Raw genomic sequence first — 142,912 nt, 5'->3', positions numbered from 1 at the left:
TTACTTAGTTATTTCCTTAAATAAATCAATTTTAATTTAGTTTCTATTTTCTAGGTACATCTGAGAAAATGACAAGGAAATGAGCTTAAAGACACATGAGAAGGATGTGAAACGTTGGAGATGACAAAGGCAAGGCACAAGGATGTAGAAATGAGCTGAAATGAAGAAATGAAGTTTTCCTGGTCCAACTAGTAATCCCAGTTGAACTAGGAAAGCAAAAGAAGATTCTGGAAGGTTCAAGAGCATTTCATATGAAGAGTCCTTGTTTGACTAGGAGTCCTGATGGGGCTAGGAAACCTCAGAGCAATAGGAGACCATGTGGCTTCACTTCAAGATAGCTAAAGAAACCTCAAGAATGTTCTAGAAAACTTGGGATATTACGGCAAATAAAGAGACCTAAGTATACTAGGGTTTCTTGGATGCAAAAGGAAGGAATTCTAAGTGAAATAAGTGTTTTTTCCGTGAGATATTCAAGGGATTCTGGAAAGTGACGTTTTTGAAGTTATCATGGAGAGTTTTAAGGGATTTACAATATTCAGGAAGGTTGAAAACATGTCCAGATACATTCCTTGAGCTCTACACTCCATCCTTTTCCAAATTGAGGAGATAAATCAGAAAATAATCAAGTAATTAATGCAAAAATAATCTCCCTAGAATCCAGGTGCTAATTTGAAGGCTTCTTATTGGTTGGATGACACTGGAAGGATGATGTGGAATTATCTGATTGGCTAATGTTGTGTGGATTAATCAGATAAATCCTAGAAAATAAAAAAGAAGAATTTTGAAGGCTTGGAGACCAAGTTGCCATCCTCCTATAAATAGGAGCATCATTGTGACGTTTCATACACCACTTCACACACCAATTCTTCCATTCTTTTCACACACCAAAATCTCCATTCTCTAGTCTTCAGAAGCTCTGCGTCTCAACCAAAGAGGAGAAGAAGTCATGCAATACATCAAGATCCTAGCCGCCATCCACCCTTGTGTCGTCCCTAGAAGATTGCTTGCTTTCAAGGACCTTCAAGCTCTTTGTCTCAAAGCTTTGTCATCCATCTTTCAGGGTGTATTTCATACTTCTTTTGTTTTCATTTATTTGATTCGTAGAGTTATGAGTTCTAGTTAACATGACGTTAAGGGTAAAGTTTAAAGCCCATTTATATATTTTGAAATAAAGTTGCGAATTCTATATGTTGATTTCTATGTTGCTTATGTGAGATTACTTGGTTGATTTTAGATTATAGAAAACTTTTATATGTATGTGTTCTTTGGTGGCCAACTTAGGATATATGCATGTAATTGAAGCTAGATTTAGGTTAACAATTCACCTAATATTTTTGTGAACCTAAATCATAAGTAGTAAAGGCTTTGGACAAAAGTCGAAATCAATTAAGGAGGATTGCAAATAGATGAGCGTTCTCATACTAGGTTGTGCACTTTGGTTGACATCCTTTCTTTGTTCTTCATGCGTTGAATGTGTTCTTGATTAGCTAGCTTTCTAGACTATGATTGCATGTTCAATAGGATTGATTTAGGTGCTTTCACTTATATTTTAAAATAAAGTTGCGAATTCTATATGTTGATTTCTATGTTGCTTATTTGTATTGTATAGTTAAATTGCGCGCTTGTTTTTAGCGTACCAACCTCTCAGTCTCTCACCTCTCCGACTCAGTCCGTCGAACAGTCGAACGAAACACCCCAGTCTTCCGACCACTAGTCTCTATTTGCATGCTTGCAGCCTTGCTGCTAGTGCAGATTGCAAAATGGTTTATAGCCTTGCTGCTAGTGCAGATTGCAGAATGGTTTATACTATTATTTGCAGCTTTGCAGGTTTAATTGTGTTCTGAAAATGAACATATGTAGGCCAAATTGCGTAAACAGAAGCAGCCAAGCAACTTTTGGTGTCAAAATGCAACAGTGCTGCAAAGATTGTCAGGAATTGAAAGCTCGGATAAACAGGCCCTTTTTATGTCGGTCTGGGTTTAGGCCGGTCCCTGTTCTCTGCATCTGCAAGCCCGGCCAGAAGTAGCTTTGCTGGTCCGAGTCGCGGTCCTTGTAAAAGCAGTGCCGGTCTGGGACCGTGCCCAGCCTTAGTTGGAGCTGCCAACACCAAATTTCTCAACTCTTTTTTGATTTACACCCTTTTACCCTATGGTTTAAAGCTCTAATTTTTTTTTTTTTTTGCTGAAGATTAAAGCTTTACAGTTATTTATGTATTATCATTTGAATAAAAAGTTAACCCCTTTTCCTTGGTTTTAGGAAGTCACTTTCACACTTCACATGATTTCATACTGTACACGTGATGATCTGAATTAATGTTATTAGTTTATATAACATATACTTTTGTTGACCCCTGTAATAGTCCCCGCTAAATTCGAATTATATTATTAACCGACCATCACATGACAATACCATATGATAATCCACAATCATAGAATAATCACTCACACACTTCACTCTCTCCCATCACTCCATGCCAAAGGAAGAGAGCTCCATTTTTCTTTCTTTCACACTTTATTCATCTTTATATATATATATATATATATATATATATATATATATTTTATTAGATGGAGAATTTTTATGAAATAAAACATATAAATTTTTATACTTATAAGTTCGAAATGTAAATTAATATCCATAGCCAAATCTAGGAGACATAATAAATACATATGAACTTGGGGTCCGTAATTAAATGAAATTCATGATATTGTATTAATCTCATGTTATTAATCAAAATTTCATTTTCTTTCAACCACTTCGATTATTTGAAGTTTGTTAAAGCATGCGTGTGAGGTTGACATGGCGCGTGTGGGAGTGGTGTTAAAGCCCTCTCCTAGTTTTTAGGCTTTAAACTGTCCTCTTACTCTTAAGCGCGCTATGTTCTATGTTTACAAATCAGACCACCAATTCTCGCTGACTCTTCACTCTTCACCCCAACAACACCACCACACACGACTGACGTTAGTCATTTTCTCTCTCTATCTACACCACGCCTGAGAAAGAGAGAAAGAGATTGTGTGTGTGTGTTTGAGATATTCTCTCTCTGAATTTCGTTGCTTTCCTCATTTCATGTTTTGCCTTAGGGACCGATTCACTCTGTGTAGATTTAGAAAAACACGATAGAAGAACGCTTATGTGCCGATTATGAAATAAATAATCCCTTCCCTGAGGGGGAATGTTTGAGTCAGCATGAAAGGGCAAAGCCTACAAGGATGAGTTCGGTTTTGGATTCTATTATGAAATTTGTAATTTGAGGACCACTTTAGCCTGGAAGAGATGCTCACATAACTCATTTACAAGGACAAGGAAAGCTGTTATATGGCCACTTGACGCAAGCTTATTATCGTTGGTCCTAAAGGGAGAACCTTACTGCTTACTTGCTATATCCTCGTGTCCTTGCACGGCTCGGCTCGTTTTCTCTTTCCAACACTGATTCTCTCTGTGCCAGAAAATCGTTTATAGTGCTGAACAAGTACATTGATATTGATTAGAATGGTTCTCTCTACATTTCCAGCTTCGGCAGGTAAATTTTCTTTCAATAGCTTCGCCATTATATATCAGTTTTCTGTAATTCCTCTCTCTCTTCGTGTTTGTTGTTGATTGGGCACCTTAGGGTTTCGTTTGTGTTTGGCTTGACCAAGGAGGCTACAAAACAGTTTCTTTTGCTAGTGCACAGTGTGCCAACACCATGGGGTGTGAATTGTCTGGGTTGTCCCAGACCTGACTTCTTGCTCAAGCTAGAGTGCACCAACCTCATCACAAGGTTCTTTTTTTACCTTAACAAAATAAGGACTTTGGTGTGATCTCTAGCGTCACAGAATCTGTATCAACGTTGTAGGTTGAGCAAAGCAATTACTGAGAAGATGGGGAAAGCACAAAGGTTTCTAAGGCGGTCCTTAGCTTCTCATCGTCAAGGTGATCCTTGACTATCTTTGGGTTCAGCGAAAGTTAAGGTTTCACTCCGAGGGAGATTATCTGTATGGATGTAGTTGTCTCCTTTTTTCCCTAGAACCCTTCTATTTATACCTATGGGCTCGGCAATTCCTTGCAACAGAATGATCGATTCCTAATTGATCTTGCCTACTTGAGTTGCATAAGGGCTCGTTTTTCTAATCAACCTTGGGTTGGGCGAAGCTATAACCCAATACCAATAGTAGGTATATTTTGGGCCGCAGGTATCGGCTCAGTGAACTGAACACTCTTAAGTCTCCAGCCAAAATACTATAGAAGGAGATTATGAGATGAGAAACCAAATGCAATGTTGAAGGAGAAGTGTAGCCAAGATGAGTCTGTACTGGAAGCATAGGAAATAGAAAGTAAAAATAAGGGACTGGCATTTACATTGTTGAAAGACAAATATGATTGTATTTCAAAGATGCAAAAAGCATGATAAGCTTTCAGAACAGTAAACCGACCCATTTGCCCCAACTCATGTTACTTCTTAATGGCCAACCCATCCATGATACCATGACGTAAAAAGGAAAATGGGTTGGTTCCAAATGAGATGGAAAATTGAAAGGGTAAATTTCTTCTACGATACTTGAGGTATGGTCAATTGGGTTATGTTGAAGATGAAATAATGCTTTATGGTAATGGATTAGTGCTTTTGCGTTATGTTGAAGATGAAATAACTGAATATTATGTGTAAGAAATATAGTCGTCATGATTTACACCCACTAGAATACTCCACCAAGCTATGTCTAATCCATCAAAAGTAGTCTCGTGGTTCGGAAGAGATAGAGTTGGACGCCTATATATAGTAGAAGGAGATTGGAGGTCAAGTCCAGGCAACATAAGCAACTAAGCGAGTAAGAGGAACCACAGTGTGAAGCTTCCATTGATAGAGGCCTCCATCCGTCAAGCCCACCAGCATAAAGGTCAAAAACGAAGCCTAAATTTAGGTATCAGATTGTCCTCTTTTAAAAATTAGAGAAAATTTTACAAACGATACCTCAAATAAAGTCCATTCATCATTTTAGTACATCACATCTAAAAACTATCACATTAATCCTAACATTAAAAGTCTAACCACTTTTGGTAACTGCCGTTTATAACAGCGTCAAACCTCTACTGTTTAAGGGATATTTTCATCTCTCTCATTTTAAATCATTTTTTTTTCTTTCACCCAACAACTATTATCTTCTACGGTGGAGGCCATTTTGCTCCCCACTCTCTTTTGACATTCAGAAGTTCCGAATCTTTAGGCAGTCACTCTCTGTTCCAGTGAACCCAATGCACCATTTAGATAATCAGATTATTAATCAATTGTCAAGTTAATTATTGCTCAACAAGTCAAACCAGCCCAAGTGCTTGTTGAAGCAATCGAAAGGGTGAAGATGATCAATTTTGAAGGGCGTCTGCAGAATTGGGTAAGGGAGGAGATATGACTCTTTCTTGTATTTAATCAGTCAATCACCATATGTGTGTAAAGAAGAAATTAGGATATGCAAAGTATGGACCTTCTTGGTCTACCTTGCTCAAATTTTTTTTTTTTTTTGGGTATCTATTTTGTATAATGGAAGTTCTCAGCAAGGTTCTGGTTGTTGCTTGTGATCTTGTGTTTCAACATTTCATGATAAATGCCACCCTCAAATTCGGTATCCTAAGGCCTCGAATTGCAATCGCCAATCAAATATATTTCTGAGGGAGGCTCCTGAAATCGTTGGAGACCTGGAGGGATTGGATTGCATCTCCTTGACCTCTTGTAGAATTTGCTTCAGCCGATCCAATCTGATTCAAAACCACCTCTTTTTGGTTGAAGAAAACTTATAGATATTCAAATAATCAAATATATGGAGGTGAGAAATGCTTTTTGGGTTCGGCATGGATGGAGAGAGAGAGAGAGAGAGAGAGAGGGAGAGAGAGAGAGAGAGAGAGAGAGAGTTTCTGATTAGGAAGGAAAGAGGGGGAAAAAAACTAAGAAAATGAAAAGACAAAATTGTCTATGACATAGTTTACGGGGCAATGGAATTGACGCCGTTATAGACGGATGGTATGAAGATCAATGATTTAAAACGTGCGCGTCAGGCGCGCCTTAATGCATAGAAAGCGTGAAGCGGTAATCAAAATGCCTCTGTTTTGAAGATGAAGCGCAGAGGAGCTGAAGGAGGAGAAAGTGCGTGTCAAGGCGTTCTGGCGCACGCCTAATTTTTTTTTTTTACACACCAAAAGGATGTTGTTTTGGTGTTTTGTGTGTTCAAATTCATTTAGGTCGCATTTTGAACACCAGCCAAGCCCCAAATCACTCTCAGCAGCCTCCTCCCCGACTCTTCACTCTCAAGAGCAACCGATCCCAATCCCTTACTCAAAAAATTGATAAAATCATGAACAGCCCCTAAGATATGATCATTCTAACATCAACTTTCCTTGTTTTCTGTATATTGTAACCGTAAAACCACTCCTCTACCACTAGCTCTCAGTTTTTGAGCACGGGGAAATAGCCTACCCAAAAGGTAATCAAATTCTTGTTCTTCATGTGCTCGGTGTTCTCTTATCACAACTCGTTTTGATGATTGATTGGTTTGGAAGAGTTTGTAAGCAATATTATGGAACTGATTGTAATGTGTGTGTATATATATATATATGTATATATATAATTGCTTAGAAAGACTCGACTCAGGACTGGAGTGCTAATGTTTATGTTTCTGGTTGTTTTGTTCAATGACTAAAATATCAAATATCGAGGATATATTGATAGTCCCAAAAACGGAAATTTCGGTCGAAATTTCGATATCGATAAGGGGAAATGATCATTTACCCAATTTCAGCTTGAAAATTGCCCACTTGCTCCACTAACAGTTTTTTAACCCCATTTACCCAAAACACTCTAAGGGATTATTTCCCTAATACCCAATTAATTCTTTTTTTATTATTTTTATTTATTTTTGGGACTTTTTTGCCCTCTCCTTCTTTCTCACTTAGAGAGAGAAGTCATCATCCACCTTACTATGCTCCGGTGACCAGTGGCCGGCCGCTGTCTCCGGCGACCGGTGACGGGACTCTGGCGACCGATGATCGGATTTCCGAATCCGGTGACCGGCGTCTGATTTTATTACCCCCCAATAATACCCAGTCATCATATTATTGCCCCCCAATAACAATTTTATTAGGGAGCAATGATTTGTGAAAAACGAAGATGTTTTGAATTTTGAAAGCTTTCGGAGGTTTATCCAAATAAATATATTATTAAAGCCCGGTGATCATATTATTACTCCCCAATAAATATATTATTTCCCCTTAATAACAAGTCTATTAGGGATCATTAATTAATGAAAAATGAAGATGTTTATAATTTTGAAAGTTTTAGTAGGGTTATCCAAATAAATAATCTCATTATTACCCCCCAATAATCTTATTATTGCCCCAATAAACATTTCATTGCCCCCAATAATCTTTTTACTTCCCCCCAATAATCTTATTATTATCTTCCAATAATCGTTTTATTGCCCACTAATGATCTTATTATTGCCCAACCAAATCATAATAAACAAAACAATCACTACTAGCAACATCCCATATTGAAATCGACCAATTTTTTGGAGAAACAAACCACCGCAACAACCATAGGAGGCCTCCTACGCATTTTACCATAAAGAGGGGCAAAAAAAAAAAACAAGAAGAAGAAGAAGAAGAGAAGTCTGAATGACGGCGTCAGAGCCACGACCAGGAGCAAAGCCCGGACCCGAACTCCGGCTACTGAGTGGAGCTTCGGAGGTCTGATGACGACCCTGGCGTGGCGGCGGAGCATCGGAGGTTTCTTCTCCTGGCAGTAGTGCTCGCAATCGGAGATGCAATCGAGGTCAAGCATTTCACCGCGGAGCTTGTTGGGTATGGCGATGACAAGGACAAGCTTCGGAGGTCCTGGGTTAGAATGGGCTGGGTGATGGCCAGGCCGACGTTGCCGGCGCCGATGACGGAGATCTTGGTCTGGCTGTTGGAGGAGGAGAGAGGGCAGCGTCGTGGATGTGCTTGAAGAAGGCCTGGGTTAGGTCGATGATGAAGGCGGTCTGTCAAAACCGGCTGGGCGATGTAGTCGCCGGAGGTGGAGAGAGAGAGAGAGAGAGAGAGAGAGAGAGAGAGAGAGAGAGAGAGAGAGAGAGAGAGAGAGAGAGAGAGAGAGAGAAACTGGAGGTGGAGATCGGGGGGAGAGAGACAGAGAGTCTGAGAGGAGAGGGATGAGTTTCAATTTAATTAATAGGGGTTAAAATGTCAATAGATATTAGATTGGGTAAAGGGGGTTAAAAAACTGTTAGTGGAGCAAGTGGGCAATGTTGATGCTTAAATTGAGTAAGTGGTCACGGCCCCTATCGATAAATATTCGAGAAAAATGATGGAAATTTAGATAAAAACCCGGAAATTTTAAATAAGACTTTTGAAAATGTTATTTAATCAACTATCTACTATATTTCAAAAGAAAATGTTGAATAAACATTGTAATATATTGACTTATAGTAATTTAACATAAATTAGCATATGCTGAATCGTCTGACATTTCATAAAATTTAACTCAATATTCTCAGTATTTTTTTATACTAGATGGAAAAGTAGATATGATTAATTCAAATCAACAAAATAGAGTATAGAAACCAAATACTTTGTAGAGACTCATGATAGTATTTCAGGATGTTCTCTAGTTGCATATTGTAATAAGGGGTTTTGGTTCATTGCCCCCCCCCCCCCCCCCCTTGTATTCGACAGTTTCATTAATGAAGGCTTGAGGGCAGCCGCACCACCCTTTATTCAAAAAAAAAAAAAACCAAATACTTAGTAATATTAAATAATAGTATACCTAATTTTCAAATTTTGTATTACTGAAATAAGAGTATAAGAAATATATATATATATATATATATTTTTTTTTTTTTAATAGGAATTGATTTCATTAGTAATCAAGCCCATGAAAACAGGCCAGAGTCTAACTGCACTTACATAAGAACTCCGAAAAGATCCAGATACCTATTTAAGCCAACCTAAACTCATTAAAGTCTAAAGGGACGCTCGTTGGAAAGCAAGCCTAAGCAAGCAAGAACAACCTCGCTATTCTAAGGAAAAATCATTCATCTAGTCTAATATGCCAGCACTCAATTGTGGTACAAATAGCAACTAGAAACATCTTAGAAAAAGCTCATTGAGATTAATCCAACTTTATAAGACTTGTAACCAGATGTCTAAGAGCAGAGCGACCTAGAAAAATGATAGCTCCTTCCCCGTAAGGTTGGAGCTAGCACCCTCCTCGGCCTCTTCGGGAGCCAACAACCTCGGCAACAGGTTGGTCTTGCTCTTCCTGTCGAAATCCACTGCAACAGACTCAAACAGTCCAAACGTGAGCTTGAGCTCAGGCCTAAGAGCCCAAGCCCAAACCTGAGCAGATGGATACAAGCCCATCAGCCCAAGTCGGAGCCGAGGCCCAAGATGCCCAACCCAAACCCGTGCAACAACAACCGCAACTCTAATCTCCATTGGCCAATGTTCCTCAGCCGCCATCCGTCCCTCCGGCGGCCGTCCGTACCACCAAAGCATCAGCCAGGCAGAAAGATCGACGCGCGAAGAGAAACTACCGAACCCGGAGCCTTAATCGACCACCCTCACCGCCACAGTCTTTAGCTGCCGCGATCAGAGCCCGTCAACACCCTCGAAATGCCTCAGCCAAAAGCCGCTACGAATCGGAGCTGTATCGCCTCAAAAAGCCTTCAAACAAAGCTCCAGAACCCGACGGGGCTGCACAAGAAACTGCCGCTCATTCTTCTTGCAGTCGCCCTGGTCTGAACACCGCACAGTCGCCGCCACCACACGAAAACCCTAGTTTTCACCTTCTCGAGGTCACTCCGGAAAGAACGGAGGCCCTGCTTTTGTGAAAGTTGTTTAAGATTTTGCTACTATTGTTTCATGGATAAGAAATATATCTATTGTGAAGCATGAAGCTACAAAAAATGAATTGTGTGATGAAAATATTCTTGTTTTTAAAGTAATAAAGTTTATTTCATATTGAGAATTGTTGGTAAAAACATTTTTTTTATTGTAAATTGCCTATTAACTAAATATTTCTCTTAATTTCCGGATTTAGAAGTGAAAAATATTTATATATTGGCAAATGGCTTTGGGTTTGATTCAAAACAACAAATATGTATATATATTAGTTTAGGTATCTCGTGTGTGTGTCTATATATATGTATAGAATGCCCTAAATAACCAAATGGCATTTCAGCGGCAATGGTTGAGTTGCTTTGATTTCTTCTATGTATAAGACTAGTTCTATACATAAATACAGGGTTATACAACTAATTTATACGTAAGACTTACGCCTTATGCCTCAAGGCAAGCGCCTTGCTAATTAAAGCTCTCCCGGCTACGCCTCAGCCTTTTAAAACATTGATGAAAATTATGTCAGGTTTAAATGTTGGGGTACTAATGTGATAATTTTTAAATGTAATGCACCAAAGTGATGAATGGACTTTATATTAAGTACCATTTATAAAATTTTCTCTAAAAACTAGATATCAAATTATCCAATTGACCATGCCTCAACTATCATAAAAAGAATTTATCCAAATTGAAAATTGTCAAAAAGATATAGACAAGTTGAAAGTACAATGTTGCGTGGAAATAAAGCATAGACTCAGAGTAGCATTGACTAGAAACAGAGTATTTCCGTCGATAACACGCGGCTATGCGACTCTGATTCTAAAATTCCGACTAGGAGATCGATGGCGTCAACCTCTTCTCGTCGTCAGTGGAAATACGATGTCTTTCTAAGTTTCAGGGGGGAAGATACGCGCTGGTCCTTTACCGAGTATCTGTATATTGTACTAAATCAGAGAGGAATTCTCACCTTTCGGGATGACCGAGAGCTTGAGAAAGGAAAATCCATTAGGCCCGAACTTTTAGGTGCAATTAAGGAGTCTAGATCTGCGATTGTCATTCTCTCACCCAAATATGGTCGTTCGTCATGGTGCTTGGATGAACTCGTCAAGATTATTCAATGCATGAAAGACATGGGCCAACAAGTCTTCCCCATCTTCTACGGCGTGAATCCTTCTGATGTGCGGCACCAAACGGGATGTTTTGAGCTCAAATGGATATCCCAAGTAGATGTGCAAGTAAGGGCACATGAAGAAGTTTATGGGAAGTATGATGAGGACAGAATGAATGCCTGGAGAGCTGCTTTGGCTGAGGTCGCCAATCTTTCTGGCTGGGAATTCAACTATTATGGGTAAGTCTCCTTCCTCCATACTACTCATACCTATATATGTTTTCTTGCTAAAGTAGATATAGATATTCAATCCCATCCTTTTGAGAGCAGGATAATCTCTTCTTTTTAAAATCAACTATCCTTTATGATTTAAATTGGGATACGAATGGAGAGTAATGAACATCCAGTAAATTTGAGAGACTCAGTGGATTAGAATTTTGCATTTACTTAATCTTGCCAAATGCTATTATTGTTTTTGCCGCTTACGTTACATTGCTAAGTTTCTAACTCACAATTTTATCAAAATTTTCTCAGAAGTGTAACAAAACTAATTGAGGAAATTGCTAATCATATGCTAAAGATGCCCGTGCAGACACCGTCAAGTGTTGACAAGGGCTTCATAGGAATGGGTTCCCGCATTGATGATTTATTAAGCAATTACATATATCCGCAGCTTGATGCGGTGCGTTTTATAGGGATCCATGGCATGCGGGGCATAGGTAAGACAACACTTGCTCGAGCTATCCATGATGAAATTTGTCAGGATTTTGACCGAGCCTACTTTCTTTCCAATGTTAGAGAAAGGTCTAAAAACAATGGCCTAGTTTCTCTTCAAGAAAAACTTCTTTCTGAAATCCTAATGGCAAAAATTAAAAATATAGCGGATGAATACACAGGAGCTGCTATGATAAAAAGGCGGTTGTGTAGAATAAAGGTGCTTGTTGTTATTGATGATGTGGATCACTTGACACAATTAGAGAAATTGGCTGGAAGTCGCAACTGGTTTGGTTCTGGGAGTAGAATTGTCATAACCACCACAGATGTTCAGTTGTTAAAGGCACATGATGTTGATGCTACATACAAGGCTAACGGGTTAAACTGTGATGAAGCACTTCAACTTTTGAGTTTGAAGGCTTTTAAGAAATATCCCCCACCAGTAGATTATTTGCATCTGTGCTACGATATTATAGGGTATGCTCAGGGGCTTCCTTTGGCTCTCGTGGTTTTAGGTTCTTTTCTATTTGGTAGAAGAACTGATGAATGGGCAAGTGCGATAGATAGGCTAAAGAACACACCAGATAAACGCATTATTGATGTGCTTCGGATTAGTTTTGATGGACTGGATGAAAAAGACAAAGAAATATTCCTACATATTGCTTGCTTTTACAAGGGGAAGGATAAGGATCGTGTGACACAAATACTAGACTATTGCCAGCTAAACCCTGTCATTGGTTTAAGTGTTCTTGCTGATAGATCTCTCATAACTCTGTCCAACAACGAACTGTGGATGCATGATTTGCTGCAAGAATTGGGCTGGGAAATTGTTCGTGAACAGTTTCCCAAAGAGCCAGGCAAACGTAGTAGATTATGGTCTCATGACGACATCAACAATGTGCTGAAGAAAAATAAGGTAAGTGTTTGATAATGAAAAAAAGAAGCCAAGCATATTATTATTTGTGTTCGGCACTTCAATTATTTTGTGAAAAAAGAAATAAGGCAGATTACTTGTAATCTGCTTAGGCCTTGGTATTCTTTGTGTTCTACACTTGAGTTTTAATTCTTCGTTTTTCATTATCAGGGAACGGATTCAATCCAAGGCATGGTAATGGAGTTGACTGAATTACAAGTGGCTCATTGGAATCCAGAAGCCTTTTCAAATTTGTCTCAACTTGGTCTTCTCCATATTCGTAATGTGGACCTTCCCAAAGGCCTCAATTGTCTTTCTAATTCCTTGAGACTCCTCGAATGGACTGGGTATCCCTTAAGATCTCTCCCAAAATTTTTTGAAGGAGATGAACTTATTGAACTTAACTTGTGCCACAGCAACATTAAACAGCTTTGGAAGGGAACAAAGGTATGGCTATTAGTTAATAGACTACTTGTTTATCTCTATGAAGCAAATTGTCTGTTCTGTGTGGTGGCTCACTGTTTCGATTTTATGAGCAGAATTTTGACAAGTTGAAGTTCATCAAACTCTGCCATTCTCAAAGCATTGTGGAGACCCCAGACCTCGCAGGCGTTCAGAATCTTGAGAGTTTAGATCTTGAAGGGTGTGAGAATTTGGTAAGAATCCATCAATCCCTTGGATTTCTCAAAAAGCTTATTGTCCTGAATCTTAAAGACTGCAAAAGTCTCGAGAGTCTGCCAAGTAGAATTGAAATGGAATCTCTTGAAACATTAATTCTTTCTAACTGCTCAAAAGTTAAGAAGATTCCCGAGTTTGTTGGAAATATGGAACGTTTGTCGGTGCTTTATCTTGATGAGACTGCCATTGAGGAACTGCCAGTATCAATTGAACGGCTGACTGGCCTTGTGACATTGAATCTAAGCAACTGCAGAAATCTTGTCTGTCTTCCTAGCACCGTCGATATATTGAAGTCTGTTGAAAATCTTAATCTTTCTGGATGCTTGAAACTCGGCAAAAATCAGGTAAACGTGGGGGTGATGGACTGTTTTGAGGAAACTGATGTGAATAGTGGGTCCGCAATAGAAATGTCTCCTACCCATGATCGCAGAAAATATGTGAGAGGTTCAATCTTTCATGGATGCAAAGTAGTTTGGCGATCTTTAAAAAAGGTCTTGCCTTCTGGATTGGTGCAAAAAGTGAATACAGAGCCAAAGAGTTTCCACTTGCCTATATCACAAAAAGTGAATACAGAGCCAATGAGTTTCCGCTTGCCTATATCTGGTCTGTGTAATTTAACATATCTGAACCTGAGTAATTGCAATCTTGGTGAAGGAGCATTTGCCAACGAATTTGGTTACTTTCCCACTTTGGTGACCTTGAATCTAAGTGGGAACAATTTTGTTCGTCTTCCTTCAGGCATTGGATTGCTTTCTAGGCTTGAGAACTTTAACTTGGAGAATTGCAAGAGACTTCAAGAGTTGTCAGACCTTCCATCAAATAGTATACTAGATTTAAGGGCAGATGGTTGTACTTCACTGAAATACTTGTTTGATGCATCAAATTTGGACAGATTAACCAAATCATATTTCAATTTCATCAATTGCTTCAATCTAAATGGCAATCAAGGATGCAATAACATAGCATTTGAAATGCTGAAGACATTAATGTATCAGGTACTCCCTAAGTGTGTGTGTGTGTGCGCGTGCGCGCGCGTTTCTGCTCATATACTTATAGACATTAATCAACTAACAACCTATCTTTTCTTGCACAGGGAATCTCTAATGACAGGGAAACTTTTCAAATTGTAATTCCTGGAAGTAATATTCCTGAGTGGTTCAGCCATCAGAGTGTTGGGTGTTCTGTAAGTGTATCTCTGCCTGCACATTGGAATAACAGTCGGGTTTTGGGATTTGCTCTGTGCGCTGTTTTTGTACTCCATGAGCACCATCGGGTGAATGAGCTTTATATAGATGAATTCAAGACTTTTAATGCAACACATCATCTTGTATGTTGCCTGAAGCTCGATGGAAGAGAATTGGAAGTATATGGCAGACAGCCTGCATTTCGCTTTAGTGAAGAATTTTGCAAGGTGAAGTCAGATCACCTGTGGCTATTCTATGTATCTCATGATAAATACTTTGGTACAGAGCGGTGGCATAACAGTTGCAGTCAGTTTGAGTTCTTATTTGAAACCAGAGGGCCAGGTCTGAAGGTGAAGGAGTGTGGAGTCCGTCTGATATATGAGCAAGATGTGCAAGAGTTGAACCGAACAACCACTTCATCAAGCAGTGGGATGTCTCCTTATGGGGATATATTGATTGGTTTTGACATTCCAGTTGCAGGGGAAACCAGTGGCAGTGGTAGCAGAACTTGCACGCTTGAAGAATTATAGGACTGGCAGAAATATAGGGGATCCACCACTGGCACTCTGAAAGACCATAATTAAGGACTTTCTGATCCAATGGTTGGAAATGAGTTGCAGATATTGAATGGCCAATGCCTCCTCTTCTCTCGTTTGAATTTCTACAGTAATTACTCTCTGGAGCTCTCTTGCCTTCGTCTTTTACAGTTAGGTGAGTCTTGCTCACTCTAGTTTTGATATTTTGCGTAGTTATCAGTGGACTCCCCAAGTTATTTCCAAATGACACTATAATCTTGCTTGCATAACCGATATTATTGAAGTAGTTTTAAAATAAACTGAATTGCCTCTCTGTAGTTAGTTTGATAGGAAAGCATATAAAGCTTCTCATATTGATTATAGTCTATAATCTATCAGTACACTTGTAGGCTTGCACCATTAGTATTATACTTTATACCGTGTACTCATGTAGAATGGTGTGCTGTTGCAGAGACTTTTAAGTAACCCTGCATTGCTTCTCCATTATATATAACTTGTATGTAATTGCTTTCTGTTCGTGTTCGTGTTTGCTTTAACTGTTTACGGCACATTAGGGTTTCGTTTGGTACTGATTCCAAGTTTTTCTAATGTAATACACTCTGTCTTGTAATAAGGTGAGACCACTGTTTTTTTTATTTTTTATATTATTATTATTTTTTTTTACTCTGACATGGGAGAGAATGAGGCTAAAGGGGGAATTGAAATCCAAAAATTTTGATAATTTATGGTTAAAGAGTATGATATGAATAAGTTTTCTGAAGGATTTTTATGCAACAGAAATGTCTGCTTTTTCAATTTCTGGCTTTACGTATGCCCTGTCCTGTTTCGGATTCTTGAGTTTGTTTTCAACAGACGGCTCCCCTTCCTAACAGGGTGGCTATTTGCTCATTTCTGGCTGCTGTTGTGTCATCTCATAATCGAGTCGAGTACTCGTATAATAGTCCTATAATACTGCTTGGATTTCATACATTATCATATTATAGTCACTTTATTTGTATCATTCTGTTCAAGGTATACATTATCATGTTTCACAATTGGGTTATTTGTGATTTTAATCCAACTTGTTTACTGTTTTGGGTACAAGGTAAAGTCATTTATGGGTGCATTTCAAGTACTGATGAATCCAACTGCACTAACTTCGTGTTGTGTTCCAGTCATGGAGTTCATAACTTAACATATACCAAAATATAAAGGAAATTTTGCAATCTGCCAGACCTTGTCTGCTGGAAGCAATTTGGCATATTACTGTTTCCCTTTACCGTACACAGTATTGGGACATAGTTGATAAACTTCATGGATTGTTCATGCATATAATTGTCTACTGTTTGTAAAAGTAAACTCCCTTAAGCATGGTAGCTTCCAGATAATTTCAGCGTTTATACTCTTGCAAGATACAATGATCATGGTGATAGTGAATTCAGATGCTCACAATTTCAGTTATAACTTTTCTAAACAAAATGTTGCATCTATTTTAGAGTGATTCAAGATACAATAAGAATAGAAATTTATATTTAAATAATCTTACTTGTTTAAATCGGACTCCTTGTCCGTCTCCCTATAACTCGATTTTGCTTTTTCAATAAAAAGCTGTTTCTTCTTCAAAAAAAAAAATTAAATAATCTTACTAGCGGACTCCTTGTCTGTCTCCCTGTAACTCGATTTTGCTTTTTCAATAAAAGCTGTTTCTTCTCAAAAAAAAAAAAAAAAAAAATTCAAATAATCTTACTTGTTTGCTATAAACCATAGACACCAAGTATGTTTTCCTGTGACGGTATCTCTCCAAACGATGAACTGATTCATTATGAATTTTATGCTACTCTGTCTGTACTCTCTAGTACAGCTTTCTAATTGAGGAATTGTAATGTTATATGAACTCGTACGTGTAATGTAATGTGTTTATAATTATTTATCATTCCTTTATTAACACTATGATAATTATTGAAAAATCTCTGCAGCGACACTGTTAGCTAGGGATAGATCTGTAGCTGGGTTGATATTCATTCTGGCATCAGATAAATCTTGCAAGCACGTAAGTTTGCATCATCAATCTCCATATGATAAACTCTGTATGCCATAGCCAAAATAGCATAGTTAGTCATTTTTCCATGGCTCAACAACTTTTACTAGACCTTAAATCTTCAAGCATAGTTTGGCCCTTTTTAATAAGTATCTCTATTCTCCACGCCACATGATATTACATTGTTTTGCAATACTGATGGAATTTCCTCATCATTCTATTGGCTAGTCCATCAATTTACATGGGATTATTGGTCCATGGCAATGCCATTTCACTTGCATGTTACATATGTGGACTTCACAGAAACATTAATCAACTATTTTTGCAGGTAACCATCGATCCTACATCTGAGGCGGAGACAAAACTTATGTCCCTGGTTAAAATGGGGTACAGTGAATTGGAGGTTTCAATGGCAATAGAAAGATGCAGTATAACTTTTTATATTTATATATATATATATATTTTTTTTTTTTTTAAAATTTGAGAATTCTCATGTGCTGATTTATCTGTATGCTTTAATTCTTTTTGATGATTGTGTTGATATTCTGTAAACTGCTATTTACTTGCTCTAGGTATACATATCTTTAGCTCCAAACCAATGCCAGAAGTATAACCAGAACAAATTTCATTTAGGGTCTAACACTCATATTTCATCTTCAATGCATCCAAAATATATATTGCTTTCTTTCTGGGTAGTCAGGAATCAGGATCAAAATCATGTAACTGGAACTGTATAGCAGGAGAATCTCGTCGAACTAGGCTGCAATGTTTTTCATAGCATAAAAAAGGCCAGTGATTTTGGGGCCACAAAACTCCTTCCTAATATTATCTGTTGTTTAGTAAGAAATCCAACCAGGTTTACTAGTTTCTTTGACTTGGACAATAAACCACTTTCTGCTAGTTCAGTCAGTTGGTGATGCCATCCATCCTCAGTCTCTTTTTCAATTCTATATATGTTGTTACCTGTCTCTTTTTACTTACTCCAGTTTGTTTTTTCTCATTCAAACATTGCAGGTATTGCCTCATCAATTGTTGATTTGACTGATTTCATATCAGCTGCTCAAATTTCAAAGGCAGAAGATGGCCATCTTCCCCTTGAAGAGATGGTATTGTTTTTCCTTCTTGCTGATATTCAATGTTAATTTCTGGACTAAGAATCAGTTTATCTACACATTCCATGTCTGGTAGATTTTGACTGCTGGTACAACTTTTACAGCGTACACGTGTGGAGTGAGTATCCTGAGAAGAGTAAGAGGAAACTTTGTGAATCTTCATTGCTGAAAAGAAAAAGGATTATGGGACATGGAAACCAGATCATAGGGGAAGATGCTGATGCAATTCATCTCCCAAATCCAATGATTGGGTTTGGGACTCCAGCTGATCTCTGTCAAATCTACCAAAATCTTCCAAAGGCAGCCGCAGGACCTCCTTATTTTTACTATGAGAATGTGGCATTGACACGTAAAGGAGTTTGGAGCACAATATCCCGCTTTTTGTATGACATGAAGCCTGAGTTTGTTGATTCGAAGTATTTTTGTGCTGCTGCAAGAAAAAGGGGCTATGTTTACAATCTTCCAATCAAAAACAGATTCTGTCTCGTTCCCCTTCCACCACAAACTATATTTGATGCATTTCCCATGACAAGGAGGTGGTGGCGGCCTACTTGGGATGATCGGACACAGCTAAATTGCTTACAGACTTGCCTTGTTAGTGCAACAATTACTGAGAGGATCATGAAGGCTCTTAAAGACTGATGAAGATGAAATCCCACCTGAAAGTGTCCGTCGCTGTGTTATTTATGAATGCTGCAAGTGGAATCTGTTTGGGTAGGAAAGAAAAAGGTGGCCCCACTTGAGCCTGATGAAGTAGAAATGCTTTTGGGGTTCCCGTGGGACCACACAAGGGGAATAAGCAGGACAGGTGGATACAAGTCACTGGGAAATTCACTCCTGGTAAAGTTCTTTCTATTTGCATTTGCATTGAACATTTCTTTCTTCCTTATTGTTCAGTTCATGTAATGAATGATACTGAATATTTCAGACAGCTCATTTGCTTTGTTTTTTTGTTCTGTTCACAAGCATGATCTGTATATCAACTTCTCAATAATTGAACTGTATTTTTCAACCTTTCTATCAGTTGTCCAAGTATTTTGAAATCACCTTTACTAATGGTTTATTGGGATTATCAACAAAAAAAGAGACTCAAGTAGAATTTTTTAACCTAGCGCTTTGCTAGGGTTATTGTTGGCCTCCTCCATTGACAAAATTCTCAAACCTTCCAGACCTCTTTGATCATGGCCATTGCTAGCCTTGTGGCTAACTTTCTATTTCTTCTTGCTATTTTCGATCTGGCACTAGGTGTTCCGTCTTGGATGGGGATGTCTAGGGGTGCTGGTTGGGCCATGGCTGATCTGAAGCCGAGCTCCAAGGGAGTGGAGCTATATTGGTTTAAGGCGGATCGGCGAGTCTGGATCTTGAATCGCGGTCAACCGGTTGGCATCGGTCTGGATCTTGGATTGCGGCCGCCTTGAAGTGGGTTCCCTGGGGTTGCTGTTTGGGATGGTCGGTTAGATGTTTAGGTGGCTGATCTGAGGCCGAGCTCTAATGGCGTGGTTCTGGTAGGGTCTGCATTGGATCGGCATGACTGGGTTGTGGATCGAGGTCGTCAGACTTCCGACGGTGGTAGGGAGCCTGGAGTGCTGGGTTGGAGGTAGCAGTCGCAGCACTGGTGTCCTCTTCTTGTTACTGTGTTGGGCGACAACGAAGTTGGCTGCACTGGTGGCTATGCTATTCAGGTTTCCTGATCTGAGTGGTGGCGTCGTGATAACGATGGGGGCATGGAGGCAAGGCCAGTGATGGTTTGTGGCGGACTGGGGGTGCGGCTCAGGATGTCGGCGTTGCTATAGGGAGTGCGTGCCTTGGTTTGGATTCGACGTCTGGTGGTGATGATTAGGGCGAGGTGGCTAATGATGACGGAGTCGGAAATGGCAGCATGGACGGGCGAGATGGATGTGGAGGTGGTGGTTGGTGCGGCGGCAACGCCGTTGTCTCCATTGTTCCACTCAAACTGTGGATGGACTGGGCCACTTGGGCCTTGGATTGCTTTGTGGGCTTTTTTCTTGGGCTCATTAGATTAGGGAGTGTGAATCCACCTTTGTTGTGAGTTAGCATGGAATGGGTCTTTATGACCCACAATATTGTTTAATTTTGTTTGGGTCGCAAAAACCAGAGCCTTAGTTGAAACCATTTTATGTCTGCTTGGAGGTTTCTTGGTTTTTGTTAGAATAATGGTGTCTGGACTTCCTAAAAGGTGGGTGTACTGGGGACATTTTGGGATTTTTATTCTTCTAGAATAGGGATTTTGGAAGGTTCTGAGGAACGATTCTTTCTGTCGACTCCATATGGGTGTTTCGTTTTTGTACTGCTTGCTGAACTTAATGAAAGGGCTGACCTATTTTGATAAAAAAAAAATGGTTCATTGGGATTTAGATATTCTCTCTATTAAATTCGCTCATAGGTTCGTTTGCATTTATATTTCCTACAGTTTCACTTTACCACAGAGTTATATTTGCTTCGGTTTTCACTACTTGTCTGCTGAAGCATGACAGTTTTTTAGTAGACTTGTATATTTCGCTGTTTCTATCTAATGAACTTTATATTTGAACAATTTCTATTATAGTAGATTCACTTCCATCGCATGCTCTGCTATTACATTTTACATTTGGGTTCCACTTCTTCACATTGATACAGTGGCTTATCACCCGTCAGTTTTGAAAGATCAATTTCCCAATGGGATCAATGTCCTCTCTCTTTTCTCTGGGATTGCTGGTGCAGAGATAGCTCTTCACCGTCTTGGTATCCTGATGAAGATGTTGGAAAATATGGACTTCACATTATCTCATAGCATTAAGTAAATGAGAACTGATTTAGTTTAAGATAAATAACAGGAAATATAATGCTTTAACTCTATCTAGTTACCTATTGAGAATGTATATCTCTTAATAGGAGTTAGAAGTTCAAGTTAACGTTACCTAGTTAACATCAAGTCAATGTGATAAACTTAAGTCTCCTAATCGATAAGCTTTAGGCAGATAACCTGGACTCTTTTATGGAGAGAGGACTCTTTGGATTAATGCCTATATATTAGCAGGAGAAGTCCCTGCCTCTACTACGAGTAACAAACAGTTCATTTTCCATAGAGTGAGGTTAAACAGTAGTAGAAGGTAGAAGACTCTTCTTTGGTAAGGTTGCTGTGATAATCATCTGCAGAAATGGATGTCAACATGGTTTCCCTTGGTCAGACTATCTTGGATGGAATCAAAAGTGTGGATGCAGGTGGGCGTCCAAATAAAATTAGGAATTCTCTTCTACTGATCTCTTGTTCATATGTTTATGCTTTTGGTATGTGTTTGTGTAATTGTGAATTGATCTTTATGTTGTGATGATTAAGTTGCTGCATCATGGTTTTTACAAATGGTATCAGAGCTTAGGATTTTCACAAATACATGAATCATACCCCATTTGTTTTATTGCAGAAAATACAAAAAAAAAAAAAAAGGTTAGAAAAATAAAATGTTTTCTACGGGGCTTTAATACCTTAGCCTATTTAAATAACCTTTGCCCATTTATTTACACCAGTCCAAATCTGTTTTTTAGAATAAAATCCCAAACTTAAGAATACAACAACGGATATTTTAGCATCTGGGATTGATTTGGGGATTTGGGGGCTGAGAGAGCGCGATGAGATTAAAGATCTCAGAAGGGATTCAAGACCCATTCAGGCGCTCAATTCATATAGGGTTAGTTTTTTGCTTTAACTTTGCTTCCGCTGAGTTTTCTGTTGCTGTGCTGTAGCAGAGGCCAAGGTAGGATTACTGGAAATCTCAAAACTTGCTTTTCAATTCTGCATATGGAAAGGGTTGTCATATGGATTACTGTTTAGCATATGGAAAGGGTTGTCATAATCATATTAAGCCTGTTTGATCATACTCGTTGATGGAATATCTGCATATATGTTGAATGTTCTGTGGATGTATGAAATTGAAATGTGAGATTGGAATTCCATGATTATAAAGTCCTTACTGATTCAACTATTGATCTTGTGATTAAATATTACTGGATGCAGTTGCTGTGTTTTTTGACAATGGGTAAATGTATTAATATCTCCCGAATATGAAATATGCAGAATTTTAGTTATTATCATTGTCTTCACAGCTAACATGTAAAACTAATAGGTTCTTAAGTTAATCAGAACATATAGCTATTAGTTTTTGGTTTTGTAATTTTCTGGAAAATTGTATTGATCATGTTGCACAAAGCAAACCTTCACTATTGTTTTTCGGAAAAATTTTTGAGGTTTAACAAAACTGAAACTTGTGTTACTGCCTTTAAATGTATACTTATATTTTGTCTTCCAAAGAAGTGTTTACTATGTATATTTAGATGCAGAACAACATTACATGTAAACTCTAGATTCCTATTTCGATGCATTGAAACTTTTCTCTATCCAAAGATGTTGATTGTTTCCTTGAATAACTGGAATCTACTGAATATAGTGTAATGATTTAGAACTTAAGCATGTTATGTCTTCTGCCACAAAGGTGCTGCTTAACATTGATTTCAGTTATGGGAATTTTGTTTTATGTTATGACTGCGTTTTGTGATTGCAGCTGTTTTGTATGTTTTGTTTTTCCTAAAACAGTACATGGTTACATAAAACTTTAAGTAACTTTAAAACACACAAACAAGGAACTTACACAAAATTATTTTCTTTTTGTTTAGGACTCTCTGTGGTGACCTTAGGTCAGATCCAATTGCTTAATGGGTGGAATTATAAGACCTAGAGAAATCAAGTAGAGTTTTACCTTTCCATGCACCAAAATATGGACCTCTGTCTGATTGAAGAACAGCCACTTGAGCTGGACACAGACAGCACTGAAGAGGATAGGAAGTACTACAAGGAGTGGTACCAATGCAACAGGAAGGCCAAGAATGTAATTAGGAGCACGATGTCCAACACTGTTAGAGGGTCAATAGTAGAACCAGACCTAGCTATGGACTTTTTGGAAGCTATTGCTGACAAATACAGGGAAAGTCATAAGGCTGAAGAGCTAGGCTCTCTAAGAGGTTCAATGAGCTGAAATTTTCTGGCAGTGGGAGTGTGAGAGAACATATTATGGAGCTGATAGAGATCAATGCTAGGTTGAGGGACATGGGGATGGGAGTTAATGATGAACAGGTTGTTCATGTAGCACTGTTTTCCTTGCCAAGTGACTATAGTAACCTCAGAACCTCCTATAATGCAACTGAGTCTAAATGGGACCTCAACAAACTTATTTCAATTTGTGTGGATGAAGAGGATAGAGTTAAGAAGGAGAAAGAACCCACTAAAGCAGTGAACTTGGTTGAAAAACCCAAGTGGAAGAAACATAACAAGCTTAAGTTGAAGAAGACAACCAATACTAAAGTTTCTGGGAAACCTGCAGACTCAAAGGCTGCAAAGCCATTCAAGTTTAAGTGTTACTTCTGCAAGAAGGTTGGACACATGAAGAAAGAGTGCAGCGGGTTCAAAGCTTGGATGATTAAGAAGGGTAAGTTAGTTCAAAATTCAGTTTTCTCCTTAGAAGTTAATTTTATAAATGTAGAACCACATTCTTATTGGATAGACTTAGGCTCACCTATACACATTACAAATTCCTTGCAGGGTTTAACAAACAGGAGGGTGCCAAGGAGTGATGAGGTCCATGTCTGTGTAGGCAATGGGATGAGGGTAGCTGTGAAAGCAATTGGAACCTTGAAGCTAGATGATTAGGAAAATTTTTGATTCTAGATAGTGTTTATTATATTCCTTCTATGAAAAGGAATTTCCTTTCTGTTTCTCTTTTGGTTAAGGTTTCTGGATGTAGACTTTTTATTGATTATGATGGAATAAAGATTTATCAAGGTTCTTCATATCTTGGTTCAGGTGTTATTATGAACATTATTTGCAATTAAATTGTTCTGTTCCTAAACAGGATATTATGTTGATTGAAAATAATCAAAACACATTAAGAAATAACACTGTTGCAGGTGTTAAGAGATCTTTATTCAATGAAAAATCTGCATATTTATGGCACAGAAGATTAGGTCATATATCAAAAGAGAGACTTAAAGTACTTGAGGAAAACAAAATATTGCCAGAATTAAACTTTTCTGATCTTGAAGAATGTATTGAGTGCTATAAAGGAAAATCGACAAATTTCAGAAAACTTAAAGCAACAAGAAGTCAAAACCTTTTCGAACTCATACACACTGATGTTTGTGGTCCTTTCAAGCATAAGACTATTTGTGGTAATGTGTATTTCATTACATTTATAGATGATTATTCTAGGTATTGCCATGTTCGGTTACTATCAGAAAAAGCACATTCACTTCAAGCTTTTAAAATTTTTAAAACTGAAGTAGAACTATAGTTAGAAAGAAAAATTAAAGTTGTAAGGTCTGATAGAGGAGGAGAGTTCTATGGTAAGTATACTAAGGCAGGTCAACAAAAGGGACCATTTGCTTTGTTCTTGCAAGAACAAGGCATTAAGGCCCAGTATACAACTCCGTACAGTCCCCAACAGAATGGGGTTGCAGAAAGGAAAAATAGAACCCTTCTTAACATGGTGAGGAGCATGATGTGCACCTCAGGATTGCCTAAATTTCTTTGGGGAGAAGCCTTAAGAACAGCAAATTACATTTGCAATAGGGCCCCAAGTAAATCTGTAGATAAAACACCTTTTGAATTATGGTGTGGTAGGCAGCCAAGCTTGCATCACTGCCATGTGTGGGGGTGCAAAGCTGAGGCAAAAATTCCAAATGCACAAGTGCAGAAACTAGAATAAAAAACAGTGAGTTGTAATTTTGTTGGTTATTGTGAGAAATCAAAAGGCTATAAATTTTATGCATCACACCATTCACCTAGAATTTTTGAAACAAATCAAGCAAAATTTCTAGATGAAAATTTCTGTAACACAAATTTTGAAGATCTTTCTTCGGACTTTGAGGAATTACAGAAAATGTGAATTTAAGTATGATACTGCCTTTGATACAAGATCATGACTTAACTGCAATTGCCACAGAAAATATAGTTTCGAACCAAAACGTCATAAGTTCAGTAGCTTCACCACACCATTTAGCTGAACCAGCCAACCAAGAACCTCAAATTCAACTTGCAGTGCAAAATAATGTTGAAAATGCAGAAATTCCTCCACCTAGAAGATCCCAAAGAGCTAGGAAACCTACCTTTGGAGGGCAAGATAGTGAGTATATTGTGTACCTGCAAGAACTTGATGAAAATCTTGCAGAAGACAATGATCTGTTAAGTTTTAAACAAGCTATTGAAAGCAGTGAGTTTAAGGAATGGAAAAAGGCCATGGAAGCTGTATTAGAATCCATGAGTCAAAACGCAGTTTGGGAACTTGTCAAACTTGATCCAAACCACAAACCTATAGGGTGTAAATGGGTGTTTAAGACCAAAAGGGATGCAAAGGGTAATATAGAAAGACATAAAGCCAGGTTAGTAGCTAAGGGTTTTACAAAAAAAGAGGGTATTGACTATACAGAAACTTTTTCCCCAGTTTCCACTAAAGACTCATTTAGGATTATAATGGCTCTTGTAGCACATTATAACATGGAACTACATCAGATGGATGTGAAAACAGCATTTCTGAATGGGGAAATAGATGAAGTCATCTACATGAAACAACCTGAAGGTTTTGAAAAATCTGGAAAAGAAAATCTAGTGTGCAAACTCAAGAAATCGATTTACGGACTTAAACAAGCTTCTAGGCAATGGTATAAGAAGTTTGATTCAGTAATCTCTAAATTTGGTTTCACAGAAAATATTGTAGATGAGTGTGTATACATTAAGACAGTGGGAAATAATTTTATTTTCCTCATACTGTATGTAGATGACATTTTATTGGCTTGCACTAACATGAAGTTACTCAAAGACACAAAAGTCTTCTTATCAAATAATTTTGATATGAAAGACTTGGGTGAAGCATCCTATGTCTTAGGAATTGAGATTCAAAGGGACAGAACACAAGGTGTGCTAGGCTTGTCTCAACACAATTACATTTCCAAAGTGTTGAAAAGATTTGGAATGGAAACTTGTGCTTCTGGTGAAGTTCCCATGTCCAAAGGAGATAAACTTACCAAAGGTTCCAAAATAGGGGGGAAGAGTGATTCTGAAATGGAGAGCAAGCCTTATGCTAGGCTAGTAGGCAGTCTCATGTATGCACAAGTCTGTACTAGACCTAATTTATCATTTGCAGTAGGTATTTTATCCAGCTTTCAGTCTAATCCTAGCCATGAACACTGGATTGCTGGTAAGAAAGTACTTAGATATCTTCAAAGAACTAAAAATCACATGTTGGTCTACAGAAAAGTAAAACATTTAGAGTTAACTGGTTTTACAGATTCAGACTTTGCAGGTAATTATCCTGACACAAAGAAATCAACTAGTGGTTATGTGTTTATGCTTGCTGGTGGGGCTGTGGCATGGAAAACCATGAAACAGTCATTGATATCCACTTCCACTATGCAGGCAGAATTTATAGCAATTTATGAAGGTGTTTGTGAAGGTATCTGGAGTAAAAATTTTATGTTGCATACCAAAGTCTTGAGCTTCATTGTTTCAGATGCACTTAAAATTTTTTGTGATAATGAGGCTGCAGTTTTCTTTAGCAAGAATAGTAAAAGGTCAAACAATTCCAAACATATTGATCTTAAGTACTATAGTGTGAGAGAGAGAGTGAAGCACGGAGAAGTGAGCATTTTGAACATTGACACAGACTCTCAGCTTGCCGACCCATTTACAAAAGCATTGTCAGTTGCAGCATTCCAGAAACATGCAGCAAACATGGGAATTTTATCTGAATTGAGAGCTTGAGCTCAGTGGGAGTCAATTTTTATTTGAATTTATATTTTGTGTAATCAGTTCCTCGATTCAGCTAGTCTTCAAATTTTAGTTCACTTGTAATCTTTATCTTACAAGTCGTTAATAAAATGAGGTATTCCAGTTATGAATTTCTTTTGTTGGTACCATTTCAGTTTCTGGAATAATCTGTTGGATTTTAAATTGAGTGTTTTGTCAAGTGGACTATTCTGCTATGCATGTTTTACAGATTAAGTCTCAGACTATCAAGTCCACTAGTGTGTAGAAATAGTTGGTGTGATTTTGAAGATTACAAAATCAATGCAGTAGGACAGTGAGCAAGTAATTTTACAGGTAGATATACAATTTTAAATTGCTCCTTATTATCATGTTTTGAGCTCATGTGATTTGTAGCAGCTGATGTTAAGTGGTCATCAACTAGTGTAGTTATGTTAAATCATTTCTGGTTTTTGGTTCTTGGATTAGTTTCTGCTATTTGACCGAGCTGAATGGACCTTGAGTATGCTTATGTTTCAGTGCACACTTTAGTTGTTATTTGTTTTGAACTATGGTTCAGTTATCAAGCTTTTAGACAATGTGAGTCCAAGTGGGAGAATGTTGGAAAATATGGACTTCACATTATCTCATAGCATTAAGTAAATGAGAACTGATTTAGTTTAAGATAAATAACAGGAAATATAATGCTTTAACTCTATCTAGTTACCTATTGAGAATGTATATCTCTTAATAGGAGTTAGAAGTTCAAGTTAACTTTACCTAGTTAACATCAAGTCAATGTGATAAACTTAAGTCTCCTAATCGATAAGCTTTAGGCAGATAACCTGGACTCTTTTATGGAGAGAGGACTCTTTGGATTAATGCCTATATATTAGCAGGAGAAGTCCCTGCCTCTACTACGAGTAACAAACAGTTCATTTTCCATAGAGTGAGGTTAAACAGTAGTAGAAGGTAGAAGACTCTTCTTTGGTAAGGTTGCTGTGATAATCATTTGCAGAAATGGATGTCAACATGGTTTCCCTTGGTCAGACTATCTTGGATGGAATCAAAAGTGTGGATGCAGGTGGGTGTCCAAATAAAATTAGGAATTCTCTTCTACTGATCTCTTGTTCATATGTTTATGCTTTTGGTATGTGTTTGTGTAATTGTGAATTGATCTTTATGTTGTGATGATTAAGTTGCTGCATCATGGTTTTTACAGAAGAATGTTATGTCGGTGGAGATATCAGAGGTTAGCAGAAATGTTGTAAGGTGTTGGTGGGAGCAGACAAACCAGAGAGGGTAGCTGATGTGCAAGAGTTGAATGCTGACCCCTTAGAGCATTATATCGGTTCCTTTGGTGGGTTTGATCTAGTGATTGGTGGCAGTCCATGTTAGAATTTTATGGTATTTCAAAATACTTGCTGTTAGTATTCCATTCCAATTGAATTCATCCGTTTCTTTCATGCCGGAATTCAAAGAATTCAAATGATTATTGATTGCCATAGATTTTCAGTTACATGAGTTAATGGCAATAGTGGTATGTATGTTACATGATCATTTGAATTCAATCATACGTTTATGTTCAATTGGACCGTTCGAGTAGAATTAAAATCCATGTTCAAAACTCAACTGGTCTATTATTCTTAATTGCATGACTTGATCCTATATTGTGTCTGCATGCGTTGGGGTGTTTGAATAGTGTCAGTTACAAGGCTTAATTACTTCATGATTAATTTCATATGAAACACTACTATATATACCCTCCTTGACGAGATCTTCTATACGTGCAAAAACCTAACATAGCTATCTCTATATCATGTCTCTGTGAGTCTCTTTTCTCTGTTCCACCAAAAGGAAAGTCTCAAAGTTGTTCTACCAATCCAAGTATTGTGAGTGTACACATACGAGGATCAAGGTTGTTGTATCCTGGAGGGTAGGGCACCTTAACCTGATACACCAAGACTTAGTCTTCGAGGGGCGGATCTACTCTTAAGGGCAGTGACTACACGCCTCAACCTAACAAGTTCTCATTCACCCGAAGCATCATCCATCTCCATTTTCCAACAATCTTAAGAGTATAACACCATGGATGCTGCTTTGACCAACACCAAGATTCCTGATGTGTCCAAGATTGATGTGTTCAAGGGTTCCTTCTTCAAAAGGTGGCAAGAAAGGGTTTTCTCCATCCTCGATGTCATGAATTTGGCTGATTACCTCACGAAGGCCAAGCCCAAGGAAGGTAGCGAGAATTATAACAAAGAGTTGGCTGAATGGGAGAAAGGTAACAAAATATGTAGGCACACTATTTTGAGCACACTTTCAAATGAGCTTTTTGATATATACTGTGCCTACAAGACTGCTGCTGAAATTTGGGAGATTCTCACCAAAAAGTACGTAACTGAAGATGCTAGAACCCAAAAATATGCAATTGGGAATTTCCTTAAATATCAAATGGTGGAGGACAAGGACATTTCACTTCAAATTCATGAGTTTCACAAGGTCATCAATGATTTGAAGACTGAAGGCATTGAATTACTTGAAGCATTTCTGTCTGGAAGTCTCATTGAAAAGCTGCCTGAATCATGGAAGGACTACAAAAACAACATGAAGCACAAAAAGAAACATATGAGTCTTGAAGATGTGGTTGTGCATATCCGAATTGAAGAAACAAACCGTCTTCAAGACAAAGCCGACCAAGAGAAAGAGATGATATCTAAAGCCAACATTGTTGAAGGTATGCCCTCCAAGCCAACTGGTAAGCGTAAAAATTTTATTGTCAAGCATGATAACAAATCTCAACACAAGCATGACAATAAGCCTTTCCCTAAGACTGAAAATAAGCTTAAGACTTTCAACCCCAATATCAAATGGAAAGGAAGTTGTTATGTTTGTGGAAAACCTGAGCACCATGCTTTCCAATGTCAAGATAGGAAACGCCAGAATCATGCACGTGCTAATCTGGTTGTTGAAGATGACATTATTGCAGCGGTTGTCTCTGAAGTCAATGTGGTGACTAATGCAAAAGACTGGGTCGTGGACTCTGGTGCTACTAGGCACATTTGTGGAAACCGATCTGCTTTCACCTCTTTCACTCCAATACCTGAAGGAGAAGAGCATGTGTTCATGGGTGACTCTAGCCCCTGACCAATTATTGGAAAAGGAAAGGTTCTTCTCAAACTCACCTCTGGCAAGACTCTCACTTAATGATGTGCTCTATGTGCCTGAGATCAGGCATAATCTAGTGTCTGTAGCCTTACTAGGAAATGTGGGGGTGAAAGTTGTTTTTGAATCTAATAATGAATTGTTAGGTTTAAGCACTTAAACACTAATGGAATTTGTTAGGTTTGAGTGCTCAAACACTAATGGAATTTGTTAGGTTTGAGTCACTTTCTGCTCCTTTATTCCTTCAGTTATATCTCCACCAAGAAATCAGAATGGGTCTTCGACTTCTTCATATCAAATGATCCATAATGAGTGTAGATCATTGTGGTGAAATTTCAGAGCTTAATTACATGTGGTTGGGCTGGAAACGCTGCTGGACTCCTTACAGGTCCAGTTTTCCAGTTTTGCTTATGCAGAAAATTGGACTGATTTTTTGAAGGCTTTCTACTCAAAACTAGCTCTTGTACTCTTCATAAGAAATGATCCTTGGGATGTCTAGAATTAATCTGGAGAGTTTTAGTTCATTTGGATTTTGTGCAAGTAGTACCTAAACATTTGGATTTCATCCTAAATATTGACAATGACAAACCTCCATCTATTTGCCCATTTTGTAGCCAAAAGTTGGGATAATCTATTTCTCTAAGGTCATTTTGACAAATTATCAGTAAAAAATTTTGGGTACTATTTTAGACCTATTTTTAAAACACATACATATAGGGCATGTTTGTTTCACAAGACTCTTAAGCCCCACCTGAATTTCTATAACAGTCTAGAACTCCTCTAACCTGGCTTATGTTATACTAGTACCTGACTAGATCATGTTTGGTACTGTGTAGGACTAAAGAGTAGAACAATCACAATAGTGATATCCCATGTTTGATGATTTACTGGACTAAATTATGCAATGCAAGTCTGAGATTTGCTTAGAAAAAGAAGTAATTTTTTTTTTTTTAAATAAGCCTTCCTTACGATCGGAAAGACCCCTAAGGAGGGTATCCCAAAGGCTTCCTAGGCCCAAGGCCTAATCCCCCTCGACGCCTGTGAAAGGCTCCAACCATGCATTGCAGCATGGTGCCTGGCCACGTTTGATAATCCAACAATTACAAAGTGTTGCCCCCAGCGTTCGAACCTAGGACTTGGGGGTTCCATATCCTGAGTTACCCGTGGTGGGACCCATTGCATCCACTGAACCACTTGCCGTGGTCAGAAAAAGAAGTAATAATAGCTCTGTAAGGCAAAGAAGCAATAATATTTGATAAGTTCATCATCTTATAAAACCAAACGAGCACAAGAAGACCCGTCCAGCGACGACTTCGTGGGGACATGCCGTCGGACGGAGCAGAAGATGAAGATGACGGTTGTACCCTAAAGAGAAAACCTAGAGAGCAACATCTTATTTTCGTATTGTTTGGTATAAATCATTTGCTTCTTCATTACTCACAATTGTTAACCTACTAATCTTTTGACGTAGACTGAAATAGACGACTACTGAAATTGAAAGAGAAAATAACTAAATGAAATTGAAAGAGAAAATAACTAAATGAGAGATTCCGTCCAAAAAAAAAAAAAAACAATCTTTTGACATGGATTTTGTTAGGAAACTTAAATATATTTTAATCGTTTTATTGGTATAAATCTAAATGAGAGATTTCGGTAGTTGGATATGTCATAAAAGAATATTTCCAAAAATAGAAATGAGTTAAATAAGTAAATTTAATATTTAAATTTAAATGTATGGTGTAATGAGCAGGTATGATAAACAAAGAAAATAATAAAATAAAAATTGCGGCACCTTCCAGATTTGGAATCTCATAATTTTTGTTTTTTCTAAATTAAATTATAACTTTTCGAAATTGAGGGGTTTGCATCGGTAAATTCTGCAAAATTGTCACTGTTGCTGTTTGTTGCATTTCATGTTGCCTTTGTTCAAACTTGTTTAAGTCGACCACAGACTGAACATATACATTCTCAACTTTGTTTAGGCCGTGGCTCTCTTCTCAACTTCGCTTCATCAAATTCAAAACAAAAACCCTTCGCAAAGGTCAGTTCTTCACTATCTTTTACAGTTAGTCATTTTTGTTTTTCACTATTTGTTTGCTGTGAAAAGTGAAAAGTCATCTTCTTTCCCTTCAATTTCTCCTCGATGGTTAAATATTAATAATTCTTTGCATTTTCTCTCTTCTGGGTTCTCTCAGTTCTCTGGGTTTCCATTTCTGAATGTTTATCTGAATCAACTGAGAAAATTCAATTGCTTTGAGATTTGTTCTTCACGTCTGGACTAATCTCGGCTCTTAAAAGCGGTGAAAGTCTGAATCTTTCAGCTTAGAAAGAGGTAGAGTTTTCTATTTAATGAAAATTTAGGTGGCAAGCTTCAGAAACTATGATCTAGTATGTACGTGCTTGATTGAAAAACTATGATCTAATCTGATTACATAACATGTGAAGCTTAAAATGGCGTACGCTCCAATGCTATTGTAGATACCATATCCAGTTGGTTTATGGCTTGGAAATCATACTCTATTAGTCAATAGAAAGCTTAAGATGACCTTAAGTTACCAATATAGTTGAGTAGGCAAAAAGTAAGAAATCATAGTACATTATAATTATGAGGCGAATGTTTTTAATGCTTATGGATTGTTATTTGAATTTGAATCTGTGCATAGGCTTTTCGTCTACTATCAATACCAAAGATTAGGGAGAAGAAAATTGATTTAGGGATATTGTTTTTTCCTCTTAACGACAATTGAATATGTTTGTTGCTCATTGTGTATCAGGGAGTAGTTCCTTTTTCCAGATTGAAGTGGGATGTCATGGATATAAACAGAGAAACCAAGGAGCTTGCTTTATCAGACTCCCTTTTACAATGGGGACAATGGCAACTGCTTGATTCTATCATCCCAACCGGTGGTTTTGCTCATTCCATTGGTCTTGAGGCTGCAATCCAAGCTCAGATGGTCTTGGGTCCTGAAGATCTCCAATCTTTCGTAATTCATCTGTTAGAGAATACTGCAAGCTTACTCCTTCCTTTTTGTGTATTCTACAACAATATCACCTGATTTGGAGACCTTGTGGAAACACGACAAGATGTTGGACGCAATGCTAACTAATAAAGTGGGTAGAAAGGCATCAATTGCACAAGGGTCTGCAGTCATGAGAGTGGCTGCAGCAGTGTATTCAGAAATATCGTCTCTTGAATCTATGAGGGAAACTTCTTTATGTAATGGAGTTGTTTCTTTTCACCGTGCTCCTATGTATGGGCTTATATGTGGATTGCTTGAGTTGTTCCTTCTTACGGGGCTTCCTTCTGTTTATGGCTGAGCAACTTAACTCTGACCTTTGTCTTTGTTTTTGGAAATGCACATATAATCTTTTGGTTATTTTGAGTGGAATTTCTGGTATTATAGTGTATCTAGTGGTTTGTGGCACTTGATAGTGAGGATAATATATTAAGTAGAGGACAATTTGGAGTTGTTTATAAAGGTGAATTGCATGATGGGACCAAAATCGCTGTTAAAAGGATGGAATCTGTGGCTGTAGGTAGTAAGGGGTTGGATGAGTTTCAAGCAGAAATTGCAGTCCTCACTAAGGTCAGGCATAGGCATTTGGTTGCTCTGGAAGGATATTGCATTAATGGTAATGAGAGTATCTGAAATATCATTTGAATGCAATTATGTGCAGTATATAGTTTGACCAGCTAATTGTATATATTATGTCCGAAATCAGTGGTTTTTGGCTTTTCTATGTGTTTGGCAGCCATACCTTCACACACCCAGAAACTAGAAAGAAACCTTTTATTTTCGTTATTTGATATTTTTCTTTTTGAGTTACGAGCTCTTATGTATATTGTTTATCAATTTTCTTTTGCTATCGATTTTCGCTATATGGTAAATGTATGATAATGGTTAGATTAGCCACTGCAAAGTTGGAACCTGTTTCGCATTTAGATTGAGGCTAATCTGTAATCTTTATTTGTAGAAATTTCTTTTGGTATGAGGTGGTCTTATGTATTTGATGTGTGCTACATATATGCATTTTTTTTGTTTCATGAAAAGCTATGTCTGGAGATTAGATACTTGGTAGGATTTAGAGGCTTGGTAATCTATTGATAAAAGTTTTATATTATGCAATTGGGTGCTTAAGTTGATTTTGATTAAATTTTAACCTGTGTAAACGGATTTCAGAAATAGGTGTTGTACGGTACGGGAATACATAACTGTGTCATTAATTTCAGGATTTCGTTGTTGTTTTCTGTGGACTTCACAGATTTTATGCAAAAAAGTGTTGGCTTCATTATCTTGCTGCTGTTCCTCTGTTTGTTGCTTTGTGATGTCTCAGTTTCTTATACTTATTCAGGTATGTGCTCTTTATTATCCTAGAAGTTGAGGCATTCTTTCAACTATACCTTTTTTGCGGAATGTGGATATGTATTGAACTGATACACATATCCACTTTTTTTATGGAATGTGGATATGTGCTATGTTCTGTTTTTTACGAAATGTGGATATGTGAATTACTCTGTGGTTTATGCATCAGTTGTGTTCATTGATTGGTGTCTGTATAAGAATTGAAGGAATTGGTATGTGTAAATAATACACTTAATAACTGTAACTTTGTAGTCTCAATCATTTGCCAATTAAACTTTAATAAATAACTAGCTGTGTTTATAGAAATAATCAGATATGCTGGCCAGAACAGAAATTACTTTTCCAGAATTGTATCCATGTATATCCTCAGTGCCTTGTGCTCTCTTTCCAAAATCTTCCATGCAGTTTTGGCAGTGTCAATATCAGTTATCAGTAACAATATCAGTTATCAGTGAAAACGCAATTTTTTCTGAACACTTCTTTTTCGTTCTGCAGATTTGAGGAACTGTGTGCTGTCAGATTCTCTGACTATTTCAGATTCAGGTATGTATCTTCAATTAATGTGGATTAGTTACCTTTGGTTGTTGAATTTAATAACGATATTATATCTTTAATCTTCTAAATGAAGGAGCTTTTTTGGTGTTTGAGAGAATTAGGATTTGGGTGAGTTGCTTAACAAGCTGCTCAGATGTTTTTGTCAGGCAGTTCAGCACAAGGTAATGTATCAATAGCACTCTACTTCATTACAACAGAGTTTCTTTCTTTCTATCACCCTCTCCTCCATGAAATCTGTACTAACTACACACATCTATACTGGTACAGGAAACTACAGTTTTTTGTAGAGCTGAAATTACCAAGTTTATCACCCGAAATGGATGGTACTATGAAGCCTGCCCCATGTGCTACAAACAACTGAAGCAAACACCAAACAGCAACTTGCTCATCTGTTCAAAGCACGGCATCCAGACTGGACAGCCAACGTAAGCACATATAACAAACTTTAACTCCTCTATTATTATATTATACACTCTCATTTAGCTATACCAATTTATGTGAATCAAAATTGAAGAGGGTTAATCTAAATTGAAAATGATACTTTATGCATGGAAAAATTCATAAAACTAAAAATTCACAATTATTTGGCAAAAGATACAAAATAGTTTTGAAGATTTTCAATGTTTCTAATTCCAGGTCAGTAATAGAAACTTCAGTGTCTGTTTTTGCGATTTTATTGTTTCAATTCTACACCTGTGCCTGTTGCATATGATTGTAACTAAAATAACAAAGCTCCATTTTAGAAAAAACCAAGTTCTGTACAAAACCAATCCTCTATGGTTTGATGAGAAATATTATATCCCTCCCCATTTTTTTTTTTTTTATCTCCAGTGCCTATATGTTTACTCTTATAACAATTTAGATCAGAAACTAGTATTGTAACAAGTGTTGTTTCTTTAGAGAACAGATTTTTAACTGCGTTTTCTGATTCCCCATTGAATTTGAACTTCAACCATTAATTTGAAATCAAATTTTCTGATTTTGTACTATAAACATACAATGTGCCCAATATAATACACGATCTGAATTTATAGTACCCATGATCTCTAAAATTATTGATACACTAACTTAGGTACTATAAAATTATTGGAGTTATGCTTCAAGGTCCATTGCTCAGGGTTTGATCTGATCTTAAGTTCCAGGTCTTAAACCATTCATTGATATTTCTGATTGTGTGCACTGAGGTGCTAAAGAAGCACATAATTGATATTCAAACTAACATTCCATTTTATCAATACCACAGCTTCAGAATGGAGGTGCATCTCGAGGATAAAAGTGATTCAACATCAGCCATATTTATAGGAAAACCAACAGATGTTCTCTTTGGAGTCACTTGCCAAAAGTTAGTGATCGAAAAAGGTCACACAGAGCAAGACAGCCCTCCAGAACAATTCTTCAAGAGCATTGGCCGATTCAAAATCTGGGAAATCACATTAAACGATCGAGATGACCTGAAAATCAAGGCTGTCTATCCAGACATCCAACCGTCACCAAAAATATGCTTACAATCGTGACACCAGAACATCAGCCACCTTCAAAAAGAGCTTTGCAACCACCTGAAGACTCAACTCAGAAAGAGCTCTTCAAATTAGAGTCCAACAAAAAACAAAAAAGGTAAGAGCTAGCAGAACCTCCTTTTTTTAAAAATGTTTATATTTAAACATGCAACCTCCCATACTAACCAACATGCCATCCACTTTAAATACAAGTACACAAGAAGAAGGCAAGAGCACACATGCCAAGCAAGATTAGAAACTGCAACTCCTTTTTTTGAAGATTGCCAACAGAAGATCAGTGAAGCCAGTCATCTACTTTCCGCTGACTACATGGCATTCTTTGAACTGCAATGACATAAACCATTTTTTGAAAAGCTATTGGTTTTTACACTTTTAAGCAATGTCAATTAGCAGCACATCAAGCCATGAACATCTTTTTTGCTCCCCTTCATGGCATTATTTTGTAACAAAATCAGACTAACTATTTTTTTGTTTGTACATATGATGCATACAAAATGCATCTCCTAGATATAAGGCGAAACAACATCTTCTATCATTGAATGAACGCGCTTTTTATATAAATTTTGTTTGAATTTACATTGATGTCTGCTGATTGATAGCAGGAGAACCCCTACTTTCTTAATCTTAACGTAACAACTCCAGCGTGGCATCGCGCGGGTAAACTTCCTAGTAGAAAGTATAAGTAAGGGACCTGCATTAATATTGTTGAAAGACATGATTGTATTACAAAGATACAAAAACCATGACAAGCATTCAGAACAGTAAACCCAATCATGTTACTGCTTAATGGCCGACCCATCCATGACGTAAAAAGGCAAGTGGTTTGGGTACAAATGAGATGGATAATTTCTTCTTTGAAGATTGTCAAAAAGATAGACTAAAGTGGAATATTATATGGAGTTTCTAGAGGTTTTTCACTTTTTCTTGTGCCTTGTAAGTATTTTTCCTCATAAAAAAAAAAGGGTTAATTACATATAACTGATATAAGTGCATATTTCAATGTTTTTTTTGCCATAAGGCCACCAACTGTTTTTTTTCCCTCATAAGGCCACTAGATTAAAAAATGTGTTAAATTTTGGATATAAAAAACCAACATATTTACATAATTGCCACTGAAGTAAAAAGTCAACAATCATCCTCTCTCTCTTCTCCGGCGAGGTCTCCAGCCAACTCCGGCGACTACAAAAGCTACTGTCGCTGACAACAAAAGCTACTGTAGTGAGATTTCCGGCAACCTCCGGTGAGGTAGCAAAAGCTACTGTCATCATCAAAAAAAGCTACTGGCAACTTTCGGCGAGGTAATAAAAACTACTATTATCAGCAACCAAAGCTACTGTGACAAAAAAAGCTAATGTTACCAAAAAAAACTTTTCTCCCCAAAACCATAATCTACTATCCCTACCAACAAAAGCTACTTTTACCAACATCAAAAGCTACTCTAACCAACAACAAATGCTACTCTCACAAATACCAGAAAACTACTCTTACCAGCACCAAAAGATACTCTTACAAACACTAAAAGTTACTGTCACCAACAACAAAAACTACTATCACCAATACCAGCGAGCTACTCTTATACTAAAGAGCTACTCCAGTAACATAAGCTACTTTGACCATCAACAAAAGCTACTATCACCAACACAAAAAGCTACTATCACCAGTAAGAAAAACTACTATCTCTAATACTAAAAGCTATCTCAAAGACTTGCAATGCTCAAACAAAAGCTACGGTTAATGTGTTAAAAAAAAACTACTCCATTATAACAAAAACTACTATTGATGTGTTAAAAAACTACTCCACTATAACATAAGCTACTGTTAATCTAGCAATTCCACACAACAGAATCAAAAGAAATCAAAACAATACAAACTAACAAAACCATCCCCCATCATACAAGAGCACAACTCTTTTTCTCTCCCTGCAAAATTCCACAACAGATTAATTCAAACAAATCCAAACCCATTCATTCCAATAAATCACAATCAAATCAAACCAAACTAAACACCGTCTAATTTTTTTCCGATAACAAAAATCAAGCTAGAATCCAGAAATACAAAATGAATGGAATTCAAAGGCTTATCACCTTTCTTGGCAGTGGTGTCCCAAATCTGGGCCTTGACGATCTTATCATCGACATGGATGCTCCGAGTGGCGAACTCGACGCCGATGGTGGACATAGACTCGAGGTTGAACTCGTTGCGAAATGAACCTGGACAAGAGGTTGGATTTGCCGTCGCCGGAATCACCGTGGAAGACGAACTTGAAGAGTTAGTCGTAGTTGCCGTCTGACCTATATGCCATCTCGAAGAGCTGGAGAGACTTTCCGGTTGGGATTTTCGATTGGGGATGAAGAAGCTGAGGGCCTTGTCGTTGTCACCGGATGCAGGTGAGGCCGAGGAAGAGGCGATATTGGTGGTGGAGGGCCTCGTCGAAGAGTCGGAGTCGTGTAGATCGCGTCATGCGTTCAAGTCGTCACCGGCGATTGTAAGGTATGCAACGGCATCATTTCGGTTGCGCCTTGCTAAACGATTTTGAATCATCGGAAACAAAGCTCTGATCTCTGAAATTATTACTATCACTCATTCCTAGATCTGATCTCCCACCGTCATAGTCGTCGAGCACAGTACAGAACCTCTGTATCCATCAATCAAACCGATCAAGCTCTTCGTCGTTGTCATCTTCAGAAACCCTAGCTTTTCACAACACAGAAGAAAAGAAGAGGAGAGGACTGGAGATCCAGTTCCAGTCGGCGTCGTGCGGCGGAGATCTTGCTCGTGCGTCGGAGATTCAATTCCAGTTCCATTCGCCGACGTGATGGTGGAAAGAGGGAGTATTCGCCGGAGAGAGAGAGAGAGAGAGAGAGAGAGAGAGAGAAATTAATCTCAGAGGATTTCGTCGGTGAGAAAGAGGATAGAGAATGATTAATCTCAAGCAGTTGGTTCTGAAGGGCAAAATCGTCAAGAATGGGCAAAATCGTCAGGAATGGAAAATTTTCAGGAAGCAAGTGGCCTTAAGAAGACAAAAATATAAGGTGGCCTTATAACTAATTAAAGTTTCAAAAGATCACTTGTGTGTAATTTTCTAAAAAAAAAAAAAAAAAGGTTTATGACCCGTAGCCCAATTTTGACCTAAAACACTCTCACTCTCTCCACCAATAGATTAAAATTTCCGCTCACCCAATTCAAAGATAAAATATCACTTTTAGGCTCAGATAAATTATAAATTACACATTGCCACTCCCACACACACTATCTCTCTCTCAGAGTTCACTCACAGATCTCTCTAAGCAACGGCGAAGAAACTCTAACGTCGACGACCTTGACCTCTGCGTCCTCATTCTCCGATCTCCGTCCCACATTCGACGTCCGCCACGCCGACCTCTGCTCCTTCTACACCGAACTCTCCAGCTCCGGTGCCTATCGGCCTCTGATTCCCTATTCTGATTCTCCGCGCGCCCACCACCAACTCAACCGGGTTTGGAGTCGGATCCTCCCCTATGGGGTTGTGATCTATCTTCATATTTAGAGGCTTTTGACAGTGAATTGAAGGCTACCTTTTTTCCGGTTCGCCAAACCTGCTTTATATATACCAAATTGTGTGAAGAACAATGTCTCATATCACCGTGGTTCTCATTCTGATAATCTTCTGTTTTGAATTGTTTGATTTTTGAAAATTGGCTTGGTTGTTGTGTTTAGAGTGGATTTGGAGGATCTTAGCGTAATGGGTTTTGTTCCAATTGATGATGATTCGTGATCTACTTAATTCCAATTGTTCATGCTTGGCCTGTGATTTTATAGCTGATATTTTGGTTTGTTGTTGTATGATCAGAAATCGGAGGTTAGCTTCTTTTTTTGTGTCTGTGGAGGTTAGCTTGATATGCATGAAGCATGCCGTTCTGTAAATTTCAAGGTCAATAATGATGAGATTAATTTATATTATGTCCATGCCACTTTAATGCATGTCAGCAACGATACTAGTTTACCTCCACCTGGATTGTGATGCTTTGATTCTTTCATGTTGGTTATCTGTTTATTGCTTGTGTTTTGAGACTTTGATTATGGTCCATTTTGTTATGTGTAAATCAATGAATTGCAGTTTGCTGACAGCAATGACTAAAATATTGAGGATCGAGGAAATATCAATGGTCTCGAAAATGGAAATTTCGACAGAAATATCGAGGATATATCGATTTCGATAAAAAATAAAGAAAAATGATGAAAATTTGAAGAAAAATATGGAAATTTTAAGTGAAACTTTTGGATATGTTTGTTTTATCAGTTGTCTGCTATATATGAAAAAGAAAACCTTGAATAAACATTGTTATATAGTAATCTATAATAATTTAAGATGAAACGGTAAATGCTGAATAAACAATAAGAACTAAATGGTTAATAATATTAACTTATTACTTACCATAATTATAGAGTGAAGAAGTAGTAAAAGAAAGAAGAAAGAAACTTTGTTCTTTCGGTGCAAGGAATGAGTGGAACCCTAAACCCTATTTATAGAAGTTCAAAATTGAAATGTTGTTATAAATTTTTTGAAAATTTGGTAAATAAAATTCAAAATGTAATAGATTGTTCTATGTTAGTTATTGATTGGACATGTACCGAAGTTATCAGATTCGTAGACTAAATGAATATATATTAGAATGGTGCAAAGATAACATGAGTGTATGTGCAGCAGAGTTGGCCAAGGCTCTCAAAGGGCAATGGAGTGACCACGGTTCAAGCCTTGGTGTCCTTGTTGATTTTTTGATTTGAAGTTTAGGCTAACTATGTAGGTTTCAAAAAAAATAACCAAAATTTCACAAAATATCGGGAATATCGGAAAATTTCCAAAATATCAGTCGAAGGTTCCAAAAAAAATACCCAAAATTTCGCAAAATATCGCCAAAATTGCGATATTTCCAGAAATTTCGGGAAATTTCCAAAATATCGGTCGAAATCTACACGGAAGGTTACGAAAATTTCGACAAGTGAAAAAAACGAAAATTTTGGCGAAATATCGCCGAAAATTTTGATTTTTTAGTCCTTGGCTGAGAGTAATAAGTTGATTATATGCAGATAGTTGACCGTCTGGTGTGTATCTAATGATCAAATCAGATTGATATAGAAATTGACTTTAGATTCAACTTCTGTTCTCTGTTTCTTGATTTTTGTTCTGTCAAAGTGATTTAGGGTTGTTGACACCCAAATTTCCAGCTAACAAGCCCAATTAATGCTTTAAGCCCAATTCATATTTCGAGGCAAATTACACCCGCAAACATCACACCATGCACGTGGACCCAAGCCACATTCACACATTTGAGGCTTACAAGAATAGGTGTGGTATGGAAGGTAACGGAATTGCATGAGGCCTGTTATTAGTTTTAGGCTCGTTGATAATTTTGAACTTGGGACCAAAATTCATGCCTAACGGCCTAACTCTTAATACGGGTAAGTGAAGAAGAGAGAGAGCCCAAAAACCCAAGCCCAAATCCTTTAGGACCAAACAAAACATTAAATGCTAAACATAGGATTCTTGTTCCTAGCTGCATAACATAACCCATAATCCCAGCAGCACATAATCCCAGCAATCTTGGGATTGTAATCCCAACAGCAGATTTCACGGACAAAGGGGACAAGATTTTAGGTTCGGCCATAGTGATTTCACTGCCGTACAGCCTTGATAAAAAATGCCCCTACATTTTTGGCGACTCCACTGGGGACTAGGCTATGTTTCCACCTCAGCTTCCTTAACAGCAGCATTTTACTCCATAAATTTTCCATGCTCGCTTCAAACCACTCATGCTTTACCATTGACAATATCTATCAGATGCATTCAAAGGGAGCTCTCTTGATGAACATGCCAATACTCATAGCAAGACAAGCTTGTTGCTTATTGTATTGACTATGAGACTTCAATCCATGAGTTTCTGTAACAGGAATCATGAAAGCTGTCAAAATCAAATTTATTCACTCATTATTCAAGCTTCAATATTGAGTGAACAAATTAAGAGTCCTATTTCTCAAAAAGCTATCTCACCTTGAGGCTTCAACAAAACCAACACAAACAACCTCATCACTAGTTGATGCATTTCTTCCAGATTTGATAAGGTTTGAACCTTTTGCCTGTGAATTAGGCCATGATCCCAGCGGCTAGCTTCTTCCTTACTGAACATATGTCACGCTAATCTTGACTACCATTGCTGGGAGCAACATATAAACACCCTGCAAGTATCACAACCAATAGCACCACAGAACTATCCTACCTTTGTTTAGCCACTTTTCAAGCATTTTGGACCTATTTACCAGATTTTTCATAAAACTTACCGATAGCATTAAAGACAAAATATCAGTCTTTATTTGTGCTAATACAGGGCCTAAATCAAGCTCAGTATACTAAATTTCAAAGCTATCCTTTTTTGCAAAAGAAATTTCAAGCTTCATGCAAGAATACTTGGGGGCTTTGCTTAATGAATTTCAAAAACATGCTATGATTTAACCACGACTCCCTCCATTTCATAGCAGTGCTCTATGCTTAAAAAAAAAAAAAAAAATCATGCTCTTATTCCATGGCAGGATGACAATTTTCTTCAAACTATCTATGTTTTTGCTGTCACAACACCACCAGATATAGTCAAGCAACAACCTTCAAAGTGATGCAAACAAGCTTATGGCTGTAAGCACAAGCCCTTCACACTTCTCAATTGATATTCATTGCCGGAAAACATGCAGAGCAAAGTCAAATCTTGTTCTTCTAATCAAGCTACTGCACTTGGAGGCTGATGAGTTAGTTTATGTTAATTACCTTTAACAGCAGCTCATCCTTCCTAAACTTTTGAGCCTCATATTCATGCATCAAGCTGATCCCATCTGAAAGCAAAAAAATATTTAAATCAGGCAAAATCATTCCCTTTTTAAACCAGCTCTAAATTATATCGATGAAAATCAACATCTAAATCCCGACAACACCTTAAGCATATCCGTTCTCAACAATCATACCATTTCAATCTATTGCATCATTCAAGAGCACCCTTCTAGATCTATATACCAAAGCCAACCAGCAACAAGCAATTTTGAAGAAAAGAACTATTAGATTACTGACGGATCTCAAGCATATTCATATCAGGCACACACATGCAAAATTTACAATCTTAATTTGAAAATAAGTCTCTCAAGCGTACAGAAGAATCAAGCTCAACATTCACTTTGTTGAAGAAAAAAAAATGGAAGATCATAAGTCTGTTTCCTCGCATCAGTAAAGCAAAATGGACTGAGCATCACGCAACTCAAGCAACGTCCCAAGCAATTTAAGCATTTCAAGCTGCTTAGATGCGTAGACAATTTAAAACGAAAAGAAAAGTTCACTGCTGAAACAAAGCCAAGACTATAACATTCCCCATTCATGATCCAGTCCCTAGTAAATCATGCAAGTCACAATGCACCACCATGCTAAAAGGAGCTCAAAAATAAAAACAAGCCATTATGTAACTCAAATATTCTAAGCTGTATATCATGGTATTCACTTCCTTGCAAGCCTGAAGATCTGAGATCAACAGCTGGACCCATTTTACTACTGGGAATAAAGATGACGTTCAAATACATCTACGAAGAAACTGAACTTTTAGCATGCTAATCATATCTGACCATAGAAGAAAAACAATTCAATTCGAAGAATTTGAGCAAGCAAAGTATTATTTAAACTCAAAGATCAACAAGCACTTATTCAAGATTCAAGCTTCCATGCACTACTGATTTCAGACGATCAAGCATACATGCATATTCTCAAAACCAAACTTTGCACCATAATACTTTCAATATCTGAGTCTATCCCCCCTTTACTAAAAATGCCATCCATTCTTATAATCGGACATCTAATGTCATTCCCCTTCATTTTTGTTAGATGAAGAAAATAAACACTTCTAACCAGTTTTCATTACCCGTTGTCTTTATTCCTTCTAGCCAAAATAGCTCATCATTGTAATCAATCGAGCACACATACATTCATTAAAACTTGTACTAAAGCAATTCCAGCAGAAGTTCATGCAACAACTGCAATTCCTACTAAATCCTAATTCAACAATTTCAATCCATGCCAAGCCAGTGATTAGTCAACAAGTAATCAATCGACATGAGAGTATAGTCGGAACATGCTAGCTATATCAAATTAGACCCGAGCTTAAATCTCTACTATGTAACTCAAGCATGAATCAAGACCTGCGAGCAAACATGATAGCCTTTACGCATGCATATCTGTGGTATTGTGTCACTGCCGTGTTACATGCAAAAGATTGGTTTTGCTTGAAGTAAGGTATACTTGGGGGGCTTGGTGAAAAATGATTCATGATGAAAAGCACAAGCCTATAATCTATTGATTCATTGGAAAATACAAACTAGAATTTAAGGCTTCCAAACACGCTACTGCTGGATCAGTTCTAATCACATTCTGCCCATTCAAGGCATCATGACTTTGAAAATCCAAAAAAAAAAAAAAAAGTCAAAGTTCTTATGATGTTCGAATAATCAAAAATCCATCTACACAATACCAAGTTCATGCTCATACCATTCATACATCATGCCAAGCACATGCTCATGCCAAGCTCATGCTCAAGCCAAGCGGATCCATGGCCAAGAGTAACAAGCCATACCTAAAGAAACTTACGCCAAGCAAAAAATATTCTTAAGTATATAATCATACAAACACCAATCATGCCAAGCTTCTCTCTAAGGTCGTGCATCCATTAAAGAACTAACAAGAAGCATAAAAATGCAAGTCACTCCAAGCTCTTATCTTGCAAGATCGTATATGCATCGAAAACCAAATGAGAGTCACACCAAGCCAATACATCCAAGCTCATGCTTGCTAAAGCTAATGCACTCTCATTCGACCATTGAAGAAACTTGAGGAAGTCACAAGCTCATACCACCAAAGCACATGCCTAAGACATGCCCAAGCGTAACGGTCACTAATTGAATCAATTCAAACAAAAACAAGCAAGTAGACATCACACGAACGCATTCCCTTACCAAGCCAAATTCCTTACAGATCAACAAATTAATCAAGACATATATGCCTGGAGAGTCAAGCAAGACAATACGAAAACCTAAATTGCCAAACGCCGCTGTAAAAGCAACACCTGCCTCTGCCATGTCATATAATCAATAGTCTTTTTCAAACCATTTTGTGATAATCTTACTTCGTCAAACCAACATTCTAACCTATTTTTAACCTTATTCAAACCAAATTTTTTCTAAACAATCTCTTGCTGTTGTGACAACCTCTTATCATGCTAGGACCAAATCTCGATTCTTCTTAAAATGACCAGACCAAATTTCAATAACCAAAAGCACCTTCCTATCAAGCAACAAATACTTCTAACCCTTTAAACAAACATCATGCCAAGCTAGTACCCAGAACACCACATATGCCAATCGGATCACAACCAAGACAACCATGCCGAGCATACAAACTACTCTCTCTCAAACTAGTGCTTCCACTAAGTAACCATGAGAGAACCATGCAAAACAATTGAACTCATTCTTTTCAATGCCAACGTGCCAGCTCAAGCCATCAAAATCTCATGCCTAGAATATGCCCAAGCATGACTCACAAGTTCAATTGAAACATAAACAAAGCTAAAGCAAAGATATTTTTTGTTTTCAATATCAAAGCTAATCAAGCAAGACCAAGCCATGCAAACCAAAGGAAATCCAAGCCAAGCAAATTACTGATATAAGTATCAGTAACATGTTCAGGCCAAGCTAAGAAACTAAAATTTACATATACCAAGCCAAGCAATGCCATGTTATATCATTCATTTTCACAATTATAGCAGTAAAATAGAAAAGGCTCACAAATGGATAGCAAAAAAAAGGGCTCACAAAGGCAGGTTACATCACAATCCTAGCAACAAAACAAAGTATGTTATGTAATAACTGCAACAATTAAAACAAGCCACAGAAAAACATGCCATGCATATTCATGCTATATCACTGTTAACTTCAATTCTTGACAAGCAATATCCATATTCATATACTATCAATCAATCGTTGTGATTATTGAGCAAATTCAAATCCCAGCAGCAAGCATAAAGAGTTCACAGATCGACTGATGTTTCAATTGCATTCAAGAATACAACTTTGAATAATCAAATGCAAGCATATTTCACAAGAAGATTCTTGTATTGATGCTCACCTGGATATCGTGACGACCACAATGCAATGATTTAGCCCTGTAAGCTAATTCCTAGCAGCCAATCAAAGCAATGACAAAGCTAGCACCATTGCAATAAAGTCAGGGTTGTGTGTGGTTAATGTGTTATCACAGCTACCATAAGTCATACAAATCCACAGAGAGCATGCTAAAATAAGTAAGCAAGCCAAAGCCAAGCCACAAAGAAATCCTATACAAATGAAAATCCTACATCAAAGCATTTATTGATCTAGAAGATAACACCAAGCAAGATATAGCAAAAAGAATGTATATGACTCAGATATGCTAGTCAGGCACATGATCATGCAAATCTGTGACAATGAAGGAAAAGCAAGCTAAGCAATTCAAGCAAAAAAAAAAAGGAATTCAGTTACCTTGATCAAGCTAAAGCTCACTTCATTACTGTGTTCAAAGCTTCCACCGTTTACTGACATCTAGTTTATCATCGGAATTGATACTCTCATATCCTGTGTCATTGGCCTCTACTACTCTACTGCTGAAACAAAAGCTGCCGTAATCAATTTTGTGAAATCAGAGTTCATGCACAAGGTATCTCATCTAAAGCAAAAAATGTGGAGAACTCATAAGCGCAAGCATTTACGGTCCAGCAAGCATTATACAAACTTTCACAAGCAATGATTTCAACATCAGATCCAAATATTGCTACTCATACAAAATTCAGCAACCATAGCCATACTTTAAGCCTTTATTACTCTACACAAGCATTTACATATCTGGTCTATCACCAAATTTAGTGCCCATGCTTCACATCAAATATTACCATTTAAATGTCCCGTACATGTTTTGATTAAAGGCCGAAAATCTTGAATCCAAGCTGTTAATTTCTCCCTCAAAGCATCACGGAGAAAACCTGATTTTCTAGAAGAAAAATCATTGTTGAGATGGATCTATAAGGTGTAGAGGCAAACAAGAAATCAATGAAATCTGAGCCCAAATATGTTTAAACCCTATATAAGGTGGCAATCACAAGAAATTTCATGCTTAATACATGGCATATTAACCTAGCTCTATGAACAAATATATCATGCCAAGTCCATGCTAATGCCAAGCTTGTGCTCACGCCACTCAAACATCATGCCAAGCACTTGCTCATGCTCAAGCCAAGCAGATACACGACCAAGAGAAACACGCCAATACTTAAACAAGCTTATGCTAAGTAAAAGTAATTGTAAGCATACAAACATTAGAGATACATACACAAGCCATGCCACGCTCCTCTCTTAAGGTCGTGCATCTACCATGGAACATATGAGGGCCATGCCAAGCAATCAAGCTCATTCTTTTTTAATAGTGATTCCCTCTCAAAATGCTTAAGATGGCCACAAGCTCAAGCTACCAAAGCACACACCCCAAGCAAAGCTACTACACGCCAAGCTACATGTCGTTCACACTCTAAGCAAGGAACCAAGCAAAACTAAAACCAACATGGTCAATCAAAGCTAACAGGCGCAATTTACATGATGAACTAAACTATATGATACCAAGCTACATCATGTTCCATTGCAATCACAACAGTAAAAACTCCACGCATAATGCCAAAAGAAAAGAATCCAAGCTACTCCACCCTCAACCAATCCATAATCACACGCCGAGCAAGGGACTAAGCTAAAATTGAAACTATTGAATCCACATAGCCCAGGCAAGCTAATAGAAGCAATTTACATGATGAACCAAATAGACTAACAGCAAGCTCCATCATGTTTAATTGCAATTACAGCAATAAAAAGAAAACTCCATGCATAATACAGAGAAGAAATAGTCCAAGCCACTCATGCCAAATCAATCTATTATCACGCATCAAGCAAAGAACGAAGCAAAAAAATTAAGGCCATTGAGCCCAAGCTGAGAAGACATAGCCAATAATACCCTGTTGTATCAATCCTGTCGCTGTCATGGCAGTAAAAGAAAAAATCAGGACGTGTTATGAATGGGAGGAAATTCTTACAGGTTGGGTACCTTCCAAAACACGTGGTAGCAAATCAATGCTGATAGCAAAATTGATCATAGCAGTAGCAGGTCAGTCACAGCAACGAACCAGTATAGCTAAGGTGACAAGCAATTACAGCAGCAGAATTGATAATGCCAGAACAAAGCACACGACATGCAACAGATTAATCACGGCAGCAAATCGGCAATATCATTGAGCAACAAGCAATCGCGTTGGCAAGTTGATATTGCGTGAACCAATATAAGGCTACAATAACAGCAGATACCGAATCAAGAAAAAGGAAGGAGAAGAGAAAGAGAGAAGAAAAAGGACACAGACAATAGAGGATGGAGATTATTGCACCGAGCAAAAGAGGATGCAGTCGACCAAGCTTACCAAGCACAAAAGGAATCGCAAATTGGCTCTATCAATGGGCCCGACACACTCGATTTTTTCTGTAAAAGAGTAAGGGAGTGGAGATGGAGTCTCTCAAGCCAAAGAAATTTGAAAGGAGAATAGCCTTCTTTCATTAGGTCGAGGGTCTGACTCTTGAGAAGAAAGACGTCTTGTGGAACCAAAAGATGAGAAAAGCATAATCAGTTTCACGGGCCAAGACCACGTTCCTAAAAGAAAGGTGAATGGAGGCTGGACTCTTTCCTTTTGGGAGTCCGATGATGAGAAGCATTTATTTTTAAGTCGTAGCTCGTATCCGGAGGATTTGCAACCCAACATATCTTTCAAGCTAATATATCATGCAATGAGTCTTCGGATTTGATTATGTAGCCCGTAACATGCTTGCACGACCTACATAATCAAGGGGGCTACTGTTGACACCCAAATTTCCAGCTAACAAGCCCAATTAATGCTTTAAGCCCAATTCATATTTCGAGGCAAATTACACCCGCAAACATCACGCCACGCACGTGGACCCAAGCCACATTCACACATTTGGGGCTTACAAGAATGGGTGCGGTATGGAAGGTAACGGAATTGCATGAGACCCGTTATTAGTTTTAGGCTCGTTGATAATTGTGAACTTGGGACCAAAATTCATGCCTAACGGCCTAACTCTTAATACGGGTAAGTGAAGAAGAGAGAGAGCCCAAAAACCTAAGCCCAAATCCTTTAGAACCAAACAAAACAGTAAATGCTAAACATAGGATTCTTGTTCCTAGCTGCATAACATAACCCGTAATCCCAGCAATCTTGGGATTGTAATCCCAACAGCATATTTCACGGCAGAAAATCTGCCAAGCCTATTCCATACTCTTTTTTAGACAAGACCTGATAGACCAAGAAGCATTACAAAATCCAATACATGCATTTAACCCAAGCCTTCTCTTTACCCAGCAGTAGAGACCTTCCACCAAAATCCTTTAGCTGTTGGAACTGCATATAAATAGCTACTGCTATTAACCAAAGTGAGGAGAACGGAGTGGGCTAGCAAGCTCTCTAGCACTCTTCTTCTCCCAAGCTTCCTCTCTCCCACTAGAAGGACAGAAGCCACAACAACCCAGAAACATCAAGCAAGAGATCAAGCCCTATCTCTGAATCCCTAGCCATAAATTCCCCCCAATCAACCTTAAACCAAAACCCAGAAATCAGATCGTTGCTGAAATCTCTTCTTCTCAAACTCATGTTTTTCTAGCTCCCACGCCACATGCATCTTGCCAAGCCTTTCTTGGAATGTTCAATTCACTGTCTGCATATACAAGGAGCTGCCGGGAAGAACACAACAGCAAGCTTCCTAGGATTTTTAACCCTTCGAAGTTTGCTGGGTCTAGTCTTCGCTAACTCAGACAAAGGGGACAAGATTTTAGGTTCGGCCATACTGATTTCACTGCCGTACAGCCTTGATAAAAAATGCCCCTACAAGGGGAATTGCTAATGCCACAGTGTTCGTATTGTTAGTTATTTCTGAGAACATTTATATTTTTCAATGATTATTTACCCTCAATAGAAAATTTATTGGGAGGCAATAATATTATTACTGGGGGGCAATAATATGTTTACTGGGGGGCAATAATATGATTATTGAGGGATAATAATATATTTATTGGGGGCCAATAATATGATTATTGGGGGGCAATAATATGATTACTGGGTATTATTGGGGGCAATAAATTCGGACGCCGGAATCCAGAGTCCCTTCACCGGTCGCCGGAGTCCGGTGACTTCTCTCTCTAGGTGATAAAGAAGGAGAGGGCAAAAATGTCCCAAAAATAAATAAAAAGAAATTAAAAAATAATTAATTGTTGTAAATATTATTATCTATATGGCTGTCCACGTAAATACTCATTAGTTGTGTACTTTGATGTAAACCCTACCTCTATATAAAGGAGGTTAATGAGACTGAATGATATACTTCTACTTCCTCCCTACTATTCTCTCTCTATCTTCTCCCTACTTCCTCATTAGTAGTCTCGTCATATGTACTCATTTCGTTCTAGTCAACGAGATCTAAATTGCCTTAATGAGTACTATGACGAGACTACTATTGAATTCGAATTGTGATTATAATGTTGCAACTAGGCCTGTAAATGGACCGGGTTCGGATCGGATCAACCTAAATCCAAATCCGTTTACTAAAAAAAAAATTTGATCCAAACCCGCTCCGTTAACCCGGCGGATCATTGATACCTCGATCCAAATCCGTATCCGTCGGATTAACGGATACCCGATCCGCTAATCCGATCCGTTTATAATTTCAAATATTTTTAAATTTTAAATAGTAATATTAAATTTATATCATAATATCTCATAAGATATTAATAAAATATTAAAATAACATGATCTACATGAAGAGTATTACCAAAAATAAAATTACGAAGACTGCCTCTTAGATTTATGCAAAAAAGTAATATTAGAAATCTTTAATATTTTATATTTTATATTTTAAAAAAATAATAATATATTAATAAAAATAATATTTTTTTATTACTAAAACGGGTCGGATCATTAACGGATCGGATCGACCTAAATCTAAATCCGATCCATTTATTAAACGGGTTAACGGATTCGGATCATTAATGGATCAACGGATCAAAATGTTTGATCCAAACCCGTTTAATAGCTATGGATCTGGAGCGGGTCCGGATCAAAATCCGGTCCATTTACAGGTCTAGTTGCAACATATTCTAACTTTCACAAAGTTATGAATGACTTAGAGCTCTTGAAGAGCTTATATGAGACATGTCAATACGCAAAGATATTGATATGTATGGCTAGGTATACCATGATGATTTTTCAATGTTTTAAACTATACAAAGTTAAATGTGTCAATTTCTTTATATTGTTTAGCTATTACTTTGTGTATGATTTTAAGCATATGAGATTGTTTTCTAACCTTATCATATGAGGTAAGGCTTATTGAAAATCGTCTCGTTTTGTTGGTATTGCTTAAACTTTGCAGCTATGAAAATTTGTGATGAGCCCCCATATGCAAAGCACACATGGTCTCACTTTAGTGATAGACACATCAAACCACTATACATGGTACATGTAGCTTATTGCATACATAAATAAGGCTTGCAACAATCAGGGGGAGATTCTCATCAGGGGGAGCATCCAGAAGCATGCTACCTAGGACATATGCGCGTTGTGCTCTTTTTGTCCTTCGACCAGGGTTATTTTTGTCCCACTGGGTTTTTGTTACCTGGCAAGGTTTTTAACGAGGCAACAATAAGCGCGTCCAATATCACCATTCATTGGTGGACATCCAAGGGGAGTGTTGTAAATATTATTATCTATATGGCTATCCACGTAAATACTCATTAGTTGTGTATTTTGATATAAACCCTACCTCTATATATAGGAGGCTAATGAGACTGAATGATATACTTCTACTTTCTCCCTACTATTCTCTCTCTATCTTCTCCCTACTTTATAACATTAATTGGGTATTAGGGAAATGATCTCTTCTTAGAGTGTTTGGGTAAATGGGCAATTTCTTAAAGTGTTTATGTAAGTGGGCAATTTTTATACTAAAATTGTGTAAATAGTCATTATCCCCAAAAAAAAAAAAAATTTGAATATTATATTCAAAATAGAATGTGAGGCCTTTTTAGCTGGAAAGTGGAATCAAGTCCGGGAATTGACTAGAAAGAGAGTATTTCCGTGAACAACACAACAGGCGACTCTGATTCAATTCCGATTAGGAGATCGATGGCGTCAGCCTCTTCTCGTCGTCAATGGAAATACGATGTCTTTCTCAATTTCAGGGGGGAATGACGCGGGCGGAAGTAACGGGGTTTACAAGCGATAAACCCTAAAAGACATAATTCTGGAATCCACCAGAGAAAGAGAGAAAAATCTCAATTTTGATTGATAATATGATAAAAGATAGTTCTGCAGCCGTTTAAGGTTGCTTATATATGGGAAAAGAAACCCTAGGGCGACTAACAATGAAACCCTAAAGCCCATGGATTAAAACAAAACAAATCCAAAATAAACTAGAAAACCTAAAATAAAAAGAATGTAAAACTAACCTAAAAATATTAAATCACGAATCGGATAATTAAGACGATACATTTTGGCCTAAATCTGATAGGGCTCACTAAAGTGAGTCTTGAAGATCTCGTCGTTCCCATTCTGGAAAGGTATCATGCGTTTCAAACGGACATTCTGGCCAAAAGTTAGTCAAATCTGATTCAAAATCAAAACCTGACTTTTCGCACGAGAAACCCGAAAAGTCCAAAACCAAATCTTCTTGAATATTCCAGCGGCTAGTAACCTGATTACACGTGAGTTACCTATTTTCCAATCACTCTTCTTGATTCTACACCGCTTCTTTACTTTTATGGTTTTTCGGCTAAACTGAGTCCATTCTCGTCCTACATCAGGGAAGATACCCGCTATGGTATTACCGATCATCTGTATACTGCACTAGCTCAGAGAGGAATTATCACCTTTCGGGATGACCCATATCTTGATAGAGGAAAATCCATTAGGCCTGCACTTTTAGCTGCAATTGAGGAGTCTAGATGTGCGATTGTCATTCTCTCACGGAACTATGCTTCTTCGTCATGGTGCTTGGATGAACTCGTCAAGATTATTCAATGCATGAAAGACATGGGCCAACAAGTCCTCCCCGTCTTCTTCTGGGTGGATCCATCTGATGTGAGGCACCAAACGGGAAGTTTTGAGCTCAAAAGGAAAACCCAAGTAGAAGTAACGGAACATGAAGAAGTTCATGGGAAGAATGAGAACAGACTAAATGCCTGGAGAGCTGCTTTGACTGAGGTAGCCAATCTTTCTGGCTGGGATTTTACGGGTGGGTAAGTCTCCTTCCTCCATACTACTCATACCTTTATATGTTTCCTTGCTAAAGTAGATACAGATATTCAATCCCATCCTTTTGAGAGCACGATAATCTCTTCTTTTTAAAATGAACTATTCTTTTATGATTTAAATTGGTTTTGCATTTACTTAATGTTGCCAAATGCTTATATTGTTTTTGCTGCTTCTGTTACATTACTAAGTTTTTAACTCACAATTAATTTTATCTAAATTTTCTCAGATATCCAACAAACCTAATTGACGAAATTGTTAATCACATACTAAAGAAGTCCGTGTATACATCTTCAAGTGTTGACAAGGGCTTCATAGGAATGAATTCCCGCATTGATGATTTATTCAGCAATTACATATGTCCGCGGCTTGGTGGGGTGCGTTTTATAGGGATCCATGGCATGCGGGGCATAGGTAAGACAACACTTGCTCGAGCTATCCATGATGAAATTTGCCAGGATTTTGACCGAACCTGCTTTCTTTCCAATGTTAGAGAAATGTCTAAAAAGAATGGCCTAGTTTCTCTACAAGAAAAACTTCTTTCCAGAATCCTGGTGGCTAAAATTGAAAATATAGACGATGAATACACAGGAGCTGCTATGATAGAAAGGCAGTTGTGTAGAATAAAGGTGCTTGTTGTTATTGATGATGTGGATCAGTTGACACAATTAGAGAAATTGGCTGGAAGTCGCAACTGGTTTGGTCCAGGGACTAGAATTATCATAACCACCACAGATTTTCAGTTGTTAAAGGCACATGATGTTGATGCTACGTACAAGGCTAACGGCTTAAACTGTGATGAAGCACTTCAACTTTTGAGTTTGAAGGCTTTTAAGAAATGTCCCCCACCAGAAGATTATTTGCATCTGTGCTATGATATTATAGGGTATGCTCAGGGGCTTCCATTGGCTCTCGTGGTTTTAGGTTCTTTTCTATTTGGTAGAAGCGCTGATAAATGGGCAAGTGCAATAGATAGGCTAAAGAACACACCAGACAAACGCATTATTGAGGTGCTTCGGATTAGTTTTGATGGACTGGATGAAAAAGACCAAGAAATATTCCTACATATTGCTTGCTTTTACAAGGGGAAGGATAAGGATCGTGTGACACAAATACTAGACTATTGCCAGCTAGACCCTGTCATTGGTTCAGATGTACTTGCTGATAGATCTCTCATAAGTATCTCCAACAACGAACTGTCGATGCATGATTTGCTACAAGAATTGGGCTGGGAAATTGTTCGTGAACAGTCTCCCAAAGAGCCAGGCAAACGTAGTAGATTATGGTCTCATGAAGACATCAACAATGTGCTGAAGAAAAATAAGGTAAGAGTTTGATAATGAAAAAAAAGAAGCTAAGTGTTGAAGGAATATCGATTTAGTGTGCCTTATCAAACTAGGAGTAGCAATAGGAGAGAAGGTTCTAGATTTCCCAATCCTACACGGATTGGTATTCCTTGTAACATTAGAACTAGCACTTTGTAATCCCTATATATAGGGCTCCTATTCTCAATAATAAGAACACATCTCTCTCATCAATCTCTCTCAAATACATTATACTTAAACACGTTATCAGCACGACTCTAACCACAAAACAGAAAACCAAAACTCATTCACAAATCAGCCCCTAGCTCGAGCTAGCCGAGCCTTCGCTGCAGCCCGAGCGCCCGTGCGCTTGCAACCTTGCACAGCAGCCCCTGCTGCCCCCTCCCTGCAGCCCTGCGTTCCAGCCTGCTGCCACCGAAGCATCCCTGCTGCGTAAACAAGCCAACGCACACCCACTGCATCTTTTTCCCGTTCCTGTGCACATCCGTCTTCTTGCAAGCCTCGAAACGTCTAGTTCGGAAGCTCAGATCGAAAAACTTTCTTCATCAAAGTTGTTCGTCTCTGTCTCCTCCATCTAACCTCCGAATTTCAGCCTTATCGGAGTCATATTGAGATCTGTACACCAATCGAGGTACAAGCTGTTCAGAACAGAATCTACTCGGATTGCTTCGCTCCATCACGCCTGCATCGACACGCGCGTGATCCAAATACAAGTAAGTATTCAAAAGAGTAAGTTTTGAAGTTCCTATAATTTCAGAATTTATATTTCTTCTTCTTTTCTCGGGGACTTGAAAACCTCCCTTCTTCTACATCCCACCTTTCTTATAACGTGGGTTCGATTTTTGAGAAAAGCGGAATCGTGGGGATTCACGCAATTAACGAACTAAGAGCGTTCGTAAGACTTGGGACTAAGAGCGTCCGTAAGCATCGATTTAACGAACTAAGAGCGTTCGTAAGCTACGGACTAAGAGCGTTCGTGAGCATAGATTTTGACCATTTAAACATCATTGTTTCGGTCTAATCCAATTATTCTTGGAAATCGATTTCTTGGTAGCATAGCTCGGAAATCTTATTTAGTTTTCGTGGAAGCATTGACTCCGAAACTAACTTGTTTTTTTCATCTTTCAGGATGTCAAACACAAACAAACTCGATTTTGTTCCATTGGATTATGCAGGCAAAAGGTACTTAATTTGGGTCACTGATGTCGAGATCCACCTCATTGCCCGTGATTTATTGCATACAATCCAAGAGCTTTGTCTTATAGAAACAGCTCCAGACCCTCAAACTGAGAAAGATAATTCCAAGGCACTTGCCTTTATGAAACGTCACATGGATAGTGACCTCCAGTTTGAGTTCATAAATGAGGATAGCGCCATAAAGCTTTGGCATGCGCTTCGCGAACGATATGGCAATGTTCGTGACTCCATCCTTCCGAATACAGAAGCAGAATGGAACGATCTTCGCTTCTCTGAATTTGACACTGTCATGCAATTTTATTCGGAAGCTCTCAGCATCAAAGCAATGATGCGTCTCTGTGGAAAAACAATCACAGAAGACCAATTGATTGAGAAAACCCTCAATACCTTCCCCGTCTATGCTATGAGGTCCTCTGACTTATTCCGGACTCATGTAAATGCAAGGCGAATCACAAGTTTTCAACAGCTTATTGAAGCTATGGTCACTACTGAAAGACATGGCAATGAACTTGTGAAAAGAAGATTTGATAGGCTTCAAGATAGCTATCACGAGCATCGTCCTATGGCTAGAGAAAGTCGCCATCGACGTCATGATCCATACGATCGAAATGCTCAAGAAGGTAATCGCTCAAGGCGACAATCCCACGACCGTAGGAGGCGTGATTTTGAGGGAAATAGGGTTGGAAACCATGGAGCCAACGTTGGCCATGGGCACCACTTTCCAACGCCACCAGTCCTAGGGACTATGCATATTGCGCCAATGCGCCTCAATCAAGGGAGAATCCTCTTTATGGTGTCTATTTCTGATATGGAACGTCTGATCAATGGACCTGAATTTGCAATGTACCTACGAAGGTAGTCGCATCATGGTGATCAAGACTTCGAGTTCACAGAGACTTTAAATCTGGCGATGAAGACAAAATACCGCAGATTTTTATTTATAGTCTTTTATTTTTCCAAGAATTATGTCATGGAAATTATGCCTTATATCAAGATTATGCCTTATGGATGTGGTTACAGCATATCTCTATGGGGATCTAGATTCAGAGATATATATGAAGGTTCCAGATGGACTTCAATTACCCAAATCAAGTGGCTCTAAACCACGGAGCGCGTTTTCAATAAGATTAAAACGCTCACTATATGGATTAAAACAATCCGGACGGATGTGGTATAACCGTCTAAGTGACTACTTGATTGGGAAGGGATATATTAACAATGAAATATGCCCATGCGTGTTCATTAAAAGAACAAGTTCCGGATTTGCAATCGTAGCAGTTTATGTAGATGACATGAACCTAATTGGAACTCTAGATGAGTTGAAGGTAACTGCTAAATACTTGAAATCCGAATTTGAGATGAAAGATCTTGGGAAAACACGGTTTTGTCTCGGTTTAGAACTCGAGCACCGTAGTGATGGAATCTTGATCCATCAGTCTGCATATACTCAGAAAATCCTAAGGCGCTTTAATGAAGATAAAGCAAAGCCTACGAGTACTCCCATGATCGGCCGTAGTCTTGAGCCCGGAAAAGATCCGTTTCGTCCAAGGGATGAGGACGAAGAACCATTAGAGGCCGAGGTGCCCTATTTGAGTGCAATAGGCGCATTATTGTACTTAGCTCAATGCACAAGACCGGATATCTCATTCGCAGTGAACTTGTTAGCTCGACATAGCTCTGCGCCAACACGCCGCCATTGGATTGGTATAAAGACAATCTTTCGATACCTAAGAGGTACGATTGATATGGGCTTATTCTATCCCTACAGAGAGAAAAGGAATGACGGAAAATTGGGATTGGACCCCAAGAGGCAAAACGCCCCCGTCTATGGAATGGCCGCCGGCCATGTTGCCGCCGCCGGCGCCGCCACCGCTCATGGTGGCCGGCATTCTCCTATCTCCCTCCATCAAAACGACAATGATGTCTTGATGGGTTTTGCTGATGCAGGGTACCTCTCTGACCCTCACAAAGGTCGCTCCCAAACTGGTTATGTCTTTACCATGGGAAGCACTGCGATATCTTGGAGGTCTACAAAACAGACCCTTGTTGCTACTTCCTCAAATCATGCAGAGATTATTGCTCTACATGAAGCTGTACGTGAATGTGTATGGCTAAGGTCCGTAATTCGACACATTCAAGGAAGTTGTGGTTTGAAGTCTACCACAAATGAACCTACATGCATTTATGAGGATAATGCAGCTTGTCTTGAACAAATGAAGTTAGGTTTCATCAAGGGCGACAACACCAAGCATATATCGCCTAAGTTCTTTTATAATCAGCAACAACAATCACTCCTAAAGATTGAAGTGAATCAAATCCGATCAGAGGATAATGTAGCGGACTTATTCACTAAGTCGTTACCTAAATCCACCTTCGAGAAACATGTGAAGAGCATCGGATTGAGAAAGTTATCCGAACTCCCACGATTATAGCAATCAGGGGGAGATATCGACATCAGGGGGAGTTATGATGTCTACATGTTCGATCTCGAAGAGTGAAGGACGTGTTGTGCTCTTTTTGTCCTTCGACCAGGGTTATTTTTATCCCACAGGGTTTTTGTTACCTGGCAAGGTTTTTAACGAGGCAACGGATGAAGCGTCACCACCAAGTTTGAAGCGGCACAAGGGGGAGTGTTGAAGGAATATCGATTTAGTGTGCCTTATCAAACTAGGAGTAGCAATAGGAGAGAAGGTTCTAGATTTCCCAATCCTACACGGATTGGTATTCCTTGTAACATTAGAACTAGCACTTTGTAATCCCTATATATAGGGCTCCTATTCTCAATAATAAGAACACATCTCTCTCATCAATCTCTCTCAAATACATTATACTTAAACGCTAAGCATATTATTGTTTGTGTTCTGCACTTCAATTACTGTGTAAAAAAAGAAATAAGGCAGATTTACTTGTAATCTGCTTAGGTCTTGGTATTCTTTGTGTTCTGCACTTGAGTTATTATTCTTGTTTTTCATTATCAGGGAACAGATTCAATTCAAGGCATGGTAATGGAGTTGACTAAATTACAAGTGGCTCATTGGAAGCCAGAAGCCTTTTCAAATTTGTCTCAACTTAGTCTTCTCCATATTCGTAATGTGGACCTTCCCGACGGCCTCACTTGTCTTTCTAATTCCTTGAGACTCCTCGAATGGACTGGGTATCCCTTGAGATCTCTCCCACAAAATTTTGAAGCAGATGAACTTATTGAACTTAACTTGTGCCACAGCAACATTGAACAGCTTTGGAAGGGAACAAAGGTATGGCTATTAGTTAATAGAGTACTTGTTTATCTCTATGAAGCAAATTGTCTGTTCTGTGTGGTGGCTCACTGTTTCGATTTTATGAGCAGAATTTTGACAAGTTGAAGTTCATCAAACTCTGCCATTCTCAAAGCATTGTGGAGACCCCAGACCTCGCAGGCGTTCAGAATCTTGATACTTTAGATCTTGAAGGATGTGAGAATTTGGTAAGAATCCATCAATCCCTTGGATTTCCCAAAAAGCTTATTGTCCTGAATCTTAAAGACTGCAAAAGTCTCGAGAGTCTGCCAAGTAGAATTGAAATGGAATCTCAAAGTGAGAGGTTCAATCTTTCATCGATGCAAAGTAGTTTGGCGATCTTTAAAAAAGGTCTTGCCTTCTGGATTGGTGCAAAAAGTGAATACAGAGCCAAAGAGTTTCCACTTGCCTATATCACAAAAAGTGAATACAGAGCCAAAGAGTTTCCACTTGCCTATATCACAAACAGTGAATACAGAGCCAAAGAGTTTCCCCTTGCCTATATCACAAAAAGTGAATACAGAGCCAATGAGTTTCTGCTTGCCTATATCTGGTCTGTGTAATTTAACATATCTGAACCTGAGTAATTGCAATCTTGGTGAAGAAGCATTTGCCAACGAATTTGGTCACTTTCCCTCTTTGGTGACCTTGAATCTAAGTGGAAACAATTTTGTTCGTCTTCCTTCCGGCATTGGATTGCTTTCTAAGCTTGAGTACTTTAACTTGGAGAATTGCAAGAGACTTCAAGAGTTGTCAGACCTTCCATCAAATAGTATACTAGATTTAAGGGCAGATGGTTGTACTTCACTGAAATACTTGTTTGATGCATCAAATTTGAACAGATTAAACAAATCATATTTCAATTTCATCAATTGCTTCAATCTAAATGGCAATCAAGGATGCAATAACATAGCATTTGAAATGCTGAAGACATTCATGTATCAGGTACTCCCTAAGTGTGTGTGTGTGTGTGTGTGTGTGTTGTGTGTGTGTGTGTGTGTGTGTGTACGTGTGTGCGCATTTCTGCTCATATTCTTATAGACATTAATCAACTAACAACCTATCTTTTTTTGCACAGGGAATCTCTAATAACAGGGAAACTTTCAAATTGTAATTCCTGGAAGTAATATTCCTGAATGGTTCAGCCATCGGAGTGTTGGGCGCTCTGTAAGTGTATCTCTGCCTGCACATTGGAATAACAGTCGGGTTTTGGGATTTGCTCTGTGTGCTGTTTTTGTACTCCATAAACAACATCGGGTGCAAAAGCTTTATATAGATGAATTCAAGACTTTTAATGCAACACATCATCTTGTATGTTGCCTGAAGCTCGATGGAAGAGAATTGGAAGTATATGGCAGACAGCCTGCATTTCGCTTTAGTGAAGAATTTTGCAAGGTTAAGTCAGATCACCTGTGGCTATTCTATGTATCTCGTGATAAATACTTTGGTACAGAGTGGTGGCATAACAGTTGCAGTCAGTTTGAGTTCTTATTTGAAACCCGGGGGCCAGGTCTGACGGTGATGGAGTGTGGAGTCCGTCTGATATATGAGCAAGATGTGCAAGAGTTGAAACAAACAACCACTCAATCAAGCAGTGGGATGTCTCCTTATGAGGATATATTGATTGGTTTTGACATTGCAGTTGCAGGGGAAACCCGTGGCAGTGGTAGCAGAACTTGCACGCTTGAAGAATTATAGGACTGGCAGAAATATAGGGGATCCACCACTGGCCACTCTGAAAGACCATAATTAAGGACTTTCTGATCCCATGGTTGGAAATGAGTTGCAGATCATGATTGGCCAATGCCTCCTCTTCTTTCATTTTAATTTCTGCAGTAATTACTTTCTGGAGCTCTCTTGCCTTCATCTTTTACAGTTAGGTGAGTCTTGATCACTGTAGTTTTGATATTTTGCCTTGTTATTAGTGGACTCCTCAAATTATTTCCAAATGACACTATAATCTTGCTTGCATAACCGATATTATTGAAGTAGTTTTAAAATAAACTGAATTGCCTCTCTGTAGTTAGTTTGATCGGAAAATCATATAAAGCTTCTCATATTGATTATAGTCTATAAGCTATCAGTAAACTTGTAGGCTTGCACCATTAGTATTATACTTTTATACCGTGTACTCATGTAGAATGGTGTGCTGTTACAGAGACTTTTAAGTAACCTTGCATTGCTTCTCCATTATATATCTTGTATGTGTGCGTGTTCGTGTTTGCTTTCACCGTTTATGGCACGTTAGGGTTTCGTTTGGTACTGATTCCAAGTTTTTCTAATGTAATACACTCATTCTTGTAATAAGGTGAGACCACTGGTAGTTGTTGTTGTTGTTATTATTATTATTATTTTTATTTTTTTATTATTATTATTATTTACTCTGACATGGGGGAATTGAAATCCAAAAACTTTGATAATTTATGGTTAAAGAGTATGATATGAATAAGTTTTCTGAAGGATTTTTATGCAACAGAAATGTCTGCTTTTTCAATTTCTGGCTTTACGTATGCCCTGTCCTGTTTCAGATTCTTGAGTTTGTTTTCAACAGACGGCTCCCCTTCCTAATAGGGTGGCTATTTGCTCATTTCAGGCTGCTGTTTTGTCAATTCATAATCGAGTCGAGTACTCGTACAATAGTCCTACAATACTGCTTGGATTTCATAATATTATCATATTATAGTCATTTTATTCGTATCATTCTGTTCAAGGTATACATTATCATGTTTCACAATTGGGTTTGTGATTTTAATCCAACTTGTTTACTGTTTTGGGTACAAGGTAAAGTCATTTATGGGTGCATTTTAAGTACTGATGAATCCAACTGCACTAACTTCGTGTTGTGTTCCAGTCATGGAGTTCATAACAAATTTTGCAATCTGCCAGACCTTGTCTGCTGGAAGCAATTTGGCATACTACTGTTTCCCTTTACCTTACACGGTATTTGGACATAGTTGATAAACTTTATGGATTGTTTATGCATATAATTGTCTACTGTTTGTAAAAGTAAACTTCCTTAAGCATGGTAGCTTCCAGATAATTTCAGCGTTTACACTCTTGCAAGATACAATGATCATGGTGATACTGAATTCAGATACTCACAATTTCAGTTATAAATTTTCTAAACAAAATGTTGCATGTATTTTAGAGTGATTCAAGATACAATACGAATAGAAATTTACTAGAAAATTTACCCGCGCTTTGCTGTGGGACTTGGTATTATGACAAATGAAACCACTTGTATAGACAAAAATAACTGCATTTAGGGGTGCATAACAGTTATCAATTTCTGTCGTTCTAAGTGAACTAACAACTACCCATAATCAAATGAAGTTTTCAATTTGAAAAAAAAATTTCACATGTTCATTTAACACTATGTACAACAACCACGAAGCTCATTCGTGTGAACTGATCTGAAAGGTTGTCAGCTTCGTGCTTTGTAGAGTGTAAGTGTGGAAATTTTGTCCATCCAGCCATGGAGTATGCAAGATTTGAAGAATGCTTGAAGCTGCAATGTGTGACCTGTGAAAATGAATTGAATTAATTTCAAGAAAACATTGGCCTACAATAATTAATTGGATTTTGTGAGGAACTTGTTGAGTATACCTTGTGAAGCAAATATCTACTTCCCTTCACTTGAATTATGAGATCACCTGAAACTTAAAAAGAAATTGGCAACGGAAAAAAAAAAAAAATTTAAAGGAAAAAAGAGTCATTTAGTAACAACCTTCTATTCATAATTCATTAATGATGGAGCATATCTTAAAAATGCCATATGTAATCAGGTGTGCGCAAGGTTTTAAATATCGGTATTTTCATATCTATCGGTACTTTGAAAAAGGGAGATATCAGATATATCGGGGATATATCGGGGATACAGTGTACGAAAATATCGTTTTTGAAAAAAGTCAATTTATTAGAAATTTAGAACTACATATAAATACATATGAATGTAAACTTCATCTACATCCAAAAAGAGACTCTAGGAGGTTGAAAAGCCGCTCTCTGGTCTACAAAAATGCAATAATCAGACCAAGACATATGACCCATATAGTGCGAATTGTAGTGATGAACATGATAGTTATAGATCTCTTTAGAGCTGCTGACTGTTTCCCCTATAAGGGGATAATAAGGATGAACCCAACTAGATGACTGATTATATACTTCTCCATATTGATTATATCCATAAGCATCATAACCAAATTGATCGTTGCCTTCATGAGATTCATTTGAGATCCCATTGCGCTCTGTGCCTAAACTGATAGAGTCAAAATTAAGGCAATTGAAGAAACATCAGATGGGGTACTTTGATCATCAGTTGCACCTCTAGTCCTCCTCCCATATCGGGTCTTTTCTTGAGCACCATGACCAGCTGTTCTCACTCCGTGGTCTTCATCTTGGGTGGCATGATCAAAATTACCTTCACAGGTAAATTGGAATCCTCCATCCACAGAAGATTGTCCATATTCATATCTTTCACCTCCACTACCTGTTCCACTTCCACCCTCCCCACCATCATCAGAACTATCTGGAGTTGCTGTACCACCCCACGCATCATCACTATCTGAATTATCTTCTGGGTTTTTAACAACTTCTTCAGATAAGACTCTCTCTACATTGATTCCAGCATTAGTTGCAGTTTCTACAACTTGTGGAAGAGGTCTTCCAGCTTCATCATCGAGGTGTGCAGGCATAATCCAATCATGAAGTGGATCAATGCCATTATCAAGCGGCTCGCTTGCAACATGAAGTAGATCTATATAGTTGTTTTCATTGACCACATTATTCTTTGCCTGTTTATCTCACAGCCACAGCTTCATGTTGTAGTAACAGTATACAAGCTTTTCCAACTTCTGATATGCCAAACGGTTCCTTTGCTTGGTATGAATAATAGCAAATGTACTCCAATTTCTCTCACACGCAGAAGAAGAAGCCGTTTGTGCCAAAATACGCATTGCAATTTTCTGCATGTTTGGTGCAGAATACCCAAATTGTGTCCACCAATCAACTGTAAAGCTACTACAATGAGTTACTACTATAATAGATCAACATTTTCTATTAAAGAAATTATATGTGTGTGTATGTGTGTGTTTTAATGTATACATATACGGATATACCACAAACCTGTATTTCTGGTTTCTCTTGTTTTTCTTGCTATGGTTGACCCAAATGATTCCTTTGCATCTCTAAAGCATACAATCTGCATTAACCATTTGAAAGACAGTCATTTCTAATCCCAAATATTTTTAAGGTTGTCATCAATAAGAAGTTACCTCATCCACAAATGTATATGCAATTTCTCCATTTATGTTAAATTGTTCGACAACTGTTGCCAGAGAGTTTGTGAAACGTGGGCTATAACCAACATCATGTCAATAATGAAAATTTGGGTTTAAGAAATGTGCTACAAACAAGAAACCAAAAAGTTATATAATATAGATCTAACTAAGTAATTATCAAGATACAACAGTATTTCGAGATAGAGAAATAATACTTGCTGCATGCAATGGTTGACTTAATGTGTTATCCCATCGATCATTGATGATTTTAAGCACCCATTTCTTTCCTCTCATCTGTGATATTTGTTGTTTCACTCTTTCAAACATATCATATAATATGGGCATGGTTAGCTGAATTTCTGTGTCAACAATTCGAAGAATCTCATACAATGGCTTATAAATTTTATGGACTGCTTCCATGCCATCCCAAAATGTCCCATCGAGGACTCTTTTTTCTATCCTTTTGCCATCTCTGGTCCTGCTCGCTGCATTTTCATTCCATGCGCTACTTGTAAACAATTTTCTCAAATCAGATTTCTTCTTCAAAATGCTGTCGATGGCAATGTGATTTGTCGCAAATCGAATTTTACCCGGTCGAATCAAATCTCCCTTCGTGATGCTCCTCATTTCAGCCAGTACCCAACCATGATTGTAGATGTAGTTAGTTACACTTTGAGCCCATTTGACGACAGTGGAAACAGTCTCTTGCTTCCCGATATCTTCAAATATCAAATCGATGCAGTGGGCAGCACACGGGATCCAGAACAGCGGATATTTTTTCTGTAGTTCCCTTCCGGCCTTTTTAAATGCTAATGCATTGTCAGTGACAATCTGGACAACATTTTCTGGTCCAACATCTTGGATAATCTCATCTAACAATAGTTCTATGTACTGAGCATTTTTTTTCATATGTGAAGCATCTACAGACTTCAAAAACACAGTTGAACCTTTTGAATACACCATGAAATTTAGAATAGACATTTTGGTTGGGCCAGTCCATCCATCACACATGATAGTGCATCCATATATTTTCCAGGTTTCTCTGTGAGTATCCACATACCTTTTCATTTCTGTGTACTCATTCTCTAAGTAACGAGTATGAATTTCATAGGAGGTAGGAAGCTTTACACCAGGACCTAAACAAGAAAATGATTTATTTTATAGGAATGTTCATTATATAAATTCTACTTAACATAATTGTCCATGAAGAAATATGTAAACACAATATAATTTACCTAGATTTCCAGCTGTAGTCAACATGTTTTGGAAATGTGGAGAATCAGCTTTGTTAAAAGGGACAGCATCATATATGTGGTATTTGGACACCATTGTTGCCAATAGTTCTCTACCACCTTTTAGTAATGATTTAATTGTGCCTTGTTTTAATCGACTATCTTTTGATGGCATTGCTACTGGAGGCTCAGGAAATGAGTACCGATAGGTTTTTGATCGATCAACTTGTATATATTATACTTATATATATATTATATATGTTTGATTTTTTTTAGAAGTACTATAACGTAGTCTATATATATAATCATTATTTTTTTTTTATAACGTAGAGAATTACTGAGTTTTTTTTTTATTTTTACCTCAAATTTTACAGATATTTCTTCACTTTATCGGGATATATCGCAAATATCTAATATATCGGGGATATTTGAAGATGTCGGAGAAATTTCGCAGAAACGGTGACAGATAAGATATTTACCCCCATAAATATATCGGTCTGTCGAAAAAAAGAGATATCGGGGGATATATCGGAGATATCGCAGAGATTTTGAACCTTGGGTGTGCGTTTACCTTATAGCGTGAGAAGTTATCAGTAGTATCAAGTTTCATAAACTTCATGATTGATTCCTTACTTTAGAAGTTATCAGTGCAACCAAGGCAAATTTAGAAAACCTCTTCACAAAAAACGTACAGAATCAATAATTAGACTATGTCAAAACCAAATGAAACAATACCACATCTAATATACCTCAAACACACTATCCAAAAGCCAAATCAACCAATAGCAAAATGATAAACAAACACTTAGGTAATTTATTTTTATACATCAGTGAGGCATATAACATAGTTTAAGCAAATATTCTACTGAAATGGAATAGAAAAGATCTCACTATTTAGTCTTGATTACAAAGCTAGAAGTGAAAGGAAGGGAAGGTCCTCACCCAATTTCTCACAGCAGGAACACATATATCATGACATATATGAATTGACAGCCATCTGAAGTAATAGGTTTCCTACTGCCTGCATATTGTCCATGATTTCATCAAATTAACTCGGGAACCCAAAGGCAATTTATAGGTTGTCTAAAATAAACGCACAGCAACACAAAATCAAATTAATTCAGCAACCCAAAGAGCAGTTGAGAGCAAAAGAATCAGTAGCATTTTGAAGTTCATTAACATGAAGTATGATATAACTTCTTTCAATACGAATATGCTTCTTAGTCTCTAGCATCAGATATAGATTACTAAGCTGCACAACAGATACTCTCTTTTAATATTTTTTTCTCCCATCAGCTTATCTCCATATTAATAATAATGATATCAATAGTTGATTACCTCATGATGTGCAGCAGTCTTATCATCCACAACAAAATAATCATGTCCAATCCATGATAGAATGCTGCCTCCGCTGGCCGAAAGCATAAACTCAATCCCCTTATTCTAGTTGCTTACATTTACACGTAAAAATTTGTCCGAATCAGCAAACATTGACATTTCGTACAATAATGTGGAAGTATTGAAAAACTGCATAACAAAATCAATCTAAGCATACTTTTGTACCTTTCTAGATCCTATGTAAGTCTAACTAAAGCAGGTTCGATCCCAAAGTTCCAAATCCAATACCAATGGCAGAACCTAAAGTCACAAACTTCAATCAGTAAAAGCTTAAAATACTAATACCCTATAACTAAAAACAACAAAAGAAACCATTTTGCAAAGATGGGCATCTCAGATAATCAAAGATGCAGTCAAACTGTTGTCTTCTCTGATAAAATGACTTCATATTAGAACATGGAAAAATGTAATGCTATTTATCACAACCTAACAAAAACGAAAATACTTTCTTGTTGAACAAAATTGGCATGTACCTTTGTTCAGAACACCAATACCATTCTCCAACTCCAGATCATGGAGACATGCCTGGAAAAAGTGATTCTAACTCCAGATCTTGTGAGATAGTTTTCTGACATAAAAAAAGAGCATCAGGAAGCAATTGCCGAACTTTCAAGACCAAGTGAGTTGTATCAATATACACCGGCAGATTACATAAAAGTTAACTCTACGTTGAGAACAACATAGCCACAAAGGCAGAGGAAAAGCATGCACTTTTGAACCCAGAAACAATTCAATTGAACAGACCTAATACCACTTCATAGTTTTGACTTTTCGATATGAACCCAGAACAACACAGCATCCAATTTAGCTCTGTCTTTTCTCCCCAATTTCCTTACCCAACCAAATCAAATGCAAGCAAAGGGGCTCAACAGAAACCATAGATAACCCAGAGCGCACCCACATAGTATCTTCATGAGCAGCCACTGCAAGCTTAAAATTTTTCAACATTTCAACCAATCCGATGTGAAAGACTAAAACCAAATTCAATATTTCACCTCTTGTTTGTTTTTCTTCCCAATCACTCATACATATGGAGGAAAAGAATTAAAAAAAAAAACTAAAAATTAGATCTAATCTAACATGAAAATTCATAAACACACAATATGAAGCACTGCCAAGTTTCTGAATTACCCAGACCCAGTAAATCATGAATCACAGAGAAAAAGGATAAAGCAAAAACAACCGGTCAATAATATTTGTTTGAACAATAGAGATACACTCATTGAATAAAAGCTTGCTTAATCAACAAAAAGCTTATGTTCTATTAAGTGTAAACAACAAAAAGCTTATGTTCTATGAAGCAACCACGCCAAAAAAAAAAAAAAAAAAAATTGCAGAAACCAAAGAGTTACTTGGAGTGACTTCATTCAGCGCAGGGAGAGATAGAAACCAAGGAGGACTAAACTCAGGAAACTTTCTTATTCTTGTAAAGGAAAAGTTGCAGACTTTGAAATCAAGTTTCATATACAAAGAATTGAATTAGATGATCTTTAATTAACAAAAGAAGGAAAGAACAAAGGTATTTGTTTTGATAAATTGCAGAATTTCAAAAATCAATCAGTATCAAGATAACGACACTTAACTTGTTCCAATCAATCCCAGAAATCAAGATATTGCTATATACCTTTTCCGAAAGGAAGGCAAACTGATTTGCCGTCTTCTCTTTTGTATCTCAACGCTCGACGTTTTATAGAGACTGCAAAAACAGAGAAAAACAATTTCGGATAAAAAAATATGACATTGATGTTAATCTCACAAAGTGGAAGTGTTACCGAGCTAGTGATTTTGATCACCGACTTTCAGGTTAGATAACAGTGATTCTTGATGGTAATGGAGGCTTCCCGAACATTAGAGATCATCCGTTTTGCTTATAACCCAAAGAAAGAGATAGAGTCGAAGGTTGGAGTCGGTGTAAGTAGAGGCTTCCCAAACAAACTGAAAACAGATATTTGTACAACGATGGCAGCGCCGTAAGTTGAGGGAAAACAGAGGGCAAAAGCGTCATTTCTCACCCCCAAGATGAACAGTAAAATGAATAGTGCAGGAGCTTTAGTATATAGTAGATACTAGGAATAGTTGCCCACGCTTTGCTGCATGAGTTATGCTGTTGCAGAGGATGTTGTAGAGGAGTTATGCATATTTAGTCTGAAACTTGTGGAAGTTGAAACTTTAATTGATGTAATGAGATATTAAATTTTAAGAATAGAGTAGCAAATAAATAACTGGTATTTTATCAACTTGATTTGTTGGTATTTTATCAACTAATTGCAGTGTAGAAGTGCAGGTTCCGCTAATTGAGACGTATTATTCCGCTTTACTTGGTTGCATGAGACATACTCACGGTGATTCAAATGCAGTAGACCCAATTTGAGCATAAATAGAATTTTGTGGTGTGTAAAGGAACTAACTTTAACATCTCCAGTCAAAAAAACTTAAAAATTCATCATTACAGTATACTGAAAACCAGTTCATGAATCAAAAACAAATGCCATTATCAAAAACACATACCAGTATGTTCACTTCTATATTTCTGAACTTTACAGAAAACAAATAGATATCTACTTTGAGATTGGTAAGAAATTAAGGAAAAGAAAAGAAAACCGATGTTTTTTAGGAGAAATTTCTATATAGTATATACAGAGACTACCAAAAATATGCAGGGATATAAAATTGTAAGGAGAACTAAAAGCTATCAGATATCGATTTCATTAATGACAAACATTTTACATGTTTACTGCAACATATTTTACAACACTCATATTAATAATCTGTCACTGCCTCTTCCTTTGCAGGAAATAACAAAAACAATTTTCAAAAGTGCTGCATTTCTCAAAGAAAGAGATTTCAGACACAACAATGATAGAAGATCTCTCCTATAACAAACAACATGTGAGAAAAGATCTCAAAGTTCCCAAGTTCAGCACCTTTGTGTGACTAAAAAATTACAACATGAGTACTGAAGGAGGCTGCTATACATCTACTCATAGCTGATTGAGTTATCACTGTTTCACCCAAAGAAGAAAAAGAAAGATGTTCAACTGCAGTCATCATCCAAAGTTAAAAAATCTTGCAGATGGAGAATTTGAGAAATGCTATGAAAACATAATATTAGCTAATGCACACCTCCACATCAAATCAAGAAGAAGTATCTATTTACATCATGAACATCACATTAAACAACACTAAACTACGTGGATATATGCATTTAGCATTTACCAGGCATAAATAGTGATGCAGATATTGAAATTGAAAAGTGTAAAATGATGTCCAAGACTGTAAATACTGTATCGTCTGACCTTTGAGTGCCACAGTGTTGGAGGATAATACAAATAAATCAATGATCAAAATCACAGGAAGCCATTCCCAGACCTGTGGAAGGAGTGCTTGAATTAGATTAGATGTGGAGTCTAACCAAGTATACTTAAGGAGAGCATATAGAAAAAAAAAAAAATTAGAAAAAGAAACCATCAGATTTGCAAATCATACCAGATTCGTAAGAGAACCATGACTTTTTAGAAGCAATTCGTTTTGTATCTTTGGTATACTGATATTGCTTAACCTGTACAGAAACAGTATAAAGAATACATAACCTTTAATTGTCAAGGCAGCAAGACAGCTTTTATATGAATCTGAAGGATGCTGAATTTTCATTTTCTGTCAAAAATCTCATTTTCTGAATTTTCATTTTCTGTCAAAATCTTATATGTTGTTGCAAACGAATTATTTTTCTAAGCTTAACATCAGATGAAAAACAAAACTGCTTGAAGTTTAAAGCACTTTGGTACTGTAAGAAGTAGTAGTACATTTGTTACCTAGTAGTGAAACAACACCTGCGTGTTGATAAACTGACTTTTCTGTAATGGAAATTTGTTTGTAAGAATGATCTAACAACATACTTGGAGCAGCTTTATCAGTATAAACTAAACAAAAGAATATGGATCCGCATGCTACAACTATTTAATAAGCAACATGAATGACATTATCAAAATGCAGAACAATAATCTTGGGAATGTTCTTTTCAAAGATGAATTCCTATTGAATTCATACAGATCTAAAGGATTGTCTCTATGGCAGATAGTGATTTTGAAATAAAAAGCAGCATTGATATATAAGGCATACAGATTCACAAAACAATAAAGATTAAGGAGTTGACAATTGTCAATATTCAAACGATTTTCTAACCCTGTATTTAACAGAAATGAAATACTAAAACAAATATCCATAAGCAAAACAACAATCTTGCTGTAGATACCTCAGTGAATTAATTGAAAATCGAAGAGCTTCAAAATGAGCAAGAATTCAAAATGGAAGGAATAGTAACAACAGATCTAAAATTGAAGCTGGAAACAGAGAGAGACAAAATAGAAAGAAAGTTGAAAACTGAAAGCAGTAGCAAAACATTTTGGATACTGGAACTATTGAAAACTTAAAAGTTGGCTTATTAATTGAGATCAAATTGTATGTATTTAAAATTAATAGATACATAAAAAACGACAATGATAAAGGAAAAAGACGATAAATGTGGCTGAGTGTTTGTTGTGCTTGAAAGTATCAAATTGAAATGGTTTCATAAGATAAACAGAGAACTGATTGGAAAATATTAGATTGTTACCTTCAAAGTATTGCAGTCGATTACTCAGATGCCAAGTCATGGAAGAAACAAAGTTCCTACAATATGAAAACATTAAATTAATGCCTCAATTCTGGCAGATCAATAAATCCATATAAAGTGACCAATGTAAACTAAATTGAAGAACAAATAGGGATCGAAAACGAACCAAATTGAGGGGTGACTTTCTGCAATTTCGGCAGCTTGGCTTCTTTATTAGAAAACCACGTGTTCTGATCACCCTGTTAAATACAATTCAAATGGACATTACATAAACATATACTAAATCAACAAAATTCAGAACTTGGGAGTAGATTGGAGCAGAAAACTGAATAAAAGTAATGATGTGCGGAAGTTGAAAAAATAACCGTAGAAAGACGGTTTGTTTCAAAATCAAGCCTTTTCTATTTGCTTTTGGTATAAGTTTGTTTTCTTAGATTATCAACTAAATCTCAGTTTGGGAGCTGTACAAAACCGAAAGTGTAAATTATGATAGAAATTAAAATTGTTGAAGTAAACAAAGAAGTTTGTAAAGAAATTCAATCAAAATTCAGCTAGAAGTGTTATTCATCTACAGCTAGAGTAATATTCTATGTTCAGAAACTGGAAACTCTTTGATTCAAATCAAAAAATCGATCAGTTGGTTAACATCACAGACTTGAATGAACTTTTTGGCAAATAGACACATAGAAGATTATGTTGACCAAGCCCTCACTGTACCACCCTCAAAATTTGGTATGTAAGTTACGCAGTGGGTGCGCATTGTACCACCCTCAACATAGAACTTTTTGACCAAGCCTGGCCCTCATTTAACAAAACAAATATACATATAGAAGATTACTTCTTACCTTAATGTGGTCAACTTGATTCTTGTTGAAGAATCTAAAAGCCTGTTTTAGATAGAAAAACAACAAAAGCAAGGTTGTCATAAGTTCATGATAAACAGAGAACAAAATGTTCCGGAATTAAAAATATATTTGGGCTTTATTATAGGTCATTAGAATTTCTACCATTTATCCGAATATTGTCAAAAATTTGAAGGCGTAGCATAAAACAAAACAACAGGTAACAAATCATACTGGTTGCTAGGTTTACAATGTCATTGTGGCAGAATTAATATCACTTGTGAGCCAGGAGTGACATTAACTCCTTTACCAAATTCGAGTGACTATCTAAGTTTAAATTAAAGATCTTGATGAAACCAATCATGAGCCAAAACCAATAATACAAATTCCAAATTCGATTCCAGAATTCCATTAAGAATCTAACATAATAAAACCATTTACTTTACATGCAATAGGATACGTGGTTGCCATACATATTGGCATTTAAATCCTTAAAGATTGGTTCCAGTTTAGGAAGACCCTTTAATAAACTTACCAGCTTTTTGTGGCAGATGAATCCAATTGCCACCAGTTCCATGAGTCCCAAGACTTAGCTTTATCTTCCTCAGGAGACCACTGTCCTTTTTTGACATTAGCTTTGTCACAACATGGAGCTCTTGCCATGGTCAATAGTATAGAAATGAGATGTGATCATCCTAAACTCTTTATAATGAACAAATTGATTATGAAATTACTACAAATTTGACAAAATATGGAACCTAAGAATAATAAAAATGCAAAAGAACTTCTATAAGTAGTCTAAAAGTACAAAACCCAGAAGGCATGTTAGCAACTAATCCAACCTTATAAGTAGTCTAAGAATAATAAAATGCAAAAGAACTTCCATTCGCAACTCAAACTCGTAAACCAATTGAGCAGCCACACAATTCGTAATGCAGATGTTGAGAATCACTTACCACACTTTCCTCAGCATCTTTTGGCTGAGATTTTACTCCAAACTCGTTTCTGTCATTGCCTGAAAAAACAAAATCAAGAAAAGCCTTTCAATAACATATACAAATCAATAAAATATCAATCAATATTAAAATTAAAACCAATTTCCTACTACTTGATATCGTTTACTTTTAGTTAACTATCAAATGTTTTGTATTATCAGGGTATATTGTTGATGTGTCCTAAAAAATTAGTTCCACTTCATGTACCAAATGCGTTGTCAATGCTGCATGAAGAAGTCAGAGAATAAGATCGAATTTAATTCTTGTCATTAGTCACCATTATGTGAGAGACCCTTAAGAACATTAACAGCAGAAACAGATTTCTTGTCATTGATCACCATCATCTGATTTGTTAATAGTCAGATATGTATTAACAAATCTGCAGGAACACACCTTCTCGAAAGTAACTAACCAGAAGTTTTGAAAAAAAAACAAAACAGTAATGTCTCCCGAAGAACTCACCAGAGTCAAATCAGAAAAACACCACTCCAATAATATCTCAACTGAAAAGCCTTAAGCAGATGTTGAGGATAAAGGAAAGCTTGAAAATATAAGCTTCACCCATTTTGAGTTATGTCTAATCAGTTTCCATTCTTAGTATCACAATTCAATCACACACATTAATTTTTTCTCCAAGAGTTTGATCTGTGCAGACGTAAATAATCAGAAAATTGAACTAAAGTAATTAAATTGAGCTAATCTTACATGCAGTAAGCAGTGAGGGGCTTCGCAAGCTCAGAGGCCACAATACAGTCCGTCCTCTGTTACTTCACTCAAATCCCAGGTATGTGCAGAACTAATGACTAAAATCAAGACAAAGACAAAAAAAAAGGTCATCAAGCCGATACGTGTGTATGGTAATCGATCACTACACGTGGAAGGTTGGAAGGACTGCACATCTTCTACGAACTAAGATCCTGGTATTCCTCTTCGCTCTGTTACCCTAACCCAAAGTTACACTGATGTAGATTAGGCAAATACAATTCCTGGATCAGCTTCTCCGATTTCTATTGGGCTGTTCTGAGCATGGCGGAAACAAACTCTCCTTTTCTCTCCCTCCTCCGCTGCACTCTTCTCTCTCCGCGCGATTCGCGCAAAAATTCCCAAAAGAGGGAGGATTCTAGAACGACAGAATGGCAGGGCCGTAGTTAACAAAAAATGGAGGGCAAAAGAGTCATTTCATACACCAAAGATGTGCAGGAGCTTCAGTATATATAGTAAATTAAAATTAGATAGTGAGAGTGCAGACTGTAATTTAGAGAGTGCAAATTTCATTTTCCAAAAATTAATAGGGTAAAAATAACCGTAATTTAGAATCTCATAATATTTTTTTTTCTAAATTAAATTATAACTTTTCCAAATTGAGGGGCTCCATCCGTAAATTCTGCAAATTGTCACTGTTGCTGTTTGTTCCGTTTCATGTTTCCTTTGTTCAAACTTTGTTTAGGCCGTGGCTCTCTTCTCAACTTCACTTCACCAAATTCAAAACAAAAACCCTTTCGGAAAGGTCAGTTCTTCTCCTTCTATGTCTTTACAGTTGAGTCAACTTCTCCTCGATGGTTAAATGTTAATGATTCTTTGTATTTTCTCTCTTCTGGGTTCTCTCAGTTCTCTGGGCTTCCATTTCCGAATGTTTATCTGAATCAACTAAGAAAATTCAATTGCTTTGAGATTCTGGGCTAATCTAATCTCGGCTGTTAAAAGCGGTGAAAGTCTGAATCTTTTCAGCTTAGAAAGAGGTAGAGTTTTCAATTTAATAACTTTTCATTTTCTTCTTGCATATTTAGGTTGCAAGCTTCAGAAAACTATGATCTTGCATGTATGTGCTTGATTGAAAAAGGTATGCTTTTTTTTCATTTAATTTTAGGATAGTCTGATTATTATATAATATGTGAAGCTTAAAATGACATATGCTCCAATGCTATTGTAGATGACTATGTGTCGTAACAATTACCACATACAGTTGGTTTATGGCTTGGAAATCATAATCGATTAGTCAATAGAAAGCTTTAAGATGAACTTAAGTTACCAACATAGTTGAGTAGGCAAAAAGTATGAAATCATACTACATTAGGATTATGCGGCGAATATTTTGGATTGTTATTTGAATTTGAATCCGTGCATAGGCTTTTCGTCTACTATCAATATCAAAGATTAGGGGGGAAGAAAATTGATTGAGGGCTATACTGTTTTCCTCTTAAAGACAATTGATTATGTTTGTTGCTCATTGTGTATCAGGGAGTAGTCCCTTTTTCCAGATTGAAGTGGGATGGATATAAACAAAGAAACCAAGGAGCCTTCCTTTCGTAATTCATCTGTTAGAGAATATTGCAAGCTTACTCCTTCCTTTTGTATATTCTGCAGCAATATCACCTGATTTGGAGACCTTGCGGAACACGACAAGGTGTTAGACTTAATGCTAACTAATGAAGTGGGTAGAAAGGTATCAATTGCACAAGGGTCTGCACTCATGAGAGTGGCTGCAGCAGTGTATTCAGAAATATCTTTTCTTAAATCTATGAGGGAAACTTCTTTAAGTAATGGAGTTGTTTCTTTTCACCGTGCTCCTATATATATGGGCTTATATGTGGATTGCTTGGGTTGGATAGCAGTACTTCTCAAAGAGTTTTCATGTTTATCACAATGAGAGATGTTATGTCTGCTGCAACAAGGCTGAATTTGGTCGGACCCCTTGGTGCGGCTGTTCTGCAACATCATATAGCTCCTATCTCTGAAGCTATACTGAATCAATGCAAGGACCTTCTAGTTGAGGAAGCATGCCTTAACTGTTCCTTTGCTTGATATCGTGCAGGGTTATCATAGCTACCTGTTTTCTAGATTATTCTGTTCCTGAAGGCCCAAATAGACGCATTGACTGGTGGAGTCTGCCTGAAATTTTCAGATATATTGTAAGCCCTGAAAATTTGGTCATATTGGAAACGCCGGATGAACTCTCCAGGTTTGCATTATTTTGTACATAGCTGACTTAACTGTTCTGCCATCTTAGAAGATCGTGTTGAATCCAAAAGTAGTACCATAAAGCATTTTATGCACCTGTTCTCGTTGTGGATTCAAGAATTAAAGAGCGACACTCCAACACAAATATGGTTAGTTTTGTAATTGGTTTAATTATAAGTGGATATTGGATAAAATTTCAGTGAACTCCTATTCTAATTTACATATACATTCAGTAATGCTTATTTACTGTCCACTGTGCAATTTCTTTTGCAAGTGAACTAGGAGTTTTGTTCATATCTTTTACTTTATGGCATATGGGGGGTTTGAGATCATATAGGCTGAATTTTATGGCATGTAAATATATCTGATCACAGCTAGTTGTTGAGTGATGCTATAGGTATATTATTATGTAAATCTATGCAATTGGAGTAGGGATAAAATGGTAGTAGGATACTTCTTTTAACCTTAATGGTTCAGTCACTGGTCTTATTATTACAATAGTCAAGCTTTGGACGTCAATGAGCAATTTTCATGTTAAGTGATATAGGGAAGCCCCTTGGTCATTTTCTTCATCTCTATCTCTCATATCATATTATGTCGTCATGGAAATCTATTAGCTTAAACTGCTCTATTGTTTGATTTCAGATTAATTGTTTCCCTTATATCTGGGTCATGACTCTTAGATTTTCTTCCAAATTTTCAGCGCCATGTATTTAGAAATTTGTACCGTTTTATATTTGATCATGTGGAGGTGGGAAAAAACTCAAATTGGCGGGCTGCATAATTCGTTAGAATAGGGTCTGCCTTTTTTGTTAGTGTTTAGACACGCCATTAAGAAGGTAATAGGAAAAAGAAAAAGCCTATTGTCAAACATGGATCTAATAAGCATAGCTCAATTTTTGAATTCTTTGATAGTAAAGAGTACCTCTTTTTGTATTATTTTGGTTCATATTACAGCAGAACTTGTGGAAACTACTACCTAAAGATTTGCAACCAGGTCCTTATCCTTTATCAATCTGCTCCAAGTTTTGATTTAGTCATTAATTGCATGCAAGATGGTCTTGTCTGTGCATAAGTTTGAGAGAATTTTTCAATTGGACATGATACATCGATGAAATGATACCTCTCTCCCCCTCCCTCCCTCCCTTTCTCCCTCACTATTAATATTCAGGTGTGAAAAGCAAACTGTTCTATGTAGCGACGCCAAAACCAAAGGGGATATTCCTCAAATCCGGACCTGCTGGCATAAACTATGACCAAGAAGATTAGCCCATGTCTGTTGACACTCACTCTTCAAATAATCAATATTTTAACAAATTCAAATCTAAAGCATAGATTGCTTACTTTGTATGCTGTTATTTACTGTTGACTAAAACCAAAACAGAGTATTGAGTGGAGTGAATGAGTAAAACTAAAATGAAATTCAGTGGGTAAGCTAATGTACACATCCAAAACCAGAGCAGCACAGCAGCACATTCATATTTGTATTTCAATTATATGGAAGACATGGGGTGGAAGGACGGACGATCGAAGACTATGGAAACCAAGCTTTGCCTGATATGCAGCTATAGCGGTCACATTCAAGACAGACCGTTGAGCTACGTGGGCGGCGTTACATGCATTGTGGCTGCTGAACGGCACTGGATTCAAACAGTGCCATCATCATCGTCATCCATGCAAATATGAAGTATTTCCATGTTTTAGAGGAACAAATATGAAGTATTTCCGTTGAGCAACAAATTTGTTTGTCGGAAGAACTTTGTAAGGCATAAGAAATAGGGCAATCTTTGCAGGAGTTTACCGAGCATGAAGAAGTTTATTTGAATAATGGGGACAAAGTTTCGAAATGGAGCAATGCTTTGACAAACTTGTCTTTCTGGCTTTGTTCGTCGACTTACATACATTGCACTATGTTTTCTGATCCATTCATATTGAAAAATAGACTCAGCAATATTAATTCATGGTGATTATGAACAGATTAGGAAACAAATCAAGTGTGGCTGTTGTTGAATTAGACTCGTCTTAGCCTGGATTCAATGGACTTTTCAACAGTGCAATTGATATATAACTCAGTATTTTATTTTTTCCCGGTTTGTTGTTTTCAGGGATGAAACCAATGTCATCAAAAGTATCTGCTGCAACAATGCTCAATTTTGTTGGACCCCTTGATGCGGCCGTTCTGTAAAAATTGTCATTTGGGTTGGTTCCAAATGAGATGGAAAATTAAAAATTGTCAGAAAGATGTATATAAAGTAGAATGTGAGGACCCTTTTAGCTGGAGAGTGGAATCAAGTCAGACCATTGACTAGAAAGAGAGTATTTCCGTCAACAACAGACGACTCTGATTCAATTCCGATTAGGAGATGGCATCAACCTCTTCTCGTCGTCAATGGAAATACGATGTGTTTCTAAACTTCAGGGGGAAAGATACCCGCAAATATTTTACCAGTAATCTGTATGCTGAATTAAATCAGAAAGGAATTCTCTCCTTTTGGGATGGGGCAGAGCTTGAGAAAGGGAAATCCATTTGGCCTGAACTTTTAGCTGCAATTGAGGACTCTAGATTTGCGATTGTCATTCTCTCAGAGAACTATGCTTCTTCTTCATGGTGCTTGGATGAACTCGTCAAGATTATTCAATGCGTGAAAGAGATGGGCCAACAAGTCCTGCCCGTCTTCTACAAGGTGGATCCTTCTGATGTGCGGCACCAAAGGGGAAGGTTTGAGCTCAAAAGGGACCCCGAAGTAGAAGTAAGGGCACATGAAGAAGTTTATGGGAATAATGAGGACAGACTAAATGCGTGGAGAGATGCTTTGACACAGGTGGCCAACCTTTCTGGCTGGGATTCCAAGAATTATCAGTAAGTCTCCTTCATAGTTTATGATTTAAATTGGATTGGATGGATACGAATGGAGAGTAATGAACATCCAGTAAATTTGAGAGACTCACTGGATTAGCATTTTGCATTTACTTAATGTTGCCAAATGCTAATATTGTTTTTGCTGCTTATGTTACATTGCTAAGTTTCTAACTCACAATTTTATCTAAATTTTCTCAGACATGAATCAAGTTTAATTGACGAGATTGTTAATCATATACTAAAGAAGTCCGTGTATACATCTTCAAGTGTTGACAAGGGCTTCATAGGAATGGGTTCTCGCATTGATGATTTATTAAGCAATTACATATATCCGCAGCTTGGTGGGGTGCGTTTTATAGGGATCCATGGCATGCGGGGCATAGGTAAGACAACACTTGCTCGAGCTATCCATGATCAAATTTGTCAGGATTTTGATCGAATTTGCTTTCTTTCAAATGTTAGAGAAATGTGTAAAAACAATGGCCTAGTTTCTCTACAAGAAAAACTTCTTTCCAGAATCCTGATGGCAAAAGTTGAAAATATAGAGGATGTATACACAGGAGCTGCTATGATAGAAAGGCGGTTGTGTAGAAAAAAGGTGTTGGTTGTTATTGATGATGTGGATCAGTTGACACAATTAGAGAAATTGGCTGGAAGTCGCAACTGGTTTGGTTCAGGGACTAGAATTATCATAACCACCACAGATTTTCAGTTGTTAAAGGCACATGGTGTTGATGCTACGTACAAGGCTAATGGCTTAAACTGTGATGAAGCACTTCAACTTTTGAGTTTGAAGGCTTTTAAGAAATGTCCCCCACCAGAAGATTATTTGCATCTGTGCTACGATATTACAGGGTATGCTAAGGGGCTTCCCTTGGCTCTCGTGGTTTTAGGTTCTTTTCTATTTGGTAGAAGCGCTGATGAATGGGCAAGTGCAATAGATAGGCTAAAGAACACACCAGATAAACACATTATTGAGGTGCTTCGGATTAGTTTTGATGGACTGGATGAAAAAGACAAAGAAATATTCCTACATATCGCTTGCTTTTACAAGGGGAAGGATAAGGATCGTGTGACACAAATACTAGACTATTGCCAGCTAAACCCTGTCATTGGTTTGAGTGTTCTTGCTGATAGATCTCTCATAACTATCTCCAACAACGAACTATGGATGCATGATTTGCTACAAGAATTGGGCTGGGAAATTGTTCGTGAACAGTCTCCTAAAGAGCCAGGCAAACGTAGTAGATTATGGTCTCATGAAGACATCAACAATGTGCTGAAGAAAAATAAGGTAAGAGTTTGATAATGAATAAAAGAAGCTAAGCATCTATTATTTCTGTTATGCACTTCAATTATTGTGTAAAAAAAGAAATAAGGCAGATTTAATTACTTGTCATCTGCTTATGTCTTGGTATTCTTTGTGTTCTGCACTTGAGTTATTATTCTTTGTTTTTCATTATCAGGGAACAGATTCAATCCAAGGCATGATAATGGAGTTGACTAAATTACGAGTGGCTCATTGGAAGCCAGAAGCCTTTACAAATTTGTCTCAACTTGGTCTTCTCCATATTCGTAATGTGGACCTTCCCAAAGGCCTCACTTGTCTTTCTAGTTCCTTGAGACTCCTCGAATGGACTGGGTATCCCTTAAGATCTCTCCCAAAAATTTTTGAAGCAGATGAACTTATTGAACTTAACTTGTGCCACAGCAACATTAAACAGCTTTGGAAGGGAACAAAGGTATGGCTATTAGTTAATAGATTACTTGTTTATCTCTATGTGGCAAATTGTCTGTTCTGTGTGGTGGCTCACTGTTTTGATTTTATGAGCAGAATTTTGACAAGTTGAAGTTCATCAAACTCTGCCATTCTCAAAAAATTGTGGAGACCCCAGACCTCGCAGGTGTTCAGAATCTTGAGACTTTAGATCTTGAAGGATGTTCTCATTTGGTAAGAATCCATCAATCCCTTGGATTTCTCAAAAAGCTTATTGTCCTGAATCTTAAAGACTGCAAAAATCTCGAGAGTCTGCCAAGTAGAATTGAAATGGAATCTCTTGAAACATTAATTCTTTCTAACTGCTCAAAAGTTAAGAAGATTCCTGAGTTTGTTGGAAATATGGAACGTTTGTTGGTGCTTTGTCTCGATGAGACTGCCATTGAGGAACTGCCTGTTTCAATTGAACGGTTGACTGGCCTTGTGTCATTGAATCTAAGCAACTGCAGAAAACTTGTTTTTCTTCCAAGCACCATCAATAAATTGAAGTCTGTTGAAAATCTTAATCTTTCTGGATGCTTGAAACTCGGCAAACATCAGGTAAATCTGGGGGAGATGGACTGTTTTGAGGAAACTGATGTGAATAGTGGGTCTGCAATAGAAATGTCACCTACCCATGATCGCATAAAACATGTGAGAGGTTCAATCTTTCATCAATGCAAAGTAGTTTGGGGATCTTTAAATAAGTTTTTGCCTTCTGGATTGGTGCAAGAAGTGAATACAGAGCCAATGAGTTTCCGCTTGGCTATATCTCAAAAAGTGAATGCAGAGCCAACGAGTGTCCGCTTGCCTATTTCTGGTCTCTGTAATTTAACATATCTGAACCTGAGTAATTGCAATCTTGGTGAAGGAGCATTTGCCAACGAATTCGGTTACTTTCCCTCTTTGGTGACCTTGAATCTAAGTGGAAACAATTTTATTCGCATTCCTTCAGGCGTTCGATTGCTTTCTAAGCTTGAGAACTTTAACTTGGAGAATTGCAAGAGACTTCAAGAGTTGTCAGACCTTCCATCAAATAGTAGACTAGATTTAAGGGCAGATGGTTGTACTTCACTGAAATACTTGTTTGATGCATCAAATTTGAACAGACTAAATAGATCATATTTCAATTTCATCAATTGCTTCAATCTAAATGGCAATGAAGGATGCAATAACATAGCATTTGAAATGCTGAGGACACTCATGTATCAGGTACTCCCTCTCCAAGTGTGTGTGTGTGTGTTTCTGCTCATATACTTAATTATAGACATTAATCAGCTAACAACCTATCTCTTCTTGCACAGGGAATCTCTAATAAGAGGGAAACTTTTCAAATTGTAATTCCTGGAAGTAATATTCCTGAGTGGTTCAGCCATCAGAGCGTTGGGTGTTCATTAAGTGTATCTCTACCTGTACATTGGAATAACAGTCGGTTTTTGGGATTTGCTTTGTGTGCTGTTTTTGTACTCCATGAGCACCATCCGGTGGATGAGCTTTATATAGATGAATTCAGGACTTTTAATGCAACACATCATCTTGTATGTTGCCTGAAGCTCAATGGAAGAGAATTGGAAGTATATGGCAGACAGCCTGCATTTCGCTTTAGTGAAGAATTTTGCCAGGTTAAATCAGATCACCTGTGGCTATTCTATGTATCTCGTGATAAATACTTTGGTACAGAGTGGTGGCATAACAGTTGCAGTCAGTTTGAGTTCTTATTTGAAACTAGAGGGCCAGGTCTGAAGGTGAAGGAGTGTGGAGTCCGTCTGATATATGACCAAGATGTGCAAGAGTTGAACAAAACAACCCCTCAATCAAGTAGTGGGATGTCTCCTTATGAGGATATATCGATTAGTTTTCACATTCCAGTTGCAGGGGAAACCAGTGGCAGTGGTAGCAGAACTTGCACACTTGAAGAATTATAAGACTGGCAGAACTATAGGGTATCCACCACTGGCCACTCTGAAAGACCATAATTAAGGACTTTCTGATCCCATGGTTGGAAATGAGTTGCAGATCATGAATGGCCAATGCCTCCTCTTCTCCTATTTTGAATTTCTGCAGTAATTACTTTCTGGAGCTCTCTTGCCTTCATCTTTTACCGTTAGGTGAGTCTTGATCACTCGAGTTTTGATATTATGCCTAGTTATTAGTGGACTCCCCAAGTTATTTCCAAATGACACTATAATCTTGCTTGCATAACCGATATTATTAAAGTAGTTTTAAAATAAACTGAATTGTCTCTCTGTAGTTTGTTTGATAGGAAAAGCATATAAAGTTTCTCATATTGTTTATAGTTTATAAGCTATCAGTACACTTGTAGGCTTGCTCCAATAGTATTATGCTTTTATACCTTGTACTCATGTAGAATGGTGTGCTGTTACAGAGACGTTTAAGTAACCTTGCATTGCTTCTCCATTATATATAACTTATATGAAATTGCTTTCTGTTCGTGTTCGTGTTCGTGTTTGCTTTCACCATTTACGGCACGTTAGGGTTTCGTTTGGTACTGATTCCAAGTTTTTCTAATGTAATACGCTCTGTCTTGTAATAAGGTGAGACCACTGGTTTATTATTATTATTATTATTATTTTTGGGTACTCTGACATGGGAGAGAATGAGGCTAAAGGGGGAATTGAAATCCAAAAACTTTAATAATTTATGGTTAATAAGTATGATATGAATAAGTTTTCTGAAGGATTTTTATGCAACAGAAATGTCTGCCTTTTCAATTTCTGGCTTTATGTATGCCCTGTCCTCTTTCGGATTCTTGAGTTTGTCTTCAACAGACGGCTCCCCTTCCTAATAGGGTAGCTATTTGCTCATTTCAGGCTGCTGTTGTGTCATTTCATGATCGAGTCGAGTACTCATACAGTAGTCCTATTATACTGCTTGGATTTCATACATTATCATATTATACTACTATAGTCACTTTATTCGTATCATTCTGTTCAAGGTATACATAATCATGTTTCACAGTTGGGTTATTTGTGATTTTAATCCAACTTGTTTACTGTTTTGGGTACAAGGTAAAGTCATTTATGGGTGCATTTCAAGTACTGATGGAGTTCGTGTTGTGTTCCAGTCATGGAGTTCATAACTTAACATATACCAAAATATAAAGGAAATTTTGCAATCTGCCAGACCTTGTCTGCTGGAAGCAATTTGGCATATTACTGTTTCCCTTTACCTTACACAGTATTTGGACATAGTTGATAAACTTCATGGATTGTTCATGCATATAATTGTCTACTGTTTGTAAAAGTAAACTCCCTTAAGCATGGTAGCTTCCAGATAATTTCAGCGTTTATACTCTGCAAGATACAACGATCATGGTGATAGTGAATTCAGATATTCATAATTTCAGTTATAAAGTTTCTAAACAAAATGTTGCACGTATTTTAGAGTGATTCAAGAAACAATAAGAATAGAAATTTATGTTTAAATATCTTACTGGTTTGCCGTGAAGCATAGACACCAAGTATGTTTTCCTGTGACGGTATCTCTGCAACCGATGAACTGACTCATTATGAATTTTATGCTACTCTGTCTCTAGTGCAGTTTTCTAATTGAAGAACTGTTTGTGTTATATGTACTCGTACGTGTAATGTAATGCGTTTATAATTAATTATCGCTCCTTTATTAACACTGATAATTATTGAAAAATCTCTGCAGCGGCACTGCTAGCTAGGGATATTTCTGTAGCTGGGTTGATATTCATTCTGGCATCAGATTAATCTTGTATCCATGTAAGTTTATATCATCAATTTCCATATGATAAAATCTGTATGCCACAGCCAAAATAGCACAGTTTAGTCACTTTTTCACGGCTCAACAACTTTTACTACACCTTGAATCTTCAAGAATATCTTTTACATAGTTGCAAACGAATACTGTAATCCTGGTTTCAGAAAGTATTTTATGCAAGTCAAGGAATGAAATTATTTCTTGCTTTTTACAGTTAAAGTTTTCTCTTTATTATGGTACTTATTCATTTTGTGTTTAACTTGGACAGCTTGGAAACTTTTGCACTGGGCTGAACATACATATAGAGAAATGGTACATGTTTTTTGTTCAAGTTCTTGTATTCATTCATTTCTGTTAGTCCCTGGTTAATATTTAGGTGCTCACCCTTCAATTTGAAATTTACTATATTGTTGTGATTAAGGGATAATCTAATAGTAATAAGAAACTAAAATAAATGATTAGTTTGTGGAGTTGTGGCAATGACATGCTTAATGACAACGTTTTGTGAAATTGTAGTGTGTCTGCAATTTTCGAGGTGGATTGAATGTAATGAAAACCAGGACTTTTAGGGTGAAGTTGGGTAGGCAGTACTTGCAGGGAGATTTCATAATAGGCATTGTTGTGGCCCATGTTGGCTTTGGTATCTTTTAAATTTAAATTGCCTTTTCTTCTGAATGTGGACTGGAGGTAGCGTTTCTTTGGCTCATTGGTATAACATCTGCCTAGCTATATTTGTTAATTGTATTGCTGGTTCACTCTGGTTATAATGCTTGAGTGAACCCTAATTGGACTAAATTTTTGAGCTTTGTGTATGTAAAAATTATAGTATTTGCAAGTTCATGTACTTCTTTATTTCTCATTTATGTTTATATATCCTGTAAAGGATGGAAATACATCTCGGGTAGATGGTGATGATGTTGACTGGGATACTGATGATGAGCTTGAGATTGAAAACTTCACTTTATCTTCTTCAGCTAATCCAGGCTCTTGGGAGGTAAACCTTATATCTGACGCACAGATTCATGTTTCTTTGAAGATTTATGAATTATGATATGAATCTATTATGTGATAAGTTCATTGGGGCAGATGAAATACTGGCTTGCTTTGTACATTATCAACTGTGCAAAGTGTTTCTTCACTGGATATTCTTGAAAACTCTGCATCTAATTAACTTGTAAAAATGCATGTGGACGATATTCAGGTTTCTGTAGATTATTGGCTTTTTTCTTTTAATTCTTTTTCCTTGTAAAGCAGTGATTGAATATCTCAAATATCAAAGATGTATGTTTTAGTGCTTTTGCTTTCAGAAAATTTAGTTATCCACCTTTTCGGTTTTAGCTGAAAGATTTCAAAATTCATGCTTGCATCCTGTAATCTCATGCTATGGTTCAAAGTTAGCTGAGACTCATGAGTGGAATTAAGGTATGGGAAGGTTGCATCCCAATTTGAACTAGAAGTATTGCATTCTATTCTACCTAACCAAACTGTAGCACCCTATGGAATTCATAATGATTACTTTCTTTTCCCCATCATTGTTTGTACAGTGCCTTGTTGCTGTTCAGCTAATTGTGTTTGACTAATTTGGTTTCCCTGAGCACACTATCGTCTTCTTTTGTCAAGTATTCGTAGTTTTGTGTTTGCCTATGGGATATTGGACTAGGTCAGTAGATAATTAATCTGGGGGGTATAACCATGTATTTTGTGTTCATTCATTGTCAAAGCTGTATTGCATGATTGTTTTAGTCAGCCTGTTGGCCCTTAGCTTCTACTGTAGCTAGATTTTTTTTTTTTATTACAGGTGTCTCTGGTTATCTGCCACATATATTTCTACATCATTTAAGCCTATTTTTCATATTGTATCACTAATTGTTTCGCTTTAATTGTTTTTCATGTACATATTGATATTGTCTTCTCTAAAAATCTTATAATCCATATGTTTTCATTTCCACTACATGGAAGCACTGCTCTTGCTTTTGCTTTAGTGTCCAGCATTGTGCCCATCTTCCATCTTTCTTACCGATCCTTGTAAATTCAAAATGAAATTGATGATGATAAGAGGAAAAAAAAAACATTAAACTGGCATCAAAATTCCTGGTTAAGATTTCTAAATTAAGCAATGGTGTTCAATTTACATTGTCTTGTGAGTACATAACCAATTGCTATCTTGTTAGATTGGTAACCAATTGTTCAGATTCATCTGTCATTTCATGGTAGTATAATGCACATATTTATTGTTTTTGCAAGTTGAGTTGGTCCCAGGTTGATGACTCGCAATAAAAAGAAATAAGATTTTATATTCTTCTGCTTTCTTGCTATTATTTTGCAGGCTCTTGAAAGTAGTCCTCCGGAGCAACATTCTCTGCCAGAGATTCTCCTCCAGAGCAGTGCTCTCCTCAAGAACAGCAACAAACTGACTCGGATCTCTTTTCTTCAGATTATGATGGGAGCTTTCTAGATAGTTTTTCAGACCTCGTTAGCTCTGATGACGAGGTAGTGAATGTCTTGAATACTGTAGATGCCATTGGCCCTTTTTAATAAGAATCTCTATCCTCCACGCCACATGATATTATATTGTTTTGCAATACTGATGGAACTTCCTCATCATTCTTTAGGCTAGTACATCAATTTACATGGGATTATTGGTCCATGGCAATGCCACTTCGCTTGCATGTTACATATGTGGACTTCACAGAAAATTAATCAACTATTTTTGCAGGTAACCATCGATCCTACATCTGAGGCGGAGACAAAACTTATGTCCCTGGTTAAAATGAGGTACAATGAATTGGAGGCTTCAATGGCAATAGAAAGATGCGGTATAACCTTTTATTTTTTTTTATTTTTGAGAATTCTCTTGTATAGATTTATCTCTATGCTTTAATTCTTTTTTATTATTATGTTGATATTCTGTAAACTGCTATTTACTTGCTTTAGGTATATGCATATCCTTAGCTCCAAACCAAACTCCAGAACTATAACTAGAACAATTTCATTTAGGGTCTTTTAACACACTAATTTCATCTTCAGCGCATCCAAAAAATATATTGGCTCCTTTCTGGGTAGTCAGGAATCAGGATCACAATCATGTAACTGGAACTGTATAGCAGGAGAATCTTGTGGAACTAGGCTACAATGTTTTTCATAGCATAAAAAAGGCCAGTGATTTTGGGGCCACAAAACTCCTTCCTAATATTATCTGTTGTTTAGTAGGAAATCCAACCAGGTTTACTAGTTTCTTTGACTTGGACAATAAACCACTTCCTGCTAGTTCAGTCAGTTGGTGATGCCATCCATCCTAATGTCTCTTTTTCAATTCTATCTATGTTGTTACCTGTCTCTTTTTACTTCTGTTTTTTCTCATTCAAACATTGCAGGTATTGACTCGTTGCTTGTTGATTTGACTGATTTCATATCAGCTGCTCAAATTTCAAAGGCAGAAGGTGGCCATCTTCCCCTTGAAGAGATGGTATTGTTGTCCTTCTTGCTGATATTCAATGTCAATTTCTGGACTAAGAATCAGTTTATGTACACATTCCATGTCTGGTAGATTTTGACTGCTCGTTCAACTTTTAGAGTGTTCACATCTGCGAAGTGAGTATGCTGAGAAGAATAAAAGGAAACTTTGTGAATCTTCATTGCTGAAAAGGAAAAGGATTATGGGACATGGAAACCAGATCATAGGGGAAGATGCTGGTGCAGTTCATCTCCCAAATCCAATAAATGGGTTTGGGACTCCAGCTGATCTCTGTCAAATCCAGAGAAGTCTTCCAGAGGCAGCCACAGGACCTCCTTATTTTTACTATGAGAATGTGGCATTGACTCCTAAAGGAGTTTGGAGCACAATATCCCGCTTTTTGTATGACGTGAAGCCTGAGTTTGTTGGTTCAAAGTATTTTTGTGCTGCTGCAAGAAAGAGGGGTTATATGCACAATCTTCCAATCAAAAACAGAATTCCTCTCGTTCCCCTTCTACCACAAACTATTTCTGATGCATTTCCGATGACAAGGAGGTGGTGGCCTACTTGGGATGATCGGACAAAGCTAAATTGCTTACAGACTTGCATTGCTAGTGCAACAATTACTGACAGGATCATGAAGGCTCTTAAAGACTATAACGAAGATGAAATCCCACCAGAAAGTGTCCGTCGCTATGTTCTTTATGAATGCCGCATTTAGATAGTCTCTGCTAATAAATTCGCTCATGGATTCGTTTGCATTTATATTTCCTACAGTTTCACTTTACAGTTATATTTGCTTCAGTTTTCACTCTGTCTGCTGAGGCATGAAAGATTTGAGTAGATTTGTATATTTTGCCGTTTCTATCTCATGAACTATGTATTTGAACAATTTCTTTTTTTTTTTTTTGATAGATGGGGACCCAAAGGGCCCAAAGGGAAAACAAGAAACAAAAAAAACACAATCAGCCAATGTTTATAGTAGATTTTCACTTTTATCGCATACTCTCTGCTATTAGTTTTACTTATGGCCTTATGGGTTCCACTTCTTCTGAATGATACAGTGGCTCATCACCTGTCAGTTTTGAAAGATCGATTTCCCCAATGGCATCAATGTCCTCTCTCTCTCCTATGGGATTGGTGGTGCAGAGGTAGCTCTTTATCAGCTTGGTATCCCGATGAAGAATGTTGTGTCAGTGGAGACTACCTCTGAAGAAACGTTGTGAGGTGTTGGTGGGAGCAGACAAACCAGAGACGGAACTTGTATCAGCTTGCTGATGTGCAAAAGTTGAATGCTGACCGCTTAGAGCATTATATCAGTTCCTTTGGCGGGTTTGATCTGGTGATTGGTGGCAGTCCATGTAACAATCTTGCGGGTGGCAACAGACACCATCGGGATGGGCTTGAGGGTAAAGAGTCTTCTCTTTTTTATGATTATTTTTGTATATTGGATTTGGTCAAGGGTATTATGGCAAGATACAATTGAGTGTATGTATAACTCTATATTTTAGATGAATGAACCATTGGATCTCTTTGTTTCTGACTTTGGATCTCTTATTTTTTTTTTTTTTTGGGGCTGTGACTACTTACTCAATTTTAGCTTAAAAATTGCTCACTTACTCTACTAAGAGATATTTAACCTCATTTATCCAATCTAACATCTATTGACATTTTAGCTCCTATTAATTAACTCATCCCTCTCCCCTCAGACTCTCTCCTCCCAGACTCTCTCTTTCTCTCCCCCTCTCCCTCCCTCCCATCAGCGCAGTCGTCGAGGCCAATCCGAGGTCACTGAAATCGCGCCGTCGTCGACACTCAAAGCGGTCCGGCATCGAGGCTCTCAATCCGTCGTCGTGCAGCACAGTTTCGACTCAGACAGAGACTCCAGCGCAGTCGTCGAGGCACAAATCGGTCCGGCATCAAAGCCCAAACGAAGAATCTATACCCCAAGTTGTCGGCGTCGCCGCACAGGTTCAACACTTGCTCGGTTAAGCCGGAGCGTAAAACAATACCGGATTGATGTAGAGCGAGCTCTAGTTTGGGGACACAGGAGTGGAATTTCCGTAATATTCTGTATATCTTCTCCACGTCGGCGGCGAACTCGCAGTGGGTCGGGTTGTCTGGGGTCGGTTCCGAGGTGCCGAGAACTGATCTTCGTTCGCTGAATACATGGTTGGTTTGTTTGGTCGCTGATTACTTAATTAACAATGACTAGTGACCTGCAAGCACTGATTGAAGTTTCTGCAAATAAGGCGTACTTTTACCAGGCTTATGGTCCCAGGACAGTTGGCACTCTTGCGCAGAAAATATGTTTTCATACCCCGTGAAGCAAAAGAAGTTTATTTGGTGTATATTTTGTCAAAAATGAAAGATATGGGTATTTGTTCAGCCATCATGTTTGTCTCTACCCTATGGTATTCTTGCTTTTAAATAGTTTCAGTGCTATTTTTTTTTTTTTTTTTGGATAACCTGATTCATTTGTTGGATGCCTTGATGTTTGGATAATTAAGTTACCATCAATATATGGATTTCGTTAGTGTGTGCAGGAATTGTCACTTATTGAAAGATTATTGGGAAACCGTAATATGTTTATTGCGGACAATAATAAGATTATTGGAGGACAATAATATGTTTATTAGGGGGCAATAATATGATTATTGGGAGGCAATAATATGATTATTGGGGGCCAATAATATGCATATAAATTGATCAATTGTGCCTGTGGTGTATTCATTTTGGTTTTGGGAGTTTATACAATTCACTGGACGGCAATAATATGATTATTAGGAGGCAATAATATGAGTATTGGGGGGCAATAATATGATTACTGGGGGGCAATAATATGATTACTGGGGGGCAATAAATTCAGATGCCGGAATCCGGTCACTAGTCCAATAGCCGGATTCCGGTGACTGGACGCCGGACTCCGGTCACCGGTCGCCGGAGACCGCGGCCGGCCACTGGTCACCGGAGCACAGCAAAGTGGAGGATGACTTCTCTCTCTAAGTGAGAAAGAAGAAGAGGGCAAAAAAGTCCCAAAAATAAATAAAAAGAATAAAAAAAGAATTAATTGGGTATTAGGGAAATAATCCCTTAGAGTGTTTTGGGTAAATCAGTAAATGGGGTTAAAAAACTGTTAGTGAAGCAAGTGGGCAATTTTCAAGCTGAAATTGGGTAAATGATCATTTCCCCTTTTTTTAAATGATATCGAAATATGCAGTGATACTTGTTATCGAAATGGGATTACTTGTTTTTTTTTCTTCCAATGGTTTTAGCATGAGACCTTCTAAGCTTATGTAGAATCTCTGTGTTGTGTCCTGATTCAAAACAGAAACCAACTTGTGCTACATGTTTGAGTAGTTTCTACTCCTAGCCATCTTGTCTGAGAATGCATATGAGAAGCTAGCTCTAGCTTCTCTTTTCAGTGGCTGTTGTGAACCATTCCTGGAAAAGAGACTTTTACTATGAATTGAAAGTTAAAATATGAAACTACTTATACCTTGGGTAATCTTAAGAATTAATAACCAGATAATTGAAATTTCATTTCAGTAATGTAAGTTGTCCAATATGCAAAAACAAATACTAAGAAGAGTTGCCAACAGGGGGAATACCAGATTGGAACAGCAAGAAAATGACTTGGAAGTAATTCCATATGCATGTTATTCTACGTCTATTCAGACACAACATGCATTTCACCCTTATTGTTTGCCCATTATGTTGTATCGCAGGCTCGCAGCTCATGTATAGGACTTTTGGTGTCTCTCAATTTGACATTTCTTCTTTCTCAGATGTCAGCTCGGAAACTGGGACGAAGTAGTTGGCCCTGGTTGAGAACTCGTAGCTTGATAGTTTATATCACTATTCTCTCATTCATTGTGAGGATCTGGAGACTGTATGCTGAAAGAATAGATGCAGCCCAGAAATAGTAGCCGAAGCTAGAAAGTGTTTCACTTTGTTTTGCCTTCATATACTGATGTGATTTCTGGTGTCTCTCAAATTGAATGAACAAAGACAAAATGAAACGACTACTATAAGGCCATACCAATATGTACCTATTCCAAACAAGAGTCCTATTGAGTACAAACATGTTCACCAAATTTTGTTCGTTAGTATGAATCATGTCTCTGTTCTCTTCTTTTTTGGGTCTGAATCCCCCCTCAACCAAAATTACTTCTCTCTCTCTCCTTGAGATATGGTAAAACCGCAAAACTGAAGGTATGAATAATAACAATTAATTAGAAAAGTAGAGATTGTTTGCGCCTATACACATAGGCTTGTAGGTGTATGTCAGGTTTTCAAAGTCTATATGTTTTGATAGGATGGTAAACTGAAAGGAAAGGAAAGCAACAATAACAATAGTTTGAAGAAAAAGTATTCGAAATACACGACTTCACCTTTCATCGATCCTACTAATGTTTGCACAGAAACTATTAAATCTTGTTCTCAATCTACCCAAGGATCAAAAGCCTAGCTTATATGTGTGCTCAGTATCTGCGACATATTTTCTTGCTTAAAGAAATTGATCCTAGGAACTCCAAACAGCCATTCTGCAGGTAATGAAGATCGAGGAGCTGATATTAACAGTTTAAAGACCCTAGCTCTAGGAATCTCTCATACACAATAGTGTTTAGCAGTTTCAGATTATTCACCGGCTGCAGTGTTCATTAGCAAATATATCAAAGTAGACTTGGACGTCTGAGGTTCCTTTTCCAGAACAGCAATCACATCCTTGACAGATATACTACGAGTACTAGCCACCTTTGTTCGAGGCATCATCATAACTTGGCAATTCCTCCCAAACTTTCCAACAGCACTCCCAGCTGCAGACACCATAGCTTCTACACCGCCCCTTTTCTCCGCTTCTATTGTTCTTCCAACAGTTGATGTAGCCTTGGGGTTTACATCTTTACCTCGACGCTTCTCCCGGGATAGCTGATCCGCCTTAAGTTTCCATTTCGCCAATATGTCATGTCCTCCAAGTGCAGCAAGGGCAGCAACATTTGCTGCTGCTGTACTTCTCCTCATTTTGTCATCTTCATCGTCATGTTTATCCTCAACACCCTCAAATCCGTTATTTCTAACCTTAGCTTCATTAAGCTTCTGAGCCTTTTCCTGCAACTTTTCCCTAGCTTTCTTGTTGAGAATCATAATTTCTTGCTTCACATCAGATGTAGAAACAGTGTGATGTCTCGATTTTTCACAATCAACCCGCTGCTTCGACTGTCTAATCAAATTAAATATGATCCCCCTCAGTCTCTCCTCCACACACATTGACAAGCATCTCTCCACATCTTTATCTATACCAACTCTCAAACCACACCTGCCCATGATTGCCGCCAACTTTTTCTGCAGGGGAATCTTCTGCAAAACCAGCTAGCCCTTCTTGGTTTTCTTGAAGCACAAGTTTTCGAGATGCTTGCTGCTTCTTGGGCCCAGAAAGCAACAGCATGCGCTCTTGCTCTTCCACAAGATTGACTCCACTGACAGAAACAACGTCGCGGAGTTGCTCAATGCCTTCTTGATCTGTGTCTATCTCATCATCAGCTACCTTTTGCTTCTTACTTTGTGGTGGAGAAGCACTACGCTTGTTAGGGTTTTTGACAGGAGGAAACAGAGGGTTTGGGAAGAATGGTGAAAATCCCATTGATGAAGATCGGCTGCCCAAGATTTCTATAGGAAATTTGGTTTCCTGAGGCTCGAGTTAAATGGAATGTAATAGAGCTGATCTTGCAAATATATAATGAGCACAAGCAGAAAACTCACACAAAGCACAGAGGCAAAGCCAAAAACAAGTCTCAAGTCCGAATAGAACTAGTGAAGGTTTTATATACAGGTTGAAAAAGGCTGGAGGTCTATTTATTTTCAGGGAAAGACCAAAAAAAAAAAAATCAGAATAGAGTAGGTAATGACAAAAAACACCACTATATTTTTATATTTCCACTTTTGCCCTTTTACCCATATTTATCCTTTTAACTTTCATCACTTTAATATTTACTTTTACCGTTACTCTAAAAATATATATATTTTTTCCCTTTGTGACGGAGCTTGGTGGGTTTATATCTTGAATTTATGACTATTAGAATTCATCCTCTATATTGAAGGTAAACAGTTAATTTTCATTATTCATAATTTCTATCTTTTTTTTTTTTTTTTAAATAACGGTTGGTGCAGCTGCCCTCAAAAGTTCAGTAATGAAACCGCTAAATACAAAGGTGTTGGGGAAATAAAGTCTAAACCCCGGACAATTAGTAATGAGAGATAATAACAGGAACTCCCACTAATCCTATGTATTTAAACATGCACCAACTAGCAAGAGTTGACATACCAGATAACCGGGCAACTCCATTTGCTTCTTAGTGACATACCGGAAAGATAAAGCTCATATGAAGTCATAAGACAATAAAATCTGTTTTCCCACTATGTTGTCGACCAGAACTTCTTATGACACTTTGTTTCATCTTGCCACTAGGAGGTTATGCCCATCTAATAAAGACTTGCCTCCTCTCTAGGAATGACAAGGTATTGGGAGTGCACACCAAGGCAAAAAGCCCAACCCCCCCTACTGGTATAGAGTAGGGATTTATTACTAACACAAAGTAGTAAAATAAAAAAACAAGAAATAAAAAGCCCATAAGAAAACCCTTGCCCATAAAAAGCCCTTAATTTCTATGTTTAGTAGAGTTGAGTTGCTTTCTGCTTGCAAAGACACTAGTAAAGAGTTGCGAGAAGAACGAGAAAAGTTAAGAGCACTAAAACATCTTAGATCAAGACTTGGTAGAAAAACTCCCCATTATTGGGATATTTTCTACCAAGTTCAGAGAAGAATCTAACAAGTTGAAGAAGAAATTAGGTTAATTAAAGAAACTCTTGAGGAAGAACATAAACCTCTTGATTATTTGAGCATCGGTTAGATCCTTTCTAGCTGGTATCAGAGCCTGTTTTGCTCAAAAATAGGTAAAGAAAAAGCTTACGCCTTAGAGTTGGCTTCTCTTAACTAGTATAAGAGAATCCAGACGTCAGAATTACCCAGCCTTTTGGATTGAAAAAGGAAGTGAGAAGTGGCAAGTGTGCTTTCACACAAGGAATATTCAAGAAAATCAATACTCCATTGAATACGTGTGTAGAGTTTTAAATACTCTATACGATGAACATATTCATATCCAAATTGAGATAGGAGTATGATTAAGCTTAATTGAATACCTAGATCATCCATCTTGGAACAAGAGTTCTAAAAAGGTCATAGAACAATTCGAGATAATTAATCTAAGGATTAATCAACACGAAGAAATAAATTCCGCAGTAGCTAAGCTTGAAGTCAAGCCAGATTATTTGAAAGAAAAACAATATCTTTCTGATATTGAAAAGAAGTTAGTAAGAATTGAGAATCTCTTGCTAATTATATCCATCAGCAAGCAATTAAATTAAGAACCACTCAAGAAAACTTGAGAAAACTTTTAGAAACTCTCATATATATATATATATATATATATATATATATATAGGATGAATCAGAGAGTGGATCTAAAAGTAAGACAGGTAGATGAAAAAGCGTTAGCTTTTATCATCCTACTAAGAAACTTGCTGAAAATATAGAAACTATAGTTTCCACCTATAGCTTCTGCTATTTCTAGTTTATGAGAAGTTATATCTTCATTGTTGTCAATCATAATTTCACCATTAGGGGGAGACAGATTAAACCCAATTAATAATGGAGCCACATGAATCTCACTCGGCATGCAATAAGACACCTTTTTCTTCATCATTCCCATCTTCAACAACTAATGCTCCATATCTAGCAAGCCAGCTTTATTTAAAACGGACGCTCTAAGCCTCAATGCATTTCTTTTACTTATTTTCTTCCACAAAGGAGCAAAAACCACTTGCTAGATCACATCATGGTAATTAACCAATTTGAGTCACACTAAATTCCTAAATGGTGATTTGTATGGGACTCAAGTAGTGACAAGACTCGCCCCGGGTTTCACCCTGAAACCCGAAGAGGCCCTGCGGGGCCCACCTTAGAAGGAATTCTACCAAGAATTTGGCAGAACTTCTCCCGAAAGTGGACTACCCACAACCTGTAAAAATGCACAAAACACTTCAAGCAAACCAACCTTATACTCCTGGAGCCACCCTGCCCCCAATTACCATCAACTCCACTTTCACAAAACACAAAACTCAACTTAACAATACTAATCCCAAAGGTTTCAGAGCAATACTAATACACAAGGATATAAAAAGAAGAGTAAAGGATCAAGGGATCCTACTATGCGGAAGTAGTGACAATTATGCCTCAAATGCCATGTACGCCCGAGCTCCACTAATTCGCCTGCAACTGGCCATTTGAAACTGAAGGGCCTAGGGGAAAGTAATTTAAAACACGTTAGAGTGAGTGGACAAAAAAAATAAATAAATAAGATAATTCAAATAAAAGTAAAGCTTTAATACTTTCCCACATGTTCATGTTCTTAAAACCTTAATGCATGCAACGAGGATAAAACATATTTCTCGCAACACGAAAATTCGTAAAAACATTCCCGCCCCGCTAGTCAAAAGAAATCGAGCTAGCCCCGCTGGCTGAAGGTATCAATAAAATATGGGGAAGAAGTTCTCACCATACAAATAAGGGAGCCTCCCAGGCTCGGGTCGGAGTGTCCCACACTCTGGAGCATCCCATGCTCTGCTCTACTCACCCACAAACACATAGTAAGCAGGGAGGAGTACTAATAGGCTGGCTAGCAATAAATAGGACAGCCCAGGTATGGTAAATCATATGAAAATCGAAAATCAGTAAGGCTTCTCCAATATCTCACAAGGAAAATGCATATTCCAACGACGCGGCCCCTCACGCCAAAATATTCTCAAATTCATAAACCAATATGCGAGATTAAAATAAATCCATGAATCCCAACAAAAATCCCATTTTCAAAGATCATTTGGGAAACTCAAAATCGACAAATGAAAACAATATTTAATTCCGGAAACCACCTCAGAAAAATAATTCGTTGAAAATCATTAATAAATCGCAAATCATACTTTATTTCGAAATTCGCAATATCCTTTTAAAACTTAGAGCCAAAAAATCATTCTAAAATTATACCCGAGAGAAATCATGATCAAATTCAAAATCTGAAATCCAAATAACTAAACCAATTTATACTCTTAAATAAATAAACGTAATAATTAATTACGAAACAATATTGCATGCATCACTTAAAATCAAAAGTCCACTCACAGTACTATTTAGGTGATCACGAATACGAGTTCCTTCGTCGAGAAATAGCTCGGTACATCGTTCTGTACACAATTATATTCCGTGAATAACTATTCAACAATTTAATACGATTCCTAAAATCAAATCCTCATAATCACATCTCTACTTCTTCTCGGACTCAACCCAAATTATACCACTAATACCAATTTGTTAATTTAAAGGTTCTAAGGCAGAACTGAGAGCTATCCGAAGGTCGGATTCTCGTAAGTCGATAACCGAAATTCTGAATTTCCAGAAATTTATAATCGATTCAAAACTTCCCTAATATTCACCAAACTTCATATATAAGCTCTACAACATTTATAAGATTTAATAGGCTAAAAATTGAAATTAAAAAGCTGCCCTACGCGCCTCCACGTGTGACCTACAGTGGCCACCAAATTTTGGCAGCAACAACTACTCAACATGCCCAACATTTTTCTCAACTATAACAGATTTCAATTTTACCTTTAAGTGCATGAATTCAGCCGGTGAAAAAAAATCCCAGAAAACTCCAAACCCTAGAATCGGGTTTTCCTTGATTTTCCTTCTACGTTGTAAATCGGAGTCAATGACCTTAGGGGAAATGATCACTGGCTCGGGGTGCCTCTACTAACCCAATTCGCCGGAAAAGCTCAAACTGCCCCCATGAGGTTCCTTGCTTCGATTCTGGGTTTTTCGGCCAAATTGCCGAAACCTAAGGGCACTAGCGTGGAGAGGAGGAAGAGGCGATCACGTGGTGGCCAGTTGCCCACCGGTTGATGGCCAGACGGCGGTGAATCAAGAGGAAGAAAGGAGAGGCCGACGAGGAGAGGAAGAGAGAGAAAGTCGGGGGGGGGGGGGGGGTAGGTTTCCGGAAATGAAAACTTACCACAGTAACTTTTACATTTTAGACCATAACTTTAGTATACGAATTCCGATTTTTACGTATCACATATGCAAGCGTTCGGTTTAACGTCCTCTACAACTTTCATGAAGAACATTTTCTCAAATTTTAACCCGAACAAAAAGTCAACTTTTAGGGCCACTAAAAGTATTGAAACGACAGTAAAAGTGAAAGTAAAGGTCGTTTACCGTCCAAATGACTAGTAAACCGGTGAGTTAAGGTTCGGGCCGTTACAAGTAGTGAATTTGAGAGACTCTATTTTGAAACGGTTGAGAAAAGATCAAAGAGATAGAAGGGGGATCTAGTAAGGAAAGAGACTTTGAGTCTCATATAAAAGAAGTAAGGTATCTATAAATAACCTTTGAAATTGAAAAAGGAAAGAAAACAAAGAAATGTAGAAGTCACACACAAACAAACAACTCCTGGACTTATATTTTGATCATATGCAAGTAGTACCTAAACTTTTTGATTTCATCCTAAATAGTGACAATGACAAACCTCCATCTATTTGCCCATTTTGCCACCAAAAGTTGGGATAATTTGTTTCTCTAAGGTCACTTTGACAAATTAGCAGTCAAAAATTTTGGGTACTATTTTTAGACCTATTTTAAAACACATACATATAGGGCATGTTTGTTTCACAAGACTCTTAAGCCCCACCTTAATTTCTATAACAGTCTAGCACTCCTCTAACCTGGCTTATGCTATACTAGTACCTGACTCATGTTTGGTACTAGGTAGGACTAAAGAGTAGAACACTCACAATAGTGATATCCCATGTTTGATGATTTACTGGACTAAATTATGCAATGCAAGCCTAATTCGATATTTATTACACGCTCTGCTTCTTTTGTTCTGAATTTTCATCACTATCTTCCATTTTCTAAAAAAATGAATGTGACATGGTCAAATAAACAACCATTAATTGTTAAAAGGACTATGTCATATGAGTCATGCAGGCATATCGCAACAAACAATGCCTCTGGTTAACATTTTGTTATGTAGCGAATTCTCACCAAGATTTCCAAAAACCCTACCAAGAGTCATTGCCTTACAAAAAACTGTCTGAGCCATGTGAATCATGTAGGCATAATGGCATTCTCTAAATCAATAACACATGATACAATTCCAAAATCTTAGAGCATTCGATCTTTTGCATATTAAAAAGTAATAATGAGATTTGCGAAGAAAAAGAAGTAATAATAGCTCTGCAAGGCAAAGAAGCAATAATATTTGATAAGTTCATCATCTTATAAAACCAAACGAGCACAAGAAGACTCGTCCATCGATGACTTCATGGCGACGCGCCGCCGGACTTAGCAGAAGATGAAGATGACGGTTGTGCCCTAAAGAGAATACCTAGAGAGCAGCATCTTATTTTAGTATTGTTTGGTTTAAAATCATTTTCTTATTCAATACTCTCAGTTGTTAACTTACTAATCTTTTGATATAGATTGAAATAGACGACTATTGCTCACAGTTCTTATTCATTGCTCCATAATTACCTAGTAATTATTCCCATAATCTTGCACTTTTTCTTAAACTTTGTGTTTATTTATATATATTTATTATGTTTTCCTTATCATGCTAGGAAATGATGGAGAAGCTTGGAAATGCACTAAAAACTCAACTTTAGCACATTTTCCTACTCCGGCTAGGAGAAACCGAGCTAGGCAAGGAAGGAGGAGTGGAAGACTGAACAAATAAACTACAAATGAGTTGAAAATTTTCAGATCTGTTCTAGACATCCTAAGGATTATTTCATATGAAGAGTGTAAGAGCTGGTTCGGAGTGAAAGGCCATCAAAAGATCGTTCCAATTTTCTGACTAAAAGACGAAAACTACAAAACCAGACCTGTACTGATTCCGGCAGCATTTCTGGCCACACCACGGTGAACTAAGCTCTGAAATTTTTTGAGGATGATTTACACTCATAGAGGAACATTTGGTATGAAAAAGTCAAAGACCAATTCCGAACTCTCGGTGGAGATTCAATTGAAGGAAAAAAGAAGAAGAAAGTGCGCAAATGGACAACGGTGGTCAACGCCGGATTCCGGACATTTCCGGCCGAGTTGGCCGGCCGAGAACATGTGTGGAGGACAACGAAGAGCTGACTGGGGTTAGAGACTTTAGGTGGGAAGACTTTAGGTCTAGGTTATTTTAAAATTTAAAATTTGAAATATGACAAGTGGTCATATTCTTACACCTTACCTTTTTGTCTCTCATTGATTACCTTGTTCCCCTACACAATGACCCTTCTACCTCTACTTTTTCTCCTCCACCAAAATATCTATGGGCTTTCTTGGTCTTTTCTATGTGGAGTCAAAAACTAGATCCACATTTTGTGCTTACAAATTTGTCAATCACATCTAGCCCTTCATTCCTTTTGATCTCCACCATTGATTTGGATTGCCTTGGCCTTTAAATAGCCCTTCCTCTCTCCCAAAACCGTGCATCCCCTTGGCTCCCTCATTTTGGAGCATCAAAATCTCTCTTTTCTCTAGTTTTAGGTTAGTTTTTCATACCTTGTACATAGTTCTTTAAGTTTGTGTGAGAAATAGGTGTGTAGGCACTTGAGTTTCACCAAAACCGAAGTTACTACACACTCTAAATCAATCACAACACTTTCTTTCACAAATTCAAGCCTTTTTTCTTGAGTTTTGTGGATGTGTATGGTGTTTCGGGTTGTAAAAACCGAAAATCCCATACCTTGAAGCAATTCTCTCATCATTTGACATCTTTGAGAGCTAGGTGGAAGGTTGGGTAGTTCTTCTCTTTCTCTCCTTCTCTCTTTAATTTGATGTTCATGGCTTGTATTTGTAATAACATGTGTTGTGAGTAGTTGGATTTGAGGCTTGGGCTAGCCCTAGCCAAACTTATGTGCAAAGAATGTAAATTTCCATGTGGTTTGATGTTTATGCATGTTTTGAATCTTTTGGCTGCTATACTTTCATGTACCCTAAGTGTGTTTATAGATTTATCACCTAGAAGCATGCTTTAGGAAATTAATGAATCGGAAACATGAACTTGATAAACTCTTGATTCCGTGAGCATGTGTAGCTAAATAGGTGGTCACTTAGCTTATTCCTACGGGAAGAACTAAGTTGCTTGAATTTCTTACTCTAAACTTAAAGCATGATGTTGTGAGTTTAGGTTCCGGAAGAATTTAGGCTTACGGCACCATAGACCATTTAAGATCCGGAAGATTTGAATGGTATAAAGGTTGTGTAATTTAGGTTTGCTTCAGAAGAGATTGTTAAATTGCATGATTAGTTGGTTTCTTGGTAACTTCAGCAAAGCACTAAGGGGAAGTTTGTCAAAGCATGTTATTACATCAAATATGGGTTACATTTTGTCCATGAATAAGGTTAGGTGAGATGCCTAAGTCTCTATTATTCTCATTGATTTAGTCTCTACATTTTTATTTGTTTATTTTATTTTATGCATTCAATTTTCTTTATCCAAATTAAAATCAACCAAGTCGCTCACTACCACAATTGTTAATACCATCCTCATGATCTTTAGCTTCCAAAGGGCTAAGGTTGTGAACTTGTAAAAAGGTAGACTTCACATGTGTTTTCTAGATTTATTTTCACGGTCATCTAGCTAGGGTAGAGTTACTCAATCTTTTGGGTACGATACTCTTACTTTTTTCCCTTTACTAAAACTTGACCTCCTCTGCTTGGGAGTAGGGAACATCATCCATAATTTGCACACACTTTTATACTGAATGATGTCTCCCAACATGGGGTCCTTTCTTTAGTGATCCTGCAGAAAACACTGGGCTTGGATGCCCTTGACGCCGAGCTTGCTTGTTTCTGAAAACTGCGAGGAGCCACCAAAGGCTTAGCGGCTAGCGCCTCCATCTCCTTCTGGTATTGCTTAGGAGATTTGACCAATTGTGAAGGCTTGATCAGGCCCTGATCCAGAGCCTCTAGCATTTGCTTGGCCTCACCAAACCTGCACTACAGTTTCCTTTTCTTAGAAGGACTGATCTCTACCACCTTCCCTTTTTCTCTGGTGTACCATTTGCCCTCCTTGATAGAGGAGGTTGAAGAAGGCGGTATATAGGGTTTGGTTAAGATATCTTTGTGCTCGTTCCTAGCCTTCCTATCTTGTTTCTGTTCATCCACATCCACTTTCAGTTTCTTGAACAGGTTAGAATCCATTGGGGACGGCGGTGATTCCATCCTGCCTGTTGCTCTTGGGTTGGACGGTTGATAATTTCGTGATGGCGAAGCCCACTTGATTGGCGGGAAGGAGCCAAAACGAAATGTCTGCTCGACCTCTTCATGTGACACTTGGATGCCACATTCCTCTTTGCATCGCTAGCATAGGACCACTTGGATGCCACTCGCTGATAGGTCTGGCCTTCTTCTTTACCGGGACCATGTCCTCCTCATTCTTCTCTTCTTGACCATTGGTGGTCAAGTCTAGGGTTAGCTGCCTCTGGCTTTTCTTGGTCCAAGTCACATCAACCATATTGACGTCGGTATCAGGGAAAGGGTTTAGGTCTACCAGCGCTGCTGCGGTCGCCAGAGTTTCCACCTGCAGACTACCATTATTGACCCATACTTGAATCTGATCCTTCAGCTTTACGCAGTCAGCCGTGTTATGATTCCACAGATTATGGAATTTGCAATACTTTTTCCCTTTCAGCTATTCTGGTTTGGGGAAGGGTCCAAAGTCTGTCTTCACCATCTTCACGGCGATCATCTCATCTAAAATCTCATGTGCCTTATTGGCATCATATGTATACGTCGCGAACTCAGGTTTGGTGAAGGCTACGGACTTGAGCTTGACTGGTTCCTTAGTTATTTTCAACTATTTCAAGGCCGAGTTCTTTCTTCCTGTCAGCTCAAAAGCGGAGATGTCATTCTCCTCTTCTTCTTCTTCGTCCTGGAAAACTTCTTCACCTTGGTAGTAGGGATCATAGGTGGTCGGTTGGTAGTTCAGGGCAGCCACTGTACGGTGTTTTCCGGGCACATATGTCCCTTTGGACTTGTTCTTTCTAGCGTTGATTTCTCTGAGGAGATGCTCAAAGCTACCTACTTCTGTGATAAGCTCTCCCATTGATTGGATCATGCTGCCATGTTGCTTCTTTCGCTGGCGTGGTTCCAAGCCCTTGATCGCCAACTTAATTAGTTCTTTCTCAGGCAAAACCATATTCAGCTTGGCCTTCTGAATCTGGAAGCGTTGAAGATAAGCAACAGTAGACTCGGTGGGCTGTTGGGCCATCTGTGTAAGAGAAGCTAAATCAACCTCAGGCTAGATAGTTCCAAAAGTTTCTCGGAAGAGCTTTTCTATTGCTGGCCAATCTACCACTGACCCTGGTCGAAGCTTGGAGAACCACCTAAAGGCAACTCCAGAAAGAGAAGTGCCAAAGATCTTGCACTTGAAGCTGTCATCATTCTGATATTGGCCGCATTGTACCTTGAACCTGGCCAAATGGGTTGCCGCGTTCTCAGTATCCTCTCCTGAAAAAGTAGAAAATATGATATTTTTATAGCCTCTGGAGAAAGGCGTGAGCATTATATGTGGCAGGAAAGGCTCCTCATAAACCCCATCAAGGTGGGCCCTAGGATTAGCCAACCTGATCATCTCCTCAACCTCTTCACGTCTCACATAATCTAGGCCAGGAGGAGGAGGCGTAGTCACGGTTTGGTGAGTGGTTTGCAAAGGTGGTGCAGCCAGGGTAGCGGTCACTGATCCCTCCCCTAAGTGAATATTCCGGGTAAAATTGGGCTGAAGAGTAACCGCTGCAGTAGACACATCTTTTACCAAAGCCGTTAGCTTGATTGGATTACCAGACTGATCAAGTCCATAGTAATTTCCTGAAAGCTCCTGGTATACATTCTCTGCTCCATCGCTGTCATATTGAGCAAACACGACAGGATCACCAGGGGTGCCTTGACCTAATTTCAAAGTTTTGCTCTTCTGCGCTGCCGAAGGTGTGGACTTCTCTTTGCTGCCAATTACCAGAGCGTTGTCCTTATTTTTAGTTGATGAGGCAGCGGCGGTTGCAGACTGCGTAACGGTGTTGCTGCTAGCCTTTTCCCGAGCATTCGGTGGTATGTATTTGCCAGAGCCTGAGGGTTGGCCAAGCGAACCAAAGATGGCATTAGGATCTCCTAAAGCTTTATTCAGAACCTCCTTAGCCTGGTCCAATTTAGCCTTTTGTATGGCAACCTGGGTTGCAAGGTTAGACCACTCATTGCGAAGAGCTGCCAATTCTGATGCAGTGTGCTTGGCTTGGTTTGTGGTGTCAACAGAGATGTGTTTTCTTTGGGCGGCTTGACCGTTTATCATATCCACGAGCTCCTTGTAGTTTTCTTGGCTTTGCTTGTGCATATCTTGCAAATGTCCCTGTGTTTGTCGCGATTTTACCTCAAGCTTTTGAACTAAAATCAAAATTTTGTCAAGCCTTCGACGATCTTCTACGAAGGCTTTTTCCATCTTTTCATTGTATGCGGCATTATTCTGTTGAAAGATAGCAAGCCGCTCCTCAATGCTTGCATTCTCTGGGACGAGAATGGGCACAAAGGGATCAGTTATCACCGCGCTCAGTAACGGGCTGGGGAATTCCACCCTGTTCAGTTGACATGTTGGATGATCGCGGATTGAGTGAGAACCTTTGAGTCACCTGTTCGTTAGAAAGACCACGACAGTCTACACGAGAGTGCGAGATGTAACTGGAGGTCTTATGTTTCATGCAGCTTACGTAAACCTTTTAGTAAGGGTTTGCGCTTGACTTCCCAATGGTGGCGATCACAAAGAAACACTATGCAATATGGTCCCACTGGGCGTGCCAAAATGTTTGGCTCCAAAACCAATCTGGTTGCAAATAGTCTCTTTTGCCGCTGTGATTGCGCGGGTGTGCCAACACCGTGGGGTGTAGTCGTCGGGAGAGTCCCTTGACCTGACTTTTTCTCAAACGCTGTGGACAAGGAAAGCACCAACCTCGTCACAAGGCTCTTTTCTCTCCCTTTCGGAAAAGGACTTTTTGCCTTACTGATAAGGGCTTGTGTTGTGATATCTTGCGTTCACTGAATCGATACTTAACGTTGGAGATTAAGCAGAGCAATCACTAGGAAGTTTGGAGAAAACACAGGTTTGCTAAAGCATATCTTTAACTTCGCTGGGTTGCGAGGGCGTTACCTTTGCTTTGCTGGGTTGCAACTAGGTTGCAGGTAGGTTTGCTCTGGAGAGACTTTGATTGAGATTAATTTATTGAGAGGTGTCCTTTTTTTTTTTGTCCTTGAAACCTGGTATTTATACCTTAGGGTTCCGACTGCTCCTTGCCATAGAATGATTATTGATTGAAGTTTCCTATTCAATCTCCGCTACTTGATTCCAATAAGGGCTCGTTTTCCTCATGGACCTCAGAATGGGTGAAACTGTAACCCAAACCCAAGTTATTTTTGGGCCGCAGGTATCGGCCTGCTATGCTAAATCCCCTACAGGAATCTTGCCAAAATTACTTTTGGGCTCAAACAAAGGCCAGAGCACGTCCGGCTGCATGCGCTACGCACCGACGAGGCCAGAGGCCTACTCTAACGAGGAAATTTTTGACGAAGAAACCCTAGTTTTTAGAGATAACGAAAATGAGAAATAAGACCTCCGATTCAGTAGCATATAACCTTAATAATCCTAGAATCTGGTTTTTCTCCTTACCCTTTTCGGTGTACCCAACGTTCCAGTTGGATCAGCTGGAAAGGGGTGTCTGTCTGTCATAAAAAAAAATAAAAAAAACAACAGGCAACTCTGATTCAATTTCGAAGGAGATTGTTATGAAAGTGCTCAGTTCCTGTGTTGAGTTCGTAGCTGGTCTTATTTCTTTATTTCCGTTTTATTCCAAACGCACCGTTTCGATGTACCTCGAGGAGGGATCTATTAGTTGTTATCTATCAGTGTCATGTTGACACGTGTCCTACATATAGCTGCCAATTCTGTAGAAAATATCATCCATTGAAACTTTACTTTCGCTTTACATTTCTCTGCAATTCCCTTGTACTCTCTCTCTGATTCCAGAAGTTAGGACTAGTACCCTAACAGAGATGGCGTCAACAGCTTCTCGTCGTCAATGGAAATACGATGTCTTTCTAAGTTTCAGGGGGGAAGATACGCGCAGGGGTTTTACCGAGTATCTGTATACTGCACTAAATGAGAAAGGAATACTCACCTTTCTGGATGACCGAGACCTTGAGAAAGGAAAATCCATTAGTCCTGAACTTTTAGCTGCAATTGAGGAGTCTAGATATGCGATTGTCATTCTCTCACACAGCTATGCTTCTTCGTCATGGTGCTTGGATGAACTCGTCAAGATTATTCAATGCATAAAAGAGATGGGCCAACAAGTCTTCCCCGTCTTCTACAAGGTGGATCCTTCTGATGTGCGGCACCAAAGGGGAAGTTTTGAGCTCAAATGGGAAGCCCAAGTACAAGTAAGGGAACACGAAGAAGTTTATGGGAGGAATGAGGACAGACTAAATGCGTGGACGGCTGCTTTGACTAAGGTCGCCAATCTTTCTGGCTGGGATTACAAGAATTTTTCGTAAGTCTCCTTCCTCCATACCTTAATATGTTTCCTTGCTAAAGTAGATATAGATTCAATCCCATCCTTTTGAGAGCAGGATAATCTCTTCTTTTTAAAATGAATTATTCTTTATGATTTAAATTGGATTTGGATTAGCATTTTGATTTTTCTGATTGAGAGATAGATACGAATGGAGAGTAATGAACATCCAGTAAATTTGAGAGACTGGATTAGCATTTTGCATTTACTCTTGCCAAATGCTAATATTGTTTTTGCCCGTTATGTTACATTGCTAAGTTTCTAACTCACAATTTTATCTAAATTTTCTCAGACATGAAGCAAAACTAATTGACGAAATTGTTGATCATATACTAAAGAAGTCCGTGTATACATCTTCAAGTGTTGACAAGGGCTTCATAGGAATGGATTCCCGCATTGATGATTTATTAAGCAATTACATATGTCCTCAGCTTCGTGGGGTGCGTTTTATAGGGATCCATGGCATGCGGGGAATAGGTAAGACAACAGTTGCTAGAGCAATCCATGATGAAATTTGTCAAAATTTTAACCGAACCTGCTTTCTTTCCAATGTTAGAGAAATGTCTAAAAACAATGGCATTGTTTCTCTACAAGAAAAACTTCTTTCCAGAATCCTGATGACAAAAATTGAAAATATAGAGGATGAATACATAGGAGCTGCTATGATAAAAAGGCGGTCGTGTAGAATGAAGGTGCTTGTTGTTATTGATGATGTGGATCAGTTGACGCAATTAGAGAAATTGGCTGGAAGTCGCAACTGGTTTGGTCCAGGGAGTAGAATTATCGTAACCACCACAGATATTCAGTTGTTAAAGGCACATGATGTTGATGCTACATACAAGGCTAACGGGTTAAACTGTAATGAAGCACTTCAACTTTTGAGCTTGAAGGCTTTTAAGAAATGTCCCCCACCAGAGAATTATTTGCATCTGTGCTACCATATTTTAGGGTATGCTCAGGGGCTTCCGTTGGCTCTCGTGGTTTTAGGTTCTTTTCTATCTGGTAGAGGGGCTGATAAATGGGCAAGTGCAATAGATAGGCTAAGGAGCACACCAGATAAACGCATTATTGACGTGCTTCGGATTAGTTTTGATGACCTGCATGAAAAAGAGAAAGAAATATTCCTACATATTGCTTGCTTTTACAAGGGCAAGGATAAGGATCGTGTGACACAAATACTAGACTATTGCCAGCTAGAACCTGTCATTGGTTTAGATGTTCTTGCTGATAGATCTCTCATAACTATCTCCAACAACGAACTGTCGATGCATGATTTGCTACAAGAAATGGGCTGGGAAATTGTTCGTGAACAGTCTCCTGAAGAGCCAGGCAAACGTAGTAGATTATGGTCTTATAAAGACATCAACAAGGTGCTGGAGAGAAATAAGGTCAGAGTTTGATAATGAAAAAAAGTTATGCATGTTATTATTATTTGTGTTCTGCACTTCAATTTTTGTGTAAAAAAGAAATAAGGCAGATTTACTTGTAATCTGCTTGGGTCTTGGTATTCTTTGTGTTCTGCACTTAAGCTATTATTCTTGTTTTTCATTATCAGGGAACAGATTCAATCCAAGGCATGGTAATGGAGTTGACTCAATTGCAAGTGGCTCATTGGAAGCCAGGAGCCTTTTCAAATTTGTCTCAACTTAGTCTTCTCCATATTCGTAATGTGGACCTTCCCAAAGGCCTCTCTTGTCTTTCTAATTCCTTGAGACTCCTCGAATGGACTGGGTATCCCTTAAGAGCTCTCCCAAAAAATTTTGAAGCAGATGAACTTATTGAACTTAACTTGTGCCACAGCAACATTAAACAGCTTTGGAAGGGAACAAAGGTATGGCTATTAGTTAATAGTCTACTTATTTATCTCTATGAAGCAAAAATTCTGTTTTGTGTGGTGGCTCACTGTTTCGATTTTATGAGCAGAATTTTGACAAGTTGAAGTTCATCAAACTCTGCCATTCTCAAAACATTGTGGAGACCCCAGACCTCGCAGGTGTTCAGCATCTTGAGACTTTAGATCTTGAAGGATGTGAGAATTTGGTAAGAATCCATCAATCCGTTGGATTTCTCAAAAAGCTTATTGTCCTGAATCTTAAAGACTGCAAAAGTCTCAAGAGTCTGCCAAGTAAAATTGAAATGGAATCTCTTGAAACATTAATTCTTTCTAACTGCTCAAAAGTTAAGAAGATTCCTGAGTTTGTTGGAAATATGGAACGTTTGTTGGTGCTTTTTCTTGATGAGACTGCTATTGAGGAACTGCCTGTTTCAATTGAACGGCTGACTAGCCTTGTGTCATTGAATCTAAGCAACTGCAGAAATCTTGTTTGTCTCCCAAGCACCATCAATAAATTGAAGTCTGTTGAAAATCTTAATCTTTCTGGATGCTTGAAACTTGGCAGACATCAGGTAAATGTGGGGGAGATGGACTGTTTTGAGGAAATTGATGTGAATAGTGGGTCTGCAATAGAAATGTCATCTACCCATGATCACAGAAAATATGTGAGAGGTTCAATCTTTCATGGATGCAAAGTAATTTGGCGATCTTTAAATAAGTTCTTGCCTTCTGGATTGGTGACAAAAGTGAATACAGAGCCAATGAGTTTCCACTTGCCTATATCTGGTCTGTCTAATTTAACATATCTGAACCTGAGTAATTCCAATCTTGGTGAAGGAGCATTTGCCAATGAATTTGGTTACTTTCCCTCTTTGGTGACCTTGAATCTAAGTGGAAACAATTTTGTTCGCCTTCCTTCAGGCATTGGATTGCTTTCTAAGCTTGAGAACTTTAACTTGGAGAATTGCAAGAGACTTCAAGAGTTGTCAGACCTTCCATCAAATAGTACACTTGATTTAAGGGCAGATGGTTGTACTTCACTGAAATACTTGTTTGATGCATCAAATTTGAACAGACTAAACAAATCATATTTCAATTTCATCAATTGCTTCAATCTAAATGGCAATCAAGGATGCAATAACATAGCATTTGAAATGCTGAAGACATTCATGTATCAGGTACTCCCTGTCAAAGTGTGTGTGTGCGTGTCTGCTCATATACTTATAGACATTAATCAACTAACGACCTATCTCTTCTTACACAGGGAATCTCTAATAAGAGTGAAACTTTCCAAATTGTAATTCCTGGAAGTAATATTCCTGAGTGGTTCAGCCATCGGACTGTTGGGTGTTCCTCAAGTGTATATCTACCTGCACATTGGAATAACAGTCGACTTATGGGATTTGCTTTGTGTGCTGTTTTTGTACTCCATAAGCACCATCGGGTGGATAAGCTTTGTAGAGATGAATTCAAGACTTTTAATGCAACACATCATCTTGTATGTTGCCTGAAGCTCGATGGAAGAAAATTGGAAGTATATGGCAAACAGCCTGCATTTCGCTTTAGTGAAGAATTTTGCCAGGTTAAGTCAGATCACCTGTGGCTATTCTATGTATCTCGTGATAAATACTTTGGTACAGAGTGGTGGCAAAACAGTTGCAGTCAGCTTGAGTTCTTATTTAAAACCAGAGGGCCGGGTCTAAAGGTGAAGGAGTGTGGAGTCCGTCTGATATATGAGCAAGATGTGCAAGAGTTGAACCAAACAACCACTCAATCAAGCAGTAGGATATCTCCTTATGAGGATATATTGATTGGTTTTGACATTCCGGTTGCAGGGGAAACCAGTGGCACTGGTGGCAGAACTTGCACGCTTGAAGAATTGTAGGACTGGCAGAAATATAGGGGATCCACCCCTGGCCACTCTGAAAGACCATACAAGGCAAGGAATTACTGTAATCCTGGTTTCAGAAAGTATTTTATGCAAATCGAGGAATTAAATTATTTCTTGCTTTAACTTGGACAGCTTGGAAACTTTTGCACTGGGCTGAAGTAGCTGCACATACATATAGAGAAATAGTACATGTTTTTTTGTTCAAGTTCTTGTATTCATTCATTTCTTTTAGTCCCTGGTTAATATTTAGGTGCTCACTCTTCAATTTGATGTTTACTATATTGTTCTTATTAAAGGATATTCATATAGTAATAAGAAAGTAAAATAAATCATTAGTTTGTGGAGTTGCGGCAATGACATGCTTAATGACATCGTTTTGTGAAATTGTAGTGTGTTGGCAATTTCGAGGTTGATTGAATGTAATGACAACCAGGACTTTTAGGGTGAAGGTGGGTAGGCAGTGGTTGCAGGGAGATTTCATAATAGGCATTGTTGTGGCCCTTGTTGGCTTTGGTATCTTTTAAATTTAAATTGCCTTTTCTTCTGAATGTGGACTGCAGGTAGCGATTCTTTAGCTCTTTGGTATACTAGCTATGTTTTTTAATTGTATTGCTGGTTCACTCTGGTTATGATGCTTGAGTGAACCCTCATTGGACTAAATTCTTGAGCTTTGTGTATGTAAAAATTATAGTATTTGCAAGTTCATTTGCTTCTTTATTTCTTATTTATGTTTATATATCCTGTTAAGGATGGAAATACATCTCGGGTAGATGGTGATGATGTTGACTGGGATACTGATGATGAGCTTGAGATTGAAAACTTCACTTTATCTTCTTCAGCTAATCCTGGCTCTGGGGAGGTAAACATTATATCTGACGTACAGATTTATATTTCTTTGGAGATTGATTGTGATGAGTTCATTGGGGCAGGTGAAATACCGGCCTTCTTTGTACGTTATCAACTGTGCAAAGTGTTTCTTCACTGGATATTTTTGAAAACTCTGCATCTAATTAACTAGTAAAAATGCATATGGATGATATTCAGGTTTCTTCCGTTTTTTTTACAGAGATTTGAGCATTCCAAGGTACAAGTAACAGAAATGGACGTGACTATGGCTCATTAGGTGTCCTAACGAAATTTCTTAATTATCTGTAGATTAGTGGCTTTTTTCTTTTAATTTTTCCCCCCGAAAATCAGTGATTAAATATCTCAAATATCAAAGATGTATCTATGGTTTTGGTGCTTTTGCTTCCAGAAAACTTAGTTATCCACCTTTTCAGTTTTAGCTGAAAGATTTCAAAATTCACGCTGGCATCCTATAATCTCATCCCAAAATGATTTACTTTCTTTTTCCCATCATTATTTGTACAGTGCCTTGTTGCTGTTCAGCTAATTGTGTTTGACCAATTTGGTTTCCCTGAGCACACTATGGTCCTCTTTTGTCTAGTTACTTTTCATGACTTCATTGAACTTGCAAACATACACAATTAATGTGTATGCACAGAAGTATACATGTATAAGCAAGTATGACACTTTGATGGTTATAGTATTCTCAACATGCAATTCCTTTTTATCTTCCTACAGGCTAGCTCATCATCAGGACCTTCCCAAACCAAAGTTTCTGATCATTTTGTATGCACGTGGTTTTCTCATACTATGGTTGCCAAAGCCATCCAAGAACATGGTATGAGCACCGAACCATTTCATTCCAGTGCAAGTTTTTACTTAAAATGCTCCAGTTTAACCCTGTCCCTATTTAACACACTGGTTTGATGGAATATCCAGGACTTGAAGATGCAGGTTCAATTCTTGAAACCCTGTCCCTACACATATGCGGAGTATCCTGAGAAGAATAAAAGGAAACTTTGTGAATCTTCATTGCTGAAAAGTGAAAAACAACAAAGACAGATTTGCTGGAGAGATGATTGCTCTATTGATCTGTAGCACATATATACAATAATACAGCTTGATTCTAGGATACAAAACAAGACAGTTATTCTAGCCCTATTAATGTCTAATAATATAGAATTAATGTGATGATATAGAGTAAATGTGTTAAATGTTAACAGTTATACAAGATGCTAATTTTGCTCTTCTTTCCAACACTCCCCCTCACGTTGGAGAGTGGATATCCTGCACACCCAACTTGCGAATCATAAGTTCGAAATCCTCCTTCCCAAGAGCTTTAGTTAGAACATCAGCCAGTTGATTTCCAGAACTCACAAATCGTGTCTCCACTGAACCATCTTGAATCTTATCCCTGATATAGTGACAATCCATTTCTATATGCCTTGTACGTTCATGAAACACTGGATTTGCTGCTATATGTAAAGCAGCCTTGTTGTCACAATAGAGCAATGCCGTTTCCTGGTGTAAAATCCCCAAGTCTTGAAGCAAATAACGTAGCCAAGTTAATTCACAACAAGCTCCTGTCATAGCACGATACTCTGCTTCAGCTGAAGAAAGAGAGACTGTTTTCTGACGTTTTGACTTCCATGAAATTAAAGAAGGCCCTAGGAACACACAATACCCTGTAGTAGACCTTCTTGTAAGTGGACATCCTGCCCAATCTGAGTCACAAAAGGCTCGTAGCCGAAGATCACTATTTGAGGAAAAGAACAAGCCTTGACCAGGAGCTGACTTGAGGTAGCGTACCACTCGCAAAGCTGTTTCCCAATGAGCTTTTCGAGGCTGATGCATAAACCTGCTTAATATATGAACAGGATATGTAATATCCGGCCTTGACACTGTGAGATAAATCAATCTTCCAACCAAACGCCTATACTTCTCTGGATCTTTGAGTAACTCAGTCTTATCTGACAACTTTAATCCACGTTCCACGTTCCTGTGAGATAAATCAATCTTCCAACCAAACGCCTATACTTCTCTGGATCTTTGAGTAACTCAGTCTTATCTGACAACTTTAATCCACGTTCCATGGGTGTGTCAACAGGAGCAGCACCCAATAACCCTGCATCTTTTATAATTTCTAACGCATACTTGCGCTGACAAATAAATATCCCTTTCTTAGATGCTGACACTTCAATGCCAAGAAAATACTTTAAATTGCCAAGATCTTTCAAACGGAATGTTTTATGCAAAAATTTCTTGACATCAGCTATACTCACAGGATCATTGCCAGTAATTAATATATCATCAACATATATCAATAAGACTGTAAAAGACTTGCCTTGCCTCCTGGTAAAAAGAGAGTAGTCTGCTCTAGATTGCACAAAGCCAGCAGACCGAATAACTTCTGAAAATCTAGAAAACCACTGCCTTGAAGCCTGTTTCAGACCGTACAAGGATTTATGCAACCGACAAACCAAATGCTCCTCCCCTGTCTCCGGAGCCCAGGCGGTGGAGACATATAAATTTCTTCATCCAGGTTGCCATGGAGAAAGGCATTGTTGACATCGAGTTGATAAAGGGACCAACCACGAGACGCAGCGAAAGCAAGGAGACAACGGACTGTAACAATTTTAGCAGTAGGAGAGAAGGTGTCCTGATAGTCAATACCTGCTAATTGCGTGAAGCCCTTGGCCACCAACCTGGCCTTGTATCGTTCAATCGAACCATCAGACTTGAGCTTGACCTTGTAAACCCACCTACAACCAATAGGGATCTTCCCAGGGGGCAACGGGGTAAGGGTCCAGGTACCGTTGGCCTGCAAGGCCTCCAATTCAGAACGCATGGCATCCCTCCATTCCGGAACAGTAGCCGCCTCAGAATAAGAGGACGGTTCACATATGGCACTGAGCTGAGCCACAAAAGAGGAGTAGGCAGGAGTGTAACGATGATAAGAGACATAATTTGCCAATGGATACCGCGTACCTTTGGAAGGACCTGGCGGGAAGGAGAGCGATTGGTAAGAGCAAGCATTGGATTGAGGCTTGGAGAAGTCGATATCGGCGAACCGAGCAGGCGGCGCAGAGGAGCGGGTGGAGCGACGGAGCGGTGGTGGGCCGGAAATAGCTGCGGGTGGAGGAGACGGAGAAGATGGTAGGGATGGGGACCATCCTGGCACCGGGGACGACAGGGGGGTAGGAACAGGGGTGGAGAAGGACGAAGGAGGTGGGACAAGGGGCGGTGGAGCAGGCGGCTTGGGTCGCCGGGAATACTGACGGATGGGAGGCGGAGGAGGCGGTGGCGGAGGCGGTAAAGAGGAAGCGCCAAGATCGGCGTCTATGGTAGAACGGGAAGGACGAGAAGAAGAAGGACGCGTGGGAGGGACCTGGGAGTCAAGATCGGTGGCTATGGAATTAGGGAGAAGTGGAATTGGGCCTGGGTCATGGGCCAACGGAGCAGAAGGAAGAGTGGGCTGAGTGGAGGCATAAGGAAACACATCTTCATGAAATCTAACATCTCGACTGGTAAAAACTTTTTTAGTCGTTAAGTTAAACAGTTTGAAGGCTTTTTGGCCCACCGGGTAACCAATGAAAATGGAAGAAATTGCTCGGGTATCAAATTTATGAGTAGGGTGCACATTTGTGGCGTAAGCTAAGCATCCAAAAACCCGAAGATGAGAAAAAGAAGGTGGTTTGGAGTAAAGAAGCTCGAAAGGAGTTTGGTAAGAAAGGATGGGAGAGGGCAATCGATTGATTATGTGGACGGCTGTGAGAACACACTCCCCCCAAAATCGTGGAGGAAGATGAGCCTGAAATTTCAAAGCACGAGCCACCTGGATAATATGGCGATGCTTGCGCTCCACAACCCCAGTTTGTTGAGGCGTGTAAACACAAGAATGTTGGAAAATAACGCCATTATCTTGAAAAAAAGAGCTAAGTGAAATAAATTCACTACCATTGTCACTTCGGAAAGTTTTAATGCGAGAGTCGAATTGAGTGAGAATGTGAGCAAAAAAACGCTTCAAAAGTGGTTGTGTTTCATCTTTGTGCCGCATTAAGAAAACCCAAGTAAAGCGGGTGAAATCATCCACAATGGTAAGGAAATAAAAAGCACCAGAAAGAGAAGGGTGTCGATAACGACCCCAAATATCACAATGAATTATTTCAAATGGTCTTGTAGAAAAAATAGAACTAGAACTGAATGGTAATCGACTCTGCTTAGCCAAAGGACACACAGGGCAATTATTATTTGGCTGAATGGAAAAATGCAAGAAATTTTTTGCTATGTGACTTAAACATGGAGAGGAGACATGACCCAAGCGATTATGCCAAAGATTGGTGGAGGAAAGGACAAGGTTGCAAGATGATCTGGAAGGAGTGGTAATGGAAGGCCTGGTTCGTTCCGTCGCTAGTGCCACCAAATAGTATAGCCCATTACGTTCTTTACCCAAACCAATCGTCCTCTTCGTAGCCAGATCCTGCAAAACACACCAATAAGGATAGAATGTTACTGAACAATTCAGACCTCTTGTCAAGCGGCTAACCGACATTAAATCAACTTTGAACTTCTGCACAAACAGCACATCATGTAGATAAAATACGGTACTCAAAGGCAAAGAACCTGTGGCTTCAATATGCACTTTTTGTCCACTAGGTAGCAAAACAGGTGGTAATGCACAATTTTTATTTTTATTCAATAATTTAGAGCACGAAGTAATATGATCTGTCGCCCCGCTATCAATTATCCAATTGCGGGAAGCTACTCTAGACAAACCTGGCTGCGTTACTGCATTTGCCTTAGAACTCGAGCCATTATTTGGATTGGGCTTTTGGGCTTGTTGGAGAGCAGCTAAAAACTGTTTGAATTGGGCCTCAGATAAAGTAACTGCTGATCCATTCTCCTCTTCTACGATGCCTGTCGCATGAACCTGGTTAGCAGAAGGAGAGGGCACGACTGGTGTGGCAGTGTGCTTCTTGGGGAAATTTCCCGATCCTTGTTTTGCTTTGGGATGACCTGGAGGAAAACCAATTAGGTGAAAACATGTTTGGACCCAATGTCCTGGATCACCACAATAGGTACAGTGCGGCCTTCCCCTTCCTCGACCTGAACCAAAACGCGCGGTGAAGCCGCGTTCGGCATCTCGACTGGTCTGAAGATTCGGTCGGTCACCACGACCTCCTCTGCTACCGAACTGATTTGGCTGCCACCATTCCGGACAGCCATGGCGGCGGTGCTTGAACTGGACTCCGCCGCTGCAACGAAACGTTGTTTTTCTTCTTGTGCAACTGCAACATATGCTTGTCTGACACTTGGAAGGGGATTCATCAAGAGGATTTGACCGCGGGTTGCACTGTAAGTCTCATTTAATCCCATCAAGAATTGCATGAGCTTTTGTTGATCTGCCTGTGCTCCTTGTGATGCTTCTGAATAGGATGCCAATTCATCCCACAAACTTTTCAGTTTCGTGTAGTATGCAGAAACTGATTGTTGTTCTTGCCTGAGTGAAGCGATGTCTCGCTGAATTTCAAATATGCGAGGTGCATTGCCTTGTGAAAAACGCTCACTTAGATCTTCCCATTCACAAAACCGAGCTTGTTTTTAGAATTGAGAGCCATTGTCATAGCCCTCTTCCAACCTGTGAAATTGTCTCCATTCAATGGTGTGGAGACTAAGACCAATCTAGGATGATCCGAATGGTGAGTGAAGAATGGATTTGAGATATCAGATGTTGGATTATTTGACTTGCTGGAATTGGGTGGTGGTAATGGGACGTTATCACCAGCCATGGTGATTATGGCTTTTGTGAATTTGTTACTAGGAAGGCTAGAGAAGAGTCAGGATTGTGAGTCCTGCTCTGATACCATGAAAAACAACAAAGACAGATTTGCTGGAGAGATGATTGCTCTATTGATCTGTAGCACATATATACAATAATACAGCTTGATTCTAGGATACAAAACAAGACAGTTATTCTAGCCCTATTAATGTCTAATAATATAGAATTAATGTGATGATATAGAGTAAATGTGTTAAATGTTAACAGTTATACAAGATGCTAATTTTGCTCTTCTTTCCAACAAAAAGGAAAAGGATTATGGGACATGGAAACCAGATCATAGGGGAAGATGCTGATGCAATTCATCTCCCAAATCCAATGATTGGGTTCAGGACTCCAGCTGATCTCTGTCAAATCCACAGAAGTCTTCCAGACGCAGTCACAGGACCTCCTTATTGTTACTATGAGAATGTGGCATTGACTCCTAAAGGAGTCTGGGGCACAATATCCCGCTTTTTGTATGACGTGAAGCCTGAGTTTGTTGATGTGAAGTATTTTTGTGCTGCTGCAAGAAAAAGGGCAATGTTCACAATCTTCCAATCAAAAACAGATTTCCTCTCATTCCGCTTCCACCACAAACTATAGTTGATGCATTTCCCATGACAAGGAGGTGGTGGCCTACTTGGGATGATCGGACAAAGCTAAATTGCTTACAGACTTGCACTGCTGGTGCAACAATTACTGATAGGATCATGATGGCTCTTAAAGACTATGACGAAGATGAAATGCCACCTGAAAGTGTCCATCGCTGTGTTCTTTATGAATGCTGCAAGTGGAATCTTGTTTGGGTATGAAAGAAAAAGGTGGCCCCACTTGAGCCTGATGAAGTAGAAATGCTTTTGGGGTTCCCAAGGGACCACACAAGGGGAATAAGCAGGACAGAGATATAAGTCACTGGGAAATTCATTCCAGGTAAAGTTCTTTCTACTTCCATTTGCATTGAACATTTCTTCCTTCCTCGTACTGAATGATCCTGAATATTTCAGACAATTCCATTTGCTTTGGTTTTTTGTTCTGTTCACAAGCATGATCTGTATTTCAACTTCTCTATAATTGAACTTTATGTTTCAACCTTTCTATCAGTTGTCCCAGCATTTTGAATTTACATATGCTTATGGTTCATTGGCATTTAGATATTCTCTGCTATTAAATTCGCTCATGGGTTCGTTTGCATTTATATTTCCTGCAGTTTCACTTTACCACAGTTATATTTGCTTCAGTTTTCACTTTTTGTCTGCTGAAGCATGACAGTTTTGAGTAGATTTGTATATTTTGCTGTTTCTATCTAATGAACTTTGTATTTGAACAATTTCTATTCTAGTAGATTTTCACTTTTATCGCATACTCTTTGCTATTACATTTTACTTACGGGTTCCACTTCTTCGCATACTCTTTGCTATTACATTTTGCTTACGGGTTCCACTTCTTCAGATTGATAGTGGCTTATCACCTGTCAGTTTTGAAAGATCGATTTCCCAATGGCATCAATGTCCTCTCTCTCTCTTCTCTGGGTTTGGTGGTGCAGAGATAGCTCTTTACCGGCTTGGTATCCCGATGAAGAATGTTGTGTCAGTGGAGATTTCAGAGGTGAGCAGAAATGTTGTGAGGTGTTGGTGGGAGCAGACAAATCAGGGAGGGAACATGTATCACCTTGCTGATGTGCAAGAGTTGAATGTTGACTTCTTAGAGCCTTATATCAGTTCCTTTGGCGGGTTTGATCTGGTGAGTGGTGGCAGTCCATGTAACAATCTTGCGGGTAGCAACAGACACCATCGGGATGGGCTTAAGGGTAAAGAGTCTTCCCTTTTTTATGACTATTTTCGTATATTGGATTTGGTCAAGGGTATTATGGCAAGATACGATTGAGTGTATGCATAACTCTATATTTTAGATGAATGAATCATTGGATCTCTTTGCTTCTGACTATTGCTATGTCATCATTTTCCGTGTGCTTTTTTTTCTGTTTTTTCTTCCAATGGTTTTAGAATGGGACCTTCTAAGCTTTTGTAGAATCTCTGTGTTGTGTCCTGATTCAAAACAGAAACCAACTTGTGCTACATGTTTGAATAGTTTCTACTCCCAGCCCTCTTGTCTGAGAATGCATATGAGAAGCTAGCTCTAGCTTCTCTTTTCAGTGGCTGTTGTAACCATTCATGGAAAAGAGACTTTTACTATGAATTGAAAGTTAAAATATGAAACTACTTATACCTTGGGTAATCTTAAGAATTAAGAACCAGATATTTGAAATTTTATTTCAGTAATGTATAATTCAAGTTGTCCAATATGCAAAAACAAATACTAAGAAGAGTTTCCAACAGGGGGAATACCAGAATGGAACAGCAAGAAAATGACTTGGAAGTAATTCCTTATACATGTTAGTCTATGTCTATTCAGACACAACATGCATTTCACCCTTATTGTTTGCCCATTATGTTGTGTCTATTAATCGCAGCTCATGTATTTTGGTGTCTCTCAATTTGAGATTTCTTCTTTCTCAGATGTCAGCTCGGAAACGGGGACTTATGGTGACTTCCTGACAGTTGGCCCTAGCGTTGAGAACTCGTAGCTTGATAGTTTATATCACTATTCTCTCATTCATTGAGGATCTGGAGACTGTATGCTGAAAGAATAGATGCAGCCTAGAAATAGTAGCCGAAGCTAGAGAGAGTTTCACTTTGTTTTTCTTTCATAAACTGATGTGATTTCTGGTGTCTCTGAAATTGAACGAACTAAGAACTAAGACAAAATGTAATGAATACTATAAGGCCATACCAGTATGTACCTATTCCAAACAAGAGTCCTATTAAGTACAAACATGTTTACCAAATTTTGTTCATTAGTATGAATCATGTCTCTGTTCTCTTCTTTTTGGGTCTGAATCCCCCCTCAACCAAAATTACGTACTTCTTTCTCTGATATGGTAAAATTGAAGCTATGAATAGCAATTAGAAAAGTAGAGTTTGTTTGCGCCTACACACATAGGCTTGTAGGTGTATGTCTAAGTTGTCAAAGTTGATATGTTTTGCAGCTTTCCAATATAAATTAACAGGATGGTAAACTGAAAGGAAAGAAAAGGCAAGAACAGTTTAAAGAAAAGGTATTCGAAATACACAACAACTTCATCTATCATCGAACTAATGTTTGCCCAGAAACTATTTAATCTTGTTATCAATCTACTGAAAGATCAAAAAGCCTAGATCATATGTGTGCTCATTATCTGCTACATATTTTCTGGCGTAAAGAAATTGATCCTAGGAACTCCAAACAGCCATTCTGCAGGTAATGAAGAGGAGCTGATAGTAACAGTGTAAGGACCCTAGCTCTAGGAATCTCTCATCACACTAGTGTTTAGCACTTTTAGATTATTCACTGGCTAGCAGTGTTCATTCGTAAATAGATCAGAGTAGACTTGGACCTCTGAGGTTCTTTTTCGAGAACAGCAATCACATCCTTGACAGATATGCTACGAGTACCAGCTACCTTTGTTTGAGGCATCATCATAACTCGGCAATTCCTCCCAAATTTTCCAACAACACTCCCAGCTGCAGACACCAAAGCTTCTACACCGCCCCTTTTCTCCGCTTCTACATTGCCATTCATTGTTCTTCCAGCAGTTGATGTAGCCTTGTGGTTTACATCTTTACCTCGACGCTTCTCCCGGGCCAGCTGATCTGCCTTAAGTTGCCATTTCGCCAATATGTCATGTCCTCCAAGAGCAGCAAGGGCAGCAACATTTGCTGCTGCTGTACTTCTCCTCATTTTGTCGTGCCCATCGTCATGTTTGTCCTTATAATTAACACCCTCAAATCCGTTAGTGCTAACCTTAGCTTCATTAAGCTTCTGAGCCTTTTCCAGCAACTCTTCCCCAGCTTTCTTGTTGAGAATCATAATTTCTTGCTTCACATCAGATGTAGAAACAGTGTGGTGTCTCGATTTTTCGCAATCAACCCACTGCTTCGACTGTCTAATCAAATTGCATATGATCCTCCTCATTCTCTCCTCCACACACATTGACAAGCATCTCTCCACATCTTTGTCTACACCAATTCTCAAACCACACCTCCCCATGATTCCCGCCAACTTTTTCTGCAAGGGAATCTTCTGCAAAACCAGCCCTTCTTGGTTTTCTTGAAGCACAAGTTTTCCAAATGCTTGCCGTTTCTTGGGCACCGAAAGCAATAGCATGCGCTCTTGCTCTTCCACAAGATTGACTCCACTGACAGAAACGACGTCGCGGAGTTGCTCAATGCCTTCTTGATCTGTGTCTATCTCATCATCAGCTACCTTTTGCTTCTTACTTGGTGGTGGAGAAGCAGTGAAGCACTACGCTTGTTTGGGTTTTTGACAGGAGGAAACAGAGGGTTTGGGAAGAATGGTGAAAACCCCATTGATGAAGACTGCCCAAGATTTCAATAGGAAATTTGGTTTCTTGAGGCTCGAGTTAAATGGAATGTAATAGAGCTGATCTTGCGGATATATAATTCTAACGAGAAAAGTTTGATGGGCACAAGCAGAAAACTCACCCAAAGCACAGAGGCAAAGCCAAAAACAAGTCTCAAGTCTGAATAGAACTAGAGAAAAGGTTTTATATGCAGGTTGAAAAAGGCTGGAGCTCTATTTATTTTCAGGGAAAGAACAAAGAAAAAAAAAAGGTCAAAGGTTCGGGTGACAAGCCAGAGATCTATCGAGTGACGGTACTCACAAATCACGGTGAAGACGAAGGTGAAGTGGACTCGGTTGTCAAAACGTTGTGAGATGATATGTGTGTGAACAACGAATCGCATCGATCCAATCCGGACTAGCCGAAAGAGATCAATGGACGATAGTGCTACTTTATGAACTACTCCTAAGCGCGAAAAGTAAAGTGCATATGAAGTAAATGAACAAGAAAATAAAGTGCTTGAATGTAAAGAATAGAATTGAAACTAAGAAACTAGAAATGAAAACAAGTTGTAAAAGTTGAATCGAAGGCAAAGTAGCTATGAGATAGCAAGAGAAAAGTTTGTGAGTAAAAGTTGTATATTGATTTGTTTATGTGGTGCAGGACCCTTTACAATGAGTTTAAAGCTCCTATATATACAGATCAAAACTTAGGCTAACTTGCTCTCTAAGGGGGGTGTATTGTATATGGAATTAGTAGAACTTTTAAGAAATCTATGGAATTTAAAAGTCTGGGTGTACTCAATATAGACTTTTAGAAGTCCATGAAAGTCTTGAGGTATTCAATTAGGATTTTTAAAGACTTCATGAATTCCACCAAAATCTAGGGGTATTCAATTACGACTTTTAAAAATGAATAAAAGTACAGAGGTATTCAAAATATCTTTCATACTTATGGAATTAGAAAATCATGGATAATCATGGACTTTGTAATGTTAACTATACATATCAAAGTCCAATAATTTTCCAGCCTCCAGACCAAAGATTTGAAAAAGTCTATCAAAATTCTATCTTCAAAAAAAAAAAAAAAATATCAAAGTTCTTCTCTCTGCGCACGAAGAAGTTGGTCCTTCATCGTCTCTCTTTCTTGATTTTTTTTGTCTTTTCTCTAATCTTTTATGCTATCAACGTTTTTTGATACCCAACATGTTCATTGTAGTTGTTGAATGTGATTTTTTTTGTTTTTTAATTGTGATACTTCGAACTCTAATAACAATAAAAATGATTTATGAAATCCTAAAACCCAAATATTGTGGTCTACCCCTAAAATCTTGAACAGTGTTGCTATGACATACTAAATTCAATCTTATTAATTATTCTCATCAATTTGAGTTTATATTATGGTTCAAAGAAAGGTTGAATTGAACAATTGAATTTCAATTGATTGATTATAGATCAAGACATTGACCAATATTGTTATGATATATGTTAATCGGCGAAAACAAAATTGATGAGAATAATTAATCATAAACATCAAATTATCTATATTGTATCTTTATGTTGTTGGGAGATTAGGAATGAGAACAAACTAGCTAGACAGAGCAACAATCATTCATTTGAGTCAATTTCTATAAGAAAGTACTTGAACATTGAAGAGGTAACGCGTTATTATTTTGTTTTGTGTTTGGGCTGCATTGGTTTTGTTTTTGTTTTTTTTTTAATATTTTGTACATGCTAGGAAATCTGTAGAAGTCATTCATAATAAAATATATAGATTTTCATGAATAAACAAAAGTCTATTGCTAAAATCAATGGTTTTAGAAAATCAATAACAATTAATCAACTTTTTAAAGAGTCTGTGGATTTTTCAAAAAGTCTGTCATTTAAAAAAAGTCTGCACAAATCCAAATACAATACACCCCCCTTAGTGGGATTCAAGTAGGATTCATCTTCCTTTTTTGGGTTGATTCATCTGTAAATGTTATGATTCGGCTGATATCTGGAATCTTCACAATTGAAATCCTTAATTGATTTGAACTATTTCCTTGTGAGGATTCCTTCCTTGAACGGACTCCTCGGCCGATGTTTGTCAGTTGGGCTTGGCCGAGCATATCTAAACTCCTTCTCGGCCCATCTGCGTAGTCACTCATTTGAACTTAGATTTTCCAACCATGTAACCGTGTGATCCACTTTCATCATCTTTTGGGTTGTTCGACCCAAAATCTCAATCTCAAAACTCAGCCAAGTGATTGAACTATGTTTTTATCTCATACTTAAAACTCTAATCTCAGTCGAGTGACCGAACAACGCTCAATCATATGACTAAAAACTATAATCTCGATCGAGTGACCGAGAAACTCTGATTTTGGTCAACACCTTCATTTTGGCCGTATGACCTAAATTCTATATTCTTGGTCGACCTAATGCTTATTTGACTAATTTTCTCATCTTAGCTGAATGACCAATTAATTTCATTCTCGGCCGAATGATCGAGTGACTTCATTCTTGGCCCTTACTTAATCTCAGCCAAAATTCTCTCTCATCCAACAGCGAGAGCTTAGTAGGTCGACGTGCAAAAAACAGGTGCAAACAATTTCCTTTTTTCTTTTTTTTTTACCCAGCTCCATTCACTCAATTGGCTCTTCTTTTAGTCACGGTCTTCTTTTTTCTCTTTCTTCTTCAATTTTTTTTCCTTCTTCTTCTTCGTCAGTTCCTTTTTCTCTTCCCCTTCTTCTTCCTCAGTGCACAACCCCTTTTTCTGCTAACGCCATCTTGATCCTCCACATCTTTTACCGGCACCAATTGACTGGATCTGCGTCGCCGGAGACCCACATCGGTGATGACTCACTTTTCCTGCTCGATATGGAGGTGGACTTTCGGGTCAACTGACAATAGATCCTGGAGTTGGAGGACTTTCTGCATCTTCTTCTTTATTTCCATGTAATTACCGCAGACTTGGTCCAATTTCCTGGGGATGGAGGTGGATTTGGGTATGGGTCTAGTGGATGTGAGGTTGTAGAGGAGGAGACGAATGGGATGGAGGGTTTTGCATGTTGGGGGTACAGATCTTGAAGAAGATCGATCAGTTTGTTTTTGGTGCACAACATTTTTTTTAATTAATTAATTATTTTTTAATGCCTATTTGGGCCAGTAAGCAGGGAAAACCGGCCCGAAAAATTACGGTACAGGCTTACTTCGGGCCTAGCTTATAAAAAACACATTTTGGGCCCCGCCAGAAATTTTCTTGCCCGATACCGGGCCCAGCAAATTGATATACAAGCCCAGCCCTATTCATAATTTCTATCTCTTTTTTTTTTTTTTAAATAACGGTTGGTGCATGCAGCAGCTGCCCTCAAGCCTTCATTAATGAAACTGCTGAATACAAAGGGGGAGACATAAAGTCTAAACCCCAAACAATTAGTAACGAGAGATAATAACAGGAACTCCCGCTAATCTTATGTATTCAAACATGCACCAACTAGCAAGGGTTGGCATACCAGATAACTAGGCAACTTTATTTGCTTCACAATAGTGACATACCGGAAAGATAAAGCTCATATAAAGCCATAAGACAATAAAATTTGCTTTACCACTATGCTGTCGACCAGAACTTCTAACGACACTTTGTTTCATCTTGCCACTAGGAGGTTGCGCCCATCTGATAAAGTCTTGCCTCCTCTCTAGGGCTGACAAGGCACTGAAAGTGCACACCAAGGCAAAAAGCCCAACCCGCCCTACTGGTATAGAGTAGGGATTTATTACTAACACAAAGTAGTCAAATAAAAAAAAAAATAAAAAAAAAAGCCCATAAAAAGCCCTAATTTCTATCTTTAGTAGAGTTGAGTTGCTTTCTGCTTTCAAAGACACTAGTAAAGAGTTACGAGAAGAAAAAGAAAAGTTAACATCACTAAAACATTTTAGATCAAGACTTAGTAGAAAGACTCCTCATTATTGAGATATTATCTACCAAGTTCAGAGAAGAATCTACCAAGTTGAAGAAGAAATTAAGTTAATTAAAGAGAGGAAAGCCCAAAGAACAGACAGCCCACAGAAAAAAACAACACGCCTGCTCCAACACGCGCGTGTCCTCAAGCCAAGAACAATCACGTAAGTTTTTATAATTAAGGTTGCTGCTTTCTTGTATTTAAATTCCTTTTATTTTCTGCAAATATTGGAATATAAGTTGCCAAATGATTTTGATATTTAACAAAGCGGAATTGTGGGGATTCACGCTTAACGAACTAAGAGTGTTCGTATGAACTAAGAGTGTTCATAATTAAACGAACTAAGAGTGTTCGTGTGAACTAAGAGCGTTCACAATGCTTGGACTAAGAGCGTCCGTAAGCATCAAATTGTGACCATATTAAAACATTATTGTTTGGTCTAATCCAAAAGAGATTCTTGGAAATTGATTTCTTGGTAGCATAGCTCGGAAATATCATTATTTTAGTTTTCGTGGAAGTTTAACTCCGAAACTAATATATTTTCTCTTCTTATTTTCAGGATGTCGAATGAACCTAGGCTCGACTTTCCCATGCTTGACTCAACAGGCTCGGATTACCACAGTTGGGTAACCGATGTTGAGAACCATCTCACTTCCAAGGGAATATTACCCATAATCTAGGCACCTAACCCGGATCTTGTGTTCATCCGAACATCTACAAAGCATGCTCAAGCAGTTATCTTGATGCGACGCCATATGGACAAGGCACTCAGATTGGAGTATATGTCGATCAAGGATGCAAGAGAGCTATGGGTAGCGCTAGAAGAGCGCTTTGTTAATGTCCAAGATTCCCTCCTCCCTGACTTGAAGGTTCAATGGAACAATCTGCGCTTTGCTGACTTCAAGTCTGTTGCTGAATATAATTCAGAGGCTCTTCGCTTACAATCCATGTTGAGATTCTGTGGACAACCTGTCACAGAGCAAGAGCTAATTGAGAAGACTCTCTCCACCTTCCCCGTTTCAGCCATTGTGGTATCAAAGCAATACCGTACTGAAGTCAATGCTAGATGGATCACGAGGTTTCATCAGCTTATCAATATCATATCTGTAGCTGAGAAACATGATAACATACTCGTGAGGAATTATAATTCAAGGCCCATTGGAACTAAGAGCGTTCATGAGGCGAATTATAATGCACCCAAAAGAGGGCCCAAGGAGCGGAACCCTAGGAATAAGGGACATGAGGGACGTATGCGTCCATATAACCGCCCTAATCAGGAAGGAAACCGCAAGTTTGGAGCGGATACATGTGGTGGCAACACCACATGTGGGAGAGGGGGTTGTGGCAACTCTATCCGTGGTAATGGAGCCATAGCTAGTGGTGGTGGAGCCATGGGTCGTGGTGGAGGCGCCAATCCTCCTAGGAAACGCCCACAACGTGCACCTCAATTGAAGGGAGGCAACCACAATGATATGTGTCATCGATGTGGATCTAGTGAGCATTGGTTCAAGCAATGAAAGGCAAGCGAGCAACTAGCTTCAAGATACAGGGCATACAGGGACCTGAGGGAGCAAGAAGTGTACCTTGCAGAAGAAGAAGAAGAAGAAGAAAATGGTGGAGACATTAATCTCACCATAGAGGACTTCAAAGCTGAAGATGAAGTGCACAAGGATGCTGCAGACTTTGGTTAGAAATAGTCCTCTTTATTTTTCAAGAATCATGTAATAGTCAATAAATGACAATTGTATTAATTCTTTCTTATGTGGCGTACCCAATAAAATATGATGTCTAGGAAAGTCATTGAGATAATTGGTACTTAAGCGAGCCTCGCTCCACCAACCTCTCTCTCCACTTTCCTGGTCATATATGATTGGAGTTGCCAAACGAATAGAGTGACTACAATGTGTCTCAGTTTGATTTTCTTTATTTTGGATTAGACCTTTTTGGACCATTTGATGTAATCATTGGTTACATTTATTAATAAAGTATCGTATTATTCAATGTCATGGACATGTTTTTAATTTTGAACTTTATTATTTTTCAGTATGTTTCCTGGAGAGTTGGAATGCCTTGTTGATAGTGGCACCACACATACTATATTGCGACATAGGCAACTATTTCTATGCATGACACCTAGTCAATCTTCTGTGACTACGATGGTTGGACCATCACAATTGATTCATGGTCGAGGACCAGCTCAATTTATGTTGCCAAATGGCACAAGTATTAATGTCACCGAAACTCTATTTGCTCCTAGGGCTAGAAGGACCCTATTGAGTTTTAAAGATATAAGAGCCAATGGTTTTCATGTGGAAACACATTGTGAGAATGGACAAGAGTTCCTTTGCATCACCTCTAATGACTACGGACATAAACGAGTATTGGAGAAACTTATGTGTCGCTTTAGTGGGTTGTATGCAACCACTATTTGAGTCATTGAATCCAACCATATCATGAGAGATGACTTATGTGATTCTGACATATATAGGCTTTGGCATGATCGTCTGGGACACCCAGGTCGTGATATGATGATCCGTATACTAAAGACTTTACGCGGACATCCATTTTTCAAAACGAAAAGAAGTCAGAACAAAAATTCGGTCCAAGGTAGGGCCAGAGCCGCCTACCCCCTGCGGCCCAACAGTGGTATTGACACCACTAATGCCTCCTTGGTTCCTTTCTCTACTTCTAAAGTCAATTGTGACTTCGTGGCTCAATCGGATTCTTCCATGGTTGCTTCTAAAGCCCATCTTTCGTTTTGCAAAGCCTGCTCTTTAGCAAAATTAGGATCGAGACCATCCTATGCAAAGGACACTAAACAAAATATTCCATTCTTGCAACGAATCCAAGGTGATATTTGTGGACCTATCCAACCAACTTGCGGACCATTTAGATATTTTAAGGTGTTGGTTGATGCATCGACACGTTGGTCACATCTCATGCTTTTGTCCACCAGAAATGCTGCATTTGCTAAACTCCTCGCACAAATCATTAAGTTAAGGGCTCACCACCCTGATCATCCCATTAAGTCAATTCGTCTTGACAATGCTGGAGAGTTTACATCAAAAACTTTTGATGACTATTGTATGTCCATTGGGATTGAGGTTGAACACCCTGTTCCTCACATTCACACCCAAATTGGTCTCGCAGAAGCCACCATTAAAAGACTTCAAATGGTTGCTAGAGCATTGGTTATGCGCACCAATCTCCCTGTTTCTGCATGGGGCTATGCAATATTGCATACAGCTGTGCTTATTCGTCTGAGGCCTATTGCCACTCAACCTTTTTCTGCATCCCAGATGGTTACTGGGTATGAGCTTAATGTCTCACACTTACGCATATTTGGGTGTGCAGTTTATGTGCCAATTGCGCCGCCACAGCCCACCAAAATGGGTCCTCAAAGACGATTGGGCATTTATGTTGGATATGACTCTCCAACCATTATCTGCTATTTGGAACCCTTGACAGGCGATCAATTTACCGCAAGATTTGCGGATTGTCACTTTAATGAGACAATCTTCCTGTCGTTAGGGGGAGATAAGAACAATAATGTTCAACAGGAACGACAGGAATTGTCGTGGTCTGTCCCCACTTTGTCTCATCTTGATCCCCGAACCGCACAGTTAGAAATTGAAGTGCGGAGAATTCTCGATCTTCAGAACGTAGCAGACTCTATGCCTGACGCGTTTTCTGATATCGCTAAAGTGACAAGATCACATATACCTGCTGCAAACGTGCCTGCAAGGATTGATGTCCCTAAAAATAGTGGACATGGCGCCACCTCTAGGGGTATTGAGCATGGCGCTGCCACCACTAATGGTGATGGCAATGTGGCTCAGGCCGGGCTCCCAGCAAGGAAACGTGGGAGGCCCAAAGGTTCGATGGATTCTCGCCTGAGAAAGAAAGCGAGTTTGGCACAAAGAGATCCATTAATCATTGACATAAATAACCCGTCTCATGAAGATATTCCGGATTATGGTTATGTCCAAGAGACATCATTGGGGGACGCTCCAATGTCAGAACCAATTCCAGAGAATAGAGAGATCTCCATGAATTACACTAGTGTACATGAGACGTTGAGTCGAGACTCTATTATCCTTGATGACGTGTTTGCATATTCTATCGCTCAAGGAATTATAGAACATGATGATATCGAACCTCACTCCGTTGAAGAATGTCAATGAAGAGCAGACTGGCCTAAATGGAAAAATGCGATCCAGGTTGAATTGGATTCACTAACAAAGAGACAGGTATTTGGGCCTATAACGCTGACACCCCCAAGTATAAAGCCTGTTGGCCATAAATGAGTTTTTGTTAGAAAGCGTAATGAGAAAAATGAGGTTTTTAGATATAAAGCCCGCCTTGTGGCGCAAGGTTTCTCATAACTCCTTGGAATCGACTACGAGGAGACATACTCTCCCGTAATAGACGTTATAATGTTCCGCTACCTTGTCAGTTTGGTAGTTTCCAAAAAACTTGACATGCAGCTTATGGATGTGGTTATAGCATATCTCTATGGGGATCTAGATTCAGAGATATATATGAAGGTTCCAGATGGACTTCAGATACCCAAATCAAGTGGCTCTAAACCATGGAGCGCACTTTCAATAAGATTGAGACGCTCACTATATGGATTGAAACAATCCGGACGGATGTGGTATAACCGTCTAAGTGACTACTTGATTGGGAAGGGATATGTCAATGATGAAATATGCCCATGCGTGTTTATAAAGAGGACAAGTTCCGGATTTGCAATTATAGCAGTTTATGTCGATGACATGAACCTAATTGGAACTCTAGATGAGTTAAAGGAAACTGCTAAGTACTTGAAATCTGAATTTGAGATGAAAGATCTTGAGAAAACACGGTTTTGTCTCGGACTGGAAATCGAGCACCGTAGTGATGGGATTATGATCCACCAGTCAGCGTATACTCAAAATTATTAAGGCGCTTTAATGAAGATAAAGTAAAGCCTGTGAGTAGTCCCATGATCGGTCATAGTCTTGAACCTGAAAAAGATCCGTTTTGTCTAAGGGATGAGGACGAAAACTTATTAGAGGCTGAAGTGCCCTATCTAAGTGCAATAGGCGCATTGTTGTACTTAGCTCAATACACAAGACAGGACATCTCATTCGCAGTAAACTTGTTAGCTCGACATAGTTCTGCGCCAACACGCCGCCATTGGATTGGCATAAAGACAATCTTTCGATACCTGAGAGGTATGATTGATATGGGCTTGTTTTATCCCTACAGAAAGAAGAAAAATAATGGAAGTGTGAGACCGAACTCCATAAGGAAAAACGTCACCTTCCGTGCTCCTCCTCCCCTCCATCAAAATAACAACTATGTCTTGATGGGTTTTGCTGATGCAGGGTATCTTTCTGACCCTCACAAAGGTCGCTCCCAAATGGGTTATGTCTTTACCATGGGAAGCACTGTGATATCTTGGAGGTCTACAAAGCAGACCCTTATTGCTGCTTCCTCAAATCATGTAGAGATTATTGCTCTACATGAAGCCGTGCGAGAATGCATATGGCTAAGGTCTGTAGTTAGACACATACGAGGAACTTGTGGTTTGAAGTCTACCACAGATGAACCTACATGCATTTATGAAGATAATGCAGCTTGTATTAAGCAAATGAAATTAGGTTTCATCAAGGGTGACAACAGCAAGCATGTATCGCCAAAGTTCTTTTACAATCAGCAATAACAGGCACTTCTAAATATTGAAGTGAACCAGATCCGATCAGAGGATAATGTAGCAGACTTATTTACTAAGTCGTTGCCTAAATCCACCTTCGAGAAACATGTGAAGAGCATCGGATTGAGAAAGTTATCCGAACTCCCATGATTGTAGCAATCAGGGGGAGATATTGACATCAGGGGGAGGCATGATGTCTACATGTTTGATCTCGAAGAGTGAAGGACGTGTTGTGCTCTTTTTGTCCTTCGACCAGGGTTATTTTTGTCCCACAGGGTTTTTGTTACCTGGCAAGGTTTTTAACGAGGCAACGATCAAAGCGTCATCACCAAGTTTAAGCGGCACAAGGGGGAGTGTTGAAGGATGTCGACATAGTGTGCCTCTACAAACTAGGGTTTAGGATTGTAATAGGAAAGTGTTATAGGTATTCAATTGTATTCGGATTCTCTTACCTTTTGTATACCTTGTAACTCCCTATATAAGGGCTCCTATTATCAATAATAAACACACAATTCTATTCTCCTATACAACAATTTTGTTAATTTTTTTCATTAAAAAAAATTATAAAAAATAATCTTTGGGTGACTTAAGTGATTGACAGTGTAATAGTTGAGCGACCAAAGTGATATATTTGAAACTTAAGTAACCAAAGTGTCGAATGAGTCATAGTTGAGTGACCATTTGTGGAATTCTCCCAAAGCATAGATTGTTTACTTTGTATACTGTTATTTACTGTTGACTAAAACCAAAACAGAGTATCGAGTGGAGTGAATGAGTAAAACTAAAGTGAAATTCAGTGGGTCTACTAATGTACACATCCAAAAGCAGAGCAGCACAGCAGCACATTCATATATGTATTTCAAATATTTGGAAGGCATATGACGGAAGGACGGACGATCCAAGACTACTGAAACAAAGGTTTGCCTCATAGGCAAGCCGCTGAGCTACATGGGCAGCGTTACATGCATTGTGGCTGCTGAACGGCACTGGATTCAACAGTGCCATCATCGTCATCATCTTCTCATTGTATTCCATGCAAATCTGAAGTATTTCTATGTTTTAGATGGGAAGACACTCGCAACAACTTTGTGAGACATCTATATGCTGCGTTAGATCAGAATGGAATTGTCACTTTTACAGATGACAAAAGGCTTCAGAAGGGAAAATCCATTTCTGCAGAACTTCTAAATGCTATAGGGGATTCAAAAGTTGCCCTTGTTATTCTTTTTTTCAAACTATGCTTCTTCATCATGGTCCTTGGATGAGATTTTGACAACTATGCAATGCAGACCAGACATGGGGTAAGTTGTCCTTCCAGTCTTTTATCAGCTGCAGCCATCCGTCATTCGGAAGAACTTTATAAGGCACAAGAAATAGGGTAATTTTTGCAGGAGTTTACCGAGCATGAAGAAGTTAATTTGAATAATGGGGACAAAGTTCCGAAATGAAGCTATGGTTTGACAAACTTGTCTTTCTGGCTTTGTTTGTGGACTTGCATACATTACACTACTCTGTTTTTTTATCCATTTATATTGTAAAACATAGACTCAGCAATAATAATTCTTGGTGATGAAGAGACAAATCAAGTGCGGCTGTTGTTGAATTAGAGTTGTCTTAGCCTGGATTCAATGGGACTTTTCAACAGTGCAATTGATATATAACTCGGTATTTTATAGTTCATGGTTTGTTGTTTTCAGGGATAAAACCAATGTCATCAAAAGTATCTGCTGCAACAATGCTCAATTTGGTTGGACCCCTTGATGCGGCCGTTCTGTCAAAATTCTCATTTTGGTTGGTTCCAAATGAGATGGAAATATAAAATGGTCAGAAAGATATATTCAAAGTAGAATGTTTTAGCTTGAAAGTGGAATCAAGTCCGACCATTGACCAGAAACAGTGTATTCCCGTCAACAACAGGCGGCTATACTACCAAGGAGATGTCGTCAACCTCTTCTCGTCGTCGATGGAGATACGATGTGTTTCTAAGTTTCAGGGGGGCAGATACGCGCAATACTTTTACCTATCATCTGTATTCTGCACTAAATCAGAAAGGAATTCTCACCTTTCGGGATGACCCAGAGCTTGGGAAAGGAAAATCCCTAAGGCCTGAACTTTTAGCTGCAATTGAGGAGTCTAGATTTGCGATTGTCATTCTCTCACGGAGCTATGCTTCTTCGTCATGGTGTTTGGATGAACTCGTCAAGATTATTCAATGCATGAAAGAGATGGGCCAACAACTCCTGCCCGTCTTCTACAGGGTCGATCCTTCTTATGTGCGGCACCAAAGGGAAATTTTGAGCTCAAATGGGAACCCCAAGTAGAAGTAAGGGAACATGAAGAAGTTTATGGGAAGAATGAGGACAGACTAAATGCATGGAGAGCTGCTTTGACTGAGGTCGCCAATCTTTCTGGCTGGGTTTACAAGAGTTATTCGTAAGTCTCCTTCCTCCATACTACTCATACCTTAATATGTTTCCTTGCTAAAGTAGATATAGATATTCAATCTGTTGTGCGGAAGTGTAACAAACACAATATAAATATGGAACTAGATGAGCAACCAAACAACGAAAAAGAAAGCAAAACATAAGAACACAAGGATTTATAGTGGTTCACTATGTCAAAGTGATTGAGTTACGTCCACTTTCGGAGCCGGCGAGAAATTCCACTATAATCAAATTAGAAATAATTTTTTTTTTGAAGGGCAAATTGGAAATAATATAATTAGACAAGGTTTGAAAAATCGCTAGACGCTAGTTGGGCGGTGGCCATGGGACTAGCGCCCAGGCGTGTAGGCAGTTTTGTATTTTTTAATTTTGTAACTTTTATTTATATAATGAAAAATATATAAAGACTAAAAGAGTAATAAAATTGCATCTAGAATATTCAAATTTCAAAAGAGTCCTTAGAGATCAAAATAAAGAGATAGAGAATGTTAAGCAATAAGCATACAAATATATATTTATATATATAAATAAAAATAAATAAGAAAACATCCAGCACAGTGCCTATCGCCTAGGCTGCCTGGGCGCCTGCCCAAAATCCAAACTCTCAAAGTCACCGATTCTTCATTAGTCGAGGCGGAGAGGCACCACCTAGTGCCTAGGCGGCAGAGTTTTAGAACATTGCAATTAGAGTAGAGAAATAAAACTCTCTACCCAAAACCCCAATACAATTAATTAGGTTAATTGTCCCAATCTCTCACACTAACAAACTGGCAACAACAAGACACACATACACCCACGTATGTGTGTGTATAAGTCACCATATCATTAAGCCAAGCTGGCTTTAGAGCATTCCTCCCCTTTGTAGTTGCAATTGGTCTATCTTGCTGTGTAGGCTCTTGTGTTGGAGCCTCTACTTCAACAAGCATGTCCTCAATATTTGAATCATCTTAATCAGCTATAGGACTCACTGGATCAATTGGAGTTTCAACAATTTTTTTCTTTAACTCCACCTACTACAAACTCCATGTGGTCATTCTCAAGAGCATTTCTGCTTGTTCTGATCAACCATATAGCCTCATCAAAAGTCACATCTCTGCTTATAACAACTTTCTTCACATTTGGACACCAAAAGCCTGAATCCCTTAACACCCACATTAAATCCCAAGAATATAGCTTTCTTGGCCCTTGGATCAAGCTTGCTTTTCCTAACATGAAAATAAATAGTGATAACCAAAAATATGTAAATAGTGATAATCAGTAGTAGATTTACCAGACCATACCTCCATGGGCATTTTCCCCTCAATCTTTAGCAAGGCACACTCTGATAGAACCACAAGCCACTTGTTAATTCTCGCCCACTCTACATCATCTATATCTATAGGTATATCTTCTAGAGCTACATCCAATTCTTGTTGAAACAAGACATCCATCACCTCACACTGCCACATGCCAAAATTGTTGGTGCCATTAAATTTTCAACTTCAAATTTGGCATTACCAATTGATGGCCTGGTAGTCGACAAACGTGAAGAACCTAAAGACTCAATCCCTTTCTTTTTCTCGTCACCTATGGTTTCCAATCAATGAATCAACTCCCAATTACCATTTTGTTGTGCGGAAGCGTAACAAACACAATATTGATATAGAACCAGATGAGCAACCAAACAACGAAAAACAAAACAAAACAAACACAAGAACATAAGGATTTATAGTGGTTCACTCAATCAATGTGATTGAGTTATGAACACTTTCGGAGCTAGCGAGAAATTCCACTATAATCAAATTGGAGAGAATACAATTAAAGTTTAGAAATAAAACTCTCTACCCAAAACCCCAATTCAGTTAGGTTAATTGTCTCAATCTCTCACACCTAACAAACTGGAGGCAACAAGGCATATATATATATATATATATATATATATATAAATGGTCCATACGGTATGTTAGCCAAATAGCCACCCTTAAGTATAAGAGGTACAAGTAATAGTATAGGGATTTAAGAAAGGTTGTCAAACCCACGAGGATTGGATTTCTTTCACTAGCTAGAGTGTTAACGTAAAGAGAGCTAGAATATGCAAATGTACAATCACAAACCTAAATTCACAAGAAATCTAGGCTCATGGTGAGTATGTGCATTGTGGTGGTAGTGATATTGTTTGTTGGATAGAGTTGTGAACCAAATTAAAATAAATGCTCAAATGTAACTTAAACTACTCTAAACTAAACTAGTAATATATTGGATGAAGTTAGGGGTTGTATTGTCTACCACTAACCTCTTTTGCAAGTAATGAAGTTCAAATACAAGTGATGCTATTCTAATTTTCCAATTACCCTCTTTGCATCTGGATAAGACTACAAAGGCTTAAACTCCTTTAATAGTATCAATTCCAACCGGATAAGTCTAGAATTAACTACCTAAGAACAAATCATATTACCAGTTAAGTCTCAATTCATTGTTCCTAGATGCATAAAGCTTGAGTTTAGATAATCATGCAAGCAAACCAATCCTAGATCTAGGTGATTTTAACTCACAACCTTCATATGCACATAGAGGATGCTATCATGCTATCAATGCTCAAGGTTAACTACTCTCTAAAAATTTTTTCATGAGATGACAAATACAACACATTCAAAGTAGTTAAGTTTGAATGATGCATTCACTTCTTGAATTAGCATATGAAGATGAAAATCATAAATAACATCAAATGTAAATTAAAATAACAATTCATACAAGTTTGGCTAGGGCTTTCAACCCTAGCCCCAACAAAGTAATTACTCACTCATAATCATACTAATTAGCATCAAATCTATAAAGTACATCAAGGTAAATTAAAGAGTTAAGGAAAAAATGAACTAGTTGAAGCTTGACAAATCAATGGCTAGCTCCTCATTTGTTTTCCTCCTTCAATGCTCCTTGATGGTGGAATGGATGGATGATAAGCTTCTTGATGGTGATGATGAATGGAATGGTGATGAAGATATAATACTCCTTTGGCCAACTTTGAGTGGTAGTGATGGAGTAATGGGTGGTGGTGATGGAGGTTGAGGAGTATGAATATTATGGGTTTGGATTTTGAGAGGTGGATATGGAGGTTTTATGAAGGAGATGAAGAGAGAAAGAAGATGTAATGGGGTGGAATGGGTGATGTCTTAATAGTGTAATGAAGGGATGCTTATATAGAGAAGAGAGAGAGAAGTAAATTGATAAATGAAAGCAAAAGGGAGCAGCTCAAGCATTGAAGAAGAATGGAGATGGAGTATAAGAGTGGTAATAGATCCTAAAATTAAGGGAAATGGTTATGGAAGACATGGAGTAAAAATAGGAAAATAATGATGAGCTATGAGAGTGTACAGTAGAAAAAGATGCCTTAGGAGAAGAGAGGAGCAGTTGCTCTTTTATTTTTCATGGGAAACATGAAAATGAAGAGTGTTGGAGTGGTTTTGGGTCACTAAAGTCAAGATGACAAGCATGAGAACTTTCTTTTCCTTTCTTCCTTCAATTAAATCTCCACAAAGATTTCAGATTTTGCCTTTGACTTCTTCATACCAAATGTTTATTGATAAGTGTAGATTATCCTAGTAAAGTTTCAAAATTTATGACACCATGGTTTTGCCGGAATTGCTACAGGAATCCGTACAGGTCCTCCTTTGCAGCTTTTTTTGTCTTTTGGGCAGAAATTTGGACTGATCTTTTGAAGGTTTTCCACTCAGAAATAACTCTTGAACTATTCATAAGAAATGATCCTTAGGATGTCTTGAAATGATCTGGAAAGTTTCAGCTCATTTGGAGTTCGTTTGATTACGCTGCCGCCCCTCCTTCCTTGTTCAACTCGGTTTCTCCTAGCTGGAGTAGGAAAATGTGCTAAAGTTGACTTTTCATTTCCATGCTTCTCCATCATTTCCTATAGTATGATAAAGAAAATATAATAAATATTTATATAAATAAACACAAAGTTTAAGCAAAAGTGTAAGATTAGGAAAATAAAGGAATTGGATTAATCAACATTAAATTGGACTAAAGAACAAGTAATTTCCATGTTTTAGGGTAACAAATATGTATATGAATTATGATCCAACACGGTACTTGACCTTTTTCTTCTTATAAATTTCAATACCTCACGTTCTAAAAATAACAATTCGGTACATGAAGTTCTCAACCCGATTGAAGATAGGTACCTAGAGTTGTTAGCTCTGTTACAAAGGTTGCCAGCTGTCAATTTTTGAAGGGTATGATCGTCATTTCAGGGCTTCCTTTTTTTGTTTTTTCCTCAAAATATATTTTGGTTGGTTCTATTCATACCTCCCATGTTGTTATTTGGACCTCCACTTATTTTTGCAAATTTCAAAATCCTATTTTACCCCTTTTAAAAAAATATGAAACTTTTTTCTTCTTCAACATTGTCTTCTTCTCGTTTAATTCAAGTTACGAGATATAATCATAAGATATCTCATATACCCGATTTGAATCGGCATAGTTTCAATTGTTTGTCTTAGTGAATCTGTATCTCAAACTTATTGGATAAGCCAAATATATTTTCATCACCTCCCCTTTACTATTTGTTTCTCCTGGAATTCAATAAATTTCTCTTTCTTTGATTTTTCCTTTCCTAGTTCCTCGTTCTTTCCCTTTGTTCTTTCTATTAATTCACTAGAATTTGACATAGAGCTTCCTCCACTCCACCCGTTCTTCAACTACATCCAATTGTATAAGAGCATCTTTAGCTAAAGTAGCTAAAAAGTCATTTTGGCTAGCCATTTTAGAAATACATCTGCATCAGTGCTCTCTATTCTAGCTAGTTTTGAATTTATATTATTTTTTAAATGAAGATTAAATAGTTTAAATACATTTATATGTTATATAAAATAACTCAATAGGAATGTTTTAAATTATAGAGAGTCTCATCTCGCTCTATATATTTAGGAGCGAGATAGCTAAAAGTTATAATAGAGAGCCACTTAGGAGTCTGGTGCAATAGTTAAAATATATAAAAAGCTGAACATGCTCTCCAAAATAGCTAAGGAGCAAAAATAGAGTCTGCTAAAGATGCTCTAATGACAATTCTAAAGCTTAAATAGATCAAATTCAGTTATTCCTTCGAAACATGAGAAGTCCTCAACTATTCTTCTTCCTCCTATTCATGGAATCAAGTATATTGAGTAATTTTGATAAGGGGACAAAATTGGAAGTTCGATGGTGAAAAATATTATTGAAGGTCTAAATACTAAATTTAGAGGTATGATCAATAGAACCACCCATATATTTTTCCTTTAGCTACAATTAAAAAAAAATTGTTCCTTTCTTCTTCTTCCTTTACGACCTTCACCACATTGGGATTTCTGAGCACACTTCCCACATGGCCACAAACTTACAAGTCGCACCATTTTCTTCTTCTGCTCTCTCTCTCAATCGAGTTGTCTCTGTCTCTCTGTCTCTCTCTCTCTCTCTCTCTCTCAAATCTTCACCATAGACAAACACCATGAAAACCCAGCAGCCTAAGCTTAAGACTTGGCTTTTCTCTGCTGGGTTCTTCGGCCATTGTATCGGAACAGTCCTCAGCCCCACCATGCCTCATCCTCTTTATTTTCCCTTTCTCATCCACACAATCATTAATGCCATTTGGTGAAAACCCTTTATTATTTTGTAGTGGTTGATCATTTGGACGAAATTTCATATTTCGGTCACAAACTTAGTCAGCATTATTAGTGGCAAAAGCTCACTCACACCTGGCAAACATGAATCTTGTGCAATGCATGTTTCCATTTTTTTTTAGAAAGAAACACCTTTATTCAATACTAGAAAGATTACATAATAATGGATGACTGGTGGTGGACATAAATTCCACACTGTCCTCCTGAAAAACAACCTAAATAACATCTGTGAGCCAAGCAGGCCCAACCCCTAACCACCTTAATTAATTGCCCTTTAATTCGGGCTACAAAACGAAACGAGACCAATCCCAAGAGTCACCGTGAATTCCTACTACCAACAACAAAAACAACCATGTCACCCTCTTCGACATTGTGTCTTTAAACAGCCAGACCACGTGCAAGGGTAAACCTCCATTATATTGACAATAAGAAACCACTGATAATACTACATATAGTCCTCAGGAATGACGCCAAAATAATGGCTCATCAATCAATCTAACCCATGAGTCACCGTACCTCTTTGTAGCCAATCTCAAGAAGAAGAATACGCCTTCAACATCATGATCCAAAGCCACCAAATTACGTGCAGGAGCTCCTCTCCAGTACCTTGACCACCAAAAAAATACAGAAATTCCATGAAGTTGATACCATAACCATAACACCATTGTAGTACTAGGACCCCAAAACCCTAACTCGATAGAGAAGGGACTGAACTAACCTAAATAAGAAACTAACCTGAAAAAATAAATCCTAATGCAACCCACAAAGAAAGTAATATGATCACCATCTGTAGAAAAGCCATCAGTGGACAATGAAGAGTCGCCGCCACCGGATTGGTATCTGTACCAGTAAGTTCTCCCGCACCAGATCTGATCTGCAGAGAACACCCCATAATGGAACTACCATGAGATATCCACCACCATCCTAACCAAACCCACCCCGAGAACGCCCCATCTAATCTGGACAACATGAGAACACCCCATCCAATCTGGAAAACTCTAATCCAACGTGCCACCGCCGACGTCCCTCAAAACAGATAGCCATGGATCATAATTGCTTCTTCTTCATCATGAAGAAACCATCAACCACCCACTCGGATGTACCACCATGCACCGGTGAGGCCAAAGGCCTGTGCTGACACTGGGGTGCCACCAGAAGGGAGTACTAGAGAGAAAACTAGAAAAAACCAAGCCATGTGCAAAACTACACTTTGCTGAGAAAGACGGAGCAATAGAAAGAGTTAGAGATGTCGTTACCCAATGCATGTCTCCCTAGTTATCTGTTTTGTGCGATTAAATCTTTCTTTGATATCAAATTTTATTTGGTTCTAAAGCTCTGTTCCCGTTTTGCCAATCTCTGCAACCCGTCAAAGTCCATAGATTCAATCTGGATACCTTGGAAGAAGGAAAAGAGAAGGTTTTTTCCATCTGGGTATTCATAAATCTGTGTTCTTATTCTGGGTTTTAGGGAAAATTTGAATCTTCAAGATTTTTCTCATCAGGGTTTTGAGAAAAGTTTGAAACGAGAAAAGCATCTAGGTTTTGGAGTATTTCTGACCCGTTTACCCACCACCAGTCGAAGCCCGACTCCGAATCATCTTTCTCCTCAACCTCACAAAGCTTCACCGAGTGAAAATTTGTAAGGAGCACGAGGTCAGGTACAGTACGGACCATTTTCCCACGTGATTACCATAGACTTAGGTATACATACATACATACATACCCTAATTAACCTAGGCAGCCCACCTGATCACTATGGGCTTCTTAATTATGGATTTTTTCCACCATTCAACTAAAGCTAATATTCAATTCAACAAGGCCGGCCCTGAGGGCTGCCACCTGAGGCGGTCGCCTCAGGCCACGGGCCTCTGTCACTATTTTTTATTATATAATTATAATCTTCATTGAGTTGTTATATATTTTTCTTCGCCTACACTATAAAAGAAAATGTTGTAGTTTAGCGGTAAGGGAACCTAGTGGCCTTGTTTTTGAAATATCCCACCCAGGTTCAATTCACAGTTTGTTAAATTCACTTTGCCCATCTTTTTTTGTTTTTTTTTTGTTTTTTTTTTTTTTTTCTGGTTTACTTTGCTTTTTCTTTTATTTTTCTGGTTTCTTTTGGTATAATCACCTTTAGTTCCTTTTCTTTTTTATGGTTACTAATGTATATGAGTTTAATTTATTTTACCCCTTATAATTTAAGAAAACAATATACAAGTAACTATGTAAGAAACTACTATATGAAAAACAAATTTCATTAGTGAACAAACAATAATCGAACACCCATTTATGAGGCCACATTTTTACTATTCACCTCAGATGTCTAAAACGTCAGGCCCGGCCCTGAATACAATCCCATATAAAACTCATCGATTTAAATTGGATTTCGATTAGCATTTTGATTTTTCTGATTGAGGGATGGATACAAATGTAGAGTAATGAACATCCAGTAATTTTGAGAGACTGGATTAGCATTTTGCATTTACTTAATGTTTCCAAATGCTAATATTGTTTTTGCCGGTTATTTTACATTGCTAAGTTTCTAACTCATGTTGTAAAACAGAAAAATTTTTGAGAGAGAGAGAGAGAGTTTGGACACAGAGAATCAGATTGTGTGTATTCATCTCACCGTGAGGGGGTTTATATAGGAGTACATGATGTATACAAATAGGCAACGTTTAATAGCAACGTCAATTACTCCTATTCACAATCCTATCAATCACTAATCTATAATGAAAGACATATGTGACTCTCCATCTATTTACATGATATTAGCCATAATTATTTACAACACTCCC

General features: G+C 38.2%; 12 protein-coding genes and 2 long non-coding RNA genes across 30 annotated transcripts; 9 read left to right on the top strand and 5 right to left on the bottom strand.

Annotated features, from left to right (window-relative positions):
• The first annotated feature begins 10,597 nt into the window (after positions 1 to 10,597).
• Positions 10,598 to 17,441, top strand: LOC112200292 (disease resistance protein RPV1). Of its 2 annotated transcripts, none has more exons than XM_040512618.1 (6): positions 10,598 to 11,209; positions 11,504 to 12,599; positions 12,768 to 13,043; positions 13,136 to 14,269; positions 14,368 to 15,169; positions 17,340 to 17,441. In XM_040512618.1, the coding sequence occupies exons 1-5, from the start codon at positions 10,704 to 10,706 to the stop codon at positions 14,986 to 14,988; spliced, it is 3,633 nt and encodes a 1,210-aa protein (XP_040368552.1). In that variant the 5' UTR covers positions 10,598 to 10,703; the 3' UTR covers positions 14,989 to 15,169; positions 17,340 to 17,441. The 2 variants fall into 2 exon arrangements, with proteins under 2 accessions (XP_040368552.1, XP_040368553.1); XM_040512619.1 differs by lacking the exon at positions 17,340 to 17,441 and adding an exon at positions 16,950 to 17,332.
• A 5-nt stretch (positions 17,442 to 17,446) lies between these two features.
• LOC112200284 (DNA (cytosine-5)-methyltransferase DRM2) lies at positions 17,447 to 28,306 on the top strand. The gene is given in 7 exon segments (XM_040512631.1): positions 17,447 to 18,117; positions 18,228 to 18,761; positions 18,763 to 18,827; positions 18,830 to 18,956; positions 20,744 to 20,875; positions 28,130 to 28,209; positions 28,212 to 28,306. Coding segments are annotated over 7 exon segments (1,059 nt in total). The 5' UTR covers positions 17,447 to 18,091.
• On the top strand, positions 21,137 to 23,833 carry LOC112182271. 3 transcript variants are annotated; one of them, XM_040512632.1, is made up of 3 exons: positions 21,137 to 21,345; positions 22,792 to 23,600; positions 23,714 to 23,833. In XM_040512632.1, the coding sequence occupies exons 2-3, from the start codon at positions 23,186 to 23,188 to the stop codon at positions 23,743 to 23,745; spliced, it is 447 nt and encodes a 148-aa protein (XP_040368566.1). In that variant the 5' UTR covers positions 21,137 to 21,345; positions 22,792 to 23,185; the 3' UTR covers positions 23,746 to 23,833. The 3 variants fall into 3 exon arrangements, with proteins under 3 accessions (XP_040368566.1, XP_040368567.1, XP_024176485.1); XM_040512633.1 differs by lacking the exon at positions 21,137 to 21,345 and adding an exon at positions 21,612 to 21,809; XM_024320717.2 differs by lacking the exon at positions 21,137 to 21,345 and adding an exon at positions 21,612 to 21,875.
• Positions 28,307 to 32,059: 3,753 nt separating the features above from the next.
• Positions 32,060 to 113,350, top strand: LOC112182268 (TMV resistance protein N). 10 transcript variants are annotated; one of them, XM_040512628.1, is made up of 14 exons: positions 75,400 to 75,606; positions 75,708 to 75,805; positions 75,887 to 75,939; positions 76,464 to 77,206; positions 79,163 to 79,917; positions 80,116 to 81,211; positions 81,384 to 81,659; positions 81,752 to 82,885; positions 82,978 to 83,781; positions 85,349 to 85,422; positions 85,689 to 85,732; positions 112,062 to 112,172; positions 112,898 to 112,997; positions 113,099 to 113,350. In XM_040512628.1, the coding sequence occupies exons 5-9, from the start codon at positions 79,421 to 79,423 to the stop codon at positions 83,596 to 83,598; spliced, it is 3,624 nt and encodes a 1,207-aa protein (XP_040368562.1). In that variant the 5' UTR covers positions 75,400 to 75,606; positions 75,708 to 75,805; positions 75,887 to 75,939; positions 76,464 to 77,206; positions 79,163 to 79,420; the 3' UTR covers positions 83,599 to 83,781; positions 85,349 to 85,422; positions 85,689 to 85,732; positions 112,062 to 112,172; positions 112,898 to 112,997; positions 113,099 to 113,350. The 10 variants fall into 10 exon arrangements, with proteins under 10 accessions (XP_040368559.1, XP_040368558.1, XP_040368562.1 ...); XM_040512622.1 differs by having other exon boundaries at positions 76,338 to 77,206; XM_040512621.1 differs by lacking the exon at positions 75,887 to 75,939 and having other exon boundaries at positions 75,708 to 75,838; positions 76,338 to 77,008; positions 77,107 to 77,206.
• Positions 52,749 to 59,433, top strand: LOC112182262 (disease resistance protein RUN1). The gene is made up of 4 exons (XM_040512630.1): positions 52,749 to 52,878; positions 53,497 to 53,931; positions 54,174 to 55,302; positions 59,309 to 59,433. The coding sequence occupies exons 1-3, from the start codon at positions 52,820 to 52,822 to the stop codon at positions 55,279 to 55,281; spliced, it is 1,602 nt and encodes a 533-aa protein (XP_040368564.1). The 5' UTR covers positions 52,749 to 52,819; the 3' UTR covers positions 55,282 to 55,302; positions 59,309 to 59,433.
• Positions 59,472 to 61,439, top strand: LOC112182270 (disease resistance protein RML1B-like). The gene is made up of 5 exons (XM_040518883.1): positions 59,472 to 59,720; positions 59,813 to 59,929; positions 59,988 to 60,686; positions 60,820 to 60,851; positions 60,944 to 61,439. Exons 1-5 carry the CDS (start codon positions 59,472 to 59,474, stop codon positions 61,437 to 61,439), a joined length of 1,593 nt encoding a protein of 530 aa, XP_040374817.1.
• LOC121050972 lies at positions 62,902 to 63,525 on the bottom strand. The gene is made up of 2 exons (XR_005804592.1): positions 63,348 to 63,525; positions 62,902 to 63,263 (listed from the first exon to the last, which is right to left on the bottom strand). It is a non-coding gene; the product is annotated as an uncharacterized LOC121050972 (long non-coding RNA).
• On the bottom strand, positions 65,198 to 66,420 carry LOC121052895. Its single transcript, XM_040518881.1, has 2 exons — positions 66,256 to 66,420; positions 65,198 to 66,156 (listed from the first exon to the last, which is right to left on the bottom strand). Exons 1-2 carry the CDS (start codon positions 66,347 to 66,349, stop codon positions 65,198 to 65,200), a joined length of 1,053 nt encoding a protein of 350 aa, XP_040374815.1. The 5' UTR covers positions 66,350 to 66,420.
• LOC112182282 lies at positions 66,996 to 75,217 on the bottom strand. 5 transcript variants are annotated; one of them, XR_005804588.1, is made up of 13 exons: positions 74,805 to 75,217; positions 74,061 to 74,119; positions 73,640 to 73,759; positions 73,108 to 73,149; positions 72,429 to 72,501; positions 72,263 to 72,318; positions 71,137 to 71,209; positions 70,947 to 71,019; positions 69,275 to 69,585; positions 68,124 to 68,218; positions 67,816 to 67,890; positions 67,591 to 67,702; positions 66,996 to 67,273 (listed from the first exon to the last, which is right to left on the bottom strand). It is a non-coding gene; the product is annotated as an uncharacterized LOC112182282 (long non-coding RNA). The 5 variants fall into 5 exon arrangements; XR_005804589.1 differs by lacking the exon at positions 66,996 to 67,273 and adding an exon at positions 67,320 to 67,335; XR_005804590.1 differs by lacking the exons at positions 66,996 to 67,273; positions 67,591 to 67,702; positions 67,816 to 67,890; positions 68,124 to 68,218 and adding an exon at positions 68,246 to 68,580.
• Positions 85,741 to 90,417, top strand: LOC112182269 (DNA (cytosine-5)-methyltransferase DRM2). The gene is given in 9 exon segments (XM_040512634.1): positions 85,741 to 86,414; positions 87,747 to 87,783; positions 87,786 to 87,910; positions 88,137 to 88,236; positions 88,795 to 88,886; positions 88,996 to 89,620; positions 89,798 to 89,970; positions 89,972 to 90,083; positions 90,086 to 90,417. Coding segments are annotated over 9 exon segments (1,671 nt in total). The 5' UTR covers positions 85,741 to 86,282; the 3' UTR covers positions 90,361 to 90,417.
• LOC112200276 (transcription initiation factor TFIID subunit 4b-like) lies at positions 93,516 to 94,518 on the bottom strand. The gene is given in 2 exon segments (XM_024341308.1): positions 93,516 to 94,253; positions 94,255 to 94,518. Coding segments are annotated over 2 exon segments (1,002 nt in total).
• Positions 107,071 to 112,436, top strand: LOC112200269 (TMV resistance protein N). The gene is made up of 9 exons (XM_040518869.1): positions 107,071 to 107,567; positions 107,881 to 108,976; positions 109,144 to 109,419; positions 109,512 to 110,451; positions 110,554 to 110,600; positions 110,687 to 111,142; positions 111,258 to 111,374; positions 112,062 to 112,262; positions 112,380 to 112,436. Exons 1-9 carry the CDS (start codon positions 107,071 to 107,073, stop codon positions 112,434 to 112,436), a joined length of 3,687 nt encoding a protein of 1,228 aa, XP_040374803.1.
• A 4,906-nt stretch (positions 113,351 to 118,256) lies between the features above and the next one.
• LOC112200248 (DNA (cytosine-5)-methyltransferase DRM2) lies at positions 118,257 to 120,564 on the top strand. The gene is made up of 4 exons (XM_024341280.1): positions 118,257 to 118,489; positions 118,687 to 118,786; positions 119,430 to 119,720; positions 120,451 to 120,564. The coding sequence occupies exons 1-4, from the start codon at positions 118,257 to 118,259 to the stop codon at positions 120,562 to 120,564; spliced, it is 738 nt and encodes a 245-aa protein (XP_024197048.1).
• An 800-nt stretch (positions 120,565 to 121,364) lies between these two features.
• LOC112200239 (transcription initiation factor TFIID subunit 4b-like) lies at positions 121,365 to 135,897 on the bottom strand. Its single transcript, XM_024341271.1, has 2 exons — positions 135,748 to 135,897; positions 121,365 to 122,321 (listed from the first exon to the last, which is right to left on the bottom strand). Exons 1-2 carry the CDS (start codon positions 135,895 to 135,897, stop codon positions 121,365 to 121,367), a joined length of 1,107 nt encoding a protein of 368 aa, XP_024197039.1.
• Between the last annotated feature and the right edge of the window lie 7,015 nt (positions 135,898 to 142,912).

The sequence above is a fragment of the Rosa chinensis genome, chromosome 1 (genome assembly GCF_002994745.2).
Source record: "Rosa chinensis cultivar Old Blush chromosome 1, RchiOBHm-V2, whole genome shotgun sequence".
NCBI lineage: Eukaryota > Viridiplantae > Streptophyta > Magnoliopsida > Rosales > Rosaceae > Rosa > Rosa chinensis.
This window is presented reverse-complemented; position numbering and strand designations above follow the sequence as displayed.

Bases quoted from the DNA above. Each gene is read 5' to 3' on its own strand.
- LOC112200248 (XM_024341280.1), top strand. From the start codon at position 118,257: ATGGGACATGGAAACCAGATCATAGGGGAAGATGCTGATGCAATTCAT. The intron at 118,787-119,429 runs GTATGAAAGAAA...CCACTTCTTCAG, and splicing joins GCAAGTGGAATCTTGTTTGG to ATTGATAGTGGCTTATCACC. The intron at 119,721-120,450 runs GTGAGTGGTGGC...TATTAATCGCAG, and splicing joins CCTTTGGCGGGTTTGATCTG to CTCATGTATTTTGGTGTCTC.
- LOC112200292 (XM_040512618.1), top strand. From the start codon at position 10,704: ATGGCGTCAACCTCTTCTCGTCGTCAGTGGAAATACGATGTCTTTCTA. The intron at 12,600-12,767 runs GTAAGTGTTTGA...TTTCATTATCAG, and splicing joins ATGTGCTGAAGAAAAATAAG to GGAACGGATTCAATCCAAGG. The intron at 13,044-13,135 runs GTATGGCTATTA...TTTTATGAGCAG, and splicing joins AGCTTTGGAAGGGAACAAAG to AATTTTGACAAGTTGAAGTT.
- LOC112200269 (XM_040518869.1), top strand. From the start codon at position 107,071: ATGGCGTCAACAGCTTCTCGTCGTCAATGGAAATACGATGTCTTTCTA. The intron at 107,568-107,880 runs GTAAGTCTCCTT...AAATTTTCTCAG, and splicing joins TGGGATTACAAGAATTTTTC to ACATGAAGCAAAACTAATTG. The intron at 111,375-112,061 runs GTAATCCTGGTT...TATCCTGTTAAG, and splicing joins ATACAAGGCAAGGAATTACT to GATGGAAATACATCTCGGGT.
- LOC112182268 (XM_040512625.1), top strand. From the start codon at position 79,421: ATGGCATCAACCTCTTCTCGTCGTCAATGGAAATACGATGTGTTTCTA. The intron at 81,212-81,383 runs GTAAGAGTTTGA...TTTCATTATCAG, and splicing joins ATGTGCTGAAGAAAAATAAG to GGAACAGATTCAATCCAAGG. The intron at 82,886-82,977 runs GTACTCCCTCTC...CTTCTTGCACAG, and splicing joins TGAGGACACTCATGTATCAG to GGAATCTCTAATAAGAGGGA.
- LOC112200239 (XM_024341271.1), bottom strand. From the start codon at position 135,897: ATGGATGTCTTGTTTCAACAAGAATTGGATGTAGCTCTAGAAGATATA. The intron at 122,322-135,747 runs GTATGGTCTGGT...AAACAAGCGTAG, and splicing joins AGGGGAAAATGCCCATGGAG to TGCTTCACTGCTTCTCCACC.
- LOC112182262 (XM_040512630.1), top strand. From the start codon at position 52,820: ATGGCGTCAGCCTCTTCTCGTCGTCAATGGAAATACGATGTCTTTCTC. The intron at 52,879-53,496 runs GGAATGACGCGG...GTCCTACATCAG, and splicing joins GTCTTTCTCAATTTCAGGGG to GGAAGATACCCGCTATGGTA. The intron at 53,932-54,173 runs GTAAGTCTCCTT...AAATTTTCTCAG, and splicing joins GGCTGGGATTTTACGGGTGG to ATATCCAACAAACCTAATTG.
- LOC121052895 (XM_040518881.1), bottom strand. From the start codon at position 66,349: ATGGTGTCCAAATACCACATATATGATGCTGTCCCTTTTAACAAAGCT. The intron at 66,157-66,255 runs GTAAATTATATT...TTTCTTGTTTAG, and splicing joins GACTACAGCTGGAAATCTAG to GTCCTGGTGTAAAGCTTCCT.
- LOC112182271 (XM_040512632.1), top strand. From the start codon at position 23,186: ATGGAGCTGATAGAGATCAATGCTAGGTTGAGGGACATGGGGATGGGA. The intron at 23,601-23,713 runs GTAAGTTAGTTC...AATTCCTTGCAG, and splicing joins AGCTTGGATGATTAAGAAGG to GGTTTAACAAACAGGAGGGT.
- LOC112182270 (XM_040518883.1), top strand. From the start codon at position 59,472: ATGGAGTTGACTAAATTACAAGTGGCTCATTGGAAGCCAGAAGCCTTT. The intron at 60,687-60,819 runs GTACTCCCTAAG...TTTTTTGCACAG, and splicing joins TGAAGACATTCATGTATCAG to GGAATCTCTAATAACAGGGA. The intron at 60,852-60,943 runs GTAATTCCTGGA...TTGGAATAACAG, and splicing joins AACAGGGAAACTTTCAAATT to TCGGGTTTTGGGATTTGCTC.